Here is a 139,639-nt window from a genome sequence, read left to right as displayed (position 1 = left end):
ATCCAGAGAAAGTGTCGGAGGCAATCGTGACTTGTGAGAATTGAGTCAATTGAGAATTGAGAGAGAGTGATCAGAGAGAATTAGGAAATACGAAATAAGTTTAGGGTATTTTTGTTTTTGGGTTTAAAAGAATATAATTGTAATTTTGAGTAAAATATTTAACGGGTTAAGTGGGTTGACCCGTAAGTGACCTGTTAATAAATCATGTATTAACAACTCAATTTGTTTTGATCCGAATCTGTTAACATCAAACTCAAATCCAATAATTTTGTGTCGTGATCATGTTGGATTAACGAATCATGTCACATATTACCACGCCTAGGGACATGCCCCCGTCCTACTCATCAGGTTGTATTGGGTCTTCTTGCTTGTATATGTTCTCATCACCTACATTTGAAAATCTACAGTTTCGATGAGCATTGTAAAATTTTGAGAAATCTCATTAAGCCATTACAATTTATACATTGCATGTAGAGGTAGTGAATGTGCAAATATAAACATAAGATTTAGAGTCAATAAAGAATATTCACCAAGTGAGAGACCGAGAATAAGAGATACAATACAGTAGGATCAAACAAATCCCAAGCAACTTATTGATAGGAATTCAAACTAACATCATTTCGAGCAGTGGGCATGAAACTTGAAAGCAAATGTTATGAACCTGAGTAGCAATTAACCTTAAAACTGTGAGTATTTTGAACACGAAAACATTTTACTTACTCGTATAGATTTTTCAAGCAACACAAATAATGCCCATGAGTTTAAAAATTGTAGCAACCCAAGTAACACACACACACACACACATATATATATATATATGTATGTATATATATATATATATATATATAGATTCTTTGAAACGAAAACCATTCAGAGCATCCAATGCTCGAACATCAAATACAAGGTTCATCATTGGAAAGCTCCAATCTCTCCAATAATTATAAACTCAAATGTGAATCCCAAGTCCTCTCATGATCAAACGACTCGAGGAACCTAAGTCCTCCCATTTCCTTAATAAAAATATTAGAAAATAAGTTCAATAAAAATATTATAAAATTAAAATATTATTAGAATATAATTTTTTAATATAATTTTTATTTTGGAATTGAAAAAAATTGAATTATTTTTTATGTTTTGTTTAAAAATTTAGAAAAGTTGTAATGATTAGGTAATGATTAAATGAAAAAAGTTGAAAATTTAAAAAATTGAAATTGAAAAGTATTTTATATTTATAGTATTTGAATGTTGAATGAGATGAGATAAAATCATCTTCCAATCCAAATGGGACATCTCTTGTGAATATGGCTTAACGACAACGATTTCAATTTTAAACTCTATATCACCAAGTGGGGTTTGAAATTGAAACCAGTTGATTTGATCTAGCCCATTTGCATTCTTGATGGAGAGATCACGATAGATCACCACCGATATATGGAGTCCATTTAATTGGTTTGAGATACGTGGATTGGATTACGAGAATATTATTAGAGTTGAATAAAATATTATTTTTAATATAATTATTATTTAAAAAAATAAAAAATTAAATTATTTATTATATTTTATATAAAAATTTAAAAAATTTATAATAATAAAATAAAATTAATTGATTTAAATTTTGAATCCAAACAAAACCTAAATTTGGGCTCATTCCATCTACTTGGTAACAAGAAGTCCCCCACAATCTCGTTTTCAGTAGACTTCCGGGCTGATCGAGGATTGGATTGAAGTAATCCAAACAAAAAACTCCCACAGGTATGGACCCCACACGTATGGACCCCACCCAGTTGCCCATACGAAAGAGAAGCACGTGCCACCCTTCTGGATGCTAGAGAAGCAACAAGTCCAGGTTTATGTTCGGAAATCATTTCAAGCTCATATCATCCATAAATATTATTTAAATATAAATATTTTTAAATTAATTATTATAATTTTTTTAAAAATTTAAATAAAAAATAATTTAATTTTTTAAAATCTCAAAATAAAAATTATATTCTAATAATATTTTAAATTTATAATATTTCTTATTTAACTTTTTCTTAATAAGTACTTAATTCAACTTATCTTATTATTATTTATAAACTATTTTATTATTATTTATAAAATTATTCTCATTTCCCAATATCCCCATAGACAACCTAATTCTATAAGTCATAACGCTATTTAAAATAAATTTTAACTTTGAATTGTATTATCTCATCACTGATCAAGGATATTATATGCGTGATTGAGCGTTTGAATATTTAGAATATTTTAGTATATTTATAAATAATAGTAAAAGAGTTTGAATTAAAATATTTTTATTACGTTTTGTGAAATAAAAGAGAAAAAATTAAATAAAAATATTATAAAATTAATTTTTTTAATATAATTTTTAATATAATTATTATTTTGAAATTTAAAAATATTATTTTTTTCAGACACAAACTCAGACACACAAGTCAACCTTGATCTTTGGGTTTTTCTCCTTGAGTCTCAAGTTTCGTGCACCAGTTGCCGTTCCACCAGTCCCTATCCCTGCAACCAGGGCGTCAACTTCGCATCCTGAATTTTTTCCATATCTCTGGGCCCCGTAGTTTCGTAATGGATCTAAATGAAGAATAACGAAAAGATTTGTTAACTGTGTCAATCATGCCATATTCCAAGATATTTGATGCAGAGAATACCTTTGGGTTGGCAGCATTTACAAATTGCTGAAGCATATAACAATCTAGAAAGGCAAAGTTGAAAGGTGCAGAATTTCTGTGACCAACAGTAAAATAAATCGGTAGTCATGGGACACTAACCTTCCCTTTTGTAATTAGACCCTTATCCTCTGCATCTTTAATCATACTATATGCAATCCTGCTCGTCAATAATCAATTCTATATATTAGAATAAATTCCAGAAAAATATGATCAATATTAACAGAATGAAAAAGATAAGTGAAAAGATTAAATGCATTTCAAGTCAAATTTCTCTTCTGTGAAATCTGTTTTTTTCCTTTTCCCCCAATTGATTGTTTGCTTTTTCACAAAATAGTACTTATCGATTTAGATTCTGACAAAAAATTCAAGATAGCAATCCAACCTGTTATGGAAGAAGAATGATCAAGCTCACGTGATTCTTCTAAAAAATCACGTAGATTCATCAAGTGCAATCGATTGCAAGTCTACCAAAATTTTTTTTGATATTATTTTGATGATCCTCCAATTTATCCTCACAAATACTTTCGAATAAATTATTCTCTATTTCTTCATATCTAAGCTGTTGTAGAAAGCTCATGAACCTTATTTTGTCCAAAAATTAGATGGTCCTGGAAGGCTTGGTTTTTATTCGCTTTAAAATATTACAACTGCTCTTAAGATACTTGCATATGGTGTCACCGTTGATTTTATTGATGAATAGTTGAAGATTGGAGAGACTATCCTATTATTAAGCATAAAATCAAATTTTAGCATGATATCCAGATAAAAGAAATATTCTCAGAAAATATATATGTTGTTGTCCAATAAAGGACCAAAACAGTCACCAAAAGTGGAGATCCATGAGAACCAAAACAGTCATAATATGTATAATTGAAATTCTTTTAAATATTATGAGAGCTTGAATTCACCTCAACTGACAATTAAAAAAAGTTAACATTTGTTGACATCCCAAATGATTAAATAATCGAGAAAGACGGATTCAGACTTCTCGCGGCCCCTGCCTATTTCCATTTCAAAGATCTTCAGAAACTTTCATATTTTGTTATTAGTCTACAGGAAGAAAGCCAATGGAAGACTACTTGCTAATGTTACTGATCACATGCTCCTGCATCACCATATCGCTCGCTACATAGACCAACAAACATTAGTTCTCCAACACTGAGTTCCAAGTCTTCTGCAACAGATTATTTTACATTCTGATATAACCTTAAATATTCCTATGGCTACAACATCTCTAACTGCTATCTGATCTCATCATAACCAGGGACAGAAACAGAACTAAAGTCTCTATCTACAGTCTCAAGGTTGCTTTCCCCATCCAGTCTTAGATTGTCTGTTTTCATGGCCACGGTTTCCCATATGACCAAGTAGAGCTTTCACGTAGCACTTTATGCAGATTGCCCCACATTATTAAACTCAATTTATTATTTCGTCTCGGTTGGTTTCCTTCTAATAAAGAATGGTCTTGTGGGTGGGCGAGAATTTAGAAAGGTAGTACTGAAAAATAGAGTGAAATGTATAAGAGAAGAAACATATGTTAGAGGGAAGTTGAAGTTGGGCGAGATGCCACTGAAAACGTATATGGAGAAAGGGTCTAAAAGGGGTGACCAAGAACATCTAAGGGTCTATACTTCATAATTTGTGCAATTGCTCCAGAAAATCTCAGTAAAATCGTGTCTGGATAACTGGACTGCACTATACCCCTCCCAGAATAGAAATTATCCAAAAGGGGCTAAAAACCGTGGATAATTGAAGCCTTCACTTTGACGAGGCTATTACACTAAGCTTCAAAACATTCATTGAAGGAAAAGGAAGAAGAGCCACAATCGAATTTTTGGCAAAACCAGTACCATGAAGTCTCCTTCAGATTACAACATTTTGGCATAGAATACTGATTTTGTTAAGGTCTAAACGCAAACAAAACGATGGTCGAACAAACAGAAAAACTTAGTGGTTCTAACAGGAAATTAATTACCAGAACACATCTGCTTTAAATTCCATGAGTATTTAAATTCCACGTCTAGCGCCAGTGACCTTCACAGCATTTATTCATGTAAACAGGAAGAAGCAGAACCATCCAAACCAAAGTTAAAAATTGCAACTTGAAAACCATGTTCTCTGCCTCATACTTCAGATGCCACCGGCCTGAAAGTTGAGACTCCTTTTGAAACTAGGCTATTCAGACCTCAAAAACCATGCTCTCTGCCTCCCGCTTCACAGATTCAAACAGAACAGATGACAGATAACGCTCTCCAAAGCTTGGGAAGATCACCTGTTCATAAAAAGACTAGTAAGGACTTTTTATACTGTAGTCGTGCATTTCAAGAACGACTTTAGACTATGATTGAGTAAAAAATATACAACAAAAAGCAAACCTAGTGAAATATTCTGATTACTGAACTTTTCAAAAACATGTGTCATATCCTATCAATCGATAATGTGTATGAAGTTGTCTAAATGATAAAAAAAACTAACCATATGTATCCCATACAGGCCAACAGTCAGAGAGTTGACAACAGGAATTAATTACCATGTTATAGCAAAACATTCATTCTTGTGCAGCCATACACACAAACATATTGAAATTGGTTCTAAGCAGGATTTATAGTTCAACACAAAATGAAATCTCTCGCTAGCAATAACAAGATCAAACTTACAACAATGAGTTTCCCAGCATTTTCTGGCCTCTTTGCTATCTTAATTGCAGCAGCAGCAGCAGCACCAGATGATATCCCTACCTACAATAAATGTTTGCACAGATGTCATAGAAGATCAAAAGAATAAAAGGCATCCCAGAACAAATATAATAATAATAAATACAACAACAACAATCACATGCTTTAAGATGGGCAGAGTAGTGAAAGATTTTGCAGAAAAAGAAAATGGAGAAGGCATTGATGAAACATATTTTTTACAGATGTGAACATACCAGCAAACCTTCTTTCAATGCAAGAAGCTTAGCAGTTTCAATAGCTTCTTCACTTGATATCTGCAAGATTAGCATGAGGTCTGAGGGGCAAACGGAGAAAGGCAATAACAGCTTAAAAAGAAAAAGGAAAGGAAAAAAAAAAAAAAAATCTATTTACTTTCAGGAACTTCTAAATAAAAAGGAAAAGATATATAATACATCATCATAAGCAAAGTCATATAACCGTCACAGTGATTAAAAACAATGAGATCAAGAAAAACTTTGAGGTAGAAAGTCCCTTGTAATTGACATTGTTAGAGGACATGTTTGTAATTAGTACAAGTGTGTGAGGGTATAAGTGTAAATTGTATGTAGTGTATATATACATTTGTACATCAATGAAAGTGTGTGTGATCTTTCCAATATGTATCTACATGGTATCAGAGCGTAGTGTACGTTGGATTGATCGTGTACAGTGGTTCACGCCCAAATCGATACGGTGGTTCCATTTGAAGTGGTTTCCGGCCACTCTCCGGTGTCTTCTCCAGTACTGAGCACCAGGGGTGGACTCGCCGGCCTTATTTGTGGTTACCGGCATCGTCGTCGCCATCGGAATCAATATTGTGGTTCCCTTTGTCGTCGGGATCGAAAGTGTTTGAAGTGGTTTCCGGCCACTCTCCGGTATTGGGAACCAGGGGTGGACTCGCTGGCCTTGTCTGTGGTTATTGGCATCGTCATTGCCGCTGGAATCAATACGGTGCCACTCTCTGGTGTCTTCTCCGGTACTAGGAACCAGGGGTGGACTCGCCGGCCTTGTCTGTGGTTACCGGCATCATCGTCGCCGCCAGAATCAATGCGGTGCCACTCTTCGGCGTCTTCTTCGGTACTGGGAACTAGGGGTGGACTCGTCGGCCTTGTCTGTGGGTACCGACATAGTCGTCGCCGCCGGAAAGGGCCTCCGTCGCCGGCAAAAGCTTGAAGCCCAGGGTGTTTGGTTGCACGGATAAGCTATCCAATCCTTGAGTTTGAATAGCCAAAACCTGGAATAAGAGTATATTCCTATCCGGAATAACACCTGTTTGGTAACACCTATACGGTATTTGTATCCTCGTTTAGGATAGCTTATTCTTGTTTCAGCTCAGTTTTAAACCAGTATTGGTTCAGACCTGAAATACAGCCGCTACATCCCGAAATAACCCGGTTCAGACCCGAAACATCCCAGTTCAGAACCGAAACAATCCGGTTCAGACCAATGCAGGCCGATACAGGACCGAAATTGTGGTATTTGAGTTGTTTTTCCGGTACTTGGGCTAAGTATCTACATTTCTAGATTGCGTTTCTTGGATTTTTTAAGTTGAATTGTGATTTTTCTCAGATATTGTGTGGAGTTTCAATCTCCAAGTTCAGTTGTGATATTGTGTGGAGTTTCTCAAATATGACACTTAAATTTGAGTCTCAGTTATATGATGCAGTTACCTCTTATGTTGCTCCTAGTGGGCATGGAGGCCGAGGTGGTAGAGGTGCATGTGGGGGATGTGATGCCAAAGGTAATCGCACTCGAGGTCGAGTGCCTCATAAGTGCATCCATTGTGGTTGCACTAACCATTCGGTGGACTATTGTTGGGATCTACATAGTAGACCATCTAGGTCTGCCAATCAGGCCATTTGCCAAGATACTACATCAAAGTTAACTAGCTCCAACTCAGGTATGATCAGTATATAGAAGGATGAGTATGAGCGATTTTTGGGTCACACACGAGCTTCATCCGCCACAACTACTCTTACCCACTCAGGTATAGCATCCGCATCTCTGACCTCATCCATTCAAGATCCGTGGATCATTGATTCAGGAGCTAATGAGCATCTGACCGGTCTGTCATCTGTCTTATCTAAGTTAGATACTGTGACATCTCCAAAAAGTGTTACTCTCGCTAATGGTTCTCTTGCTAAAGTTACAGGCATAAGATCCACTAAGCTCACTGACTCTATATCCTTGTCATCTGTTCTATATGCTCCTAGTTGTCCCTTTAGTTTGTTGTCCATCAGTAAAATTACTCAAAGTCTTCAATGTTCAGTAACCTTTTATCCTTCTTCATGTGTCTTTCAGGATCTCAAGACGAGAAACATAATTGGTATGAGGCATGAAGCTGGTGGCCTGTATTATCTTGATGTTAAACAGTCACCCACTCGAGCCCTTACATCCACATCATCTGCTTATGAATGGCATTGTCGTCTTGGTCATCCCTCTCTTTCCCTTTTAAAGCGTCAGGTTAGGAATCTAGGAAATGTGTCTCCCTTTCCTTGTGAAGCATGTCAAATTAGTAAACATCATCGTGTGTCGTTTATACCTCGAGTTGATAAACGAGCCTCGAGTCGTTTTGAATTGGTTCACTCTGATACATGGAGACCAATCAACATTGAATCAAACACATTTCAGTATTTTGTCACATTTATTGATGACTACTCTCGTGTGACATGGGTGTTTCTGATGAAGGCAAGATCTGAACTCCTTTCCATATTCAAAGTGTTTTGGAAATAAATTAAAACTCAATTTAACAAAAAAGTTCAGATTTTGCGTTCTGATAATGCTAGAGAATATCTATCTAGTGCCTTTGCTACTTACTTAAGTAGCAAATGAATCGTTCATCAAACTTCATATTCTTATACACCCGAACAAAATGGGGTAGCTGAACATAAAAATCGTCATTTGTTAGATGTAACCCAAATACTTTTACTGCACATGCATGTTCCTAAACGTTTTTGGAGTAATGGTGTTCTTAGTGCTTGTCACCTTATTAACCGTATGCATTCATCAGTTCTCAATGGTTCATCTCATTTCTCCATCTTGTTTCCTTCATCTCCACCATTTACCCTTCCTCCAAAAATTTTTGGGTGTGTTTGCTATGTTCATAACCTTGGCCCAGGCTTTGATAAGCTTGATCCACGTTCTACCAAGTGTTTTTTTTGTTGGTTATTCTCGAACTCAAAAAGGATATCGTTGTTATAGTTCTGTTCTTAGACGCTACTTCACGAGTGTTGATGTTACATTTTTTGAGTCCATACCTTATTTCTCTGACATAATTTCGAGTGTTGAGTGTGATCCTCTACCATTACCTACTCTTACACTTTCACCTCATGTTGCCAGTCCTCCACCTCCACCTCCACCTCCACCTCCATCTCCACCTCCACCCCCTCCCCCAATTCGTTTACAGGTTTACTCGCGTCGCTCACGGCTACCAGCTTCCATGCCTTCACCAACCGTGTCTCCATCTTCAGATCCTGAGTTACCTAGTATTTCAGACTCTCCACCTATTGCTCTCCGCAAAGGTACTCGATCTTGTGTTACTCAACATCCGATTAGTCAATTTGTCTCATATCATGTTTTATCTCCTTCATTCTCATGTTTTATCTCTCAACTTTCAAAACTTTCTGTTCCTAAGACAATTCAGGATGCTTTATTTGATCCGGGATAAAGGACAACTATGAAAGATGAAATGAATGCCCTTCACCATATGAGACATGGGATCTTGTTCCACTACCACTTGGTAAGCAACCTGTTGGCTGTAAATGGGTATATACAATCAAATTTCATCCTGATGGTTCTATGGAACGTCTAAAAGCCTATTTGGTTGCTAAGGGTTACACTCAAACATAAGGCATTGATTACGAGGAGACTTTCTCCCCAGTTGCCAAAATCTCTTCTGTTCGAGTGTTGATCTCTCTTGCTACTAATTTAGACTGACCCTTATTTCAGTTAGATGTTAAGAATGCATTTCTGCATGGCGACTTGCATGAAGAAGTTTATATGAAGCAACCACCTGGGTTTGTTGCTTAAGGGGAGTATCGAGGTATTGTATGCAAGTTAAAAAAAGCATTATATGATTTGAAACAATCTCCTCGAGCATAGTTTGGGAAGTTTTCTGATGTTGTATTGGCATTTGGTCTCCATAGATGCCAAACAGATCATTCGGTAATTCACCTACATAGTGATGCAAGTCACATTTTGTTGGTTGTATATGTGGATGACATTGTAATTACTGGGAGTGACTCTGCTAGAATTGCTAGGTTGAAACAGTGTTTACATGATCAGTTTCAAACAATAGACTTGGGCAAGCTGAGATATTTCCTTGGAATTAAAGTTAGTAGATCTAAAGAAGGTATCAACCTATCTCAGAGGAAATATGTACTTGATCTTCTAGAAGAAACCGGCATGCTAGGTGCACGACCTATTGACACTCCTATGGATCCAAATCATAAATTCTTAAAAGAGAAAGGTGAGTTGTTTGGTGATCCAGGTAGGTATCAAAGACTTGTTGGGAAATTGAATTATCTCACTATCACTAGACCAAACATCTCTTATGCAGTGAGTGTACTGAGTCAAGTTTTACAAGTGCCTAGGGTCTCACATTGGGATGCTGTAATTCATATGCTTCGTTATCTTAAGCGAGTACCTGGCCTTGGATTACTCTAGTGCAGAAGCTGAATATAAGGCAATGGCTCACACTACTAGTGAGCTGGCATGGTTGCAACACTTACTTCAAGAGATTGGCTTTCCAGCTCCTACCCCTCTTCAATTATTTTGTGATAATCAAGCTGCAGTGCATATTGCCTCTAATCTTGTGTTCCATGAGAGGACTAAACATATAGAGATTAATTGTCACTTCATTCGAGAAAAGATACTAAGTGGTGACATTGCTACACATTTTGTGAAGTCTGCAGATCAACTCGCAGATGTGTTTACTTAGTCTTTGTGTTGGAGTCGGTTAAAACTTATTTGTTTCAATCTATGTTTTATATGATATATATGCCCCAGCTTGAGGGGGAGTGTTAGAGGACATGTTTGTAATTAGTACAAGTGTGTGAGGGTATAAGTATCAATTGTATGTAGTGTATATATACATTTGTACATCAATGAAAGTGTGTGTGATCTTTCCAATATGTATCTACAGACATGTTTTAGATTATCTAAAACTTGCTCGCAATAGTTTGGAACCCCCACACATGCAAGCAAAAGAGTGAATCATGTGGTTCCCACACGGTAAGATTTCAAGATACTAGCCTTGAGAAAAAGTTCAAGAAACACTTTCATGCTTTGAATGTAACGAAGTAACTTGATGGAAAACGTAAAAGATCTGAATTGGATAGCTTATACAGAGCGTTTAGAATCGTTATCAATCTAATAAGCAAATCCGAAGTTTGTCCGGACAAATGTATTTCCTCAGAAATTGGTCAAGAGCATTATGATGTTGGAAACTACAAGTTCTCTTGGTTTACAGGTCCACTTTCGTTTTTTCCTCTTTTTTACCCCTTTTTTAGGTCAGTGTTTCTTCATTGTATGCCATCTTTCACATTTTCTTCAGAGGCAGGATTTTGCAATTAACTTAATACTTAACAGATAACTCCATATGCTAATTATAAGATATCCCAATTAGGAGTTTTGAGGCTTACTTGAATAACTTCATCGAGTAGATTGACATCCAAAACTCCAGGGATGAAGCCAGCACCAATTCCTTGGATCTTATGTGGGCCTTGAGATTGACAAACATGCAGTTAATCATGTTAGGCAAAAGACTATAAGATATCGTTTGCTTCGAATAGGACAGATATGCAAAAAATAATGGTACAGTATACAAAGATTTAGCAAATGCTATCAAACACAATAACATAGAGAAATGGCAGTGGCCATGACGAGTAGACAGAATTATTCTAGACGGTTTTAGGCATCACATGGAAAAACACTAAAAAATCTGTTTCATTGTCAACGGAATCGTATGAGAGAAAGGCAGGGAATTGAGGTGAATATAGGTACCTTACACAGCATTCAAACCCTTTAGCAAGTTTATTACCCAAAATACAATTATCTAGTTAATAAAGACTTGCATGGATCAAATAATATTGATGCCAATATATCACTACACCAGCTAAATTGGTTGATGAACTACATAAACATGTTAAGAGGCAAAGAAATTTGATGCCAGTTTACTATGTAACCAATTAAACGGTTGTTGAACTACATAAGCACGTTCCAAAATAAAAATTCAGTTTGTTTCTCTTGATAAATTTCTTTTTCTTTTTAATGCCTCAACAACAGAAGGAATTATTTTGTGTTGAGGGACCCAACACAATAACAGAAAGAAAATTATCCAACAACTACGTTGTTGAGGGATCTATTTTGTGTTCCACAATAGGTAAAATACATGGCGTGCATGTCCAGACAAGTTGAACCAAAAACTGAAACTCCTAGTGACGAAAGGAAAAAAAAAAAAAGCTTGACTGGTTCGGTATCAGTAAAAAAGATAGCAAATAGCTAACCCATGATTAAATCAGTGTTGTTCTGACATTCACGCACCGGATGGGTTAACTATGATAGGACCCATTTTCACAGAGCAGTTCAACTACTACACGTTTATATGTATTACCAGGGCCAATGGAGTTTTTGGGCATGGTATCCACACAGGCAGCCCAAGGTCCATGGTTTATCCGCATTAGCTTAGTCCTAAATACAGATTGATTTACTTAACCAAAGGCTTAAAATTCCGTACATGGAAATGCCTCTCGGAAAAAATTTTGAGCAGGAGCCAGACACTTAAAATAGTAAAAAATTAAGATGCAGAGGCTAAAACAAATGGATATTCCTTCCTGTCAGCAATGATACAAGTAAAAGCATGAGAATGTAAAGTTGTTTAGGAAAGAAGAAATGTAGGTGAAATTGACACCACTTTCTATAAAATATTAAAAATGCAAGTAAACTTGTCAAGAAGAAATTTTAAATCATAAACCTTTCGTCCATGATGCTAAGCCAATAAAGTTTTAAAAAAAAAAGCAAGTGCAAAAGCAGCTAAGGAATAATTTATACAAGGAAGAACATGTGAATAAAGCATGCAAAACAACATTGCTCACCAGGTTTCCCTCCTGACAATATGGCACTTTCAACTGGTTCAACCCCATAAAGCTAAACACAAAACAGAGGTGTAAGAACATTATTAAGACAGAAAGCATCAATATGCTCATATCATCTCTTCTCTAAGCAAGCTAACCTTAACATTGGGGTTTTGCTCTTGGAGATACTTCCCTGCACCTGTTATTGTACCTCCAGTTCCTATCCCAGACACAAATGCATCAACCTTCCCACTAGAGCCTTTCCAGATCTCTGGTCCAGTGGTCTCATAATGGATCTAAATACAAAAGAATGTGATTGTAAATCTCTCCAGCTAGTCAAGCATGCAGAAAACATTGATGCAAATGATACCTTTGGGTTTGCAGGGTTTTCAAATTGCTGAAGAATATAAGCATTGGGAGTCTTTGCGAGTATCTCTTCAGCCTTCTGAACAGCGCCTTTCATGCCCCTGGCTGGATCTGTTAGAACCAGCTCAGCTCCAAAAGCTTTAAGAATGATTCTTCTTTCAAGAGACATTGAAGCAGGCATGGTAATTATGAGTTTGTAACCCTTGGCAGCTGCCATGAATGCCAACCCTATGCCAGTGTTGCCACTGGTAGGCTCAATCAAGACACTCTAGAGCATGAATAACAAGGAGATTTTGTCACTTCAAAAGTTCTCTCATTCACCTCATTGCCCACAGTTACAAAAACACCAATGGAGTATTGAGCAACAATTAACTTACAACCATTCAATTATGTTCTTCTTGAATAACTATATTCTTCCATCCTACCATGAGGATCTGTCTGTATATGAGACAGAGAGAGTTGACATTTGAGTAGAACTTTAAAGTCAAAGATTCCCATGATGGAAAATCAAAATATGGGTGAACTTGGGACCTGAAGATTTACACCTAGGCATAAGAAAATGCTTATAAGAGCCAGTCCAATTATGGCCTTCCTTCTCTAATTTAGCTATTTCTTCTCTATGCTTGGTTGAGTTCTCACACCAGCTGCCAAGTCTCCAATGTTTTAGAGTTTAAGGAATTCAGCTCATTTTCTTCTTCTAGCTAGATGGGTGCATCCTTTTGTATACTTTCTATGTATTTGGGCTGGGCCCCTTAGCACTTTCTAATAAAATCTTTACATTACTTATAAAGATTTTTTAGCTATTTGCGAAAAATCAATAATGATTTATATAACCTTCACAAGTTGGTACCGATATGTGTTCACAGTGTGATGGGAGTCTGATCTGCAAAGCATCACATCATAATCAAACACAATTTGTGGCATTGAAACAAACATAACAGTGGCATTAACAGGAAATCGCAAACACGCATGACGTTTGTAGGCCTTAAATCATGAGCTTGGAGTGCAATTAGTAAAAGTGAAGGCCCAGAGTCATTTCAAGGTTCGAATCCCACTGGGTGCAAACAATCATGAGCATCACATCATACTCAAACAGAATTTGTGGCATTGAAACAAACATAGCAGTGGCATTAACAGGAGAGCGCAAACATGCATGACATTTATAGGCCTTAAATCATGAGCTTGGAGTCCAATTAGTAAAAGTGAAGGTCCAGAGTGATTTCAAGGTTCGAATCCCATTGGGTGCAAACAATCTCTAGAGGCCATCGGATCAGAGGACTTTTGTAACGCCCCAATAGAAGGCCCAAACCACATGGCCTATACTCCAAAAGGACTAGTCAATGATACAATTGGAGCCCCATTGGAACATTATAAAGAGCAATAACTTCTCCTTCCCAAGCAATGTGGGATCCCATACACCACCTACCCTTATCCATATCATATGGGGTATCACAATCTACCCCCCTTAAATTCCCGACGTCCTCGTCGGGCCTGTCCATTGTAGGTGGCACGGCTCAAGTCCCACATTTCTGGTTGGGATAGGCTCTGATACCATTTGTAACGCCCCAATGGAAGGCCCAAACCACATGGCCTATACTCCAAAAGGACTAGTCAATGATACAATTGGAGCCCCATTGGAACATTATAAAGAGCAATAACTTCTCCTTCCCAAGCAATGTGGGATCCCATACACCACCTACCCTTATCCATATCATATGGGGTATCACAACTTTCCCCTTGAATTTCCCGATGTGCACTCGCAGGCAACCCCTTGTCTAGCGCCTGTGCACCCTTGGGATTAGTCGGGACATTGTTCCCGTACACCCGGTGCCAATAAAAAAAGAAAAAAAAAAGAGTGATTTCAAGTGAAGGTATCCGACAATGGATTTAAGCATCCCTGCATGAGGAAATTTGATTACTAACCACACCCGGAGTAATGAGACCCTTCTCCTCTGCATCAGCAATCATGCTATATCCGATTCTGCAATGCAACAGAATTGGCATATTATTATTATTTTTTTATAATTAATAATAGATTTTATTACAGCACAGCCCAAGTACACATGGTGTATACAAAAGAAATACCTACTACACTCTAGTAAGCCGGAAAAAGACTAATATAGATTCAGTACATTATAGAATTGACATATTATATTAATGTAAAAAAGCCAATCAGTACAAATAATTTTAAGACTGCATTCAGCTCCATGGATTGGTACATGAGAGTTCTCCAGGAGACCCTAACTAAAGCTATCAATGTCAAGTTCCTTGATTAAACGATGATCGGGAGTTTGCCAGTAAATTCATAGAAATGCCACTCCAAAAAAGCAATTGGCGAGAAAGTAAGATATTGAACACACGAAATTAAGATTCTAATCAAATCTAATTTCGTGCAAGCAAATGCAGCCAAAGAACAGCGAGCATAACCAAGAAAATTAGACAGCTTTTAAGTAATTGGTAATTCCACTAAAATATCAAAAGAATATAGTTAATCACCTGTCCTTGACACTTGAGCAGGGTTCCATCATCTCTAGCTTAGCGGCAATTCGTGCTGCACAACCATCTACAACATGGTTGAGAAATACCAGCGGCGTGTTACCAATCAACTGTGCATGTCCAAAATGAAAAGATTCGCAGAGTGAGCCAGTATCTTTAATATGATAACTGTATGGGTATTAAGATAGAGATGAACATGGCTTACTTCAGTAACATCTTTTGCTATTGCAGACTTCTCCTCCACCATTTTATCAGACCTCCGCAGCACTAACGAAGGGAGTAAGTGATCAGCAAAAACAATAAATATATATAATCAAAATTAACTGGTATGGCACATATAATAATAGAAAAAGAAAAAGTATGCAACATGACCATTTCATCATTGAAAAAAAGATTTGATGGGGGTAGGAGTTTGTAGTTTTGAATCTCAGATTTTCATCGTTGAAAGTTTTAATGCAAGCAAATTTGCCTGGGGTGTGAGTATTATTCTCATTAGAGAAAATCTATTTATAAGCCTTATTTTTTACACAGCCAGCACACTGCTGATGTGAAAGCTTTCCACATCAACTATGCTAAAAAATTATTGGCCTTTTGGTTTTTTTTAAAGTTATTGTAGGTCTCATTATAAGTAGTGTGCTAACATACTGGCTTATGTGTAGCAATACTCTTTTCGTTAAGTTGACTTGGCCTGGTTTGGTTACCCAAACCAACCAATCTCATCTCATCTAATTATTATAACTTTTTCAAACTCTCATACAAAATATAATAAACAATTCGACTTTTCAAATCTCAAAACAAAAATTATATTCTAACAATATTTTATTCAACTTTCAACTCTTATCTTATCTCATTTGTGTAACAAAACGAGGCCAATGGAATTCCCTTTTTTTCATATTTTCAAGACAAAAGCAACAACAAAAAATAACACCCAAAGATCTATTATCTTTTCAACTCTTCTAATTTCTCGGTAACCAAACAAAGTGCGAGACCTTCATATCACCAACCACCGAGATCACCAAGTCCATGTCCACAAACAGGAACTAAAACCATGTAATAAGCAGATGCCAAAGAGAAAAATCAACAGGAAGGGTGAAGGGTCAAAATTTCTGAAACAGAAACAGTTTTTTCATTCCTGTTCCCTGAGAAGCCATCGTATTCCCACACAACATCTGAAATTGACCCAGAGTACCACATACAACAAAGAGTTGGTTCTTATAAAAAGACTAACAAATAAGGGCTTCAAAAGTGTTCAGATTTAACTCAATTAATTAGCAAAAAAAGATACCAAACAAAATCATTAGCCTGCTTTTAGGAGAAGTATAACTTTGAGAAAATTTTCATGAACCTGGGAATTTATCAAACAATGCAGAGCTTTCCGGATAAATCTTTAAAACAAAACAAGAAAATGATGTATATGAATGGAAGTGTACTCGGCTTGAAACTCTCACCAGGGAAAGCTTATCTGAGCAAGACCAAGAGAGGCTCGGACCAGAGATAGACTTGAGAGAGAGTGTGAGAGAGAGAGAGAGACAGCGATAATAGCGGAAATACAAAGAAACCCCGTTGTTTTGTTCACGTAGGCCTTCTTTATTTATATAATATAAAAAACGAATCTGTCACCGGCCGGCCAAGCTATGATTTTTGTTTTTAAAAAACATCTCATCTCATCTCATCATTATAATTTTTTTAAATTTTTACATAAAATAAAATAAACAATTCAACTTTTTCAAATCCTAAAACAATAATAATATTAACAAATATATTCTAACAATATTTTATTCAACTTTTTAATTTTAATCTCAACTCATCTCATCTCATCTCATATCTAAAAACAAACAACCCTGAGTTGCATTTGATATTAATATGACAAAATCATAAATAATAATAATTTATAGTAACAGCTTTGTTATTGCTGAATATATTAAATTTGAACAATATAAATTGCAACATGGCAACTTATAAGTTAGGTTAGCATAAATAAATTCATTCATTATTATAAATAGAGTAATGTTAGAGATAAATTTCAAATTCATAAGTTTTGCGCATGAAGTTTTTTTGTAAAAAACAGACTCCACTAAGAAAAGACCAATTTTTCATACTTTTTCATATTTTTTCATAATAAAATTCATTTTTTCACAACAAAATTTGTATAATATTTTTATATTTGAGACTTATATATATCATTATACAAATAAATAAATCGTCGAGCAGGGGTGTTAAGGTTCGCATCTCTGCAGCCATGGCTTGAATTACCTACAATCAAGATAAGGATTGCAAGAGATTTGAATTTAAATAAATTTTACATTTTAAATATATTGTATTTAATTAATTTTTAAAAAAATGGAACATTGCATTTTTCATCCACAAACCACTGTATACTTTTTTCCCATTACAAAGGATGAAAATTTATAGTTTACATTTCAAATTATCTATATTAATAAAATCTATGGTTTAAATATGTCACAATCATGTATTACTAAAGACTTGATAGTTAAAATGAATTATTGATAGTTTAGAGTACGAAATGGATAAGTAATAATTTATTATTTTTTTATATAACGGGTGGGATTTTTTAAATTTTTTATTTGAAGAATCAGATCATATATCATCAGCGATTAAACTATTAAAAATAATAATTTATTGTTGAAACGCGTGTCAATGCAATTAGTTCTAAATGCAAAATATAGTTTTTAAAATTATATGCGAACATGCACAGAATGTCGATGGATTAAAGAATTATATCCTACTTTGTAATCTACAGGATCAGGTGTATTCATTCTGAGTTTCCTATAACTAAAACACGAATACAACTGACGTGGCAAGTTTTTATTTTGTTATTTAAAACATAAATTTCAATAGTATATTGAAATCAATCAATAATCAATCATGCTACAGAGGGTAGAAACGATGAAATCAAATAGCATTTGACTAACCAGATTCGATACGATTTTGAAATTCGCTTAATTAATTATTTATTATTTAAATTATAAATATATTTTTCGAAACAAAAAATATAAAAATAAGATATAATTAATTACTTACTACTTTATTATAATATTACTTTAGCCTTGTTGGGATCCATACCTAATGATAACAAGTGATATGATTTGGTCCACTCAAAGCACTTGCCACTTGATTGTACAAGCATTAAAAGGGAATGTTCAAAGAAAAAGGGTGGGTGTTTTGATCATTAAAGGGATTGTTTTGTTATATAGATTAGATGATAAGATAAAAATTAAAAATTAAAAATTGAATAAAATATTATTAAAATATAATTTTTATTTTTAAATTTAAAAAAATTAAATTGTTTATAATATTTTATACGTTAGTTTGAAAAAATTATATAATTAAATAAAATGAGATGAAATTATTTGTGTAATTAAACGAGATCTTATCCTTTTAAATTTGAGGATGCCGAATTTCTTACAATCTATTTTATAATTTTTTTTAAATAAAGAGTATTTTTATAAAATAATAGAGTAATATTTGATATAATTATAAATTATGGAAAAGTTACATATTTTTTTATAAAAAATGAGATTTATTATAAAAAAATATTATTTATTATATAAATATTATTTTTTATTTTAAATGAGTACGTGCAGTCTATAACTATAAATATTACTAGGCATAGTCGAGGGCCGCGCCGAAGAGAGGCAACCGATCTCCTATTGTCTTTTTGGAGATAATTGGTCATATTTGGCAGAACTATCTAGCAAGTGGGCCTGCGGATTGTTCTTCTGGTCAACCAATCAATATGTATTTGTTTTTTTCTTGAACACGTCAATATGTATTTGTTAGACGGTCACATCCACTCTAAACTTCAAAAACACGTCATCCAATAAGCAAAGAGTTTTGTTACTCTTTATTTTCGCTCACTATATATTATATTTTTTAATTTTTTCTTAATTTTAATTTTTTTAGATTAATTGAGTTATTTTACTCATCATCCATATATCACATATTTAATAAATAAAAAAAATAAAAAATTATGTATAATATTTAATGTGAAGTATGTAAATGATAAGTATAATTTTTCATAAACAATAAGTAAAATACCTTAAATTTCCGTATTCAATGGAGGATCGGAAATAGAGTCTATATATATCAGATATTATCGAAAAAATGTACAATAGAATTTGTGACGCCTCATCTCCACTTTATTTGGTGGAGAGTTGAATTGTTAGGACGTGTGTTGTACAAATCATACTCATTGCATTGTGTGAAATTTTGTGTACTCGTATGTTTGATACACCCGTGTCATAACTAAAGACATCAGTATCAGATAAATTATTTTAGAACAGCCAACTCAGCATCATAAACCACTTATAAGTCACAACTTCACAATTTTTAAGACATTACAAACCATAAATTGTCTATCAATTTACTTAAACGTAGTCAATTACATAATGATAGTCTAAACGGAGACAGTTAGAGTGATAAATCGTGTTAACGGGTCGTGTATATTATTATACGATATGAGTCAATCCGAACATGACCCGTTAAACTTAACAGGTCAAATTTTCAAACCCTAACAAGATTCATTAAAATAACAGGTTGACACGACACAACTCTTTTTGACCCGTTATGAATTAATTAAAAATATATCGACACGACACGACCCGTGTCAACCCATTTCAACCTGTTTTGTAAAGGGATTGAATTGACCCAAATAATTCATTTGACCATTAACATAATTTCACATAAAAATTATAATCATAATATATTCCAAAATATAAAACTAACTACATATGTCCAAAATTATATCCAAACAATAAAAAACACCAATTACAATCCAGATAAAGTGCAAGAGGCAATCATGACTTATGAGAATTGACTCAACTGAGAATTAAGAGCGAGTGATGAGAGAGAATTAGAAAATATGAAATAGGTTTAGGGTATTTTTTTTTTTTAGGTTTAAAAGAATATAATTATGATTTTAAGTAAAATATTTAACGGGTTGTTGACGGATTAAGTGGGTTGACCCGTAAGTAACCTGTTAATGAATCGTGTATTAACAGCTTAATTTATTTTGACCCGAACTCGTTAACATCAAACTTAAATCCAATAATTTTGTGTCGTGTTTGTGTTGGATTAACGAATCATGTCAGTACATATTGCCACACCTAGAGACATGCTCCCATCTTACTCTCCAGGCTGTATTGGATCTTCCTGCTTGTATATGTCCTCATCACTTACATTTGAAAGTCTATAATTTCAATGAGTATGGTGAAATTTTGAAAAATCCCAACAAGCCATGACAATTTATACATTGCACGTAGAGGTAGTGAATGTGCAAATATAAACATAAGATTTATAATCTACATTAAAGCATTCCCATAAAAACTATTAGACCACAACTTCATTTTCAATTTGTCTTTTATCTCTTGTAGTTTTCAAATTATGTACATGAATGGTGTCCATATAAATAGATTTCAAATATAATTGTTCTTTTATTTAATTTAGAATAATTTTACATATAATTGTGAAGTATGTAAATGCCGCATAATTGTTTTGAAAAAAAATAGAGTTCACTGTTAAAAAATTAATTTTCTTCATGTGAATCTCATATTTTATTTATTTTTTTAAAAATAATTACACAATAATTACACAATTTATAATTATAAATATTTTTTTTCTTTAATTTAGTAGCGATGCTAATAAATTTCCGTATAGAGCATAATTCTGGTCGCTACCGCCTACCATCCCAAGTCGATACCCAGCTAATCCACGTCACCGCAAAATTTCCATCTGTCCCCAACCAGTTCATGTCAATCATCGCCTCCAAACCAAAGCTATAATTCCCCTCGCACCCAAACACCACCCAATCGCCACCGCCCAAAGTTCCGCACGCACTGGTTCCTGTTCGATCGCCACCCCCCCCCCCCCCCCCCTCCTTGCCCCCTTCTCTCTCTCTAACCTCGGATCCTAGTAGAAATCGATCCGACCCGGACAACGATCCATGGGTGTTCCGGCGTTTTATCGGTGGCTGGCTGACCGGTACCCGCAGTCAATTATTGAAGTGGTGGAGGAAGAGCCGGCCGGAGAGAATGGGGTCGACGTGTCGAAACCGAATCCCAATGGCATAGAGTTTGATAACTTGTATCTGGACATGAACGGGATCATTCACCCTTGCTTTCACCCCGAGGGCAAGGTATGCGTTTCAAAATCCCCACTTCAAATTTCTTGGACTAGTTTTATTGCCTTTCGAGTCTACTATAAGAGAATAGACTGTAGAATTTGACTCTTGAGTTTTTTTTCTGCTTCATTTTTTTAAGTTCAGTTAGAAATATTTCGATTGAATTTTTGTTTCAATTTCACACTCTGGGAAGTCCTTTATTCTGATTTTATACATTAGTTTTTTTTTTTTTTTTTTTAATTTTATTTTATTGGCACCTGGTTTTATACTCCGTGCACCTGCGGGTAATTCAAGGGGAAGTACTCCATGTCCGATGACTCCTAGCAATTGTTTGGACCCATGATGATTCGAACCTTAGACATGGAGGGAGCATGCCACCAAGACCAAGGCTTTACCACTTGAGCCAATCCTAGGGGTTTTATACATTAGTTTCTTAAATAAATCTGTTAATTCAGAGAAAGAATGAAACTGACGTGATTCTGCAAATTTCAGCTATATGTATGTGTGTGTGGGGGTAGGAATTCGGATGACATGAGGTGAAGGTTCTGCAATCCTATTATCATATACATGATAAATGCAGCTTAATCACTAATCCTTAAATTTCGGCAAATAACATAACTGCTTGCCTAACGAAAATTGAACAACAGTAGCTTGGATTAAACTAGGGGTGAAAAACCGACTTATCGGTTCGGTTTAGAGTCGAAACCGAGACCGCACCGATACGCTGAAAAAAAAAATATCTCGATCGAAACCGGCCGGTGAAGGGGAAGAAAACCGTCGACGTCGGTCTCGGTTTTCTACCGGTCGGTTCGTTGGTGTCGTCGGCGGCGTGAAGAGAGAGAGAGAGAGAGAGGAACGAGAAACACAGAAACCGAACCGGAAAACTTCGGTTTGAGGAAAGTTACACGTAAACTCGAACTCCATTATCACAGATTCACAAAATTACAAGATATACAACAAATATCAAATGATTCACAACAAATATCACATTATCACAACACTATCGGTACCCTCTCTGAGAAAAATAAAAGAACCGTGGTCCCCATCAACAAACCTCAACAAATCGGAGATGGAAGCTTGAAACAAAACAAATGGATGAAACGGCGCAAATGGATGGAGGGAGAGAGGGACGGCATCGGAGAGAGAGGGAGCTGAGACAGAGACGAGAGAATCTGAGAGAGGGAGCTGAGACGCAGAACGGCGTAAGGAGATGAGAACGAGAAAGGGGAAGGGGGATTTTAACCTAATCATGAAACGGCGTCGTTTGGTTGAGACCAAACGACGCCGTTTGCTTTTTTTTTTTTTTTCAACTAGGTGGATTAAAACGATGTCGTTTCACTCATTTAAGTGAAACGGCGTCGTTTCTTATAGGTATAAAATGAAAAAAAAAATAGAATCGGTCGGCCGGTTCATCGGTTTTTCCCTGGGTCGAACTGAGACCGAACCGGAAAACTTCGGTTTCAGCAAATATCTACCGCACGCCGGCCGGTTCTTCACCGGTTCCGGCCGGTTCCTGACTCCGGCGGTCGGTTCCAGTCAGTTGCAGCCGGTTTGGTCGGTTCCTGTACACCCCTAGATTAAACCCTTCAACGCTGGTTTCAGTTGAAACCTAAAGGTTAAAAACATTTATCATGAGGCTCAACTAAGCCTTAATGGAAACCATGTTGGATTTGGTACATGAAACTTTTAATGCAGTAATAATGAAATTCCGTATATGAGCATCTGAAAATGAGAAATAATGCGCTGTAAGTTGCTTCATATATATGTTTTTGTTAAAACAATTACTGCTCGTGTTTTCTATTTGGAAAGATTTTATTTTTTATTTTTTGGGGTGTTGTATTCGGAATTTTATTTTGGGCAGTACGTTAGATCATCCTGTGGTTGGAAATGAGAACATCGGTAAATAATTCACCTCCATGCACCAAAGCAATGTTCTGAGTTATTGAAGTGTATCTCTTTATCATTGTTGTTCTACCAACTGTGGTTGTCCATGCAAGCAAATACTTAGATATAGGTACGTACATGTTTAAAACTGGCACCAAGAGCATTATTCTTGTGTGGAACTTTAAACATTTTTTACAACACCACCGCGTTGACAAATCAGTTGAGAATTATAACTCCTGAACATAGTTATACTCTGTTCATGCAGCCTCCACCTACCACCTACAATGATGTATTCAAATCAATATTTAATTACATTGATCATCTCTTCTCATTAGTTCGTCCAAGGAAGCTTCTTTATTTGGCAATTGGTGAGCTCTATTAACTATACATTATCTATGTTCACTCGTTGCATTTTTCGTAAGTATATCCTCTTTCATTGCACTAAAGTTAGATCTGGTAAATATGACTATTGTAGATGGGGTTGCACCAAGGGCTAAAATGAATCAACAACGTTCTCGGCGCTTCAGAACTGCAAAAGATGCGGCTGAGGCAGTAAGATTCTCATGTTATATGAATGGCTCCTAGTAAATGAGTCATGCATTTAATTATAAAAAAAAAAAAAAGTATATGAGTCATGCATTTAATTATAAAAAAAAAAAAAAAAGAAAGTAAATGAGTCATGAATTTATTGTTCTTCTAAATCTGAAATGCTAGGAAGCTGAGGAGGAAAGGTTAAGGAAAGAATATGAAGCTGAGGGGAGAAGTTTGACCCCTAAAGAAACACCTGAAACTTCTGACTCAAATGTTATTACTCCTGGAACTCAATTCATGGCAGTGCTCTCAGTAGCACTTCAGTACTATATACAATCTAGATTGAACCACAACCCAGGGTGGCGATATACAAAGGTGTGATTGATCTTATCCCACATGGTTCTATATCTTCCTTGTCCCCTTGAGATCGGATGATTCCTTGTCTGTGGAGTAATCCCTTCTGGATCTTGTTCTGCAAAAACTTCTGGGTTTCAGGATACTTTGTCTCCCTAAATTTATTTATGCGGCTGCATTGGATGATTATTTGAAGGTTATTCTTTCTGACTCAAATGTACCGGGTGAGGGGGAGCACAAAATCATGTCATACATTCGATTGCAACGTGACCTTCCTGGTTTCAATCCAAACACTCGCCATTGTCTATATGGTCTGGTGAGTATTTGGTCAATTCATGCCTTTCATCACTCTTAATCCTGCTGTATTTTTCATCATTTCTAATTTTTACAGTATTTTGGGTTCTTTAATCAGGATGCAGATCTGATTATGATATCATTAGCTACACATGAGGTTCATTTTTCTATTTTAAGAGAGGTCAGCTGCTTATGTCTTAGAACACTATTGAATCTCTTGATAACATTAACTAGTTTATTGATAATGGTTGATCTCGTATTTTCCTGAGTTTGCAGGTGGTTACGCTGCCTGGGCATCAGGAAAGATGTTTTCTCTGTGGTCAGGTTGGTCATCTGGCAGCTGAATGTCGTGGTAGGCCAGGTAATGAAGCTGAAAATCGGAATGCAGTGGATGATACTCCAATTCACAAGAAGAAATATCAGGTTAGAGAGTCGACTGCCTGCCTTCAAATTTATACAATTTTAAGTTCATACATGATTTATCTTATTACATCTAACCCTGTACAGCCTTTATACAGCCTCTATAAACTTTAATGGGATAACTCTTCATGATTTTCTTGTATCTTTTTCTATTTCTAGATAGGTGACTCTTGTATACATCTTGTGTAGTTGGATGTGTTTTTAATTAAGCTTATCAAAATTTATATCTAAAACCATTCTCTGTGTTGGCAGTTTCTCAATCTGTGGGTGTTACGAGAGTATCTGCAATATGATATGGAGATTCCCAACCCTCCATTTGAGATCAACTTTGAACGGGTTGTAGATGATTTTGTCTTTCTGTGCTTTTTTGTTGGCAATGACTTTCTTCCACATATGCCAACATTGGAGATCCGGGAGGTAAGTTGGTGTGAGGCAGTCTGATGGATAATTTGTTGCATGCTAACAATTTTAGTTTTCAGATTTCTTCATCTTAGTTTTTAAGGCTGCGTCTGTTTTGACGTAAAATGAGGAAAATAGGAAATTGTGTTCAGATGAAAATATTTTCTGCAAGAATTTCTGTTTTTCCGATGTTTGGTTGACACCTTGAAAATGATACAAAAAAAACTGCTGGTGTTTGGTTGCATTGAAAACCTTGACTGTATTTATATGACTTCATATATTAACAATTTTAATTCATAATATTAATATACTATAGAAAAAAAGCAACTCAATCTAATAATTTTTAAGACTATTTATAAAAAAAAAAAATTGTAAGAGGAAGAAAACAACAAATCTATAATCTTTAAAATTATTTGCAACAATGAAATTCATCCAACAAAAGATTCTCTCTTTTATTCAAGTGAAAAAGTCTATTTATTGCCTGGGTGAAGAAAAATGCGTATAGCAAGGGGTGGAAAATGGCTTACCCCTCTAGGAGAGTAAGTCATTTTCATGTACATGATTTTTCCATTGACCCACTATTTTTTTTTCGCTAAACGCACTTTTCCGCCTTTTCAAACAAGCCAAGAGATGAAAATATTTTTCTAGAAAATATTTTCAGCTGAAACAAACACAGCCTAAGCAATAATGTTTTCATCCATCAAGCAATGCCCTTTCGTTGAGCATCTTAATTTTTTTTAACTAATACTCTTCCCCCACAACACAACAAAAAAAGAAACAGCTCCGGCCTTTTTTTTTTTTTTTTTTTTGGCTTTCCAGTTTCCACCTTTTTATGTTCATTATTTTGTTTCTTTCCTTCAGGGTGCCATAAATTTACTGATGCATGTTTATAGAAGTGAGTTTGCTGCTATGGGTGGTTATCTTACTGATGCGGGTGAGGTAATTTTTTTTTCCTTAAAATGATTTATTTGTCTGTTGTTCAGTTTGCCATGTGATTCCTGTTTTCTGTTGGGGCACATGTTGCTCGTGAGAATCTTTTTATTCTTTTTGTAATGACAACTGGATGTGTTTTAACCAATCTGAATAGCTTCAAGGACTGGCTGTTCGTAGTTGTTATTATCATTATTATTGTTAGCATTGTTGTTATTGTTGTTATTATTATGACTCTTGTAATTTATTATTAAATACTTTAGACACAAGGGGATTACACAAAAGTAAACTCACAAAGTGACATGGATTGATGTAGTACGTTATATTATAAAGTTACTTTTATTGTAAAGTAGATCTAACGGATCACATGAAGCCACGTCATTTTGTGGGTTTACTTTTGTGTAATCCCTTTATGTCTGTAGCACTTATCTTAATATTACCCATCAGGGTGCAACCTAGTAGTCAAATAGAGGGCTTGGAATGATTCTGCACTGAGAGTTTTATTGGATTACCTGATACACTGTTCAGGTGAGTGGGGTCGTGTCTTTGGGATTTATTTATTTTTTTATAAGTGAAATGTAAATTTTATTGATACGAATGAAGTAGGTGAAGCCCATATACACACAAAGTATACAAAAGAACACCTAAATACACTCTAGGAACCAAAACTTAAAAACAGAAAGTCATGAACACTAGTTCTATTAAGCACAATGGCTGAAAACCAGAGTAATAAGGTGTGCATAAAAAAGTTCCGAAGTTCCTCCATTGTGCGCTCCCTATCTTCAAAGCACCGATCATTCATTTCCATCCAAATACACCACATAATGCACAAATGAATCATCCTCCAAACTGCAACCACTTGGAGACAACCTTGAATATCCTTCCAGCAAGCTAGTAAATCCACCACCCTTAAAGGCATAACCCAAGCCACACCAATTGTTCTATAGATCTCATCCCACAACTCTCTTGTCACCTCACAATGCAGTAATAAATGATCCACTTATTCCCTATTCTTCTTGCACAAATAACACCAATCCATAACAGTTAGACCCCACTTCCTCAAATTGTCCGTGGTCAAAATATTTCCGAGAGAGGCGGTCCGTACAAAGAAAACTACTTTGGAAGGCACACGAGACCTCCAAATACTCTTCCACGGGAAAGGAACGTTACCATGTGATGCCAACAACTTGTAATAAAATCTCACTGTAAACTGTTTGCTCCCGTTAGGCCTCCACTGTATTCTATTCCCATGTACCGATAGGCCTCCTGCAGAATATATAAGACTGAAAAATTCAGAAACAGTATATGTTTCCCAATCATGAACATCTCTATTAAATTGAACATCCCACTAGTGAGAACCATGGGAAAAAGCCAACAAATTCGACACAGAAGCATCCCGATTAACAACAATGCGATCGAGAGTTTGGAAAGCCCTATAGAAAGCGGGATCTCCACATCAAACGTCATGCCAAAATCTGATTCTAGAGCCCTCACCAACTACAAAACAAATATGAGTGGCAAAACTCTTCCAACCCCTCCTAATAAATTTTCATGAGCCCACACCATACACCCTCCTCACTTCATTAGAACACCAACGCCCCCAAGCACTTCCGCATCTATGATCAATAACCTCCTTCCAAAGCGAACCCCCCTTCAATTAGTACCTCCATAACCCTTTCCCCAATAGGGCTTTATTGAATATCCTAAAGTAACGAACCCCCAAGCCTCCATTGGAAATTGGAGAACAAACTTTCTTCCAATTAACAAGATGGAACTTAGTTTCCTCCCCCATTCCATCCCACAAGAAAGTCCGAAATAACTTCTCAATCCTATTAGTCACCCCTGTAGGCAAAGGGAATAAGGATAAAAAATAAGTGGGGAGGTTGGATAGAGTACTCTTAATTAAAGTGAGATTACCCCCTTTCGATAAATACATTTATTTCCACCCAATCAACATTTTCTCAACTTTCTCAACAACCCCATCCCAAATGGCTTTAAACTTAAAAGTTGCTCCCAACGGAAGATCCAGATATTTCATAGGCAATGAAGCCAGTTTACAACCCAAAAAACTTGCCAAGCTATTAATACTACGCACCACACCCATTGGAACCATCTCGGACTTGTCAAGATTCACCTTGAGACCCGACACAACTTCAAAGCATAACAAAAGTGCCCTTAGCTTTAATCTGGCCACGATCTGCCTCACAAAAAAGAAGAGTATCATCTCTAAAAAGGAGATGGAAAATTATGATAGAACCATTAATACCATTTCCCACTGAGAATCCGGACAAAAAACCTCCCCCAACAGCGGCCTCCACCATCCAACCAAGTACCTCCATAACAATAATAAAGAGAAAGGGAGACAGCGGATCCCCTTGCTTCAGGCCATGAGAACTATTAGAAAATCCAGCAGGGGTGCCATTAACTATTAAAAAATCCAGCAGCAGTAGAGACACAATGCCAAATCCACAAAATCCACCTTTCACCGAAGCCACACCTCCCAAGCATATCAAAGCGGAATTCCCAATTCACATGGAGGAGTTGGAAGAGCCCTGCCTTGGTGAGGTCTCACACCATAAAACAAATATTATTTGTGATATATTTGTGTGTTCATAATACTAATATTTTGTTGATGGAATTTGGCAAAAATTTGTTTGAGGCATATGTTGTCAGGTTGGCAGCTATTGCATTTTTAGTTAACATGCTACTGTCAACCATTTATATCTCCAGGTTTTGTTAGATAAGGTTGAACACTTTATCCAGTCTGTTGCTGTTTATGAAGATCAAATCTTTCAGAAGCGGGCTCGAATTCAGCAGGTATTCTGCTTTCTCCATGTTTCAACTTTTATTACCAATAATAGAGATAATTAGAATTGGCTAAGACTCGATGTTGGTGATTTATTCCAGGCTTTTGAGAATAATGAAGAAATGAAACATAAATCAAGAAGAGTGTCTTCTGAAGAGATACAGGCTCCAGTGGTAGACAAGGTCTGTGATCTAACACGTTTAACATAACCTTTGTATTGATGTGAATCTGGATTCTCAATAACTGGACTCTGAGTTTTCTGGCACATTTAATAAAATCTCTTACTAATTATAAAAATATAAAAAAAAATTCTGGCACATTCAGTTGCTGAGGCTGTACTCGAACAAGTATCAGGTGCATGGTTATGTATGTCTATGTCAGCAATGGAACTTCCATCTAGATGTGTCTTCCAGTAATAGGAGGCCCCTTTAAAAAGGAAATTGATGCAGGAAGAATTTTGTCTAATTCACATAAGGAAACTGATTGAAAGTCCTTGGATCATAAGGGGCCTTGTCTTTTGGATAGAACAATAATGTTGATATTATACATCTAATGATAATGTTGCTGCTTAGAAGCTTTTGAGGATTACTCCTACAAATTCTCATGCCTTAATTTCAAGTTCTTTCATACCATTTGATCAATAAAATCTTATTTTACCTATAAAAAATATCATCGGTAATACTCAAATAAATTGAAGTGAACTTGTCCAGGTTAGTGGCTTTACCTCTCTCTGGAATGCATTTAAACTTAACATTTATCTGATTATACCTGAAAAAAAAAAGAAAAGAGAACTGGTAATGTTATGATTATTACTTAAAAAAAAAAGTGAACCGGTCAATTATTGATTTAATGTTTTTATATGTAAGTGTGAAATTAGTAAAATTCTCTATCATTCTACCAGCTTATGAGGTTATGAATAGATGGGGGACATTTCCAAATTCTCCAGACATTGCCCTGTTGGCTGTTGAATACTCTGATATTCTCGATGATGAGCTACTTATAGTTTGATCTTTTGACTAAATAATAGATTACATATGAAAGCTATCAGTACGAGTAAGCCCTTGATCATCCTTTGCAAGCACTTCTTGAATTCTGAGGCCGATTTGTGTTGTTTTATCTCTCTACCATTGTCAATTCTGTGGAAAATTTTTGTGCTGCTCCTTATCTTGGATGATCTGGCTAATTTGAATGTTTTAACACTGTTCTCTGTGAATCCGAGTTACCTTTAAATGATAGCACAATGCCGGTTTCCTTCATTCAGTAGCATCTTATTTCCTTCCGTTGACTGTTGCAATTCCTTTTAAATGTTGTTAGGTGTCCATATATGGTAAAGAGTTTATTTTCTCCTTTGCTGTGCATTGGGTTTTGTTCTGTATATGGCCAGTTAACCAATTTTATTAATGGATCCCACTTTGACCATGGGTCTGCAAGGGAAAATAGCCAAGCAAAACCCAGGATACAGTGATTAAGAATGTTCTTGCTGTGTCATTTGTTAAATACTTTATTTATACTCTGCTCTTTACTCAGATCAAGCTTGGGGAGCCCGGATACAAAGAAAGGTATTATGCTGAGAAATTTAATGTATCAGATTTGGAGGAAATTGACAAAGTTAGAGAAGATTTAGTAAGTTCTATATTTTCTTACGATTAGCCATTACAATTAGATTTTCTTTGGTGGTGAATACAAGTTATTTTTCTTATTCAATATCCGTGGTCCCTTAATTTTATTGTCCATGTTAAATAATCAACTGTTCCACCCCTTTACACTTTATACTCTGATTTTGCCTTATACAAAACTGCTGGTTTTCATTTAATGCTGAAAACTAGGAATGTGAATATTTGGTCCACTAACTGCACTGCCCTCATCATTTTCTAACCCGACCACACTTAAATAATCATGAAAAAAATTACTACTGGAATAAGGACTGTTATCAATTTAAAAAGCGATGCATAAGAGGAGCAGATGAACGTAACCATAATTCTGTAGGTTGTTGAAAACATGTAAAATCTTGAAGGAAGGCCAAAAAGAAGAAAATCTTTGGTACCATGTGATCATTCTGAAAGCGAGGGCCGTGACTTATGATATTTTTTTTTAAAGAAAGTATGGGGTGGAGAGACACCAAACCCTACTCCAACAGTGTTGTTTATATTGAATTAAATCATTCAGTTCTAAGGCATGTTCTATCTTATTGAAGTTGGGATTGCATACATTATTAGTAGTAATCTAGTTAAGCCTTTTAAATTAGGTTCCTATGTTAATGCTTTATAAATTGTTAATTAATTTGCTGATGGGTTTGATAGAAAATATCTGGTCCAAATTGGCATTCCAAAGTTAATACTTTGTAATTTATCTCATAGTATTTTTTGTAGCTTATCCACTGTGGAAGGTTTTTGAGTTTTATCTCATACAATTTCTTTTCAGGTATTAAAGTATGTGGAAGGTTTATGTTGGGTCTGCCGGTATTACTACCAAGGCGTTTGCTCCTGGCAATGGTCAGTTCAGTTTTTCCCTGTTTCCTCTGATTGCTAAGCTATATACGCACCTAATAAGTTATTAATTTTGGGCCATAACTCTTTTCCAATTCTTATGGGAAGGGATGTGCAATTTGAGCCACAACTCATTGGCAGTTCAGTTTCTGTTGATATGGAAATTTATGTTTCCTTTCACTATTATTTCTATGCTCAATAAAAGAAAATTAATTTAGAATGAACAAACATAAATAAATACATTCCTGAAAACTGCCTATTGGTCATGAGGTTTCGGAATGAAAGCAATGTGTTGTCATGGTAGGAAGAAGAGAAAGTGGTCTAAGACTTTGTTTGTTTAAGAAACTGATTTCTTTTTGGAAGTAAGAAAATTTATTGATCCACATAATTAGGCATTGCCCAAGTACACGGATAGTATACAAGAGAGAAACACCTAATTACAATCTATGAGCTAGAAAAGGTAGCATAAAAATATTAAAGTTAACCCCCTCCCATACAAAATCATAAAAATCATTTATAGGTAATATATACACTCCATAGGATTCTATTATGATGAAGGTTTTGGCCCAGATTTAAAAAAAAAAAAAAAGAAGATCTGATAAGGTGTGAAGCTATGTTAACTTTACAACATCTAAAGAGTCTCTCTCTCTCTCTCTCCCACATCCACTCTGTGAGACAAAGGATGTTATCTTCTTCTTCTTCTTCTTCGTCTTCTTCACTTAGGATGTTATCTCACCCCCTCCTCCACTTTGTTATAGTTCTTTGTTACCATAACTTGCATTTATCTACTGCCTCTCTCAGGTTTTATCCCTACCATTATGCTCCTTTTGCTTCTGATCTGAAAGATCTTGTTGATTTGGAAATTACTTTTTTCTTGGGGGAGCCTTTTAAACCCTTTGATCAGCTCATGGGAACACTGCCAGCAGCAAGGTTTTTTTTTTTTTTTTTTCCTTCTTTTTTTGGGGGATTAATTTATTGAGTTATTTTTCTTTCTGCTGCCTGTGGTGGTGGGTAAGCCTGTTAGTTTCATGTTACAGTTCAAGTGCTCTGCCAGAAAAATACAGAAAATTGATGACCGACCCTACATCACCTATCCTTCAATTCTATCCGTCTGGTAAGATTGAATGTTACACAGTTTAATGGGTAAATTATATATCTCTTTCAATATTAATCAGGCTTCTTTTGGGACAGATTTTGAGGTTGACATGAATGGCAAGCGCTTTGCATGGCAGGTAGTCTCTTGCCTTTTACTATATGGATTTGATATTTTTTCTTTGTTCGACGAAGTGATGGAAGTTATATTGGGATTCTTTGGAAAACAGGGTGTTGTCAAGTTGCCGTTCATTGATGAGAAGAAGTTGCTTGCTGCAACAAAGAAGCTTGAAGGAACTTTAACGGTCTGCAATAGGGGTTTATTTGTATTTGTTTCTAAAAATATATTGTTATTTATGGCTTGTTTCATGGTAAACTAGTTTATTGACCCTTGCCATTGAGCATCTTTAATTTCCTCCAAATACATAAATAAATCAATTCATTTCGCTAATTTGGGTATTTTGGGCCCTATCCACCATACTTCTACTGGCTGTGAATTATTAGAAAATAGTGCAATTACTGTTCAATTTGGTTGGAAGGAAAAGGAAAGAAAAGGCAGGATAACATCTTTCTGTTTTTTTTTTTGTGCATGTGAATGAGATAATAAGTTGCGATAGTGCGAATACCCCGGCTTTATAATTTTCCTGCAACATGTACAAATTTCACCCTGTACTTTTGACAGGATAATGCATTGTGGGAAATTTTTCTACAAACTTCTTTTGTTGACCAAAGGGACGATGCAAATATATATATATATATATATATAAGTTTTTCCAATTTTCTGAAGATCCACTTTCCTGAAGAATGTAATTTATGTTACTTTTTGACGAGTTACTATTTCATTACCATGAAGCATAAGATTTTATAAAGTGATGGGATTGAAGTGAGGAGTCAGAGAAGAAACTGGTATATATTGACCAATGCGCAAAATTTTCTATGGACACAGAACAAATCTTTAATTTTTCAGTCGTATTGGTTTCTACGAAAATTAGACTCTTGCCTAATCTGGTGGATTAATTAGTTCTGGTTTGATTTTAGTTTGTGGATGAGGAACTTTGTGCTATCAAAGACCCCTGTGAAGGTTATTTTGAGCACAGCCTAGAGTGCATCTAAACATGCCTTGAAAAGGAAAGGACAACTTTCTGTACTAGTAGCGGGTATAAAGTTGTGTGTTTATTGAAAACAAAAGTTGCTTGTTTATCTTGATTGTTTAATCTGCTTGCTATTTTTTTTTTTTTTTTTGCTATTTTATGGGGGGGTCTAAAGAAAATGACTCGGCATCCGTTTTCACTTTGTTAACTTGATTCTTGATATTCTTCCTGGTGATAAGTTGATATTACTTTTAAACTTCTCATGATGCTACTGCTTTGCTGAACTGAAATTTAGGACCATATGGAAACCCTGTATGGGACATTCGGAAACGAGTTCATTAGTGCATAAATTCAAATTAACAACTGCAAACCCCTTTACGTGTTGTCTCTATTTCTGCTAGAATTGTCAATTTAGAGTACCTTGCACTGATTGTAGTTTCAAGCACTGTGGATGGATATAATTTATTGGGTTATTAGGGCCATTGCCATCAATGAAAACCTTGATGAAGTTGGTATTTTATTTTATGCTTTGAATGCTCAAGGGTGCTCATCTTCAATCGGGTTTATGCAGGAGGAAGAGAAGGTTCGGAATAGCAAGATGTTTGATTTACTTTATGTGCATCCTGGTCATCCTATGGGTTCACAAATTATCCAGTATTATAGAACCTATTTCCATTTACCCCCACATGAGAAATTTCTTTGTGAGATTGACACAAATGCTAGGTTGGTTAATCTCACCTTAAGTTAATTATCTAGTTTGAAGAATTGTGATCGTTTGCCCTTATACACATCCTGCAGCTTAACTACTTGTACCCCCTGTTGTTCTTTTGCAGTGGTGGAATGAATGGATACCTTTGGTTATGTGAGAGAAATAACATAAAAAGTATAGTCCCTTCCCCTGTCAGTGGATTGCAAGACATATATAACAACCAAATTTTGTAAGTTCTCCTCTCACTATTGTAGCCTAAGAAGTTAAAGCTACATTAACTTTTATTTTCTCATTTGTGCATTTTTGCATGGCAGAAATGTAACATACCTTAATCCTCGGAGCCACAAGCACATCCCAGAACCTTCAAAACATGTAGTCATGCCCAAAAAGGTTTGTGGACTCTTGCTGCTAAAATTGCATTTCAATTGTTTCTGAGTAGAAAAGTAAAGGACCAATATTCCAGTCATCAAACCTTTGTATGGTCTTTCGTCCTTCCATTACATGAAAGAAATTACATGAAAGAAAGTGGAGCATCTATTGGCCTTCAGGTAGATGCCTGTCCAGAGGCAAAGTGCTGTCTCTTCACAAATGTACCACCAAAACCGGGAACACTCATTTGAAGAACTTAGACGTTTCTTTTTTGATACCTTATTTCTTTGGGCCTCAGCTAGTGTTTTTAAGGGGGCTTGTTTTCATTATTTCCTTGCATCCTTTTCTAGTTCCTAACTTGTAACTAGGTGTTCACTCTTGTCTACTCCCTGTGTACTTGGTCTACTCATCTTTGCTTGATTCAATAAATTTTATTTTGCTTATCAAAAAAGAAAGTGGAGCATAATGTTGCTGGATCATAGGAATTTATGACTGGGCTATGCCTGTTGTGTTTTGTAAAACCTTCAATTGCATAAAAAATAGATAAAAAAGAATTTAGAGACTTTGCATCTATGTAACCTGAGATTGGAGCCTGATTATTAATTTAAAAGATATTGTCAGCAGTTAGCTTGCTTTTCTTCCTGGTCAACAAAGTGATGGACGCTTATTTGTTTGGGCCATTGTCATTGTAGATTCCTTTGTTTAATTGACAGGAAGGGTCCGAGGGAGACCCTGCTCCCTGCGTAAATGCTCTTAGCCTGGTTATAGTAAGAGTTATGTGTTGTTTCAGGTGCTGGGAGCACCATGTGTTTTTGAAATATTTACTTATTGTTTGTATTGCCTTCCATATCATAGGGAAAATTCTACATACTACACTTTCATCTCATTATGATGAGGTGACTTTGCCCATCAACCTTTAAATTTTTCTTTTAAAAAAATGAAGGATGATCCATGGGTGATAAAAGTGCCACATTTTACCTAGTGGGATGAAAGTGAGATGGAATTATGATATGTAGCATTACTCATATCATAATGTATGTTACATTTGCAGGTTTTAACACCTATAGATGTTAAACCATTCCCTCTGTTATGGCATGAAGACAACACTGGTTTCCGGCGGCAGCATGGCAGAGAAAGGTGAGAATGTGATTCCTTAAGCCAGTCATGGTAAATTTGCATGGTCTTACTGTCTATATTTTTGTGCTGCTATTCATGCCCCTCCACTTTGAGGGTTAGGTTGGGATAAGTGTTGGAATAAAATACATCCACTCCTTTAGACATGCACAGCTGCAAATAGAAAATAGAAAATAGAAAAGAGAATACCAGCTGCCTTTGCTATGATTTATTTTAAATTTTTATTGGGATCCAAGTGATTCATATGCAGGTCCGCTTTTTTACTTTCAAGCAGTGCTGCCACAAATCCTTATTATGAACTTGCTTATGAAACCTTGGAAGAGCTTTGGTTTTTGTATGTAATGCATCTTTTGTACAGGCCACAAGTCCCTGGAGCAATAGCAGGTCCATTACTGGGAGAGGCAGCTCATCGCCTTGTAAAGAACACACTTAACATCAAAACTAATGATCCATCTGCCAGATTTTGGGAGCAATCGTCTTATCAAAACTTCCCAGGCAACCATACAGTCAGCAGACCAAGGCCGACTGGATCCTCTGGGTACCAAAGGGGCTTTACTGAAGACCCAAATTATTACCATGCACATTACAATAATTTTCAAGGGATGACGGGTAAACCTAGGTTGCACCTCATATCAAATGGTGTGCAAGGTGACAGGCAGACTTATAGGACGCAAGATAGATCACAACATCAAGAACCGCTCCGCAACCTGAGGACTGGGGTATCTGCTTTGACAATAGAAGAAAGTGCGAGAACCAGACCAACTGCAATGATGTCACCTAGGCTACCTGCAATGATGTTACCAAGGATGCCAAATTTAGGACACGCAACAAATCTACCCAACCAGCTTGTGCAGAATGTGGGGGCTCCTCCAACACCACCCCCCACGTGGATCAATAAAGTACCAACTGCAAATGGCCCAATATATACTAGACAAGAGAATGAATCCTGGGGAACTTATGAGAAGCCAGTGAAGAAGGTTTACCAGGTTAAAACTTGCAGTCCCCAGGATATATCAGATTCTGGAAACTATTTCCAGAATACGTCAGGTACTGGACATTAGCAGTGATGGTTGTGGTTTGGGTTAATCTTGCCTGTTTCCCCCCGTCTGAGGTTTCACCATGGCAATATTGTTCTCTCCATTCTTTCTATTATATCACAGAAAAAGTTTCGGCCAGTTTCATTTCCGAGTTTTACAATGCACAGCAATATGTGCCAGTCAATGTACATTTGTCCACCCAAAGCTGCATGTTGCCACAGGAACTGAATATAAAACTTGAATACAAGCCACAGAAAGTTTGGAACGAATGTGAGTCATTTTTTTAAGATACTGGGTTCACCAATTGACACAGACTTGCTTGAGCTATATTAGAGATTAGCTTATTATTGGGTTGTTAGAGGACACTAGTTGGTCGTAGTTGATTTAGCATGGGAATTAGCTCTCGTCTGTCTTTCAATTTCGTTATTCTTTGTTCTCCCTTGGTGTAAGGGAGTAATACCAAGTACGGAATTGTACATTTCAGTCGGCAGGGAGGCTGCTTTTGTGTCTGTGTACTTAAGATGTAATCAATGTGTAAGTTGTTCATTCTGTTCAATATGTTCTGCTCAAAAGGAACGGCCACAAGAGAGCTTTAGAGGGTTGGGTTGGATAATACAAGTGAATTCCCTCATCATTCATGACGACAGAATTTGTCTGGTTGTCTCGCTAGAAATGAGAAACAGAGTTGATCACATGAGACAGATTGATCTGGAATTTTGAAGCTTAACACATGAAAGAGAACTTTAATTCTAGTTAAAAAGGATATATCTTAGGAACAAAGAGCCTCTTACTGATCAGGGCTAATATGATCGATTTATACTTCTTTCCATGAGCGTACTAAACATGAGGATATTGCAACTCATAGACACACGAGCTCACACGCACACACAAAGGAAAAGGAGTGATAAAATCAATATATACTCATTAGTTTATTGAATTCTTACATTGATATCTTCCTCTTCCTCTTCCTCTTCTTCCTGTTCGTCTGCTGCTCGCTAAGGGAATGGCCTTCCACAAGTTTTGTTTTTAAGATAGCAATAGTTCAGATTCTTGTTTTCAATCACTCAATCACAAACAAGTTACCTTGTATTAATTTGTCACGAAGTCCCGCTCGAAGGAAAATGTAACATACTTTTTAGCTAATTGGATAACAGTTCTTCAAATATTATTTAGTTTATGTACCCACAATTCATTTGGACAGAAAACTTCATAAAACAAAATATACCTTTTGGAATTAATCAATTCCCCTGAAGTATAACATTTCCCAATCAGTAATACACATCCAATATACATGAACATAACCAATATTATTTATAATCGGTAAAAGAAAAAGGAAAAGAGAGAGTGCTACAAAATCTCTTAATTATATCCCATTTTCCCCCTCCCCCCAATTCCAACCTATTGCAGCCAGTACCCTGACAAGAACAAGACAAAGAAAAGCAACAAGCTCCCATATATAATCACAGCCTTCTGCCCAGAAGTCAGTGCATTCCCTCCAAGCCCATACTGTTGATTCTGCGCAAACCCTGCAATCTCCACACTCTTACTTTCGAAGAAGCTCTTGGCTGCCCCACAAGTTGGGCACCTCCAATCCTCGGGCAGCTTATCAAACTGCAAACCTGGCGGTATTGGATATGAAGGGTCTCCCACAGCTTCATCATACTTATGGCCACAAGACCTGCACTCGTATATACCCGTGTTTAACACTGCAAACTTCTCTTCGAGTCGGCGCATGTCGAACTTCTCTTGAGATTCTTGCAGTTCATCAGGGTTTGAAGCAGGTTGTTGGCTGGAGGTGGGGGTGTCTTCTTTGGAGATGTCAATGGAGAATGGGGTACTGAGTTTGTTAGGTTTGTGAAGAAATGAGAGTTTTGGGAGAAGAGGAGGGGCGGTGGTGGTGAAATGGGGTTTGAGTTTTAGAGGTGAAGATTGAGGGAAAGAGGTAGAAAGGTGGAACGAGAACGTGGGTCTTGTTGTTGTTGCACAAGCCATGACAGAGATGAATGTTGATGAGTTTGTGTGTGTTCCTTTGATGTCTTTCTCTTCTTGTTCGTGAAGAAAGTGTTCTGGGGAGTTTCGGGTTAGGAAGTCTTTGTTTGATTCTTGGTTCTGGTTCTGGGTAGGTGGAAAATTAATCACAGGGATCCACGAAAGGGTATATGCTGATTTTGAGAGGGACTGGCTTGGATAAGGTGGGAGCAGCGTCTGAAGATTTTGCAAGATTTTTCTTCAATTTTTTCCTAGTAGGGGCAGATAAGTAGACTGAGCTCGGCCCAGATCCGAATCAATTATGGACCTATACTCTCATCCCGGCGGATCCAAATGCCAAGAACAAGTCTAATTTAGGAACAAAATCATAATTTAAAAAAATATTATCCCCAATTTGTAAGTCAATGTTTGAAGGTTGTTTAGTGGGGAAAGCTTTATTTAGGCAAGGCATGGTGCCAAATAAACGAAATATACTTAGGTCAGACACCAACATAAGAGTGAAAAAAAAAAAAAAAAAACAAACAATAATCTCAATTATCATATTGTTTTATAGGAGCTAGTGATGGAATTCACTCCTGTCCTTCCAATTAAATCGAAAAAAGAATGATAAAGATATCATCAATTAAATAATTTGGATTCAAACGTGGAAAGTAAGCACTTGCATAAAAATAGAAAACAAACCACTAGGAGCAGTGTTGACACCAAAACATGAGCAAGTCCTCTTGTCATTTTCCTCGAGAGAAAGTAGTTCTCAAAAGATGATCAATTAACGAGTTGGACAATGTTGTTTTTACCGAGTCCAATACGTGAAAAATCCCAAGCCATCCTTCATTTCTCAAACAACAATGCGTGTGATACAATCAGTAAGATATCCCCATTGAAACTCCAAGAATGCCTGCCCGTGGGATCCAAACATTTTTTTTTTCTTTCAAAGTAATACTCTTTCAAATTCAAATTCTGAATTCTCCTATGCTAAGCATCCGACCATGGAAAACAGACGGGGAAGGGGTGTGGTGGTGTTGGCATGAACAAACTCCAGACTATGAATCTACATCAACCATTACTAGCTTCTACTATGAATCTACAGACAATTTCATTGAGAACACTCAATTAAATGACCTTTTATTTCATGTTATAATTGAGAGAGGTTAACAGAAGTGAAGAATTATATAAAAAAAAATTAAGGGCATCAAAGAAAGGTAAATCAGATTTTCAGTATGATCCACCTAAGTTCTTCCACCCAAAATTAAACCAAACCAGAGTAATGTTATACACCACACTCTCATAGTAAAGATAAATGTGCCACATCTTACACAGTGAGATGAACGTGGGATCGAAGTGTGGTGTATAAAATTTTCCTTTTGGCATATTATAGCTTTAGAGAACAGCTACTTCTGTTCATGAGGTTGATCTGCTTTAGGTAATAAGGTATCTTCATGTATGACAGAAGTAAACAAGTTCTCCTATTTTGAAATAAACTCTGAGATTGAATGAGTTTGAATATGACAGAAGTAAACAAGTTCTCCTATTTTTGACATATTTTGATAAATAGGGAAAACCACCAAATCCTTCATCTAAAAAATCCCAAATTTCACCTCCGAACTACTACTGTCTTGCCCAAAAACGTGCAAGATAAGAGAAAATTCCAATTTGCAACGATTTGGATAGGGATTGCAACAGATACATTCTCTAAAATTAGTTAAAACAATGAAGCCGTAGAAGTCTACAAGTTCATTACAATCTACATAGGAAACCATTATCTACAAATATCTAAGGATTATGAACAAACTATCAAACTAAACAATTTCTTTTATAAGTAACTATCAGACTAAACAATTATAAATTATTATTCAACAACTGTTCTATCAAAATCAACAAAAATATAAAAACCCAAAAGCAATACTCAGCTAAGCTACGAATAACACCAAGAAATATATATATATTTTTTTTATGAATATAACACCAAGAAATATTCATCGACTTATCAAAAAGAGAAAAACCGACCCACTTACGAAAAAGCCCCACGTATTAGAATCAGTCAGTCAATCAACTCCTCCGTTACCGTCGCACTGCCCGTAACTCGTCCAATGCCTCTCGAATTTGATCCTGCACCAACTCCAACCGCTTCGAGTACACCTCTAGCTCCAATATCTGCTGCTTCCTCCACCTCTCATCCACCACCCCTTCCCCTCCTCCACCACCAAAACTCACAGGCATCACATTCATCGCCATAGCATTCATTCCAAATCCCCCAAACCCAAACCCACGCCCAATCCCTCTCCCCCCAATCCCCATCGCATTGCTCGACAACTCCTTAAACAGCGGAGACAAACAACTCCTCACCGTCTCCTCAATCAAACCCCCGAAATTAGAATTATTACTTGTATCATTGATGTTACTTTTGTTATCCGCCGGCGATGAAGTGCGCTTCTCTTCACTCTGAATCGCAGATTGCGACTGCGATCGGGGCCGCTTGCGAGGCCTCGGCGTGGAATTCGACTTCTTCTCAGCAAAATCTTCGTTATTGTTGAAGTTGAAATTATGGTTTTTTAGATTGGGATCTTCATCATCGAAGACTGAATCTTCGACGGCGAATCGGCCGGTGTTGTGGTCTTCGTTGCTCCAGATCTTGCGGGAGATCTCGAAGGTGGCTTTGTCGTGGGGGCTCTTGAAGGAGAAGTCTTTGCCGGCGCTGATTTTGCCGACGACGTTGCGGTACTTCTTCTTCAAACGGCGTAGCTTCTCGACGAGCTGGTTCTTGTTGAAGTCGAGCTGGAGCTTGGACTTGATCTGGTCGTAGAAAAAAGCGGTGTCGTTGTGGTGAGTGGAGCCACGCGACGTCGTATAGTCGAGGAAGCCTTGGAGTAGCTCGATCTCGTCCTCATCCGTCCACAGCCGCTGGAATAACCTGCGGGAGTCGTCGAGGGGCTGGGGCTTCTTATCTTCGCGATCGGCACAGTGTCGTCTAGGAGAAGGGGTAGAGGAGGAGGCGACGATGGTGGTGGTGGTGGTGACAGAGGTTCCGCCGTTAGGGACCGACGAAGCGGGAAGGGCGACGGTAACGGTAACGGCATCTGCTGGGGGAGAGGAGATGGAAGGGGAGGCGGAATTGATGACGTCATCGTAACCGGGGTCGGGGATAACGTCATCTTCGTCGTCGTCGTCGTCTTCAGATAATACTTCTTCTTCTTCTTCTTCGTCGTCGTCGTCGTCGTCGTCGTGGTCCTCTTCTGGGAAAACGGTGTCGTCTTGTTCGGATGCCATTTAGCAAAGCTTGAGAGATGGGAGTCAGAGAGAGGGAGAGAAAGGGTTCGGGATTTGATGCTGGGAATTGGGTTGGGGTTGGTGTTGGGTGGAGTCAAAGGGTGAAAAAGGGTTTCAGGAGAGATGGAGGGAGAGGGAGAGGGAGAAGGGGAGGAGGGAGGTCAGGGGAAGGGGAGGGAAGTAGGAACCAATGACCATAGCCATTGCACGCATGACGCACCCCACGCGCATATAGTCTTTGCTGCTCCCTACTGATTTTGTTTCCTCGACTAGACTTCTCTTTGCTTGCAGTGTTTTTTTTTTTCGGAAAATGATATTTTTTACAATATTTTATTCCATTATATTTTAAATCAGGTTTTTTTTTTTTTTTTTAAAGTAGAAGCAACATCATTTATATGAGTTGAATTTGCGTGTAATATAAATTTTTATTTCACATTCACATATCTTTTATTTAGTTTTAATAAAATAATTCATTTGTATAATATTTTATCAGCAAATCTTAATAAATTATCTTTACTTTTTTGTAAATATTATCTGTACATATGATCACTACTGATCATATTAATGAACATTCAAAAAATCTATATTGTATTGAGAGCATGATTTTCTTTTATTTTTTAATTAATCAAGATATTTTCATGTCAAAAATAACAAATACAAAAACATTTGTGTTTAAACGAGTTTATATGAGTCGAATTGAATTTTATACAAATATAATTTTAATAATTATTTTGTATTTTTGAACCACTCATTAAATAAATTAAAAATTTAAACCAAAGTAATTAGTTAAATCTAGTCATTGCTTACCAAAAGGTCAAACAAACCCCAAGGGGTTGTTGGCCCAAGTGATGAAAGTCTTCGTTTTAGGGTATCACTTTTTTTAAAGTTCAAGTTTCAACACCTCATAAGTAAATAATGTTTTGAGGTCATACCCCTAGGGAAAAGCCGGTGATTTTACTAGTTCCGTGTAGAAAAATTTTCGAGAGTATGGTGCATAGGATCAAAATTTATTCTGCAGGAGTGGATCCGAAAGGCCCTGCTTTGGAGGGATTTCCTGACATTTAAAAAAAAAAATCTTGTTATGACCGATTAAGATTGTGCCCAGTACTTATTATTTTATCCATCTAAATGTTTGAAGAAATTCATAAGAATGCTATTTTTTTATTTTTATTTTTTGTAATTGGAGGATGCAATATACTGGCTTTGACAGTTTTGGGAGCATAGTGTACAAAATCTATTAGGGTGGAAAATTGCAAAGTATTTTTCCCATTGTTATATATCACCAGCATGTTCATGCCCATTGGCCATTGTCTCTCCAAAATGAGGACTGGATTTATGCCACCATTTTGTTCAAGTCATTTTAAGACAAGTTTTTGTATCACAAAATGGAACAACAGGCATATATCCATCCCTATTCAAGGCATTTTACGGTTCAATTTTTCATCAGTCATATCAGCCACCAAATGGTACACCACCTTTGATTTTTCAGTCTATGATCTGCAAAGCACTTTAGAACACTATTATCTCCGACTTGTGCTACCATTGCCTCTCCCTTTCTAAGAAAGATGCCCCAAAGTTCATTTAAAAGAGCTTAGAGGCACTTCCACTTCCACTTCCACTTCCAGTTGACAATTCAAATATGTAACATTTGCAGAGGTCAAGAGAAAACACGATTTCAGTAGGAATCATGAGACAGGAAAATTTTCCTTTCCTTCATTTCTCGAAACGTTATCACGTAATTACAAAAATGGGAAGTCTTTCACATTACTTATTATAGTTTTTTGCAATGTGAAGGGAAACTACAAATTTCAGTACATGGTGAACTTAGCTTTTGTCTTCTCAAATACTTGTTCTGCTATGACGGCTCCATTACCATCGGCCTTTTTGATCTCCAGGTGAGACTTCTGATAAAATCCTGTGCCCCTTAATGCATCTGCAATGAAATCATCAAACCCTATTGCGATAGCTGCTTCAGCTTCGGCTCCATAAACCAACCTCTGTTTAGAATTAAATGAAACAAAGCAACACAATATATCAGAATTTTAGAGCGACGTGCAACAGTGATTGTCACAAAAAAAAAAATAGAGCATCAAAAACTGGACCTTGATTCTTGAAAGATGGATAGCACCAAAGCACATTGGACAAGGCTCACAAGAAGTATATATCTCACAGTCCGAGAGCTCAATTTGATTCATCTTTTTACAGGCCTAAGGAGAATTCCGTTCCAAGTATGGGATCCATGTGCATGTCAAAGAAAAAAATAGGAGACTCAAAAGTTGATATAGAGTTTCAAAGTTTAAAAAGAAAAACTAGGGCACATTGGAAAAATCATGATTCCTATAGCCACAATGTTATGTCATATGTGAAGAGACCTGTGGAACCAGTATTATAATGTAAGTTCCTTCATCTGGATCTATATGCATATCCATGCTTACAATTAAGTCATTATTTTGGCAATTCTTCAACAAAAATGCAAATAAACCAAATCTAAAGCTTCCTTATTTATATCTATTTCTTCCTAATGCCACCTATTATTTTATGGGTCACTCAAGTTTGGGATAATAGTCCCAAGAAACAGATGATAACAAGAGATTTTTTTTCTTCTCATTTTTATAAAGGTATAGTCAGTTCCCTTCACTTGCCATCATTTTAAAATAAAAAAGGTTAAAATGATTGTATATGGTCCAGACCTTCACTTATCAAGATTTTGGAAAAGCTCCAGCATTTAGATGATCAAATGATCTGCTAACAAAACTAATGCTGGCTCCAGCTTCAGTGGTAACGTACAACAATGAATTATCAAAGATTTCCCTTTTTTTTTTTATGACGGGGAACCACTCCACGGCAGGTGTTAAGTCCAGATTGAAACTAAAAAAAGGATAATTTCTAGGTCTAACCTCTCTTATTGCAGTAACCTCAGCATGTGCAGTTGGGTCAGTGTTTCTTAAAACCATGTTGTGACAGCTTACGACTATCTCATCATTGTGAACAACAACTGCACCAAATGGGCCTCCATCTCCACATTCAACCCCTTTATATGCTTCTTCAACTGCTTTGCTTAAGAACTTGTGGTCTCTATCCTGTACAGCTGGTTTAAAAATCACAAGGAAAGGAGGTCATGATAATTACAGAAGAATGGGTGTGACGTGGCAAATGACCACCGTATATGAGTATACTACATGGAATATATGCAATCTATTCAGCTGGTAGACTATACGAGAGGATGGTAACATGGGCATCAAATTTATAAAATCTTCAGCAAAATCATTATTCAACAGATACACTGATCAAGAAAAGCTTTCACTCTTTTAATGATGATTACCAACTGATAGATGCTAAAAAAGTAAAAGTGAGCTCAAGAAGGGTAAGAATACTTAACATCTGCACATAGAACAGTATAGCAACAAGTAAAAGTTGAGATCATAATAATAACAATGAAGATGACAGTAAAGCTGATGACAACAACAATAAAAAGACCAACCGACTCCACCACCAGGAAGTATTTAATTAGCTGTATATACAACTAACTCTCAAGTCTTCATTTTGGGCACAAGACAACTTTGGAATTACCTTCTTGATAGCCAGTAAAAGCAGAAGCCACTGCAAGTGTTCCATCTTTAGCTTCCATCACTAAGAACAAAATGAGGGCAAAAGAGAGTTAATAACATCAACAGGGTATTTTACTAGTGACACATAACACACACGCACAATATGCTAACCCATTTCCTATATACACACATATATTGACATAGATGGATAAGCCAGCTTTCACGCTACCACAGGAAGGAAAGCAATAGCTAGGTAGAACATGAGGAATAAAAGTTCACAAAACAAACATAACAACAATACTTGTATGCAATTTCTGAACATAGATCATGAAGGCATGTTTCAATAGAAGCCTCAAGAGATCTGATGGGCCTTCAGGTTCACATCTCTTACAACTGAGATAGTCCTCTGTTCTTGACTTCTCAGATCAGAAGCAATTTGTGACGCTTTGCATTTATATTAAGGTATCACTTATAATGGAAAGTAAGTTACTCAGTTGCTTCTTAGATAGCAAGCTTTAACTAGTTCCTTTCTTATTATTTACCAATAAAAAAACAGCTAAAGGATGGGACCACCATTCATAATAATAGTATCACAGGAACCATGAGCCATCACCTCCAAATGATGGAAACTCATCAGCTTCAAGTTTCAATTATGACTAAATTTCCATTTTGTACTATTGACGGCATTTCTTGACGCCAATGACACCGTTGTCAATAGAAGTACAAAGACAGGAAATTGATTTAAAACCCAAACCCAAAATAGGGGGAAATATTTTATAATAGTCATCTCAATTGTTTCTGACATACTGGATAATCAATGGAGAAATTTAAGAAAGCAGGCAGATCTCTTTGACATTTCTAACACTGTGCCGTATTAAGCAAAGAAAATTGAAAAGCAGATATCAGAAATGAGCTTTAAAACGCAGTTGCCAAGTTTTTTGCTTTCACTAATTGAAATAGAAAATAATTTGCATATAGAAAAACTAATTTTGGTAGTTGTTAAGTAGCGATCAAGATGCACTTTTATTGCATTCTTGATCTACATCAAGACAAGATTTGTTGTCAATACGAGAGAACTCCTTCCAAAGAGATAACCAACAGATGCTTGAATTTTTTTTTTTTTTTTTAATCTTTGCCTCTTTTCCTTCCATTATTTAATTTTTCTCTGCACTAAACAATAAAAATTTCTAAATATAAAAATTCTCTCTCTTTCAAGCCTCGGACAACAAAAGTTTCTTAATTTATTTTAATTATTTGTAAAGGAACTAAAAATCTAGCCAAGTTAATCCATCAACAACTTAAATTCTTTTCTAGTAAGGAAAAACCTTCTCTACAAGCAAAGAGGTAGAGACATGAAGTTTTCTAATTCATGTGTGGAGAAAAGAAAATCACCAAACGCACATAAAAGTAAAAAATAATTCCATGCATGCTCAAATCCGTTCGCTCCCAGAAAAGTATTTACAGGAAAAACATAGAACATACTTATCTTTCTAGGAAGAGTAGAAAACAGAACAGGTCTAACCCAGAATGGTAACAGCTAATTTCCCAAAATCTAAAGAACCATAGCTTGTAATAAAATATATACATAAATAGTGTCATGGCATGTGATGATAATGGACCCATCTGGAAACTCCCGAAACAATAAAAGAAAAACTCTAAACTATTTATCAATATAGGTAAGCGAGAATGACAACCAAGATAAATTGCAAAGCTTTAAAGGGAGCTCAGAAACTTGACTACAGAACAAAAGAAAAGAAAACATCACAAAAAAAAAAAAAAATTGCAGAGAACCTTACCATTAGCGTCCTCCATGGTTCGAGTTGTGAAGAATGACAGGGAAGAGGACGAATTAAGAAAATGGGTACAAAAGAGAAGTGTGAAAAGAGGGGGATAAAGAGGAAGAAAGCGAAACGAGGAAGACAGAAAAACAGGTCCACGTATTGTACTATTTATATACATTTTTGTTGGGGTGGGGATGAGATTCTATATATTATTCAATGTTATTCATGCAAAAAGTTTCAGTATTTTAATTCAGAAACACGTGCCAGTGACAGTTACAACCCAAAAGTTTTGGATTCAACCGATTCGGTTAGAGTTTTTCTTTTGGAACATAATATTTGAACGTTACAATAATAATTCATATTGACATGAATCGATAATTTAATTGAAGAATTCAATGGACAAGTGCAATTGCATTTTTTTTTATTTTTTTAATTATTTTTTTTATATTTTTAAAAAATAAAAAAATATCAATTCATTAATATTCAATTTCTTAATCATTAAATAAAAAACTTTTATTGGTCAGTTTTATAGGTTCAACCGTTCAACTAACATTTTTCCTATGATCTTATATTCCAACAAAATTGAAATATAAATTAAGTAAAAATAAAATAAAATAGACTACGAATCTGTTCCGGTTACTGTTCCAAAACACAGCTTGCAGTCTGAAATATTTGACCCGAGATTTTTTTTTTTTTTTATCAGAATAAGATCTTAATATTCGTACCTAATTTTCTACTTTTGTCTTACATAAGATTCATTGTCTGAAATCAAGTAAATGATGAGATTCATTGTATAGCAATTAAAAAAAAAAAAAATTAATTTTATTCCTCAATCAGAACCATGAAACAGGTCAATCATACTCACGTCTTAATATTTAAAAATAAAAAGTGACAAATTGATCTGATTCTAGTTTATTCTTATTCTTATTCTTATTTATTTATAAATATATGGCTTAAAGTATGCATGCAATCCACCATAAATAAAATAATACATATATTAATAACACAACTGGGTATTTAATTAATTGACACATTTGTTGATGGGTTGTCAAATCATTTAATTGAAACCAAAATAAAAAATGCTGTCTACTGAATCTTAATTTCATCATTATTATTATGTATTGATGCGACATTATTAATCAATTTTTGAGTTTATATTTTTTTGAGGAAAAACAAAAAAGGAAAAGAAATTTGATGCATGTATGGGTGCCGTGGCATCCAAAGTCCAGACAGAAAATAATAATAACCACAAGGATTTGCTACCAAAAGTATTACAACAAGCAAAGACTGAAATTATTATGAAGGCTCGCTGGCTGTGGAAAGAAATTTCTTGCGTGGAAGTTTGGTATTTAAGCTGTTCTCACCAAAAGGTGTGAAATGGTAATGTGGTCAAGTACTCTACCAAATATCAATAATTGTTCCCCTTTTTTTTTTCAAACTTTTTTTTTTTTTTTTGACAAAAATAAAAAATAATAATTGGAGGGGTAAAGTTATAGCTGTTGGTCAAAGCATGCAAAGAACTTTTGAAGGGTAGAATGATATTATTTTTTACTTTTTATTATTATTTAATATTTTATTTATTATTATTTATAAAAAAAATAATATTTATAATCATAAATATATAAATATCGTATAATTATTTTAAAATAATAAATAAATATGAAACACATGAAAAAAAATTAATCTGCTAAGAGTAGATTTTTTTTTTTTTTAAATAATTACACAAAATTTACGTATTTTATAACTGTACGTAACATTATTTTTCACAAAAAATATCTGAGAATACCTACTACCACTCAAACGCAACCCTCTTCTATACTCTAGCCAGCCTTATTTTCCTTGTGCATCATTACCTCTCATTATCAATGGTTAAAAGCAACAAGAATTAAAAATGTACAAACAAACTAAGATACTAGGAAATCAGAACACTTACAAATGCATAGATATATGTATAGGACAAGGCTATCCATATTTCATCCAATTATGTTGCATTTTTCCATATAATTTAAATTTTATTTTAACATTTTTAAAAAAAAAAAATTCCAATCATCGTATTTTACTGTGGAGTGTTGACAAGACTGTTTCCCACAAAATAAATAATGGAACAGGCTCATTGTGCAAATCTTATGCACGCAGGCTGTGATGTGTTTTGACGGCAATCCGATTTATAAATATACATATACAGATACATATGTATGTATATATGTATATTGCAATCTTCGAGTACATGCCTTGCATGATGGAGATTTTCCAGCAATTTCTCATAGGCCAAACAACTGCTAGAATGTGCTTCCACTCAAAATTTCAAAATCGTTCCCCGCAAAATACTAAAAAGTCGTACACTGAACAGAACTTCAGAATCCACGGACATTTTAACTCTAGAACCAAAAAATTTCATTTTCCAAAAGATCTAATGAGAAAATATAGCTATTAAAGAAAAATTCATTGCTGCAAATCAGCTTTAAGATCAGCACAAAACCAATGAAAACTCATTTCTTCTTTCCGCCCTTGGCAGCATCTGAAGCCTTAGTCTGCACAGAATTGGAACAAACAATAATGTAAATGCAATAAATACCATCAATAAACCAACAAAGTGTGAGCAAAAGGCTTACCTTCTTCACCCCACGGATTTTCTTAGCCCTGTTCTTCCTCTCCTTCAGCTGCTTCCTTGACTTTTCTACCTTGGTATCAAGTCCATTCTGCCACGACCCAAAAAAAGAATGAGTTCATATGCACATAATTTAAGTATATGCTAAGAAAATATCAAGACACCATCAACCACCTGAAAATAGCTAAAGTTAGTTAAAATGCCATCATCAGCTTTAACTTACCATAAGAAAGAGAGTGAGAGAAACTCAAAACTTCACATACTTATTTTCGTAATATTCTGGATATATTAGGTATGGTGATTGCGAGATCATAGTTTATAACAAGATTTTGACACCTTTGTCTTATGATGATACTTCCAAGTTTAGATACTCTGGAATGGTCCCCTTATGTGTATAGGAAACTCTTCCAATTATAAGGTTGCCAAATAAACAAGACCAAAGCTATTACCCAATAGTCTAGATCCGTGACTTAACATTTAAAAAAATCAACTAAATTATAAGACGAGCACTACCAATTGCATCACCAAGTTAAAAAAATATCACCAATTCTATAGAACTACACTAGACCATGAAGGTGATACACCCAGACCAATGAGTACCTAAATAAAAATACTTTGAAAATCTCTAATTTGACCACAGCATCATCAATAGCAAACACATGTTTATATAAAATACACTGACAATGACTAACATCCTTCTTTTAACACATTCCTCACTATGCATCCTTCATTACAAACATTTGGTATCCCACAGATTCTAATAATCTGGGACCAATCAACATCATTATATCACAGATCTTAATCTTTTTTAGTAACTAATCGTATATATTCTGATTACATACATGACAACTCTTGAACCTACAATGTCACCATACATCCTATTTTTATAGGGGAGAGGTGCTATTTAAGATAGCACTCATTGCCCTTTGCCCAAAATTTTTCTGGACAGGTAAATATAAACATTATTAATAAATGAAAAATAGACCTAACCCAAGTACACAGGACATATACAAGAGAAAGCACCTAGTTTCCCTTTGTCCAAACTCAACCCCCAAATGCTAACAACCACTGCTGCCACCTCCACTAAACAATAGTATTGACATGATACACATACATGCACTCGCATGAATTGGATACAACATTTTAAATAAGGTAAAACAAGAGACATGTACCAATATACTAGCTCAAAATATTTTACAAAAATAGAAGAGGTCATGCAACATTACCCTGATGAGCCTGTACTTGGGTTCATATTTTTTTGCATTCTCAACAGAATCATAAATCAACCCAAAACCAGTTGATTTTCCACCTCCAAAGTGAGTTCGAAACTTGAAAACAAAGATCGAGTTTGGATCTTTTACTTCGTACATCCTTGCCAGCTTCTCCTTTAGCTCAGTCTTCAAAACAACGAAAACAAAAATCATATGGTCGATTGATATAAATATGAGTTCCAAACATGCTTGAATACTGAAAAAGTAGCACAAAATATGAATTCCAGTTCTTATTTTTTTACAAGTAGAAAGCCCAGTTCATTAAGACAAATACAATGGATGAAAGTGGCTGTAACCAAATAGGGAAATACCTTGGAAACATTAGGCCTTCCTGGATGAAGGACATCGATGACCTGCAACAAAAGGGTCACTATATAAACAGGAACTTTCAATTTCTACATGATTCAAAAAGTATTGCAAGAAATAAACAACTTTTAAAAACTTGATGAACAACTAAGATCTAGGCTTGCTTCTGAGAAAACAGAAAGTGAAACATTTAACTTTTTTTCAATTGAAAAACTTTTCATGTAATTAATCTTAAATGCTACACTGACAAAACGTGAGGCTAATTGAAAATAATTCACTCCCACTGATTTGCTGGATGACAGTTTCTCCTTTTATAATTTCTACAACCTCACGCCAATAAGAACTAAAAACCTAAGTTGCAAACAGTAAAAGTTAGGAACTGAGATAACACTATTCCTCTGTTACCTGCCTGCACCGTCAAAAGCCTATTCCTAACTGGGTAATGTAATACTTACAATTTCTTTACAACTCATTTTCAATCAACCAGTACAATCATGCCACTCCATTAAAAATAAATTTCAATATTACAAAATTACCCTTAATTTTATGTAGAGTTGCTAAAGTAGTAAGTGAATCATTTTCCTTGCTAGCTAGGGCTGGGCTTTGACTCCAACAGAGTCAGAATGTTGAACTCCGACCTCTGACCTGGGTAGGAGGCCATTTTCAGTTCCAACTCCAATTAGAGTTGTCGGAGTCGGAGATAGATTCCAATTCGGAGTAGGCCACTTTACTGTTTCGGGCTGGGCCACTATACTCGAAGGTAAATATGAAGGCAGTTCTCCAATGTCCTAATGCAGCGCGAATGAAGCACTGGATAGCGAGGAGAACATAATTTTGGGCTTCAGTTTCACATAGCCAAAACACAAACAGTAAAAAGTTTTCTAGTGCAAGGCAAAATCAAGCAAATTGCATGAAAAATCGAAGCCCACAAGCAAGAAATTGAAATGAAAAATCAGATTACGAAGAAAAAAGACATTCCATAAAGAGTTGCGATCATCACCGCAAATCATTACAGGTCTGTATGGCTCATCAGTTGCTCCATTGTTCTCCCAAAGAAGAAAAGAAATGAGGGAGAGATTCTGAAAAAATGCAGCAACACAATGAATATCGCTTCAAGTAGGGGTGTAACCAGTCCGGTTCGATCTAATTTTGGACATATTTTAGAACTGAACTGTTATATACCGGTTTTAAGATTTGAAGAACCGATACCGCACCGATTACAACCCTAAACCAATACTTCCGGTTTTATCAATTCAGGTTCGGTCCGGTATATTATATAGTATATAATAATATAGTGATAATATATTGTAGTATATTATAATATATATTAAAATTGTATTATAGACTATAGTAATATAGGATTTTAAAATTTAATATTATATTAATTAGTAATTTATCATATAATACAAAATTATTTTATATATACTTATAATTATATTATATATAATTATATATAATATAAAAAATCATATAAAAAATATTTTATACAATATAAAAAATTAAAATATATACATGGACCAGTCCGGTCCGGTGTTAGAAAATGAAAAACCGGAACGGGACCGATTTTGACCAGTTTTGAGAAAAATAAAACCGATACCGAACCGAACTGAACCCGGTACCGGACCAAACCCACCGGTTCGGTCTGGTCCGGTTTGCCGGTTCACCATTTTTTTTCACCCCTAGCTTCAAGGGAACAAGTCATGCGGGAATTTGATCTAATCAGCACTGACCAGATGATGAAGCGTTTCAAAAAGAAAAAAATGGAAAGGACTTCAGCTAAGAAAAAAATTAGTTTCTGAAAACAGATTTGAGAAACTGAGAGCCATAGAGATGGTATTAAGAAAGAGATCTTAAAGAACTGAAGGGATTGGGCTATGGCTTTCTGCTATTAAGAAAGAGATCTGTGTCTTTTAGGGCGGTTGCTTTTATAGAGGGTGGGTGAGGAGGGATCGGGCCGTTGATATGTGTGCTCGTTGAATGAGCGGCTGATACTGTAAGAAATTTCCCTAGTTTTGCCTCATACTGATGGAATTGACGAAAATATTCCCGGACCCTTTTGCCGTCAAAATTTTTATCAATCCAGTGAAAACGTTTTTATCAATCCGACTCGAACTCGACAGTTTTTCACCCCCATTCCAACTCCTACTGTTTCTCACCCCCCAACTCAGACTCCAAACTTCGATTGAGACAAAGTTTGGAGTTACAGAGTTTTTTCCCAGTACAATCGCTAACATTACCCAGAAAGTTTTAAAACCACAAAACTCACTAACGTTTTAGCCCCCTTTTGGATGCCCAAAAAATGCAAGAAAAAAATCCATATCCCGGCTCGTATTCCCCTGTACTTTCAACTCAAACCTAGCACACAAATTGAGATCCAACATTTTTCCCAATATTTTTCTTCTCCATAATCTCATAACAAGAACCCTATTGAATAGTGAGGAAAAACAATAAAAAAACATTCATTTGAACATAGATCGAGAAATATAACATTTAAGAACACACTAAAGCCACGGACCTAGTATTATCCAACATGCTCTTTTTCTTACTTTCTTTACTTAGATATGAAAAGGGTATTTGCTAAAATATCAAACCTATTATGTGGCTACCGGGAAAAAGAAGGAAAATAAAATAGGAAGTGAAATGGGAAACTCACGAATTGCTTTCGGGAGAGGAGCCTGTTGGTCATGAACTTCCTAGTTCTGATGGTTACCGCCTTGTCCGCCATTTTGGTCGTTGAAGATCGGCGATCCGACTAGCGCGCAAGGGCTATAGAGGCACAAGCACCCGCACGGAGACAACGGACAGCTCAGAGAGGAGCTCAGAGCGACGACACAGCAGTGTTTATATAGCTCTAGGGTTTCAAGTCGTGCCCTAGAATGGCTTTTTGGGTTGGGTTTGAGAAACAAAGACCATTATTATAGTGGCCCATGGGCTATTTGGAGCTATACAAGTTGGGTTGGATTTGAGAATACATTCTTGGCATTTTTTATACGGGCAATGTTATATGTAATTTTAAGGTTACGTTTGAGTAGTGAGAATATCTTAGAAGCATTGAGAATATTTATAAATAGTTATGAATAAAAATTAAAGTAAGTTTGGGGATTCCATTAAAAGTATTTTGAATTGTTTGAATGTATGAAGTATGTTGAGTTGTTGACTTTTGGATAAATAGTTGAAAAATGTGTGAGTCTCATAAATATTAAAGTGATTTTATTTTTAGTAATAAATATTATAGTAATTTTATTATAGTGATTTTTTAATATTAATAAATATTATAATGATTTTATTTTATTTTTATATATAATAATGATAAATATTATAATGATTTTATTTTTAATTTATATATAATAGTGATAAATATTATAATGATTTTATATATATATATATAATAATGATAAATATTATAGTAATGTTATTTTTTATTTATATATTATAGTGATTTTATTTATATTTATATTTAATAGTGATAAATATTATAGTGATTTTATTTTTTATTTATATATAATAGTGATAAATATTATAGTGATTTTATTTTTTATTTATATTTAATAGGGACAAATATTATTGTTATTTTATTTTTTATTTATATTTAATAGCGATAAATATTATAGTGATTTTATTTTTTATTTATATATAATAGCGATAAATATTATAGTGATTTTATTTTTTATTTATATTTAATAGTGATAGATATTATTGATTTTATTTTTTTATTTATATATAATAGTGATGAATATTATAGTGATTTTATTTTTTATTTATATATAATAACGATAAATATTATAGTGATTTTATTTTTTATTTATATTTAATTGTGATAAATATTATTGATTTTATTTTTATTTATATATAATAGTGATAAATATTATAGAATGTTTGTGAATAGTTATGAGTAGAGATTGAACTGGGTTTGTGAGTCCCATTGAAAGTATTTTAAGTTGTTTGGCATGTGGAATATTTCCAATAGTACGAAAATATTTGAAAAGTGTTGAGATATATTGGCTACCCAAACGTAACTAGGCTAGGTTTAACTAACGAGAGTACTTCAATTATGTAATTTTTACATATTCTTATTGTAAAAATACAATAAGAGTGGGTTACCTTTAAAAAAATAATATTTTTATGTGTCCTAGATTTATCCATATTTTTAAAAATAAGTATGCAGGGATTGCACACTACAGATAAACAAATATTATTTTTCCTTTATAGATAAATATTATTTGTAGTACTAGGATATGCAAGTTCTATTCACTTCTTTGAAAAAAATTGGTAAATCCAAAACTCATAAGAAATTTTTTTTAATAGTGGACTTCACTGTTTTTTTTCAAATAGAGTACATGAGATTTGCACATCCATATGACATATAACATTTATAACATAATTGAAAATATAAAGGAAAATTATTTTGAGGGATGCTACTTATCATCCCACACCACACACTTTAGATATTTTAATATTATTTTTTATTTTATTTTATTCTTGTTAAACTAATTGAGTTGTTCTACTTATCATCCATACACCACATATTTGTTATAGAAAAAATTAAAAAAAATTAAAATAGGTATGATATGTAGTGTGTGGGGATGATAAGTAGAATTATTCAATTATTTATATTGTAGAGTGTAAAATTCGCATACTATTTTTGAAAAAAATGAAAAAAGTTGAATACACATTAAAAAAAAAAAGAAAGACACCTTATTTGTTGCATGAAAAACCTATTTTTAATGGTGAGCACTGTTATTTTTTAAGAATAATGTTATTTGCCATTTGAAACTTATTGCTCAAATTACCCACTTGTGGTACCACGAAAACACAAAAGTTAGGACAAAAAATAAAAATTGGTAAATCGGCCCGAACCGGAATGGACCGGTGTACTCAGTCCAGTGCAAAATTGGTTCGGTCTAGTGCACATTTCATTTTTTCAAAATCGGTTCCGGTTGAGGTCTTTTTTACACCGAACCGGTTCATACATATATATATTTTATTATATATAAATAATTTGTTATATGATTTATTTATATTATATATATTATATGCTAAATTTCTAATTAATATTACATGAAATTTTAAAATCTTAAAATTCATGTATAATAATCTAATAACATAAAATTAATATAACATTTGATATAACATAAAATAAAAATGAATATTATAAATCTTATTATAACATTTTATATAATATATAAATTTTAATTTTATAACATAAAATTAATATAACATCTTTTAATTTTAATTTTACGTAACCATCATATTATCACTAACATATATAATAATATAATTCTTATAAACAATGTACATATACTATAATATTTTTACGATAATTCTTATTTTTGTTGCATAACATTTTTATATTTAGATAATTAATTTTTAATTTATCGATTTGTTGTTAGGGGTGTCAATATGTGACACGACCCGTGAACTTAACATGAACACGATATGAACTTAACGAGTTTGAGTTTGATGTTAACAGATTCGGGTCAAAATGGGTCAATCCGCTTAACCCGAAATCAACCCGTTTTGACCCATTTTGATTTTATTTCAAAATTACAACTTAATTATTGTTGAGTTGTAATATTGATACTTTTTAGTATGATTATGTTTTTATTATTAGGATTGTAATTTTAGACCTATGCTCATATTTATTATTGTAGGATTTGTAATATTGGTTTTACTATATGTAAAAATTTGAAAAATATTGATATTTTTTGTTAGTAGGTAGTCTTATTTTTTGTAAGATATTGTGGCTACTAATAAATATAGATTTTAACTTTTATGTGAAATTATGTTAATAAGGTCAAATAGGTTATGTGTGCTAGTTCAACCAATTTACATGAAACAGATTTAAATGAGTCGTGTCGTGTTGACCTATTTCTAATTAATTATTACACAGATTAAAATGGGTGACACGACACGACCCGTTATTTAAATGGGTTGGGTTACGATTTGAAAGTTTGACACGTTTAGTTGAATGGAATGATTTCAAGTTGACCTATATAATCGAATATTTATAACTTGACACAACATGAACAGAACCCGAAAACACGATTTGCCACCCATATTTGTTGTTACAAGCTTGACTTCGTAAACGCCTAACCTTGCTAGGTCCCGGATTGAAACCAGTAAAACTGGAAGTACCAGTTTTCGGGGGTGAATCGGTCCAGTATCGCTTCTTTAATTCTCAAAATATGTGTATATCAATTCAGTTCTAAAATATGCACAAAATTGGACCGAACTGGACTTGTTACACCCCTAACAAAAGTGGTAAAGGGAACCTAATATTCCAATCTTCTTCTTTTTGTATTTTCGAAAGCCTTTTTGTTTTGAATATGTTTTTATTTTGTAATTAAAACATACATGGCACCACATGTCTGTTCCACGTCAAAAGGGTCATCGGAGCAGTAGTAGTGCAATTTTTTTAAGAATGAGCAAGTTTTGCAAACACCTTAAAACTATATGTATCATTACTCGTTTATTCCATTCCTCCCCAAAATATTCTCTCTATTTCCCTCCCCGCAAGAATCTTTGTCGTTTTATAAATATCTCAATGATTGCTCCGACGAGTATGGTGATTATGGACAAATAAATCACTTGAGGGTCTTCTTCTTGTTAATTACAAGTTTTCCTTTCTTCTTGCTATGAAGATTAGCCTTTTGATATTTTTTCTTGCTGTGTGGAGAAAGCATTTGTGTTTTTCTTCATTCGGCGTGTAGACTGTTGCTGGGATCATGGCTGATGATTTTTCTCGGCGTCTCGAAAAGTTCCATTTGTTTCAGCTAGAAAATGCAAAACTTGTGATTCATGAACCCACTTTTGGATTGGCTTCGGTGCAGGTTGATTGTAGTTTGTTGTTTAAACTCTTATCTAGTAAATTTGTTAATAAGGAAGCATTCAAATGCATGATGAAAGCAGTGTGGAATTCAAAAGGGGTGAAGGTTCTTTTTTTAAATCTCAATAATGGCGTTTTTCTTGCCCAGTTCACAGAACGATGGGATAAATTCCTTTGTAATGATCCATGGTTTTTTGACAAAAATCTTGTGCTGATGCAGGATTATGATGGAAATTGTCAAAGTTTTGAAATATGTCTGGATTATGCTTCCTTTTGGATTAGACTTTATGATTTGCCTTTAAATTGTATGAATAACTCAATTGTTAGACATATTGGCAATTCGATTGGGGAAGTAGAGGATGTTGATATCCTTGAAAATTCATTTGCCTGGGGTGAATTTTTTAGGGTTTGTGTGAAGTTGGATATTCGCAAGCCTCTACCTAGAATTAAACGTTTGTGTTTGGGAAACTCAAATGTAGTATGTGTTCAATTTAAGTATTAAAAATTACCAAATTTATGCTATTATTGTGGACTTCTTGGGCATGTTGATCATGATTTTACACTATAGGTCACCCACATAACTCAGTTTGAAGAGGAAGGTTTTCCATTTGGCCCTTGGCTACATGTGGAAGGAGGTGCAATGAAAAACAGGGGAATATAATATAATCGAGAGCCTGTTTAAGATGCAAATCTTACTGGATATAAGGGTGTCAGTCTCGGATTAATATTCCACAGTGTGGTTTCACTTAGGATGCTGATGGCAATTATTCTTCCAGTTAGTAGTAGTTCTCTTAGACAATTGCACACCGGATTTGAATGTATAGTTATCAGGGAGGCGTGGTTCGGATATGGGCGACCGAGTGGTGGGATGTGGTGGGCCTGGGTCTATGCAAATAGGGAAGAACGTTTTGGACATGGGCCAACAAGTTATAAGGTCAGATGATAACCAAATAAGAGATGGGTTTGGCCTTCAAAAATTTAATTCGTATTGCATACACCCGTTACGGATAAGAGTAGGGCTTCTGAGTGTCAAGGTTCTCTTTCACCGTCACCTTCCCACAAGTTTACGACATTTTCATTCAAGCCAATTGGGAAGAAGGAAGTGCCTCCTGTGAAACTGCATGTTTCAGTTGTAGAGAAGTGTCCTCTGCATCACAACAAGAATTTGGCTAACGAAATTGTTCAAAGTAAGTGTTCCTTTATGGTCCATTCTAACGTTTGAATGAGTTGGTCAATTCTATGGGTGATAGTGAACTAATTGATTCCAAGAAGCTTAGAGCCTTTGAAGATGATGATCTGGTGAATATTCTTATGTTATCGGCGGAGGCTGATTTTTAGCCCTGCCTGTCACCATGAAAATTATATGTTGGAACTTTTGTGGGCTTTGGAACCCATGGGGAGATTGTGTTCTTCGTGATATTGCATGAAGAGAAGATCTCGATATCATGTTTGTGAAGGAAACTAAATTACCTGTTAAAGAAATGAAGACTTTAAAATTTTTAATGGGATTTTGGGGTTGCTTAGCTGTGAATTGTGAAGGACGGAGTGGGGCATTGGTCTGTATTGGCAAAGGGATATTAATTTGAAAATTATAATGTTTTCAAAATATCACTTTGATGCATGGATTTCTGATGTGAGGATTGCTTGTAAGTGGTGGATGACAGCGGTGTATGAACATCTATATGTAGGGCACAAAAAGGACGTATGGAATCTAGTGAAATTTATATCAGTTTCTGTACAACATCCTTGGTTATATTTTGGAGACTTTAATGAGTTGATTTCTAATTTTGAGAAATAGGAGGCATGATTCATTTTGAATGCCAAATGCAGGATTTTCCTGAAGTATTGGATACTTGCAGTTTTAAAAGCTTTGCTATTGATGGTCCTTTTTTTACCTGGTCTAACATGAGAGATGGTGAGGCAAATATTCAGGAGAGATTTGATAGGTTGAAGATTATATTACCGAAGGTTATTTCTCCTAATCAATCTGCTTTTGTTCCAGAAAGGCTTATTACGGATAATGTTTTATTTGCATATAAGACTGTACATTCCATCAGAAAGAGAAGAAGGAGTCGGAGGGGTGTTATGTCTATTAAATTGAATATGAGCAAAGCTTATGATATGAGTAGTTCTTGAACAAGTGTTGATAAGGTTGGATTTTGATTCTAATTGGGTTGCTTTGGTTTTATCATGTGTAAAATCTGTTTCATATAGGCTATTACTTAATGGTATACTATGCTCACCAATATTTCGCACACGAGGTATACGTCAAGGTGATCCATTATCCCCTTATATTTTTGCGTTGTGTGCTGAGGGGCTATAAACTCTTATTCAAGATGCTAAGCATCAACGATTGATAAGAAGGCTAAAAGTGTGTAATGGTGCGCTGCTAACTAGCCATCTATTTTTTGTTGATGACATTTTATTGTTTTGTCGGGTAACTATGGCTGAAAATTCTGTTATGAGGCATTTGTTACAGATTTGTGGGGATGCTTTTGGATAATAGTTCAATTTTGATAAAACTAAGTTATTACTTAATAGAAATGTGGGATAGGATGATGCAAATGCTATTAAAGCACTGTGGAATGTGGTTCTATTCACATTATGATAGATATTTGTGATTACCTTCTTTTGTTGAGCATGACAGGTCTCTAACTTTTCAAGAGTTGAAGTCGAAGGTATGACATAAATTGGAGGGTTGGAAAGAGAAACTCCTCTCACAAGCTGGAAGAGAAATCTTAATCAAGGCTTTTGCTCAAACTCTACTAACATACACCATGAGCTATTTTAAATTCCCAAAGTTATTGTGTAAGGAATTGGAATCTATGTTTGCACAGTTTCAATGCTATTAAAAACTCCCATCTGATTGTTAGAAAGGAGAAAATTATTTCTTGGCAGCCCCCACCACATGAATTAGTGAAGTTAAATTTTGATGGACTTTGTTTAGGAATACAAGTACTACTAGGATTGGTATTGTTCTACGTGATCATAATGGGCGTTGAGTATGAAGAAATTGAGTGTTTTTTATGTGGATGATACTGAAGTTTTGGCGGCATTGAGAGAGTTACAAATGATATTTTAGTTGGGTATTTCTGGTCTCATCTTGGAAGGAGATTCGTTGAATGTAATTGAAACTGTTCAGTCTAGTGCACTTTCATTTTCTGCATAGGGACCTCTAATTCAGGAAATTCAGTATCTTCTTACTTATTTTAACGACTTTGAGATCTCTCATGTTGATAGATAGGATAATAAAGTTGCACACATGTTAACAAGATGAGCAATGTTAGGTACAGTCTTCATTTAGGGACTGCAATGCAAGTTTAGGCTATTTTAATTTTAAAATTTTTTAAAATTACAAAATTATTCCTCATAAAATGATATTTTCTCTCATTTAATAATATGCCTATACATGCAGTCCCTATTTAAAGACTGTAAATAGAATTTCTCTAACAATATATGCTTATAATGTTGTAGATATAACACAATGGTGGCAAGATGCCCTGCTGTGATTTTGAATAGGGTGTTCTTGGATGTCGATAAGTAATATTTAAGAGTGATACTTTGTATTTTTATTTTTATGTCGCTACTGGGTATATGTTTCTATATTTGACATTGACCATTTACTAAATGTAATCGGTTATGTATAAAAAAAAAAAAGCATTACTCATTTATAAAATATTTAATTTTTAGCATTTTGTTGTAATTTGTCAAATTTTGCAATGTCCTCAACATAGTGACTAAATTCTACTAACAAATGTAATTAAAAAAAATTAAATTCTTCGAAAAACATTTTGGAGAATTTTCTTCATCCCATATTACAGTCGAGTACTGCTACTTATACAAAAAATTTGGTACCAAATATTATAAATTATTATTATTTTTGATATTTTTTAAACCCCTTTAAAAATTTTTAAAAATAAAAAAATTACAAAATTATTAAAAAATATTTTCTAATCTAAATAAAATAAATAAATAAAAATTCAGTACAAAATATGTATACAATTTTTCATTTTTAAATGGCTCTATCATTTCTTTTCTCATTACAGTGATGCCACGTATACGAACCACAGTGAGAGCCACGTAGAAATAAACCCGCCCTCCCCCACCGGTCTCCCCGAAAACGACTCTGTTTCAGATGAGATGGGCCACGCCTCCGTGGCCATAGCTCGTCCATTTTAGAATCACCCAGATTTCCACCACCCCTATCACACTCTCTTCCTCACCAGAACCCGAAAATATCTAACTCCATTCTCTCTCTCTCCCACCTCTCCAAAACCCATAATCCCGATCGTCACTGAATTCCATGGCCACTGCTTCTTTACTTGAAGCGCCCCCATTGAAATGGAAGCAAAATTTCCCAATTCGTCTCTCCCCTCCTCGTCTAGTCCTCGCCAACCATAACTCCTTCACCAGACGGATTAAATCTAGCAGCGGAATCCTGAATGTAAAGTTTCAAGGCCCCGCTAAATTCGGCGTTAAATGCTTCTTCCACGCGAAGAAGAAGCATTTAGCAGACCCGGGATTTGATCAGTATGGGTCGATTAATGATGAAAACTGCATGAACCCCTTTGAGATTGTTTCCAATACTGTATATAACGCCATAAAGGCATTGAGAAAACCGGCGATTGCCGCTGTGTTGTTGGGGTTGTTGTTGATGTATGACCCCAATTCGGCTTTGGCCGCCTCGGGAGGCAGAATGGGTGGGAGGTCGTTTTCCTCGCAGTCCTCATCGTCTTCTTCGTCGAGGAGTTACTCAGTGCCGAGGACGTCGAGCCCGGGGTTTTCTTATTCGGTGCCATATTACGCGCCTTCACCATTCGGGTTTAGCGGTGGCGGGTTTTACGTGGGGCCAGCTGTTGGATTTGGACTCGGAGCCGGGTCGAGTTTCTTTTTTATTTTGATGGGTTTTGCGGCGTTTGTTTTGGTTTCGGGGTTTCTTTCGGATCGGTCGGAGGGTGGTGTTCTTACTGCTACCGAGAAAACGAGCGTGCTCAAGCTTCAGGTATTGTAGAAATTCGATGTTTTCTCTTATAAGCAATGGCTTTGACTCAATTTGAGTAATTTGATGATTCCAATATTAGTGAGAACGTTTATATAAAGTGGTTGTCCGATGACAGATTTTTTTGTCAGAGAAGTCCTTTTGCCCAGAATAATTATTGGCCTTATTAGAATGGTCCTTGAAATCCTGTCGGAATCATTGACGTTCAATACCAGCGGTTAAATATACTAGTGACAAGGGGGCAGGTACTTTGTACCTTCATGTTTGTGATGCTAGGGTGGTTCGGCGTAAGTCGGATTTTGTTTTGGGGTTTTTACGTGTCTGATTCATTTAAACTGTGACTGTTTTCTGTTCAATGAAGCGGCATTTTGGACTCCGAAAGTGGTCTTTTCATGAGTGTAGTCTTGTATGAATTTTATGGAGAATTGAATGGCTTGGAGAGTTTCTGAAGTTACTATATTCAGCGTACTCTAATGTTTGATTAATTAGAAGAAAATTGACCACGATATTTTATAATGAAATGTTTTTGCCGCTGTGGGATCCAGTACTGGACAATTGGGAAATGCCTAAAATTAATGGATGTAGATTAAAGATTGGAATTTTTACATTTTACAAGTACGCCAGCATTCTGTTTAATTGGATTTTTTAGAAAGTCAGTTCATTTGGTTGCTTAAGAAGTAGTTCAATGATGTCAATCATTTCATGCTGAGAACGTCCTTTTCTTGAATTGAGTTCTGATGCACTTTTTAATATCTTTCTTGAATTTCAGGAAACAGTTATTCTGTATTTATTTCCATTAGTGTACCCATGAAAAAAAGGTTGATTTCATTAGTGTCTATTTTTAGGTCGGATTATTGGGCATGGGGCGGTCCCTTCAAAGAGATCTTAATCGGATTGCTGAAACTGCAGATACATCTAGCTTTGAGGGTTTGAGCTATGTATTGACAGGTGGAGCTTCTAAATAAATATCTTTATTCTTCTTTTATAGGACTTTTATCCTTCGCCTGATCTGTGGTTCATTTCTTATTTACTTAACAAAAAATTTCTTATTCCTTAATCAGATATCTAGCGGATTTGAGTTTTCTTATGCAAATTAATTATGATGATTGATTCCTAAAAAATTGTCTAAATGAACTTTACTGGCTATAATGTTGGTTATCATGTGTATAGTCCGTTTATCATTTTCTCTGATTATGTAATTGTAGCCTCCATTGAGTTGTGGCCAAAATGGGGCTTTCACTCCCATAAAATTAGGATTGTAAGTGAAGGTTTCTGTAAACCTTCAGGGTGCATGTGTTAAATTTCCTTTTTTATGGGGGGGGGGGGAGAGGTAGAGAAAATTCTAATCCTACTCAGAAGTGAGCTGATGGAGAATGTTTTACTGTTCCTTTAAGGCAAATTATAAGCTTCAAGGTGTAGGTAAGATGATATCTAGAATCATGGAGTTCAATGCCATTGAACAGAGAGAAAAGAAATTGAGGTAAACTCGTAGAAAAAAATCATTGAAACAAATTACATTTGAGACTAAAAGTGTTGGAATGATTGGAGTTTGTAAATTAAAGAAAAAAGTCACGAGATTTGAGTGCTGTAGAGACATAGCTTGCGTCTTTAGAAAATTTTACGTGCGCATGCACATATACACACTTGTCTTGGTGATGCTGTGTTCTTGCAAAAAATGACATTATTTTATATTGATTCACAGTAGTATGTTCATAAGGAATTTTCCAAAAGGCATCAAAATCATGAAAATCTTCCTTATGATTCTGAAGTGGTCATCACCATATGTTGACTTGATCAGATTTGGGAGTGATTTGCTAATCATTCTTAAAATCCCCTGCGATACTTGATTTTGCAGCAAGCATGAATGATGTACATCTCTTATATTGCTTCTTACGTTGTTGGCAATTGTCATATCATTAGCGCATCTCATTTCTTATTGAACACAGGACTGACATTTTTTTATTACAGCACATACATTGGTCCTAATTTTGGCTTTAATAAATTTCTTCACCTAAAACTTGTCATATGCAACATGACAAACTAAGGGTTTCTTGTTATTTTTATGGTTAATTATCTTAGATTCTGACTAATTTATCTTTTTGATGCAGAGACGACGCTAGCTTTGCTTCGGCATCCTGATTATTGTATCTCAGGTTATTCATTTGTAAGTTGAATGCCATCTCCCCAAAGATCTTGATCTACTGAACTATAAAATTTAATTTTGGATCAATGTTGTTCAAGAGAGAAGAGAGAAAGAAGGGGTTGAGAGGTGCATTGCACACATGCATGTTATAATCACACATGGCAACCTTGTTTTTGTCAGTAACATACTAGTTGATACCCTGCTTTCCATCCACTTGAGGTTGAAACTTGAACTATTTGCACAAAATTGGTTGGCATCTCACTTTTGTAAACAACACCACTCAAGGACAACGGTAATTTTTTAGAGCTCTTGACCGATTAACTTAAATTAGTCTCCTCCAGATTTACATATGTAAGAAGTTGCAATTTATCAATTTCATCTTATCATTTTGGATTAATCATAATTCTTTCTGGAATATAGTCCTTTCTGGAATATATTTGGCTTCTTTAAAAAAAATTGAGAACTTAGTTTGATTAGATTTCAGAAATGAATAACTTGTGCCATTCTTGCAGGTGGATTTAAAGAAGAGCATGGAGGATGGTGAGAAACGGTTCAATCAGCTTTCTATTGAAGAACGGGGGAAGTTTGATGAAGAAACACTCATCAATGTGAACAACATTAAAAAGCAAAGCACAGGCAATCAGAGATATAATGGATTCAGCAACGAGTACATTGTGGTAAGGTCAACTTTAGGATGGATTTGTTAAAATGTATGTCAACACTTCATTTATGGGTTGACATGGGCTGTTTGGGTGTTCTTCTGCTGACATGGAAATCTTCCGTGCAAACACTTCTGTCAGTCTGATGCATCACTCAATGCACCACAAATAAATTTATCTCAAACAGCTAAGTTGCTCTGGCCATATGACAACATTTTAATCACAACAATTTTCTCCCTTTTCCCAAATTCTTAATTGTCAATTTTTTACCAAAAACAGTTGTCTGTCCAAAGAATGATACTGTTCTCGGCACTTCTGCGCTCCAAATATTCTTTGATGAAAAATCAATTGCTAAACAGCCTTATAGAGAGAACGATACTTAAGCATTCTATTATTAGAAGGCCTCTAGAATGTTTTATCTTTCCCTCGACCTGTAGGGAGAGTAGAGTGCAGTAGCTCCAGGGAAATGTGAACTGGTTGATTATCTCTTTTAAAGATTTTAGAACTGTAATATTCCAGTGCAGAGGTCCTTCACCGTATACTCCAAACTAAGACGCAACTGAACATTTCTTATCCACTCATATCGAGAACAAGTCTGGAAACTCGAAACTTCCATGCAAGCATGATCATTGTAATCTATGTGGTTTGCTCAAATGATTGGCTCTCTCTCCCCTTCTCAAAAGAGGAGTTGGGGGATCCAGTGGGAGTTGAGTCAGATAGATATAATGCCCATGAGAGCGGTAAACTTAGATGCGATCTGTCTTAGAATAGAAAGCTAGTGGTACAACGCCCGTTCATGTAAGAGTGGTGTGTCACCGAGGTAGAACCAAATCAATCTTGGTGGGTTTCAGTTCTCTGATAATGTGAAGGGATTTTTCTTGCATTTATTTATATGATTAACTTTTTGGTGTAGAAAGAAAACCTAAAAGTAAGAAATAACCTTAAATGAAAAAGGCTCACCTGAGCGTAATTCCTATCTCAATTTGAATATGCAGAAACATTGTTACTGAAATTTTATCATTTGCTAAAATTTGGATTTTAAAAGAGTATTAGAACGACTTTGTATATTACTTTCTGAAAAGAATGTTGCAGGCTTGCGTTTTTGTAGTTAGATCTCAAAGTCTTTTGTGGTGTGATGAAGTTTTAATGGTCGGTGACCGTTGTAATAGCACCAAATGGATCTAGTTTGGTGCATACTTTATTGACATTCAAAAGCCAGACCAAAGACCCCATTGAACTGACCCAATTAAGTATAGATTTACTTCTGGCTGATAGCAACCACTTTTGTCTTTCCTGTTGAGATGTTAGAAGATCATAGATGGTGTAGAGTCTTACAAACCCTTAGTTCGTCATTTACAAAGAATCTGAAGGGAAGGTTCCACCATTTCTTTTACTCTTTTTAATTTTGTTGATGTTTCCACTACTCAAATTCTACCAGACCCTTTTGATAAGAAATACCTCCTCCTTGACAGCTTTTGATAATAAATGTTATAGGTTGCTTGACCCATAAATCTGAGACCACAAAACAGGTTTGTCTCTACTTCTCAACCAAAGGTGCTCCTAGGACCTCTTATAGACTCATAAGAAATGAACCTAGATGTGGTATTGGTCATTTACTCTCATATGGCAAGTTGCAATCTTATGGAAGTAAAGGCGTGCTATGCTCTTTTGATGCATTTATTTCATCTCAATAATTTAATGCCTGTTGTATGAAGTGATTGGAAAGAAAAATGTAGATAATATTTTTCCCGATTTCCCTGACGTTTTGAGATTTTTGTAAGTCAGATAACAATATTGGTGGCTGCTGAAGGAGTCCATAAGCTGCCCACCATCAATGGCAGTGGGGACTTGAAAGAAGCCTTGCAAAAGCTTGGATCCATTCCCTCAAGCAAAATATTAGTAAGAATGTGAACATTGTTATGATCATTACTTACAGAGTTTTTATTTTTTGTGCCTGATGTCTTCTGTTTTCATGCAGGCAGTTGAGGTACTGTGGACCCCTCAGAATGAAAATGACACTCTTTCAGAGCGGGAACTCCTTGAAGATTATCCTCTTTTGAGGCCTTTGTAAGAGTATTGCAACCGGCTACCTTTTGCCATGTGGTAAGAGGTATAACTGAATTGCCTATTGGATCTAAAATGGCATTGGAATAGGAAAATTGTCTATAGTTAACAGAAAGTAACCTCGTTGAAAATATGATAAGATGGTATGTTGCTGTCCTGCATTTGTAAGCTCTTAGGCTTTACTTAAGAACCTTGGAACCTTAGCTTTGTTTCACTAATTCTTCAATCTGCCATGCATGAGTTATAAAGGTGCACTATGGTATAAAGTTCACTTTTGATAATATGTACCATGAATATTACAATTAGAATCAACAGATAAGCTTTATATTGCAGTTTATACAATCGACCAATAACTGATCATTCATTTTCCTTCTCTATTTCTCTCTCTGTCTCTGTCTCTGTCTCTCTCTCACACCCACAATTTTGATTATTTATTTTCCTTTTTGTGAGATAAAGACATTGGGAACAATTGGTGGGCTGGAATTTTTTCTATATATTTATAAATCAAGGCAACCATATACAACCACTGAAATTCTGAATCCTTTGTCCGTGAAAGTATTTTTCTGATTTAATTTTAAAATTCCTAGCATACACATGTAATTCTATTCATTTAGGTGGTAAAATATTTGGACGTAGTTGTAGTGAACTTGACTTGTGTGTTATGGTCTCGGTTACATAGAGTTTGAAAACATGTGCTTTTGGCAACAGATGGAGATTGTGCATCATTTAATTTGTTGTTTTCCTTTCCAATGCCCGGAGCTGGTAAAGAAACTAACTTAGTGCAGTTTCATGATGGATTTGAGTTTCTCTCCTTTGCGGGGCAAGCTTCTCAGCTTTTTCTAGCTGTTGTTAAGGTGCCTAGAGCTCATTTGCATATGGGGTCCTCAATTTATATCCTGTGCTATAGTCTACATGTGAAATTAGTTCTTTTCCTGAAGCCCATAGCACAAAACGGAGTTTTCATATGTTTTAATTTTATTTTCCTGAGGCAAACACAAAGTTGGGATTGAAAAGTAGTTCTATTCCCACGTATTAGGGTCATTTACACGTCAGTGACATCAGAAGTATACTGGTTATTGGTGGAAGATACCTTTAAAACCAGTTTGTAGAAGGTGAGATGTGCAATTCCAGTGGAAGAACTGTTGCTGTTTTTTTTCCTAGAGATGTGGTAAACAATTCTTCTTGCGATTAATATTTTATGCAGAACAGGTTCTTTTTTGATATTTTGTTATTCTTTAGGCATGGATTCTGCCTACTTGCAAATGGTGTACTGGTTTAGTGGGTAAGGGTTATTATCGGAGTAGGAGATTGACAAGGACACGATCGAGAGATTCGAGACGGAGTTTTGGAAGAGTTTTAAAGCCTTTTAGACTTGTTCAATAATTGTGTACTTGTTTGTGGACTTGCACCTAACATTCACCACTCCTAATGCGCAGTGGGAACTGCAATACACGTTGAAGGTCAAATCATATCCATTTCTAGACATTATATTTTATCATTTTAAAGTATACTCCACTTCTAGCAATCCCATATTTATTTATTTATAACAAACACATATAGACGTATAATTGTACAAAATGCATGACATTTTTACAGTTTTATATCAAACTATAGTGTCACACGATCTCATAATATTTAAATATCCCCTCAGACCTTAGGTCAAGCTTGAGTTTGGAAATCGAGAAGTCCTACAGATATAAATGGATTATACAAAAGTAAACTAACAAACTGATGTGGTATCATGTGATCTATTAGATTTATTTTACAAGAAAAGTAACTTTACAATTTGATGTATTACATCAAGCTACGTCACTTTATAGGTTTACTTTTGAGTAATCTTTTTATGACTAAAGTATTTCTCTTGGAAATCAAACAAATGTTATGTGAAGGTGCATGCAACAGCAACAACATGGTCTATTGTTCTTTTTCTTATATATATATATATATATATATATATAATATATATATGAAAAATTCTTGGTATCAGCCTATCCACCAACGCACACTCCCCACACCATACATGGCAGGCTGAGTTCACTAAGTAAACTGGTTGTGTCAAACCTCGCTCGTTCCCTCCACCTCGCGAGCTTGACGAAGATCCCTCAGATGCAGACCAGATTCCCTCTCGAGTCGAAGTCCCCTCATACCCCATCTCCCTAGCGATTTCCTCCCAAAGCCCCCTTAGATGTCTTGCTCGTTTCCTCTCGAAGCCCCCTCAGACCCCCCTAGTAGGGTTGGGTAGTAGGGCCCTGCCCCCGCTGCCCCGCCCCGCCCCGCATCTAGGGCCCCTAGCGGGAGTGGATGGCGGGGAGGGCCCAACCCCGCCCCGCATTTCCCCCGCCACCGCTCCCATTTTTTTATATATTTATATTATATACATATATATAAACATAAATATATATTTATATTTTATAAATTGTGTATATATAAATATATATTACAATATGTTAGACTTGTTCACAAAATATGTATTGACAAATTTAAAAATTTAATAGTTTAAAAACTAATACACTATAATTTACACAAAATATGCAATAGCAAATTTAAAAATTACATCATTTTTAAATTATAGTCATATTTACAAAATTTAAATTTATAATTTGGATCTAAAAATATTTTTTTTAATTACTTTTACACTTATAAATAATTTTTAAATCAAATAAACGTAGTGTTTTTTTTAAATTAAAAGAGACGGGGGCGGATTGCGCCCCGCACCTGGGATGCGGGGGCGGGGGTGAAGGGGTGCAGGGAAGGGGTGCCCCCACTCCGTTGGGGGTGGGTAGCACCCCTATCCCCTAGCGAGCTCGATTCCCTCTCGCAACCCCCCTCAGACCCCCTATAGTGAAAAACTTGAGACCAAACTTTCGTGTTCTCAGAGTGAAAAGCGGGGCTGATTTCCTGGACTCCTTCACCGAGTTAGAGTGAGCCATTTGACAGGTCAAGCGAGTGAGGTAGTCCTCCTCATTCTACTGCTTTTTATATATTTTATTATCTAATATATCTTGAAGATTATATGAAAAATAGTTTATATTTTATTTTCTGAAACAATTAGCATTAAATAAATTCGACCACCAGATATCCCACACAATCTGAAAATATGGGATGAATGAAGGTGCCAGCAAGAAGAAATTAGAAGGTGAAAAGGCCAACTTTTGTCAGCATGAGATGGATGCATAAAAAAAAAAAAAAAAAAAAAAAGAAACAGAAAAATAAAGCTAGTAATGGAATATTTTTCATGTAGATTATCTTCCAATGCCAACTTTTTATGCCTTTGATTCTCACAAAAGTATATATAAGAGAACTTTTGAGAGCTTGTTGGTGCCGTACTTGTGCTTTTGTATGAGTGGAGCTCAAGATAAACGTTTCAAGGGACAACAAGTTAAAGTGGAAAGATAGTGAAATCTTTACTTTGTACTAAACATAACATGACTGCACCAACACTAGTTGCATTTATTTTTCCTGCTTTTTCTTTGCCTTCTAAAAATAAAAAATAAAAAAAATTCAACAATTCAACATGGGGTGGCCTTACATATCATATGAATTTGTCTACATCTGTATTAAATTAAAAATCACTACCTTTGTTTTAGACTATATAAGAAACAAAATTTCACATCATCATCATCATCATCATCATCATCATGATCACATTATAATTAATATGAGAATGGCAAGAAAAAAAAAAAAGTCTATTGCTTTTCAATCATTCAAAAGTGTACACACACACACTCTCTCTCTCATCGAACTCTATTGTGCATTCATTGTTCCACTTGATCCTACCTTTAACAATCATACTCATGCATATCGTATAGGACTCTTTCAAAAGTAAGTGGTTGAAATATAAGATTTATTTATAAAAAAAAAGAAATTGGATTAGTTCAGCCAAACAGATCACAAATTAATATGCAAGACAGCTTTTTTCTGATTTCTTAAACAATCATCGTCTTCAGCAAGAACAAAATATGATCTTGGATGGATTAGTTTTGATCCTATCCTATGATCTGATCATATTCCAAACTTTTGATATTTGATGAAGATAGTACTGTACGTACGTTGTTCCTCAAATAGTGTGACATCAAACCTACCATATCGTTTGGTAGAGATCTAGAAGATGATGATACCCAACCTAGCTAGTTATTTCCGTTTGAATTTGCACGGCAATACATCCATATCACTTTCTGAATTTTTTTCCAAAGAGTTTGGCAAGCTTTTAGACAGCAAGAAATTAAAACAAATGAACAACATTAGAAGCTCCAGTATCTTGAGCAAATCTAAGCTCAGCTTGGCATGATCATGAGTCATGACCAATCAAATGGATCCGGCACATAAAATTAATGTAAATATAAACCAGATTCTGATATAGACATTCAACCCAAAAAAATCAAACTAATAAGTGAAAAAGACTCTTTTATTTATATTTTGAATGAAGACAATTAGAGTCAAAGAAGACCCAATGACTTCTTCACTTCTCAAGCACGAAATAAGAAAATCGGCACTTTGATTTTTGACCCAGAAAACCAGAACTCAAAAGGTACAATTTTGGTACAATCCATGGCAAAAATATGAGGTGGGTTGGGTTGCATTTGATACCAATAATGTCAAACGTCTATATCAAAGTCAGCCAGTGTGGCTGAGTAGGTGGACCATTCCATGTTGATGATGGAACACCATGTTGGTCATGTGGATGTGGCTAATCCAGATTTACGAGCAGATCAACATTGCATGGATCATGATTTTCCGGTGGGGCCATGCGTTTTTTTACTTCTCTTTGAATCTCCCCAACCCTCTATAATTGACTGGGAGTCTGGGGCCTACAACATGCAAAGCAGATCGATGCCTTTGAGAAAAGAAAATACTCTCACCGCCCATCGGCACAATCCACAGCCGACAATTACCAAACGATTCACCGCACGCGCGCGCGCACAAGCAAGAGAACCCCCAATATTGCAGTATATATTAGTATGGGTTGACATATAAAATGACAAAAAAATAAAAAAACACGGCATTTTGCACTCAATGGCTCGTGTTGTAATAGGAAGTTTCATTGGGGACCTTATACTCACTGTGTTTAGTAGTTAGAGGGTTAAATTCATCAAAGTCACTGCATTTGAAGATCCTACAAGTAGAACAACGTAAGTCTACGTGGAGATACTTCTCTTGGGGAGGACCTTTCACTCACTATGCTTATGGTTTCATTCTAGTTGTTTGGGACAAAGTTCACAGAGAGGAACTCAAACAAAACGTTCACGCTCGAGAGATAGGTTCGATGAATCTGATATTAACTGGCCAAAAAAGGGTGGATTTGATGATGTTACAGGCTCTCTGAGTGCGAATGGAATACATAAAAGAATCTTAAAGTGCCTTCCAGATTTATATATCAACAGCATCAACTGGGAGAGAAACTGTCCTGTGAAGAGATTGTGGAAGCAATGGCCCAGCGTGTAAACTCTTTGCAGTTACCATATCCTCCAGATTAGAGGAATTCTTCATCACCTTGCAATTTCGGGCCCACTGGGTTTCCGAATTGGGGCAGCTTTTATTGACATAAGCTCTGCAAATGGAAGAAAATTGCCCATCATAAGCAGGAGATTTCCTGAGAACTCCATTGTCATCTGCTTGTAGTGTTTCTGATGCCAAAGATGCCAAAAGCCTATCATCTATATTGTTTTCCCTATTCCCACAAGTTGAAGGTTTTGATGCAAGTCCTAACTGTTGATCCCGAAGTCCCCTCAACTCCATTTGGTACTTCGCTTTGAGCCATCTTAATTCCTGCTCAATTTCTTTCTCATAATTATCTGACAAGTCACAATACAATGACGGCTTTAAGGAAGAAGATTGGGAACCAGATAAATTTAGAATTAAATTTCCTGCTTTCGATGCATTTTTATTCTTCACATTATCCTCCTTCTCATCCTCTAATACTGTTGATTGGTCCAATTTCTCATATTCTTCATAAGAGTGGTTCAGTCCAGAGCCAACTGAACCGAGTTCGGGGCGGCTGTCATGCTGACCCCGGATTTCTTGATGATGCAAGCAGTCTGATTGGTTTGATACATTAGGAGCACCCACTGTCACATGTTGCTCAGACTCCTCAGCTTGGAATGTAATCTCCTCAAACCGGCCATGCATCGAAGCAGCACATCCATGTTTACAGCATTGAAGAACTTGCAAATTCTTGCTGCCCTGATTATGCGACAGCAAATCCATGAAGGAGCCACTAGAGGTATGGTTGGAAGCACAATTGTGACAGAAGCCTTGATTAGAAAAGCGGGGTGTTTCCTCTATTCCTGGACCAGGCCTCCATTCAGGTACCAAGGAAGCTATTTCCCCATCGATCATGTCTGCTATTCTGGTCACATCCTGATCAGTAATATCCAGTTCTGCAACCATTTCAGTGGCCACACTCAATGCTGTATCCGTCTCAATGTCGAATGGGAAATATATGTTCCGTATACGGCCTGCAAAGAGATAAATTACAGTGCCACATTTGATTTCCACTAGGAGGGACAAGTAAACAATCTGTCAAAATAATGTCAAAGGAAAGAAGTGAAAAGAGATTCCCACCTTCTTTATCTGAAATTCTAAGTCTTAAAAAGATGCCATCATCTTCTCTTTTTTTCCCTTTGATACTTATGTCAACGTCTTCAGAATGTTCATCATCATGGTACTCAAAGAGTTCAATTCCATTTGGTTCCATCTCAACCAGATGATAACCCCATTCATTTTCGGCGTCAGCACCATAACCATTGGTGTACCCATTACTATATGTGCTATTACTGCAATCACGTTCAAGGAAAGGCAACCTTAGAAGGGAACCAGTCTCATCGAGTTCTCTACCATAATCAACTGGTCTCAAATCATGTTCACCATCATCTATCTGGAGAAAAGGATCATCCAGAAGCTCCCTTGCAGAAAGCCTTAGAGACACAGTTGCCAAGCATTTATCCACAAATTGTCGCACTTCTGGATCCTTCACTTTGTACAATGCATCTGGTTTTTTGCCCTAAAGAATTAAAGCAAATTAAATCTAGACCTATTTTCTTTTGACAAGTAAAATGGAAAAAAAAAAAAAAAAATCTAGGCTTTTTTTTCATTTGGCTAAAGAAATGAAAAGCATGCCAATGGAGAGAGAGAGAGAGAGAGAGAGAGTCCACTTACAGAAATAACTTTCTTGTAAATCTGTGCAGGATGGGTGCATTCACTATATGGATATTCAAAAGTGACCATTTCCAAGACGCACATCCCAAATGAGTAAATGTCAACCAACTCGTTGTAAGCCTCCTCATAAACTTCCGGAGCCATGAACTCTGGAGTCCCTGTTAAAAAAAAAAAAAACCTTAAAACCATATGAACTACAACCTTAGATATCTTCCCTTTAACCAAATCCACCATTTACCCAGGAGAATCAAAATAGAAAGAGCATCTTAGAACAGATATAGTTTCTAATTTCATTGTAAATTCGATCGATCGATCGAAGGTCTCAACCAACTTCCTTTGTAGCTCTAGTTTTAGGAAGTTTCAACTAGTTATAATATGATCAAAAGCAAGCCAAAATCTTCGTAGGATTTGAATAGGTTATACATACCAACACAGTGAGCCGCATGCGATTTACGGAGAATCGCAGCAAGGCCCAGATCACCGATCTTCACTTCCCCTTGGTTTCCATTAACGAAGATATTGTCACACTTGAGATCTCGGTGGATCACAGGAGGTTCATGGCTATGAAGATAGAGAAGCCCTCTCAAGATCTGCCTACACCAGTGCTTTACTGCCCTAATGTTAACTCTCTTGTGCTTTAGTCTATACCTGTCAATAATACAAACAAAAAGACAAGGGAACCCACAAAAATGAATCAGAAATCCCAAAGATCGCAAGTAACGGAAAAAACAATCAATACACTAAAATAACCGTTATGATTTCTCAAACAGAATATAATAAAAAAAGGCTTACTGCCTCAGAGTCCCTGAAGTGAACATTTCGGTGACGAAATTGATGTTCCTATTTGCGGTATCAACCCAAGAAGTGTAAAATTTCATAATGTTGTTGTGCTTCAACGTCTTAAGGAGATGAATTTCACAGTATAGTCTTTCAAGATCTTCGGGGCTTTGCAGGAAATCATAAAGCTTGACCTGGTTCCAAGCAACTTCAATTCCTTCATACTCATCAAATGCCCTGTAACTGCCACGATCAAACATCAAGAACAGACAAATATACCAGATGTCCGTGTGCAAGAACAAACAGAAAGACCCCAAAAGCTCAGATTTTGAAGAAATCCGAGATGGGTATGCTGCAAGCCGAACGAAGGACCAAAAAGTGTTCGAATTGAAGGAAAAAAAAAAAATCTCAAATTGGTGTTCATACACTGTCTTTGAAGCTCCTTTGCCGAGGATTTCATTGTACTGCAACAAAAAAAGGAGCCTAAAAATCAGGCTCAAAGCAGATAACAATAGAGAGAGAGCGCTAGATACCGAGAAAGAGAGAGAGAGAGAGGTATACTCTGCCATATCTGCCAGTTGGATCAACTTCAACAAAGTCGGAGTAATCTGGTTCAAGATGTGCAAGACCATTCATCCTCTACTTATTTTTTCTGCCTTCCCTTTTTTGGGGTCTCTGTTCTTTCCTATGGTTATCCCCCCAGTTAGCCTCCTTCTTCTACAGTTCTGACACGCACACACAAGAGAGGTTTATCATACAAAAATGGGACGTACTTCTAAACTTTTTAGAGAGCGAGAGAGAGAGAGAGAGAGAGAGCGCTGTGGAAATGGAAATGAACAATTATTTACATGAGAGAGAGAGAGAGAGGCGTGAGTTTAATCAGTAATTTGCAAGGATTAGTCCTTTTTCAGCGGGATACAAAGTTACAAACACAACCAAACAACGACGAAACGCGACAAATACAGACACGAGACTGGGAATGTTTAATTGAGTTTTTTTTTTTTTTCTTTTCTTCCTTAAATCAGATGAAGAGTTTTCAGTTGGCGTGTAGAAATCTAGGATCCCGACCATGTTCTTCAAAACATGCATAATTTTTGCGAAAAACAATATTTTCACCTCCAACCATCGATCTTATTTTTCATTTCATTTATACCTTAAAGCGTCAAAATTCTCGAATTTGTATCATAAATTATCAAAATGTTCTAAGAATTTTTGGTTCAGATTTAAGAAGATAAATATGTAATTAAAACTCTAAAACAAATATGTAAAACAAAGCAAAATAGTTCGATTTTTATGATCTTGGGGACTCGGGAGAGAATAATATAATATACTTTTTACCGAATTATATTTGTTTATATTTGTTGCTACTTTTATTTTTTCAAATTTATGAGCACAACGTTCGATTGAAGAGGAACTTGAGGTTCACTTCTTAAAACTACTTTATCAAAGGAAAGGATTTATACAGTTTTGAGTATATGAAGTTACATTTGAACAGTAAAATATTTTTAGATATTCTGTAAATAATAATAATAAAATAATAATAAAATATTAAATAATAATAAATAATAATAAAATAATAAATAATAGTGAGATATTCTCAATACTTAAATTAGACTTGTCTCATATATATTTTTTTTAAATTAGAATAAATTTAAGATTTAAATAAAAAACCTAATCTATTACTATGGATATATCACTTTTTTTAAAAAAAGTGAAGAAAATTTGCATGTCGTGAAACTATATCTAATATTACTTTTTTACTAATCAAAACTGAATAATATGTATTGAATATTGTTCCATACGATAATTTTATTTCATTCTCATCTTATAAATGTGACACTTTGCAGTTTGCATCACTCTTAAATCATCTCTGACGTGATCCTATTGATATAAATTTTTCGTCCTCCAACTTTGTCAGCATAAAAGAAATACTACTCAAGTTATTATGATTAAATGGATTGACAATGAAAACCACACAACTCGCTGGCGATTGTGTTCTTATATATCTTACCGAAGACATATATTGCTATATATTTTTAAAAAATATGCATGTTGTAATAGATTTTCCTTATCATTGTTGCCAAAATAAATCTAGATCTCCTTAAAAAAAAAAAAAAAAGATTACAAAAACATGAAATCAGTCATGTTGAGATAATGGGTTTGAAAGGTCACAACCCAAACCTATTATTTAAGTTGTTTTATTAATGCATGTAAAGTATTCTTGAGCTAATTAAGGCCTCATTTATTTTTAAAAAACAGCTCATTTCATCTCAATAAATCATTATAATTTTTTTAACTTTCAATACAAAATAAAATAAACAATTTAACTTTTTCAAATCTTAAAATAAAAATAATATTAAAAAATTTATTTTAACAATATTTTATTTAACTTTTTAACTTTAATTTCATCTCATCTCTGAAAACAAACGAACCCTCTACACACACAAAGACATATGTCATGGTACAGTTGGGTACTATATACCTAAAATGTACTTGTATTATGAATTACTTTGGCATTTTTCTATGGAGTTATTAACATTAATATAAATATGAGTTGGCAATAAGGGGCTTTCTTTTTTTTTTTCTCAGCCGCAATAAAGGGCTTTCATTATCACTAAAATGGAGTTTTTGAAGAAAATTAATTTAAAGTTTTTTTTTTTGTTTTTTATAATACAACTGGAGTGAGAAATTTTAAATTTTTATTTATAGAATCGAGCTGAATGACATCGAATTATCAATTTATCAGGCTCTTGCCAACTCATAAATTGGGGAAGAAGACTTGAGGAAAATTCTCGGTCATCTCTCTCTCCATGATAAGCCGTCCTGTCCTGGTCATTTAGAAGCTCATATCCACTCATAAAACTGCAATTAAAATTAATTTACAAATTGATTGCCTTTGCTAATACGGTGTTGTTTATTTAATATAAGGATCAACTATCATCGCTGATCTATTACCGTTTGACCTAATCTTTTTTTTTTTCTCAAGAAAATCATAGATTAAGCTAAGTGGTTACAAAGATACAAGATTCTATTAGGTGAGAGTCTTCAACAATCGTCCTAAAACAAGCAAAAGTAACACTGGCAAATAAAAATAACAAAGCGGGTTTTCGAATCAAAAGATTGATTCTAACCCATATCTCGCAAAGAGGATGCCGGATAAAAGTAGTTACATTGTCTGATAAATAGACTAAAAAACTACAACTAAAAGTCGCAGTCGAAGGTAGTGTGCTGCATTTTGCTAATCTGGTCTGGCTGAGAGAGACTATCACCGACATTTTATCTTGATCAGTGGTTAGAAAAAGCAATAACATAGGGGAATAGCAACTTGCAGATTAACCGATACATCGGCGTAAGACTGCCACCGGCTGTGGTGGCACGTGCAGATCACGCGCCACATTAGGAAAAAGAAGAACACTCGGATCTGAAAGAGCCAAAGTCGTTGACCCTGGTGGTGCCATGCGTGGCGGTAGAGGACTCCTCCTGGCATGGCGGCGCATGGATCTCGCGCGCACTGTAAGCCGCACGTGAGACAAACACGCCATTCTTTTGGACAATATTCTCCTACCGTCTGACAGATCGGCAACTAGGGAGTTCGATGGTGGGGTGCATGGCAGTCGTGGAAGACCGGAAAGCAGCAGATCAAAGTATTTAGGTGCTATCGCCGGAAAGCTTGAAAAAAAGCTAGAAAAAAACCTATAGACAGTGCCGACAATGGTTGGTTGAGCGGAGGGAGGGAGGAACCAAAGCTCCAACCCCCCGAGTGGCAAGACTGTGATCATTGGTTGTTTGGATAGAGAGAAACGAGCTGGAGAGAGAAACCAGAAAACCCTTTGAAAGAGAAATTCTCGAAACATTATCTATTTGATCTAATCTATTCTTGATAAAAATACTTCATTAAATTATTGTTCCAACTTAGTGGGAGAGAAAAACATTTTAAGTGAGCAATCTCATCATGTGTCTATCTCTCTTCTTTTTTGTGATACCCCATGTGATAAGGATAAAATATGTAGTGTATGAGATCTCACATTGTTTGGAAATGAGAAATTCTTCCTCTTTTTAAGGTTTCAATAAAGCTTTAATTGTATCATTAATTAAACATTTTGGAGTGTAGACATGTAATTTGAGAATTATACTTTGAGACACTCAAATTCAAGTAAAAACTCAAGAAATCTTGATCCATTCATAACTAGTGTGCTTAAAGAAAATAAGACAATATATGCTACGTACATCATCGACAACTAGATATGTACAATATATATGCCAAGTCATTATATGGTAGTGTAAGGTGGTTTTCCCTTCTATCGGCCCGTATTGCAAGTCCATGAGGAATTATTGGGGGAAGTAAGTCAGAGAGCCCGATCAAGCCCAATGACCCTCCTCTAAAAGGAGTCAGTGGGTCTCTGCAAAATACTCAACCCATGAGCAAAACTCATCCACGAAGCAACCCACGCGTGGAGAAAGCGGACGGTAGAGACAAATGAGACTAGCCGCCCTGACACCTCCCCAATGACACCCTACCATCGATAACCTGCGCAGGCAGGTAGGTGAAAAATATAGGGAATCCTTGATTTCCTGACAACAGACATTGAGGGGTTTAACAAGAAACATTCACAGGATAAAGTGAGTCAGGGAGCCACGCCGCATTAATAGCACCACTCCCTGGACTCTACACCGCATTAATGATGCCACCCCCAGAAGCCACGTTGTATTAAACGATTCTGACTAAGCGAATAGTTGAAGTGACATGGACTCCCCAAAATCAGGTATGCATTGTCCCCACTCAGAAACCTAGTATAAAAGCCGACCACTTCTAAACTCACACACAAACTACTAAGGAGATATACTGACTTTAGCATCGACGACTCTCCGACCTCCACCAATGCCCCCCACTCTCCGTATTTTCTTAAGTGTGTATCACCTAAGTGTGTAGGTGAAAAATTGAAGACTCGAGTTGTTGAAAACCAGCTCAAAAATATACGAAACACGACGTTAACAGGTATGATCAACGGATTAAGGTACATGCATGTATCCTAATAAAGCAGCGTTTCATGCATTCCAAACACATTTAGAAAATCTTTCTAATTCTAAATTGAGTTAAATTTTTTTGATTAATTTCCACGATAAAAAGTAAAAGTACTCTTCGTCCGAGTGATATGAAGAAATTTTGGAACTCATTTAAAATAAAACAAAAAATGGGAAAAACACAATAATTATTATTATTATTTTTATACATTGGGGGAGGGGCGGGGTCAAACACAAGATCTCCATTTTAGAGATGTGGGTCTTGTGGCATTAGGAAACACATCGTTGGCCAATAATTATTAAACTGTACATTAGCGAAATACCTACCTGGTGCAATATTATTAAAATTCTCAGTTGACAAGCTTCCCAATAGTACTAATCTAAATTATTGATCTCGATCGAGAATACAGTTTTGGATAAAATCAATCTTAAAATAGCTAATTAAAAGTTTTAATAAGGTTCAATGTATAGTTATTGAGTAATTCTATACACCACATTATTCTCATCTTACTTGATAGATATGGTACATTTATTACTCTTTATCATCTAATAAAAGATCATTCAATAATAATAAATATATCTTATCAGCTTACACAATAGGATAAAAGTAAAATAATAGTCATAGTATAGAATTTCTCATAATATATAATTATATATATGCAAGTGTTTCCTTTGCCCGTCGAATATCCTAAAGCCAAGATATATAGTAAATTAATAGATACATATATATACACACATGAGATATGTTATACACCAATCACTATTTACCTCATATTTGATGTGGATTTTTTTTTAATGTCAGACCCATCTCTCTCAGCGACCTTTCTCTCCCCAAGTGCTCTCTCTCTTTCTCACTCTCTCTCCTCAAGCTCTCTCTCAGTTTCGACCTCTCTCCTCGAATTCAATTTTAGATTGGTTTACCTTTCATTTTGTTTTTTTTCATTAAATTTTCTACTCATGTGGGGGAGATGATGGGGAGGGTTAAGTTAGAACCGGTTCACTTGTTAATAAATCCGGTTTATCAGCGGGAGTTTTTGTTTTGTGGGAAAGCATTTGCATGTGTACGTATGTAGGTACTGGCCGGGTGCATTGATGATATCTCTTATTGGCATTAATTAAATCGTACCTTAATATTATCAATTGTACGCTTTGTTCAATTTAGGTAGATCGAGTTGTTGATGATGAAGGGCTTGAACTTCTATCTTTTTTCTTAGGCCTTGATATATAATACCAATTAATTTGTTTAATTTATTAGCTAGGATATATCATGCATGGGCATAGACCACAACTTCATGAATAGCCGTTTCTACCAGTTAAATTACGTACCAACATCACCACTCACAACAACAATTAATAATGATGACATTAATTTCAAAAAATAAAAAATAAAAAATAAAAAAATAAAAAAATAAAAATAAAAATAATTATAACATTAATGTATTTTTTTTTTCTTCAATTGAATATTTATATCAATTACTATCTTGACTTGTAGTTAGGATATGATCATCACCTCCCAAAAAAAGGTTTTCAATTAATATAATTACAGATCGAAGTACTATTACAACTAAAATAAATATTTTATAAAAATAAATTTATAAACAATGATTTCTTGTGATATATATGTTAACTTTTATTTACAATAAAACTAATTTTACAATCGATCTGACGTACTATCAAACTATATTAATTTGTGAGTTTATTTTTATAATTTTTTTTAAGAAATGTATTTATAAGGACAGGTTTGGTAACCAAAACAAAATACAAAATTCTCATCTCATATCAGTATTACACATTTTTCAAATCTCCATACAAAATATAATAAACAATTCAACTTTTTCAAATCTCAATACACATTTTTCAAATCTCAAAACAATAATAATATTAAAATATAATATTTTAAATTTCAAAACAAAACACAAAATTCTCATCTTACTCTCCAAACCTATCCCTAGGGTTTGCAAATTTCATGCACTCCCTTTAAAAAAAAAGTTGTTAAATACGAGATATTCTACATAAAAAAATTAATTTTTTAATAATAAACTTTACTATTTTTTTAAGAAATTAAACGTGTGTGTGTGGGATTTATACATGCATCTTATATTTATATGTACTATTACTCAAATTTTTCGTGGTAAAAACCATTTATCTTCTGAGAAGTGGTGATCATTGAATAATATCATCGATCAACTAAGTTTGAACATATTATATATATATATATATATATATATATATATATATATATATCCAAACGCTAATGTACGTAGTTAAGGTTGTGAACTCATCCTCGATCGTCATGTGAGTTTTGGCAAAGTTTAATTTATAGATATATACCCATATATTAATTATATATATTAATTTTATTGACATAATAATTAGGATTAGAATACCAAAATTACTGTGAAAATTAATTAATGACACTAACTCCAAAGACGTCTTGGTTATATAATTAATACAACATTAGAAATAATTGACAGCCCCAATTAAACGGTTGATCGAAGACCAAGATTGGAGTTTCTCAAAATTAAGCTGCAGATCATGGAAATTGAAGACCAAGATCAATTAACTGATCAACATTTAAGATTTATTAACAGCTAGATTAATTAATTTATTTTATTTTGACACAAATGATAATATCATGAGTACGTTATTAATTTGCATCTTATTCGTGCAAATTAACTATTTATAATAAGATTCATCGATCGTATCAACTTATATAAACAATTAATTTACCACATGTGACATGCAGTATGCAGCTTCATGCATGCGTGGGACTAGGCCAGGCCGTATATACGTAGCTAGGGCACATTCACGTACTGTACATCCATGCACTAGCTAGATTAATGCATGAACGGTCGGTGCTTCACGAAACCGCCTCGATCGTCTGGTCTTTGCACTCCAAAACGTGTTTGAATGTTAAGCAATGATGATGATATATATATATATATATATATATATATATATATATGATAGAAAACCACCAATAAATTAAGCATGCATTTCTTTCGGACTCTGATTGTCAAATATTATAATTTAATATATAATATTTCTATTGATCTTTGTGGCATGCACCGTTTTGTTTTCGTTCTGGAAAACCTCTTTAATTTGAGCACTGCATGCATTTTCCATGGCCCAGATCAATGAGATCAAATCTTCAACATCTGATGATCATGTGTAGTACTAGGTGCAGAAAATTGATGCAGAAGCTTTGATCGATCCCAGCTTATAAATTAATTTCAATTTAGTCATAGACTACTGGCCTTCAATTTTCTTTTTATTTTATTTTTAATACATCATATTGTGAATTATATATAATTTTATTAACCACATGCGAGACCTAGATAGAGCTAAAAAAAAAAAAAAAATTAATTAATGTGATTTATTTATTAATTATTATTAATTTCATCACCTCCTGCATGTTCTTTTTCCAGCTTTGCTTAAAATAAAACAAAGAAAACTAGATCTACGGGATTCAACATTTCCAAAATTCAAAGTTTGACTAGTAGTTGCCGTTGATTCCGTAATATTCCGTACACGTTATGGTCAGAATTCAGAAATATACAAAAGCAATAATTTCAAAAAATGAGTCAAAAGTCACGTGAGTACTTAACGTCGTACGTACTACTTTTTCAGTTTTGTCGGGATACTCCGTATCCGAGCACTCGGACCGGTAAATCTTGCTTTTGGGCCCAAAGCAAATTAATTAATAGCTGGCTTGCTACTTGTTTTATTGATCTGGGGTCTATTAAGGAATCATATATAGCTAGCCTTCGGCCTTGTCCAAAAATGCTATATAACATTAAGATAAATAAATATCTCAAAAGGATATAAGATTTATTATGAATCAATTATTATTCACTCTTATATTTTATATTTATAATTTTTTTATAAGAAGAAAGAGCGTTTTTCATAAGGTATATATAGGAATGTTTTTTATAGGATATAAAGTATAGAATGATAAATAGTGACGGATAAGAATAATTTTTTATAGAATATTATTGATCATCTAGAATCATATTTGTTATATATTAGAAAAATTATGAGTTAACTAAAAAGTTTGAAAAATTACAAAAAAAAAAAAAAAAAAAAAATACAAAATATAATAACGTCATTATTCTTGAACACCCACCCGTATTTAAAATATGAGTCGTGTCAATTTAATTACCCTTAATCATTTTTTTAAAAAGAAGTTGCCTGCCCTTGAATCAAATCAAGACATCAAAGGAAAGATAAATGATGACGCGGTTCCACCTCACTTATAAAAGAAATAATCTTATATATAGTTGTTACCTGCGGATCAGGCAATTAAATAATGGATGGCGTGCTTCGATGGACCTGATCATGTGATATTATGTGTGCAAGCATGCTTTTGCATGTGTGTAACTTGTAGCCATATATATGTGTGTGTGTGTCATGTGTGTGTAATGAGTATAGCCATATAGACATGCATGCAACACCATGTACATTGTCTCTTTCACTGATCTATTAAAAGGCTATATATATATATATATATATATGTTTAGAAGAATAGAGTCGTTTTTCTCAACATGATGATCTTTCATAATCTTTTGTTATCCTTTGGATACATGCAATTAGTAATAAAGAAAGATCGAAATGCTAAGTACGTATAGGAAGACGTACGATAGAGATTAGTATCCTTGACAATTAAGATGAAATAGCTACAAGTACATATACATGATATATACATGCATGACGTCTATCTCCTGGCGGATTAGTAAGATATCCCACTTACTGAAACAGGGGATGTATGATCTCCTGGCGCCGGATTAAGATATTCCAGTACGTATTTATAACGTTTATCGTCCTAATGAAAGATAAAGATTGACCTAGAAAACGATCGATCGGTATTGAATTAAAACATTAATGCAAGCTTTCCCGGCCGGCGGCCTTTCTAATTTCCATATTTATATCAAGGATGCTTGCTTCTATACTAGCAGTATTAGCAAGAATATCAGACAAACCGCGTGCATAATTGATTGAAATGATCATGTCAAAAGCTGATCTGCTGCCAACTCCAACCAAAAACATCCAAAGGTCCACATCATGCATATTTATGAGAAAGACAAAAACATTAAAAAAAAAAGGAAAAAAAAAAACAGTACTACTAGTACTGTACGTGCGTTGTGGTTTCATGTTGATGGTGATCATAGCTAGGGCAGTACTGTTCTATCACTTGGCTAAATTATATATATATATATAGAGGTTGATTTTTCCATCTTGGATCCGTGTTTGTACGAGTAATTGAAATTGAAGGGCAAATCTCATGATCTTGTTTGGGGGTTAGGGCACATTGATGCCAGAAAGAAGCAGTACCGCTTCACATGCATACATACACATGGAGATCATCAAGTAGTGTCCTCGATCCTTTTGCATTAACTAGTATATATAGTAGTACTACTAGTCTTGATAACATGCAGCATGCATGATGTAACGTATCATCGACGTACGTATAACGTATCATGGATATATCATTAATTCCATGCCTGGCAGGCTGTAAATTAATTAACGCGGTATGCATGCATCAGGCCGCATGAATAATATCCCGATAGATCAAGCTGCATGCATCGAATAAGACTAGCTAGCTAGCAGCACGCCTTGACGTACGTTGTGGTCTTCATTTTATTCATATAATATTATGGCACAATCAATTAAAGAGATGGCATGCATGGGACCACGCATGCCCTGGATATATGGTACTGGATATCCAACAAGAAGAAGAAGATAAAAGATAATGTTCATGAAGCATATAATATAATAAAAAGCATGCATGCATGCATGCAGGCCCTAGAAATTTCCAAGTCTTCTTTTACAACCACTCTTGCAAACTTTGGGTTTTTTAATTAATACCTAATTCGATCTTGACCCAACGCTCCAAACCTAGCTAGCTAGCTAGCTGGCTGTACCTAATTTCATTGATGATGATCGATCTCTGAATATCTTCGATCGCTTGCATGAGTTTAGCCCAAATAATGAGTTGATGCGTGCCTGGGATATCGTCGTGCTATATTTTTATTTGATCATGGTAATTACGTACGACGGCTGAGTTGAATTTTCAACATGAGTTTATTCAAACCCATAATCAACCGATCAATTATTACTTTCCAAATGAGTCGCAAATTAAGTTGTTGAGAGATATGAAAGTTAAAAATTAAATTAAAATAATATTATTATTATTTTAAAATTTAAAAAAATTGAATTAATGTTTATTATATTTTATGTAAGAAATAAAAAAATTATAATGATAAATAGCTGAGATGATGAATTGAGATCTCTTCGCAATCCAAAACAAGCTTAGATCTCCAATTTTTTTTTTATAATAATTTGTTGAACGGTAGCATTGACATTAACTAACAACTTTCGAAGCAGGTAGCTGGGAAATGACTAGCTAGCTCCAATATTATTGATCAAGACTTCAGAAACTAATTGCCAAGAAAATTAATTAAAGCAGACTCCATCAAGAACCAGTATCAAGAACCAGTACAGCTACTAACTAAGTACTGTACATAATTTTCCAGTATCTTAAGTAACATTATTCGTCTTACACAACTAATTATTTCCATTTTTTTTTTAATTGCCGCATGCAATTAATAATAGATCAATCTCCTCAAAATGGGACACAATAATTTAGCATTAACTATATATATATATATATATATAGTAGATCATGATTTCCATGAATTAATTAGCAACATGCAGGCAAATTAAAAATTCCCTCTCCTGCATGTTATTTGTATTTTGCGCGAGTTCAAATTATTAAAAAATTATTTTAAGTTTTAGTTATGCAATATTATGATTAGTTCATATCAATTTTTTTTTAAAATATAATATCAATGTTTGAAAATTAATATATATTTTTTTAATAATGAATTAATATTTTAATAAAATAGTGATATATTTAAAAAATTTATTATTTAATATTATTAAAAACTAACTAATTAAATTTATAAAATGAATTCCCTGCCGCATGTTATCCGAACTTTACTGAGTGTTGTGTCAGTCTGCGAGTGTAAACTGTAAAGTGGAAAGTGCAGTGTCTTTTGTGTCCATCATGTGACGAGATCAGCTCCTTAATTATAATGTGATTGTAGCAAATTAAAGTAAAAGGTTGTGCGTACGTCATGTAGATCAGTGAGAGTGATCATCATGATCTTTATGTGTTAATCCTGATTAGTGTGTTTTTGCCAATTTTATGGTAAAATAATTTTGATTATTTTTTTATTAAGAGCTTGATCTCCAAACTCATGAATATTTACCAAATAACTCATGATTTAGGCATTAATTAAAAACATTAATATCTAAGTTTTATTTCTTACACAATTTCGGGTGGGTGCGTGGTTGTGTTAATATATATTTGGGTATCAATTTAAGCTTATTTCAATTTAGCTAAGGGCTGTATATAACAAAGCTTTTTGATCAACATGACTAGCCATGCACGTACGTACCTGCAAAAAGCCCAAAACAGGTCGACTAGCTAGCTAGGGGTGCAATTACAGGACAAACTTATAAATTGGTGATGTCAAAAGTACTACGTACTAGTGGCCGATGATCACAATCTGTCTATGACTAATCAAGGATCGATCGATATGAATATAATTTAGAACAAAAATTACCACGCTATTATCAGGAAATTAAACAGGGATTTGGGCTAGATCGAGTACGCCAAATGGAACTTGGTGTGCAAATTAGGACAATGCATGGGACAAAACCTCTAAATTAAAGGCTAATCAACCACCTGAAAACTCTAAATATAGGATTAACAGCTAGCAAATATATATATATATATATATATGCAAAAGTGAGATAAGTAAAACAATTGATCATGATCAATTATACCGGCCTGATCATCTAATTACCGGCCTAGCTGCAGATCGATTTCCTCGATCAAAATGAGTGTAGCCATGGTTAATAGCTCGACGATAATGGGATTCGTCAAAGATAGAAAGACGTTCAACAGTTGCATTGAAGAATGTTTTGAGATGCTAGATATCGATGGTAACGGTACGCTTTCACGAAAAGAGCTTCGTGGAGAATTCCATAGGGTTTTGTCATTGGGATACTACAAGTCGGAACCGGAAGAAGAGACCAATGATCTGCACGAAATCGTTTTCAAAAGGTTTGATGAGGATAAAAATGGGGTGATTGATCGTAAGGAATTTATGGCCCTTATCAGGGAACTTATGCAAGCCATGGCTCGAGGAATTGGAGATTCGCCAGTTCTAGTGGCTCTTGAGCAAGATAGTCTGCTTATGAAGGCTGCTCAACATGAATTGGCGGCCTTGGCCAGCATGAAGCTGGGATCAGCTAGGAAAAAAAGTGGCAAAAGATCAGATATAAATGGGCTTCTGGGTATATGCCTTTGCTGTCATAAATTGGAAACTTGCAACTAGCACAACTGCAATAATGATATATCAGCTTTGTCAAATGATCAGCGGCGTGCATGCTTAATTGCAGCAATATGATCTGCGAAACCATGCCATGATTCGCATGAATATTTGCAGCTAGTGACGTCGATCCTAGCTCCTCAATCTGATCACTCGTAATCCATGCATGAATATATGCATATTTTGTTTAATTTCTTAGAAAAGAAAAGATGAAGAATAATATCTAAATCATTAACATCGATCTCCTGATCAAAGTACTTGGTAGGCCCTAGAATTTTCCAATAATATTGGATTTGTTGGAACTTGGAATCATTTCTGGAAATATATATTGGTATTACAGTTCTGTTTTTAAAGTCTTGAGTTGATCTGAGTCGGTACCTAAGAATTTAGCTTTGTCTTATATATATAGTTCCCTTATTAATCTCGCATCTAAAGATTTTTCGTTTGGCCAATATACACTATAAGAAAAACGGGTTTTTATAGTCATTTGTTTGCGATGAAAAGACTATTTGTAATCAAAATAGTTTTATTTTAGTTATAAATAGTCATTTCGTTAAAATTAACTGGTCAAAAATAAACAATTTTTTTATAGTGTATATTCTCTCACCTAGCTATCTAAAAGAACAAGAAGTAAATGAAAATATAAGAAAAAGGGGAGAAATAAGGAGGCAGTCTGGCAGATCATGCTAACTCTTGTGATATGATATGGAAACTAGCTAGCTTGATCTCTGAGCATTCATGATCATCACGAAAGATTTCTTTTCTCAACAGAATTAATAGATCGACATAATAACCACATTAAAAATTATAGATAAAACTTTGAAATACAGTTTTCGTTATACCTATTGGCCTGATATGTATAGTGATATAAAGCTTGGTAATTTCTGGCCGGAAACAACGGGATTTGCAGGATATGTTAATTCCCAACATGATAGTGTGCAGCCCAAGTGACGGCCTTGGTTATAGAGTACGGCATCTACTTTAGTCAAAAGTGATCATGTTTAGTGCATGCATTGCACTGTGTTTTCTATTTCTTCTACCGATCACAATGAAACTGCTGCATGCATCTCCCTCGTGAAACTCATCCTCGATCGAAAGATTGCATGGACCTGTACGCGGCGTAGGTAAAGAAATGTGACTCATCAGTATTAATTATTATATGAGTGGAAACATGGCTTAGACATTTAAACATATAGAAGTGGAATTAACATGTACTGTCGGGAATAAATAGTAAGCTAGCTAGCCTGCCCGCGGGATCCCTCTTAATTTCATATGCATGCTTAGATCGACAAACTTTTCGTTGCATTTAAGAAGTCATTTTATAGCATGCATGCATCACAAATAGCTTTGGAGGGCCAATTGTGAGACGTTGATTTATTATGGGTACGTAAAAACCAGCTTCCATTGGGAGTTCGTCTGGCCAGCCAGCCAGCCACATGCATTAATGAATGATTGAATAAGAAAAAGTAGAAAGAAATGAATTGAATAAAATCCAACTAAATGTTAGGCAAATTATTGGACTAAAAGTCTAAAACATCATCAAAATTTAAAAGTTGGTAGAATCGAACAATTAAAAAAAAAAATGAAAATGATTGCAGGTTGTTGCATACTCCTTTTTAAAAAAGAAAAAAAGGATAAAAATAAAAAATAAAAAGAAGAAGAAAGCAGCTTCGATCTGCATAAATAAAGTCAAAATTCATTAAGGTCGACATGATCGATCCATGAGTAAGCAAAAATAAATAGAAAATACAGTGGGCTTTTAATTATTGGCTTTGTTTGCCTGTTTTATCATGTCTGAGTTAACTCATGTGTCTGCGCCATAATTACTTGTCACCAGCACACATGCATACATATATATATATATATATATAATCCAAGAACATCGAATACATGACTCTCAGAAGTTCTTGGCATCCACCACTACAAAAGTAGTTGGGGCCTCTCCTTTTCCCAGGACTCATCTTCCATACACCTTTTGAGATGGCAAATGAAATAAATAAATATAAAAATGATCAAATTAATATATATCCCATTCTGGACTACGTATGAGTTCTTAATTTTGTTCTTGAACAATCGTTAATAATTAATTACAAACTTAGTCAAAATTCTAAAGCTGGCATTTTAATATTATTTTATGAAAATAATTTCTATTAAAAGAATTTAGTCTTTTGTAATTTCGTCACGGCATGTTAGATTACAAGTTGATCCTGGAGAATCATACACTTCGGAGATGCAAGCTAAAGATAATATTTTGTATGTATTTTGCTATTGTTTTATGAAATATTGAAATCAGAATATATATATATATATATATATATATATATGTGTGCGCGCGCGCGGGGTGTCTTGAATAAAGACTTTTGGAAAATCCCAAGTCATGTGAACTAATTCATGTGACTTGAAAGCCCTCAAGTGCAACCCAGCTCACTTCCATCCATATGAGAGAGAGAGAGAGAGAGAGAGAGAGAGAGAGCCCGCCCTTTCAAAGGCGCAAATCATGGAAGCCAGCATGAATGAATAAACAGTATTGGGGGGGGGGGGGGGGTTCTATATATGGCTCAGCAACTGGTGCTGATGATTATCATGATGGAAGCCTCGTGTCTTCATCATTTCGGACTCACAGCAATCTCTCACTTTTTGCCCACCCCTCGTTAAAAAGCCAACCACACAAATCTTAAATAAATCACTAACAATGACATTTTCCTTAAAAAAATGCAAGAAAATATAACTATCCACAAAGCAAAACCTCCAAATTCCCCCGGCCGTCAAGTTCAGATTACTCATCTACCCAAAAATCAAAGTCCAAGTTTGCTGAGAAGAAGAGAAAAGAAAGTCCAAGTTGCTCAAAGAAAAACAAACAAACCAAAACCCCCCATGGTTCACACCCACTTCCCCTGATCGATCTCCATGCTCTCTCTCTATTGTCTTTAAACTTTCTAATTCTTGAAGTGAATGTTTTGAGAAACAAACGCAAGGTTAAACACCATGATTCCAGCATGTTTCAGCCAACCCAACACACTCTCAAGCAGCTCTCAAGTACCCGATCCTCAAAACCTCATTACCTGCATATACCAAACCCAGCTCTCCGGCTCTCCCTCCTATCTCACACTCACCTGGTCCAAAACCCTCTTCTCTCACTCCCTCACCATCTACGCCGCGGACTCTTTCTCCATCACCATCTCTCTCCACCCTTTAACCTTCTCTTTCTTCAGAACTCGACCCGGCTCCAAGTCTATTTACTTGTCCCGCAGTCGTTGCCAGAGGATCAAGCTCTACTGGGACTTCACCCGGGCCGAGTTCACTAGGAACTCTGCCGAGCCCGAGTCCTGCTTCTACGTCGCCATCTCGTGGGATACCAAGCTTGAATTCTTTCTCGGTGATCTTGTCGATGAATTGACTAGACGATCCGGATTGGTTATGACTCGCCGACTCCGGGAGCCAGCCCTGCTGTCCAGGCGGGAGCACGTGTTCGGACGCAGGAATTACGTTTCCCGAGCTCAGTTCTTGGGAACCAAACACGAGTTTGGAATTGAGTGCAGTGGGGGAGTGCTGAAAGTAAAAGTGGATGGAGAAATAAGCCTCATTATCAAAAGGCTTGCATGGAAATTCAGAGGGAATGAGAAATTCTACGTTGGAGGCATTGAAGTGGAATTTTTTTGGGATGTGTTTAACTGGGTGAATGATAATAATGGAAATGGACACGGTGTGTTTGTTTTTCAAGTTGGCGATGGTGGGGTGTGGCCGGATATGGTAGGTCCAGAAAAGAGGCTGATGAAGAAGAGCTTGTCCTCGTCGCCAGTGTCTGGTACAATGCCATCACCGTCGACACCGTCGTGTTCAAGTGTGCTGCAATGGGCAGAGGAAAGCAGTGATGGGGGGAGGAGTTCGTGTTCTTCATCAATTAGGTCATGTGGGAGCAATGGAGGGGGGTTCTCTTTGTTGTTGTATGCTTGGAGGAAGGATTAATTGATTATAAGGTTTTGAAATTTATTGGTTGATGAAAGCAGTTGATTTGTGGTAATATAATCTGCCTTTTTGTGAAGAAAAAAATGATTTCAAGTTGATCGGAAGATCATAATTATTCTTATGTATTATTGGCGCTGGTACTGTTCGAGCTAATTCAACCATTTTGTTCTTGATGATCATCATCTGGTCATGTCCCAGATTCAGTAGTACTACTGTCATTCTGTATGTCTTTTGTCAGCTCCGATTTGATGATTCGTTCGGTTGTTTATTTCTTATGAACAGATCTAGTCACGAATTTATCAATATATTATGAATCTTTCACAACTTGAGTATATTAATGATCTATATATAGTACTGGTCATATACATATATATATATATATTATATGGGAGTCGATCATGAGTTACTTGTGAGAAATTTCCTATGGCTGTTGTGGGGGATTTTTCCCTTTCTCTATATACGATTAGTAGAAGGTGGCGGGGCCGGGGGTGTGGCGGAGGAGGAGGGAGGAGCGATTGCCCACTAAGGTGGGGGCTAGAGAAAGCACATAAAATTGCACTTTACTGCGGATCCTATAAATAAAGATGCACCACATGACCTGAGTGATGAGGTTGAAGTAGTCAGTTTGAAAGTGAGAATTAGATGAGGAGAAGATGTTCCATTAATATTTCTCCACTAATATTGTACAATATATATGATCCCCCCGCCCAACCAAACCAAATCATGCATCCATGCGCGCATGCACCCGCCCCCGCCTTGGTCCTCAAACCTACTTGCTCAAAAGGTAAACCACCTTTATCCAAACAAAACATAATGTCCTCAATTACCCTCTCTTTTATGAAAAAGAAGAACCTACTCCTTTCTTTAAAATAATAACCAACGAGCTTTGCTACTTATCATCTCTATACAACGGCTTGCGCACGTACGCATGAGTTTCCACACACTTCACATGACATCGACCGGCCTTGCCTCCAACGCCTCAATGGGTGGCATCTGTTGTACGTAGCTTCATAGGACTCAAATATTCAAAATAGGCCCCATTCCAACTCTATCTGTGGCCCCATGCGCAGTACAAGCACACAAGCCCCCCTTTACTGGTTATGGCTTCCAACTGCAACATCTCAATCCACTCGTTGGATGATAGTAAACTATTTCCTTGGGCAATTCCCTCCTTGACGTACGTTGCCAAAGAACAGAGCCCATACATTTGACATTGTCCTTTCTTATCCTTTTATTTTTCTATTCAGCACTGCATTATTTGTACTTGGACTTTTCTATAGAGCGCCTCACTCTTCCTATTGTACCTTTGATTTGAAATTCAATGCAACTTTGATGAATAAAATTAGAAAAATGTACTGTAAATATACTATATTCAGAGTGAGATGGGGAGGGGTGAAAGTTTTTCCTCACCCGCATGCAATATGGGGCGTTTGACTTCAAGATAAAGTTGCATTGATCGGATTGCATTGAAAAACCATCCATACGCTCAATTTCCATATAATAGGGTCCCCCCATCCAGACCAAGGTCCATATATTTCTCCTGTTTTTCAATACATGTGTGAGGAAATCTCAAGCAGATAGCTTATATTCTACAAATCTTAATTTGAAAATGAAATAAAACACATAAGGTATGTTATATATATATGTGTGTGTGTGTGTGTGTGTATATTCTTCTTAATAACAATATTTTATCTGGAGCCATTACAGGATTTGATCTTTCTTACACTCTGACCTACATGTGGCTCCAAATAAAAGAGTAACTAGTTGACATGATTTACTTTTAAAGCTTGGACTTTCAGTTTTCCAGACCATGAGGAGCTCTCGCTGCCACTTTTACCACCCATCTTCTCTATTTTCACATACAAATGTAATGAATCAATGATCATGTTCCCTTAAAGATTAACATAGGTATAAACTATAAAGCTCACAGTTCTGGACCCTGTATATTCATGCGGGCAACATTACTGAGTGCTTGTGCCCTACTATAACCACACAACGGATATATATCTTTCTTTCACTGTAAAGAATATAATGGATGTCTCAGAAGGGATAGATGATGCGAACTTTCTCAAATCCGATCGTTCCTCTTTTATCTTCCCTCGGATAAAACACAAGTTCCAGCAAAATACCATCCCCGTCCCCCCAACAAAAAAACAAAAACTCTATATAAATAGACAGAATTTGATTATATGCTTTAAAGTAGACGATAACATCCTCCAAAATGACTATAAACAAGCCAAGCTGAATCAAGTGCTTAAAAGTTTAAATTGGTTTCTTCACTTCATTATGTCATGAGCCCCCCTCAAAAAAAGGGTCATGGGCCTCAAGTCACCAAAGTTCTTAATAATATTCACAGATAGAAGTATTAGCGTTATCAAATTAGATGCACCTCCAACCCGAACTTAACCCTAGAGCCATGTTGTATGTTTTCCCCAATGGTTATGTTTTGATAGTTCTGAAACACTCACAGAAGCTGAGTAATTTCTAAGGAATTCTAATGAGAAGCTACTGCTGAGGCAATATCGTATGAATCTTTGACTCCTTCACATTTATTAAGCCTTGAACATTCAAGCACTGGACCTTCCAAAACTAGGGGTGAATATCTGGCCAATTGCTTCGAGTGCAGAAACATTCCAACTCTCCGCATGCCTAACAATCTGTCAAAGTAAAAGAGGCTAGTGCCTGTAACTAGTGGCAATCATGGCACACAAACAAGAAGTTCTTATATGAATTTCGCATCAGAAGAAAGGTTAATTTCTTACATTGAAGTCGCCATTTAACTCATAGACTGTACTTCCATCAATGCAAATCAGAGGCTTCCATGGAAGTTTCAGGTAAGTCCTGCAGACGACATCAAACAAGTTTACCATAAATTAGGCTGGAATGACAGCTAGTGGGAAAACAATTAGTACAAAATGGTTGATTTAATCAAGGGGGAGCGTTTTTGTACTTTAAAAGTGAGGGAAAATAATAATCAAGTAAGAGGAAACATGTCTGGTTAAGCACCTTAGCTTCCACGTTGCTAGCACAAAATTAGTTTTGGAATTCATACCCTGCAGAGAAGTCATATTACCAGACATTAATGAAATCCAAATATGTGGTAATGCAATTTGACACTGAATAGAAATATTAACAGTGTTGTACTAGAGACAATGTTCTGTACACTTCAGTTTTAAAACAAGAATAATCATAGAATAATAGAAATCATGGGTAATGTGCCTTCCTAAATCTTTGAGAGAATGGGAAAATCCCCAAATGGATAGAACTCCCTTTCAAGCTGCATAACACATTTTGGTTGTAACTAGAATGAGATCAACTACAAATTCAACTGCTGCTGACACTGAACAACTGTTTTCTTAAAGTGGATGCTGTGTACAATTTCCTTCTAAACACCTCAAAAGAACTGCAAACAGTAAAAGAAAGGCACAAAATCCGTTAAGTTTCTGTTTTCATAGACTAGATTATGAAGCTATACCACTCATGGCCTGGGAATTACTGAAGAGAAAGAATCTGTGGCTAAACCCAACTACAAAAATAGTAGGAAGCATAACATGGAGACAAAACGATAAAGAAAACTCACGTTTTTTTTTTTTTTTTTTCCAAATGAGTGATTTCATAATCAGTCAACACAATGATGCAGATACCCAACTATTCTGTTATTATAACTGAAATCAAATTTCACATGGAGAATGACTACCTTCTCAATCTTTTGCAATCCAATTGATGGATGGTCAAAGAAAGGAACAAGCAATTTTAAGTTTCGTGAATATAACTCCTTACCTGAAAAGTGAAGCAGAGAAATTAATTGATTCTTCTCTTAAGTGCTTGAAGATTTCCATAAAGTGGCAATTTTCAGCCAGTTTTCGATACTCAAGAGAGAGAGAGAGAGAGAGAGAGCTTCTAAGTTGCACATTATTAACAGAAGTCAAGTGAGATAATGGTTCTCTTCAAACTGAAATATATAGAATCTAATAGTAGAAAAGTCAGATGTGTTGGAGAACTGATCATTAAGTAATGTGTGGTAGACATGTAAATCACATTGAAAATGGTAAAACCAATGCTAATCACAAAAAAAAAAAAAAAAAAACCCACATAATGAGTCTCCTTACCTTGAAATCTAATCGTTGGATCTTCAAAGATACAATCTTCAGCATATATTGCAGAAGTAAAAGCCCCTGTTTCAAGTGAAAAGATAGTATTACTGGCACAGAGCCTTACTGTTGAATAAAAAGATAATTAACTGATCTAAATTCATGTAATTATTCTCTAATACGCAAAGAAAGGGTTGGTCTCTTTAAAACAGTTCAACTTTAACCAATCATCCCCTTATAATTGAGTTTTTGTTTTTTGTTTTTTCCCTCACATATGCTCTAAGAAGAAAGTTTTGAATATGAAACCAGGTACCTGTTACGAAGTAGGCATTGTCATAATCAGATTTGAGGATCGTCACCACATCATCAACACCAGATACTAAAATCTCCTCTCTCTTTTCATCACTCACTCTTTCAAATTTGCAAAACAGTTCAGTGCCGTAAAAGTTAGCAACACACATATACCACACATTTCTTTCATGAAGAATCCGTATAATTAATAATGCACCTAAAGCTCTACTAAATAACTTGTTATAGTGGTCTTTATAAGACTCATATCTATTAAGCAATCGTTCATAAACTTCCATTCCCAGGAACAAAGTGGGAAAGAGAAAGGAAAAGAAAATAAAGAACTTTATAGCATAAAATTGTATTAGCTCTGTTACCGATCAAAAATAAATTGTATTAACTCTGTTCACAGAAACAGAAGGTCTCGATCAAATTCCTTTCAAAGTAGAATCAGGCTCAGTTGATTGCAGTTTGTCACACGTGCTGTGTTACTTTAACACTATCGCTAATTTACGCGCGAAACAAACAGAAAATGAAGGAGGTGAAATTCCTAAGAAAAATCGAGCTGAGGGTCGAGTTAAGATCCTAATAAATTAGTTTTTTATATTTTCCTACTTTTCTTCTCACAGGAAACAAACGGAAAGTACCTATTTTTGTTGTAGGTGGAGGAGGAGGAGAAGAGTCTCAAAAGCTCTGTGGCGCCGCTCACCACGACTTTCAAAATCTGCGGAGTTCCGGTACCGGATGCGGCGGGTTTCTTGCTATCCGGTGTTCTGGAGGAGCACCGTGGGCAGGGGAGTCTCTGCAGAAAGATGAATGGCGGGTCAGAGCGATTAGTCATCGAATCGAAAGCAGAACGAATGAATGATTGGTTTGCAATTGGGAGTGTTACATTTGGGCGTAAGGTCAGAGGATGAGGTTTTACACAGTAAGAAGAAAATGCTGCCATTGCCAGCCCCACACACTCTGAAACTGAAAGGTATCCCCTGCTTCCTTTTTTAGTTGTTTCTTATCCGCTAGGCTTGAAACCCAGAGAGATCCTCTGTTGGCCATAAAAATGTTAGCTTTTGAAGGCCACCATTAGTGACAGTTTTTAGAAATTAAAGTTGATTGTGAATTAAATACTATTTTATTGAGGGGAAAAAAAAAACTTTGATCGAGATTGGAAGGAAATTAAATGAAATATTTATTTTTATTTGTAAGTTAGATAGTGAAAAAAAAAAAAAAAGAATCCTCCACATGCATTCTGCTAAAAAATGTAGAAATTAAAAAATATATATAAGAAATAAAATTAATTATTAAAACTAACTGAACATGTAAAAGAGCTAAACTAAAAAATAACAAATAAAAAAATATCTAAAAAAAAGTCTCCGCCATCGACACATAATTATCAAATATTATTTAAATATAAAATATTTTTCAATTTCAAATCTTCAACATTTTATCTCATTATTATTCTAGAATTGTTGGATGATACAAATAACTTCCATTTAACTTGTTTTAAAATGAGCGAATTACGCCAGCAACCTCTAGGTCGGGTTGGCATAACTCACAGTCTCCAAAATGAAGTTCTTTCGAAACCCCCCTCTCCCAACTTGGAGAAAAAAAAAAAAAAAAATTTATAACCTGCAGTTGATATGCCTACCACTTATACAACGAATTCATACATACATAATACTCACGTAATTATTTACTTGCATGAAAAACACCATGTACATGAACTTTGCTAACGACATTTATGAACATTGTTATGACTATTTTCTAGAAAGATGTGTTCAATGTACATAAATGATGTTTATTCCCCCCAAGAATTCTTAAGACTGATGGTATTCATGAAGGCTGGACTGAACTCCATGAAGTCATCATTGGCTCTGTTCATATGTACTCACGCCTGTATCTGCAGGCTTAAGGATTTGAAAAGAACAAGTTAGGCTTTCATCAACACTCATCATAGCTCCAGCATTATCAAATTCACCACAATAGTTTGGAACAGAGAATATTGTAACAAGCTGTCTATCAGCAAAGAATTCATATCCATCCTCAACAACCTGGAACATTAGAACAAGATGATACATACTGGTAAGCTGCTTGAGTTACAGAAAGAAATGAGGAAAAAAGAAGGTAATGTCACCAACCTGATGGGCACGGCAAACAAGGTCCATGTCATTCTTCATCAAGAATTCTGAGACGCTATCAGCACCAAAAGTGTAAGAGACCCCGCGATCGTTCATTGCCCAGCCTTTGACATCTCCATCAGGATCCGACCAAAGCAAATCACAAAGCAAACCAGAATCAGGAACATCAGATGGACGAGGTAACTCCCTGATTTGATCTAAATTTGTTAAAAAGGGAGAAAGGCCACCATGCAAACACAATATTTTTTCGTCTATGAGCGCCGCCACCGGAAGACAGTTGAAACAATCGGTAAAAACTTTCCAAAGTCTTGTATTGAACCGGCGTTTACATTCATCATAAAATCCATATCTCTGATTAATTGATGCACATTCATGATTCCCTCTCAAGAGGAAGAAGTTCTCAGGATACTTGATTTTATAGGCAAGCAAAAGGCATATTGTTTCCAAACTATGCTTGCCACGGTCAACATAGTCCCCTAGGAATAAATAATTGGCATTGGGAGGGAAACCCCCATGCTCAAAAAGCCTCAAAAGATCAGGATATTGTCCATGAATGTCACCTGGTAAATAAATAACAGAGATTACTATCCAATTTTTTGGTAGGTAGAATGCTTGGTATTCACCCAACTTCAAGGGTGATAAACACAATGCAAGCAAGTGAATAATTCAAAATCTACAACAAAAACACTTGCTCTAAAGTTACTAAAACGAATCATACATGCAATGACTCGAGCACCAACATTGATAGCATTCAAGAAACCTACTTTGCTTCATCCAATTTAAAACCAAATCATCCAAATCCCAAGAAACCAACCATCAAGACCATATTATGAAAAACTACTCTTGTTTCATAAGCTTTAAGTTTTTAACGATTGAAACAAAAGCTAATATTGACCAAAAGAGAACGCACCGCAGATCTTGATGGGGGCTTCGACCTCCAGAAGATTGGGCTGCTGGAGGAATATTTCCCTGGAAACAGTGCAGAGCTGGCGGATTTCGGTCTCCATGAGCTGGACCTGCTTCCCTGCCCGCACCTGCCTATACCCCAATAGCCTGTTGATAATGTTGTCCAGTACCACTGGGTCCATTGTTGCCAGAAATTCCACAAAAAGCCAAAGACTTCGGAATACAGAGAGCTATCGGGTGGTTCTTCTTCTTCTTCTTCTTCTGGGGGAGCAGACTCTTTCTGAAAATGGTGTTGGTGGATGGGAGGTGCTTTGGAATGTGGCTGCTTTTTTTGGTTCATAAAACTTTGTAGTTATGTACTGTGTTACTGTAGTAAAACTACAGAGAGTTCGAAAAAATTAAGCAAGGATGTGTTCCGAGAGCACTCAGTAGAGAACAAGATGCAACCGAGGATGTCGAGGAGAATTGGATGCGAATGAATAGAGCTGACTGCGATTTCTAGGTGGCGGAAATGCCTATTATGATTAGTTCTATTCGTCCGACATGTTATCTTTGATGTGTAATCTTTGAAGGTCTTGACATGTTGTCTTGGAAAGACATTCATCACTTTCCTTCCTCTTCTTTCCATTTTTTTATTTTTATTTTTTATTTGTTTCTTATGTAATTATCTTTCGATACAGTTATCACTTTTTAACCATTCATTTTATAATTAATTTATATAATTATATAATTTTATTAAAAATTAATTTTAATTTTAAAATATTAGCCTTCAATTCATATAAAATTATGAAATAGTCGTAAAACAGTTATAAATTAATAATTTTCCTAATCTTTATATGTTATTATAATATTATCACGATGTTCCTTCTTCTTTTTCTCTCTATTTTTCTTTTTTTTCTTTTTTCTTTTTTTTTTTTAAATTATTAAATTATTATTTCTTTGTTAAATTAATGATACGTTAGTTCAAGATCAAAATGAATAGATATTCGTCTTATCTTCAAATATCTATTCATGATGATATGAATAGATTTTCTTTAATTTCTATTATATATAAATATTATTATCATTTTTAGAATGATAACTATAACTATTTATTGTTGAAAAAAAAATTAAGTCTAAGTTCGAATCTATAAAAATATCCTCATTGGATTAGTCATATTCAAAATTTAATTAAAATTTAGCTAATATCCACCTTGTATTGGTATGTAAATTTGATTATGAGCTATAGTAGCTACAGTAATTTAGCCAAATTAATTTTATATTATTTCTCACTCTTTTGTGAATATATTTTGTATATCTTTTAATATCTTGTATTTGAAAATGAAGTTAATTTAAGTTAATAGATGAATCTTATGTATTTTAATATATAGATTGTTGGAAAATATGAAAATAAAAATAAATAATATTTAAAAAATAAATAATGTATTAAATAAGTAGATAACAAATTTTAAAAAATATTATTATTTTATTATTATAAAATGTGAGATGATTTCAATGTGTAGTTCAAGTTAGTCAAAAATAAAAAGTGACATATTACCTAAACTTAGCTAAAACTTTGACTAACCAATGAGATCGCTAAATCAAACGTGATTTTAGAATTATTTCATCAACATAAAAAATTAAAAATCCACAATTGTCAATCTCAGGTCGAATTTCTGTACTTTTCTTTTATAAATATCTTAGTATTTTTATTCATCGGAATACAAACGTGATAAGTTTTTGCTGCATTTAATTGTAAAATTTAGTTGAATTTAATTTTAAATTTTAAATTAAATCTAATGTTTAAATATTTAACTCTCAAATTATTAAATTTAATTCAAGTTAAAGCTTTCTTGAACGATAAGTTCACAATCTTTTTTAACTTAATATATTTTTATATATGAGATTCTTAATTTTTTTAATTTAATATATTTTTATATATGAGATTCATTATCTTTTTTAATTTTTTATAAAAAATATTAATCTCATATTAATATATAAATATAATTTAAATTTAATTTAGATAATCTTATATAAATTTATCTACTATTTAATTTATTATTATTTATAAATAATTGAGATCAACTCATTATTTTTTTTAAAGAGAAGTGCTAGAGAGCATCTATTGTAGTGGTGCACACAATGCACAAACTACGTGGATGCCTCTCATCCACTTGTTTTTATTTTTTTCCTTTATTCAAACGCAGCGGCTTCTCTCTCTCATCTCTTTCTCACCAGCGTCTCTCTCCCGTCTCTCTCTCATCATCTCCGCTCTCACTCTCATCTCATCTCTGCTCTCTCTCTCATCTCCGCTCTCCCTCTCTCATCTCTGCTCTTTCTCTCTCTCTCTCGTCTCGCTCTCGCTCTCTCTCTCATCTCTACTCTCTCTCTCGTCTTGCTCTCTCTCTCTCATCTCTGCTCTCTCTCTCTCATCTCTACTCTCTCTCTGCTCGCTCTCTCTCATCTCTGCTCTCTCTCTCTCATCTCCGCTCTCGCTCGCTCTCTCTCTCTCATCTCTCATCTCTGCTCTCTATCTCATCTTTGTTCTCTCTCATCATCTATCTTATTTATCTCTAATTTTAAATTTAATAAATATGTGATGTAGATTTTGAAATGATTGCTATAAATAGTGACTTCTATCAATAATATTTCTTTTTTAAATCACGGAGAAATTTTTTTGAAATGATTTTCTTAGAATTTGTGTTGAAGACACTAGAACCTTGTTCTGGTCCCTAGGAAAGATTCTTTTCTACTCAAAGTCCCAGTCTTCAACACAGAGTGGTGTCTGACAACTGACTGACTATCTATCTATCTCCGGAACACTTCCAGTCTCCCACCGCCATGGCCGAGGCTACCAGCAACACCGAGATCTCCACTCGTCCCCACAAAATCATTGCCGGAGCGGACTCATTTGGCTGTGCCCTCAAGGATACCCTCGTCTCCCACCTCCGATCTCTCAACATTGACGTCGAGGACCTCGGCACCTCCTCCTACTACTCTATCGCAGCCGAGGTTGGTCGCCGCGTCTCCTCTGAAAAGTCTTCCGACACCCGTGGCCTCGTAGCCTGCGGTACCGGAGTCGGCGTATCCATCTTTGCCAACAAGTTCCCCGGCGTCTTCGCCGCCACCTGCCTCACCCCCGATGAAGCTCTCAACGCCCGCTCCATCAACAACTCCAACGTCCTAGCCGTCTCCGGCATGTCCACCTCCCCCGACTCTGCTATCGAGATTCTCAATTCCTGGCTCGACACCCCCTTCAAGGCCCCTTGCCCCGCCTCCGGCTCCAAACCATGGCCCGAAGATATCCAGTCCTTCCTTGACAACTCCCTCTCCGAAATTCCCAAGATCGGATCGGAATCCCAATCCGATCCCGATTCGACGGCAACCTGCGCCATATGTTGTTTGGTGAAGAACCGAGAGTTGAACCCGATCGACTTGATACCGGGGGGGTCGATGAAGATCTTGAGGGAGAGCCCGACCTCTGCTATAGTGAGGTTCAAGGCTGGGAGCGTGGAACCTGCGCACCACCATACCTTCGGTCACGACCTGGTGGTGTTGGAGGGGAAGAAGAGCGTATGGAATTTGACGAAAAAGGAGAAGTACGATTTGGTTGTCGGGGATTATCTGTTTACTCCGGCTGGGGATGTGCATAGGGTGAAGTATTATGAAGATACGGAGTTCTTCATCAAGTGGGATGGGAAGTGGGATATGTTCTTCGACGAGGATCTTGCGGCTGCCAAGACCGCTGTTGAGAAGGAATTGGATAGTGGGTCTTCCTGAAAAAAAAAAAACAGACTGTTTTGGAATGACAGTTGTTGTCCTTGTTCTTTTTCTTGTGCGTCTGATGTTTTTGCCGGTATGGGTTGCGTCCTGTGGTATTCAGGTCGTGGGTCGTTTCGTTATAAAACACGTATGGATCATAAACCACCTCGTGTTTGTGTTTGTAACAAAGCTCTCTTTTTATATAAGAAACTGCTAGGTTCACAAAAGGAAGTTCATTTTTGTGATTTTTGTGAAGCGTTGAAGATGTGCATGCTGCCATTTGATTGGTGGTTTAATGCTTCCACGCTAATTTGGATCATGCTGCATTGTCTTTGGTTGATTTTCATTCTCAAGTTTGGGCGTTAGTATCTCTTATGTGCAATAGAAGTGTTCTATCTCGTATGTACATATTGTGCTGGTTGTGAAGCATATTGATCACTTCCTCTATTGCATAGTTGACAAGGATTTACTGAAATGGTATATACTTGAATATGATTAGGTTGTGATATAGTGAATTTTGAACTAAGATCTTCTCCAGCATTTATTTCACTCTGCTCTTGAACCTGGCCGAGGGTTCTTCTCATGGCCACTTCAGCTGTTTAAAGAAGTTGGTTGTTTTTAGCTTAGAATCTCTCCCGAGCCTGTATAGAAGATGGTCTAAAGTGAATTTCTATGATGGATCCAATGGGTAGATCTTTCATGAAGTATATTGATCGTTGCGTCTATTCACCTCTATCGAGGGGATCAAACTATGTGCTTTTCTTTAAGATTGTTTGGCAGTCCTATGTAACAGCTGGTCTGGATTGGAGGGCTTTTGGGAGGAATGGTGAGAGATGCACCACTCCATTGTTTGAGAGTTCTGTTAAAGGAAAGGAAGAGAAATGGCGTATCCATTCTTTGGTATGCATTTTGTATGCCCCGTGCTATTTTGCTCAAGACGTTTCTTTCATTTATAATGATGCAGTTGTGGCAGGCTGTGACAAGTATCCTCTTTCGTCTCTGGTCTCAGTGGGTATGTTCACTTGTAAAATGGGTCAAATCCCTCATGGTTTAGGGATTTGATTTCAGTTGGTCGAAATGTCTTCACAAAATTCGGTGGTCTGCACGCAGGCGAGTTGAATGGTTCATTGATTCAAGTAACTAGTTCAAAGAAACACCATCAAAGGTGGTGGCTCAATGATCTTTGATTACTCCCAAATGATTTGGCGTGCACTACGTAATGAATTTGAATTTGAATATAAATTTACCTTGGAATATTAATTTGAAAATTTGAAGTTCAGTCTTCAGCTGAAGTGCAACAAACTACTTATTGTATGCCTGCCTATACACTCCGTGTGCCATGCTCGTTATCAAGAGCAGCCCTCGATTTCCTCTCGACAAGGACTGAAATGCGATAAATCATACTGACAATACTGAACCGAATGCTGGTGGGTGGCATTGATTGAATTCTATTGGTATTAATGTCTCATCCTTTACATAATTTGCTTATATTACATACACAATGAACAATCGTGCTCCAAAGCAAGACACCACCTAGTCCCTCAATTTCTTGAAAAATAGATGAGAGCGTCAGACTAGACTCAGCTCATCAGCAATGGCAGCTTCTGTTTGTTCTTGAGATTCAATAGCAGCAAGCTTCTTCCGCAATGCCACCAACTCTTCCCCAGCATCACATATAAAGGCAGACGCTTGCCTGCCAGATAAAGTTGCCCCCTCCATGCTGTCTATGTAATCCTGGAAAAAGCAGAACAATCAATTGTCAAGACTTTATGCTAGTTTCTTCAAACACTTTTCTTCTGCTATAATCCGCTGCTTCATGTGGCATGGATATCTTGTAGATAAGACAAGGGCTCATCAACTAACAACTTACATATCGAGGGTCTATAGAAACATTATTGATCTGTTATTTTCAAATAAAAAAAATTAAGCTTTAGTGTAAGAGATTGTTGGAACTAGTAACTAAATTATGATGTCCCTTCTTTTTCCACAAGAACCAGAGAGTTCCCGTGATGGTGAACAGATGGATAATTGCTAATTTTGGCCGTCACAAGGTGCACACTGGCACTTCCTTAAGGGGCTGTTCAGAATATATTATGGACCTGTTAGTAAATATTAGCTAAGGAATTGGCACACAAGATGTTGTCAGCATGACTCATCAACCATCAAGTTTGGCCACATTTGGAGCGGGGGAAAAACAGAATTCCAGTTAAGCTTAAAAGAGCTTCTTTTACTTTGTTATTTTAGTAGATCATATGAACCCAGGAACATAATAAAAAGTCCCGGTGCAGCAAAGGCTCTGATATATATTATTACCATAGAAATATATCTCATCCATGCATTAATTATCTAACTAAAAACTGATTTCTTGAGTAGAGATTTGGTTTGATGATTGGAAATGGACAGAGCAAAGGAAAAGGATTTGATAAGTTAAACAAAAAGAAATTGATGGAGAGAAAGCAAAGGGGTTTGCATAGGCCAAACAATGAAATAATCAGCCACCAAAAGAAGTAGAAATATGAAACTGCTATCCTAGTAATTAATAAAATAGCATTTTGTATGACCATGCTCTACTCAAATACATCATTAGATATTTCAGATTATAATCTTTTTCTGGAGGAGATGCTAGCACAAATGTTCTTAAGTTATATGCATGTAACAACCAAGCATTATATGTGAGTGATTCAGTGGTGGTAACGTCACCTGTTTTGTATATGAGCCAGCAAGGAAGAAATTTTTTACTGGTGTCTTCTGATCAGGTCTAAATGGATCTTTACCAGGTGCCTCACGATATAAAGATTGCCCAATTTTGACAACAGATGACCAAGTAACTTCCAAACCTTGAGATGATGGGAATAAAGCCAAAACCTGATAACGAAAACAACCTTGAGGAAATTATGAGGCTTTTTTTTATGCATTCAATCTAACTCATAAGACGATACAAAAAACTCTTCTGACAGGGCTTTTGACCAGTAATGTATTGAAATATCGAAATTTCGAAGCTTGCTCTCTCTCTTTTATTTATTTTTTATTTTTTTAATTTATTTATTTTTAAGTAATGTATAAGCTTTTTCTCTCAGCGGACCTTTTATATTATATCCTTCATACTAAAGTTGTAACCATCTGCTTCTATTCAAGAAAATTATTTAATGAACTAAAAACAAATTCCCAAAAATGAAAATTGGACTGCAGAAATAACAAATCAAAGCAATCAGCTCTCAGGTTTCTTTTTAGTGCAATTTATTTGAGAAACATGAATGAAGGTACTAACCTGCTTCGCCACTCTTGCTATGATTTCCTCATTCGGCAAGGGCATGTATGGGTCACCCGGGGTCAAAACACATCTGCAGGAGAAGAATCACTCTTTTGACTTGCTAGATGAATATGAAACAAAAGATTAATGGATAAATAAAAACGTGAGAATAAAACAACTTAATATCAGGGCTCACAAAATTCCAAGTTCTTACTGCAAGTATTTAGCCATCTCCAAATAAAACATTTATATATAATTTTGTGCAAGTATAATAGATTTTAGCATTATAACACTGAAACAAATGAAGAGGTATGATACATACAGATCAGTGCACTATGTCTGAAGCATAGAAATCTGATGAAGGTGAAAACACCAAGTGGCAGGCAAGCCAAACAACACATACATTTTTGGGCCCGTTTAGTAGTGATTCTTTTCCTCTATTACCTTTACCCAAAAGTTTCTTTTATTTTTAACATTTGGTAGTTGTATTGAAACTCCTAATTTTGCAGAGACCTACGAGCCATAAACAACACGTTGTGGTAGCAGAATCAGTTGACAATGGTAGAGGTAGGAGGGTCTACATCAGCACACAGAATGTTCACCATTTTGGTGCAAAGAATGAATAGACATACACACCACCTCACAGTATCAGATACAAGCAAAACCTGATTGTCCGAATACTATGCCACTTAGAACTTCAAATAATAAGTAATGATCCCGAGTTACTACATCCCTAGTGACTATAAACATGTGCTAGCAGATCAACATTGCTGCAATGCCATGCACAAAATGATTGCAATAAGAATATTTTCCTTACTGGAGTAATGAACCTTGTCCCTCAATGTAGTAATCTTCTGGAGATGTAAGTGCTAGGTCTGCAAAGCATGAGAAATCTGCGTCTGGAGTATAAAGAAGGTTATCTAACCCCGCAGCTTGCCTCAATTGCCTACAAGTCAGAAAGTAATGTTTCACAAGGAAATAAACCACCAAAGCAATGAGCTTGCAGATGTGAAACAGAAACAGAATTGACTTTGGCCCACATAGCAATACCATCTAACTTTTCCACGCCAATAACAAAATATAGATGAGATAATTACCTCGACCGTTCTAAATCCTGCAATTCTGTGACCCAACCACTGTATCTTAGTTGCACTGTGACAACAGGCACTCCAACTAGCTCATAAATATTATTGAAAAACTCCGATTCCCTCCACTGGGTTGGAAGTAATCTTTTGATTCCAGGGACATCACATGCTGCCATCAAAAGAATAGACCTAGGCATTACATAATATTCACCTGGCATAAATAAATAAACATAAAGTTACACATAGGCCTGAAGGAAGAGCAAACCACAAACCTGCAACATATGCATCAGCCTTCACAGTTTGCTTATTGGTAGCCTGTGATAAAAGCAAATATAGGCATTAACCCTTGAAGAAGAATTCAGCATTCTGATTTACACCCCTCACAGATAAAAATCCTAACTGGATATGGATGCAACTCAGCGCCAGTATAGAAATACTGGATTCATAAATAGTTGAATAAACTTAAATATTTCAACCCCAAGTAGCTCAATTTTAGTAATGTCAAAATGTATGAATAATATGAAAGCTTCTTTAAGATTTTTAAAGCAGTGAAATGTGAAGCAAATCACCTTAGACATAGCAAGTCCTGTAACATATGTGTCTCCATCGGCAGATTTATCATATAGTATCTGTCTACAACCCCACCTAAGATGGAACCTGTTCTAGCATAGGAGGAGAGGAAGAAATCACTACCATAGGATAAAACAGATTAAGATCCTCCAGATTTGTTAGGATAGTAGTTCTAAAATAGTTGATTTTCCTTAATTTATTGTACCTTATTTACTCATGACATGATTATTGTATTTTATTAAGTTGTATACTGAGGTGACAAAATCTGAACCATTTAATAAAACAATAGTGCAGCACCATGATACACTAAAAAAAGTGGAGGATCCTAATTGAGGAGGGATAAAAGAGTAATTAATGAATCATAATTCCATCAAAGTCATGTAAAGTTCTCATCCTCCATGAATAATACCTGCCCCCTTTGTCCGTGATATACTTTCTGATAGGCCCACTCAAGTAAACATCTGGTGAACCCTTGAGCATGCGTAGTAGGGAAGCTTCCGTCTTAGTGGCAAACAACGAGAATATGGTTAGCATGCAACGAGCACTGATATTATCACAATCAATAAACCCAAGGGCATAGGCAACAGGATCCCACATTCTCTGAATACTCATGCGTGTGCCACCTTTGGACAGGAACCAATCAGAGAAGCTGATCTGTTAAAAATATATCAAAGGTTCAACATATTAGAATCATATTAAACATAAAAAGTATATAAACAAAGTGTGAAAATGATAAAGATCCCCCCTTAAAAAACCCAAACAGAAAATACTACAAAAAGGTAGGGGAGAAACACCCCCCTTCCCCCCCAAAAAAAAGAAGTCTTCATGAGAACTGACAACTTCTCTCCTGGCAACATAGTTTTCAGATCTCCCAAGAATGATAGTCAAATTTTACAGAAAGATGTAAAGGATATTGCTGCTCCACAGATGTGTCTTGTTGGAGAATGTGTAGTTTGACCTAGGGTGCCCATTAGTTAATAAAACAGAAAAAAAGAAAAGAAAAAAGAAGCAACTTTTCAGAATCAACTAGTTAATAAAACATCACTCACACCGTCCAAATTCCGTATGTCCCTCATTGCACCATCTGGATCAACAAGAGCTCTCACGACTGGACTTAGGGCAAGAGCCAAAGCATTTCTTGCTTTATCATAAGTCTGCAATTTTTCAATATCCAAAACATAGATCAGTAACAAATTCCAAAGCAGCAAGAAGCTTCTTCAACTTTTCCAGCATTGCAGAAGGAGGTCTGTTAATAAGTAGATCATAACATCCACATATTTTCCTCCTTTTTCTTTTCAATGCCCCACAGAATGCCAAAATTAAGTTCGACAGACTGCCCCCCAATGAAATATATCTAGAACTAGAAACTGTGTCTGTGAATGATAATAGTTGGCCACAGTATGAAACTGTAGCTGTAAAAGGCAGTACCAACGGCACAGTAAGCACTACCTGAAGTTGATTTGTAGATAAAAATGCGCGAATCCCATGTAATGGTGCTCCGATAGGAAATCTAAAATCAAGTTCTGCAGTTGAAAGTCAAATTATTAGCAACATATTTCAGTACAAATTATTTGTGTGTGAGACAGAACTTACAAGACTGATTGTAACCAAAAGCAATTGGGTAAAATGAAACTGTTAAACATTCTAATTATATGGTAAAATTTAGTTTGAGACCAATCACTAAACCATACCACCAATTTGACCCTCCTTGTTTACAAAAGTGTGAGTGTGGTCCTTCACAAGTAGATTTTTATCAGCACCCACCTGTGTTCAAGCAGAGATAAGAAAATTATTAGAGACCACATATTTAGGAGCCCTTTTCATCAAGATGAGACATGGCAATAATTTCAAATTATTAGGATACTTTACAAGATATTGATTCCAGAAAGATGATTGGTACTTTTTTTTTTTTGGGGCGGGGGGGGGGGGGGAAGTGCAGAGCAGGCACAAATTTGAATCAGCCATCAGATCTTAAAACAGCTTACAACTTGTTTCCTAGATAGATAGAGTGTTATTTACATTCAGAGAATAAAACACGATTCAATGTTGCAACAGAACAACTTTATGTTAAATCAACACAACTACGGAATCATGTGAACATAGTAATTGATGCAGCCCATGAATTAATATTTTGTTTACAAGCAATTGATATTATATTTTATCCATACACAAGCAAACAATTTTGAAAATTTTCCCTTTAACAAAATTGATAATACAGTAACGAAGGTATGATACTCTTACCACAAAATTGAGTTAAGATATCTTGCTCAATGTCATTTTAGAGCATCATATTAATAAGGTCAAAAACTGGTCATGGTGTCAACTCGATCCAATTTTCAATTATTAGAGTTCTATCCATTCAGAATCACATAGAAGGTACCATTTACAAGTTATCATCATACTAACCATAAGATGTCATATTACTATAACCATTCAAGTTATGTTCACCTTTTTCATCAATCGGAAAAGATTATTGTAGCAGCCAAAGAAAACATGCAATCCCATTTCAATGTGGTTCCCACGTTTGTCCACAAAAGATCCTACTTTTCCACCAATAAAAGACCTTGACTCATATATATCCACCTGAAACAACAAAAGCAGGAATGTTACTAATTTAGTCATGATGAAAATCTATTAAAAAATCACAGAAGCTATAATCCTAGAGCAAGAGAACAATGAGCCAAACCTCATGCCCTTGATCCAAAAGTTCAACTGCTGTCGACATGCCTGCTAGTCCAGCTCCAATAATAGCAACTTTAAGCTTAGGTCCCCGATAATGTTCAGGTTCTGGTGGAAACAACCCTTTTGGAGCTGCCAAATAAAGTACTCGTTTAAATACACCAATGTCCAAAGATGGCAACTAGAACTACTAACTGTTTTACCATTAGCCATAAGATTTTGAATATTTTGGTTACATAATAAAATTAAAAAAGAAAACTTTTTCATCTGATGGTAATGTTAAACAAAAATGCAGTCTTTATTACTATATTGCATTGATACACTTGCCTAATTGGATAGCTTTAATCAAAATGAATCAATTCTATGTTCCACCATCTTTGTGTCCATAGTTACAAAATATTAGCGAGCTATTTCAGCACATTTGATTAGCTTTTCCTCTAAATAACATTAAAAGATGGAGAAGAATCCATTTGTCTGAAGAATTTTCACAACTGCACAAACTCATGCACGTCCTAGGATTTGATCTCAATACCTCCGCCACAAAAAGAATGCCACTCATCGGATATAAGAGAGGCCATTCGCAAGTGAACAGTACGAGTGAAGTTTGAAAGATTCAACCGTTTAGGAATGGGAAGAAAAAAATTGGTAGTCCAGAAAGGATAGTGTATTTCCATTCAAACTATGAAAGAGCCTACCTACTTAGCAAGCAAATTTTCAGATAAACGAACACCCAATGCTAAAAAACTACTCCAAAACGTCATCCAATTGCACTGCAGAATTCTAATCACACAAAAAACACCTCCCCGCTCTCCACCTCAAAAAAAAAAAAAAAATCCATTTCTAAAGCTCCGCACATAATCTATCGAATTCTCAGAAAAAGTACCATCAAACCCCTCAAACTCTCTGAGAACTCACTCAACCCGTCAATCCAGACCAAAATTTCCTCACCAAACCACAAAATACTAAATATCCCGAAATAAAAAGCGAAAATTTTAAGATAAAACAACGACCAATTGAAGAAAAAAATGAACACTTACCATTAATACTCATGTCAGAAACTTTGGTGTCCAAAGAGTCTAAAGAGCAGCGAACCGAGGCCCTCTGGCTCTTTGCCTGAGCCACCGAACGCCTACCCCAGAATAAGAATCCTGCCGTATCACAACGGGTACCAGTGACAGAAGTCGCCGGAAAAAGAATCCAAGAAGCCATAGCCGGAAACCAAAACGAGGAATTAAAAGCTAAAGAAAATGAACTATCTCCGCCTTGCACTAACTCAGGTTGTAGCTGTGAGTGAACTAATTGGTATCAAAGAAAACTAAAAATTTCACTAGACGACGTTTTCGTGGACGCAGAAAGAGAGGGCATCTAAGGTATGAGATTCGCTCAGCCGCAGTGCTTGGAAGTTAATGGGGCACTTGGAAGGATTGTGTTCATGCATGTGAAGTGGTGGTTCCGCTAACACGATAATGCGCCACCAACGCTGGACGGTCGACAGGACCAGAATTCCACCTTTTCCTTTTTACTTCTTAAAATCAAAAGAAATCAAAAGTGAAAAGGAAAATCAAATTTTCAACAATTTTCTAAAAAAAATAGTATTTTTTTAAATATTTATTTTAATTTTAATTTTGATTTGATGTATTTAAAATTTTTTAAAAAATTATTTTAATAATAAATTATAAATAAATTATAGTTGGATTATAAGGCTATTATTATTTTTTTAAACTCTTGTATAAGGATTATTTGGATTGAGAGAATTTCTTAATTCATATAATTATTATAATTTTTTTAAACTTCTAAATAAAATAAAATAAAAAATTTATTTTTTTAAAATTTTAAAATAAAAATAATATTCTAATAATATTATATTCAACTTTCATCTCATCTTATCTCAATTCACTATCTAAATCTTTTCAACTTTAAACACAGGTCTGGTTTGTTTTTACAACTCATCTAATCTCATTTCATCAAATCATTATAATTCTTTTAAATTTTTATATAAAACAAAATAAATAATTCAATTTTTAAAAATTTTAAAATAAAAATAATATTAAAAAAATATATTTTAATAATATTTTATTTAACTTTTAATTTTAATCTCAATTCATCAAATATATAAAAACAAACGAAATCACAGCCTATGTTCTACTTGGAAAAAACACACACACACGATCTATGTGCATGTTTTACCGCAGAAATCCAAACAACAATCCCAATTCAAAGACACTCTTGTTGTGAGATCTCTAACACCTGGCCCTATACCAGCAGGAGGCCATTTGGAACGAGGCTGTCAAAATTTTCAAAACCAATACTTTTTTTAATAAAAAGCTTTTATTCAGTTCCTTCATTGAAGACCTGAAACAGTATATTAGTCCTTAATTAAATTGAGATAGCGGAGGATAAAAAAGATTGGTGGAGTTTCAATTTTTAAATAGATAAATTTTATATAAATTTTTATAAAAAAGTAGATCGTATTTTAAAAAAATATAAATAAAAAAATTATTATTTATTAACAGAATTTACTTTTTTACAAAAAAATTTATATATAATTTATCTATTTGAAAATTATACCTAATATTAATCATTTCAAAACTTTATTTTATTAATCAATGGCACCCCTATAATTTTGCAGTATATACCGGTATCTGTTAAATAATTTCTTTTGAAGTGCTTTCTTAACCAACTTTTACTGTCATGGTCTCCTACGTATTCAAAACCATGAGAATCGTGGATGTAATCATTTGATTCATTTCATCATGAGCACCTTTAGAAAATATAGCTTGAATTTAGAACAAACCCACAATAATCTTTTAAATAGACATGTTTACAGAATTACATAAATACTCCTATCACTATGGATTGCTGTCATTACTTTCTTCGACCTTATCAAGTTATCTGAGCTATCGTACTAATCCAAACCGTAGATAAATAAATCTAGCATTCTTTTCTGAACTTATTGTGTCGACAAAGTTTCGACATAACAACTGAAGTTTTATTAAATATATAAATTGATATGATATATATATTTTATATTAAAAATAATTTTATAATTTACCATATTAACAATGAGATGATTTGATATTATATTAGATAAAATCGTTTTTTGCCCAAACGAGCCTAGAAAATAGAACTGTCGCCGCTGTAACTTTAGGAAAGGTCAAAATGGCTTTTATGATAATCGTAGCTGAGTCAGCATCTTCTCGACTTCATGGCCCAGGTGCTGAGGTGGACAGCTCTTAAATGAGCGAGAAAGAGAGATAGAGAGAGTCTATACTGAAGACAAACAAACTAAAAAAGAATCTCTCAAAACTTCTTTCCTCTCTCTCTCTCTTTCGCTCTGAAAATTCCATAAATCTTCCATGCTCGATCCTCCTTGATTCTTCTTCTTCACTATTTATTCATCTTAGTCTCTCACTCTCCGTGTAAATCTACATCACTCGCTTTCTTTGGTGTCTTTTGATTTTGGTGGTTTTTCTTCTTGTAATGGCGATCGAGGAAGACAGCGAGAGCTGCGGTAGTCGACCCGCGCAGTCGCACCCTCCTCCCCAGCAAAGGCATAAAATGGAGGTGTACAAAGATGTGCTTCGTAGAATCCAGGACTCGAATTGTCAGGAGGCCAACCTTGTCGGCTTCGAAGATCAGCTCTGGCTCCATTTCAATCGTCTCCCTGCTCGGTATATGTCTCCATTGCCCTAGTTTTTTTTACTTTGCTTGTAATGAGTTTTTGTTTGTTTAATTTCATTTATTTGTTTATATTGCTCGCTTGTTGCTGAGAAACAATAGGAAAGGGTAAATATAATATATATATATATTTTTTTTACAAGAATAATGGTAAAGAAATTATAATTAGGATCGTACTTCTGAAATGAGTTTCCTAGTTACTTTTTTTCTCTTGAATAAGTATCGTATTCTTTGTTTGCCCATGTATATTTTCTTTTTGTGAAATTTGTTGTGAGCGTATTATCGGTTAGTAAAAGAGTAGAGAAACAGGCAACCAAACACTCATTTTTGGATGCGTTTCATCGTTACTTATTTGATATTTCATTTTAGTTCTTCATATTCTTTCGTTCTCAACTTTTTTATGATACCAAAGAGAGCATTAGGGCTATTAGTTTCTGAAACCATCATTTTCGAGGTATGAAACTTTGTTACTTAATCACAATGTGTTTTTAGAGCTAACTTTTTAGAGCTACCTAATTGTTGACCCCATAGTTATGCATTGGATGTGAATGCGGAGAGGGCAGAGGATGTGCTGACTCATAAAAGACTACTGCAATTGGCAGAAGATCCTGATAATCGACCAGCATTTGACGTTCGTCTGGTGCAGGTATATATTTTCATTTATCTAGACTTTTTTAACTATGTTGCTGTCTTTCTTTTAAGAAGTTGGTCTAGAAACAACCATAAATTGTGCCTGTTACAATTTATTTTCTCGTAACTCAATTTTGGAATGAAGAGAAGGAAAATCTATTTCCACTTCCCCCGCAATCAATTAGATCTCTTTTCCCGAGTCTAAAATGATGTTACATGTCTGGAAGATAAATCCTACTATGTTAGTTTTTATCGTGGAACTTTAAAAAAAAAAAAAAAAGTTCTGAGCTTGCAAAAAATGATCTTAACTTGTCTGATTCTACATCTTTTTTTTTTTCCTAGTAGAAATTATTTCCTTTAGGTATTCCACTTGAAGCTCATTCTATTACGAGCCTTGATGTTGCCTTAAACTTGGCCCATAATCTTCTGAGATCTTTTTTTTTATAATAAATATTAAAGAAGTAATAAATGGTGATCGCGATGTGACTCAAACCCAAATAATCTTATGAGATCTTTGAGGCGTTCTGGGAAAAACATAGAGGAGAAAAAAAGAAAAGAAAACTTCTTGGAGGTTAACACTTCCTTTTAACCAGTCCAATTAGTTTGGAACAAAAATGCATACCTAATTATTCTCTATGAATATGTACTTCAATGCAGGTTTATCCCATTGCAAGTGGAAATTCCATTGATTCCGTGCATTCAGATTCTTCAATGAAAGAAGATGCACAGAGTTCTTATAATAACTTTAGCAAACAGGGGTATGGATCATTACATGTTTACCTGTATAGTTGTACTCTACATTATTATTCAATGCTCAGTAACATGTAAATAGTTATTTTTGGGTTCTTCTATATGTATTTGTAATCTTATTTGAGATATTCATCAAGTCATGTTGCCATTCCCCCCTATTTTCCCAGGATCCATCCACCACCTACCTTTGGTTCATCTCCGAATCTTGAAGCACTTTCCCTTCAAGCCAGTAGAGGTCATGTTGAAGATGGAGACAGTGCCATGAGTGTCACGCCATCCTTTCCTATGTAAGAAATTGAAGATTTCAACTCCATTTGGAGTAGTTATACAGTTGAGATGATTCAAAGTTCCCCCCCCCTCTCATGCTGTTAAATATTTTAGTGAGTTAAACTAGATATAGTTCCATATAAACAAACTAACATTTTGAGATTTATTTAATCAAGCTTGAAAGTTTTCTTGAATTTTAGACATAACATCTTCTAATGCATGTGTGAATGAGAGTGAGCAATTTATAGCTTTTGGGGGGGGGGGTCTCTTTTTACTATTTTATGGATGGAGGAGATCCTTCTGGCGGTGAGGTTCTCTGTCATGGCCAATTTTCAGTTTGTAGTATTTCGTGGTCGCCCGTGAAAATTGGCTATACAAGTTTTCTTCTCTTGTCTCGGGTGAGTATAATAGGAAGTGAGCAGTTTGATGTTATACGCCATGAATACAATCTTTTTAATAATTGATTGCTGTTGATTAATGTCTTTCTGTTCAGTTCTACACAGTTTTATTCTATTTTCCTCAGCTGCACAGTTTTATTCAACAGTTACTAATCTTGTAGGCCTATGCACGAGATTACGTTTTCAACAGTTGACAAGCCCAAACTCCTAAATCAGGTACCAATCCACATGCATGGAATATACCATTGTGTGGTTTGATGTTATTGCTGGATAAAATGGTTGTATGATATTCTCTCTCCCTCTCTTTCTACTAATTAACAGTAATGCCGATCTATTTGCCAGTTGACTTTGTTACTCTCTGAGATTGGACTGAACATTCGAGAAGCTCATGCATTTTCGACCTTGGATGGGTTCTCTCTGGATGTCTTTGTCGTTGATGGTTGGCCTTTTGAGGTATGATCTTGTACTTTTCTTTTGGGAATATCATTCCTGCATAGTATGTTCCTCTGTTCTGTTGAGTAATATATAATTGCCCATCACTGAACTTTATTTTTCATTCAAGATTTACATGGCTTGCATGTAAATCCTTACCCAGCATACTTTTTTCCCTTTTGCATTTGAAGATACATTTTTTCCCTTGTTTATATTTGTAGATATTTAATTGTGTTAGCTAGTGTTTCTCTTGTGTACAACTTGTGCACGGAGGCCATGCCTTGCCTTATTAATAAAATTTTTGTTTACCTCAAAAAAATACTTAATTGTGTTTCTTGGCATTTCTCAAATTAAAAACAAAAAATCATTTTCATTTAATATATCTGTACTTTATTTATTGACAAGTCTACATGAATTTTAAGACTCCCCTTTCAGAGTTTTATTTTCCGAGCCTTGCAGATCGCTCATTTCGCTTTTCTATTAATCTTTTTAAATTAGAAAATTCTACAAACAACATTCTCATCCTAGTTTTATTCCACTGTGATGAGGTGGGATTGCCCATCATCCTTTAAATTTTTCTTTAAAAGAAAAGGGATGATCCAAGTGTGATGAAAAGTGCCACATTTTATGTGGGATGTGGGATAGGAGTATTACTCTTTTAAATTTCAGCTTTGGTTCGAAAAATTAAGTGAGAGAATTTTAACACAGTTACTTTTGGGGAACATGATATGAATGTTATTCATAGAAGTGGAGTATAAGATCAGAATTGCACTAAGAGGCAGCTTCTCTTCTGCAGACCTGGAAGGATTCTCTCTCTAGATGTCTTTCATTTCTTTCTTTTATTTTTTATGGGAGTTTTTTTTAGGTAATATAATTTCATTGGGCATCAAAACCAAAATCAAAATTTATTTTCTCTTTTGCTTGATTGTTTAAATGTTCTTCGTATTACATATGTTATTTTTGGTTTGTCCTTTTTGTATTATTGTAATGTAATGCATATTGAGGATGTTTCTTCTTTCGAGGATCTTAATTTTTTGATGTATTTCTAAAGGATCTCGGTTTTGAGTGCCTGCATACCTTTTTTATTTAGAAAGACAATGGCGTGAATGTCTAAACTTTTGTCTCATTAACATCACTATGGTTTGATATATTTGCATGTGTTACATATAGGAAACTGAGGAGCTTAAGGATGCATTGGAAAACGAAATTTTGAGGTCTAAGGTAATATTTCCCCAACTACCTATTCCTCATAATTTTATCTTTTCTTTTCCTTATCAAAGTAGATATTAGTCAATGTGTTGAATGAGTCTTCAGAATTAAGTTCTTGTAATAACCCTTTGCAGGCAATACCAGAATCATACCACTCATATATGATATTTATTAAATACTCTGCAGGAGCAATATTGGTCCAAAGAGCATTCGGTTTCTACTGAGAACCAGACGAGGATTGAAACCTCTTCTAATTGCATAGAAATACCGAGTGATGGAACTGATGTCTGGGAGATCGATGCCAGACAGCTGAAAACTGGAAACAAAGTTGGATCTGGGTCATTTGGTGATCTGTAAGTTGTCTTTTGGAGACCTGTGTCTGATTATGCTTTCGTTTTCAGCTGATCTTTTTTCCACTCTTAAAAAATTTCTTCAGGTATAAAGGCACATATTTTAGTCAGGAAGTGGCTATCAAAGTTCTCAAAACTGAGCGTGTCAACCGGGAGATGCTTCGAGAGTTTTCCCAGGAAGTCTATATAATGAGGTTGGTTTCAATACCTGCCTATGATTTTTTGTGGAACCACATGTCCTTTCCAAACATTGTTCTTTAAGCTTTAGGATGCCATCAATGCCTCCTTTAAGATTTCTCACTCCCCCCACCCTCTCTCTCTCTCTCTCTCTATATATATATATATATATATTAACTAGAATGTCATTTCAACATGAGGCAAATGTGTTATATATAACGGCCCATCGGCACCTTGCCTTTGAATGATGCTACTTTATATCTGCATGGTTCCATTTCAGTTGTATTTGGCATGCCTGTCTGTTTTTGAGGGAGTCTTCTGGTCTCTGCATTTGTCTCTCTTGATGGTCCTCCTTTTCTTGTAATGACTTATCTTGGTATGCAGGAAAGTCCGTCACAAGAATGTTGTGCAATTCATAGGCGCATGTACGCAACCTCCAAACCTATGCATTGTGACTGGTAAATACACGGGAATCTTTAATGACAATGATACTCTGTACTCAAGATTCTTATTTGTTACCTCTAGATCTCACAGTTGATGCTATTATTTGCTTCTCCCTCTCTTTTTGAAACTGAATACAGCAACTACCTTTTCTTTTTGTAAGATTTTTAAATTTTTTTACTTATCAAAAAAAGATTTATCAATTTTTTTTATTGTTATTTTTGTAGGATGTTTCACGCAACTTATTGATATCAGTTTTGAATGCTTATGTTTGTGCTTTATCAGAATTTATGTCACGAGGAAGTGTCTATGACTTTCTGCATAAACAGAGGGGTGTATTTAAGCTTCCATCTCTACTCAAAGTAGCAATTGATATTTCCAAGGGAATGAATTATTTGCACCAAAATAATATAATCCACCGGGACCTCAAGACTGCCAATCTTCTGATGGATGAAAACGAAGTAAGAGTATTTCATGAATCTGCAAGAGGTTGACCCATTCTGTCAGACCGCACTTTTTTTTAATATCTATCAAGCTCGTTTATTTATTTCTCTCACCTTATGTGGTTATTATACTCAATTGTTTCCATTTTTTAATCCCTTGTGAGTTGTGATACTTTCTCATTCATTTGAATGCCATTTTTACTCCCATGATTTTCTTTCAAACGGTGGAGTGAAAAAAATAAAGGTTAAAGGAAAATGTGTAGTAGGATGCTTGTTTTAATTGTTCTAAAATCCTAGACACTTCTGAACAGGTCGTTAAGGTTGCTGATTTTGGGGTTGCCAGAGTGAAGGCTCAATCTGGAGTGATGACAGCAGAAACTGGAACGTATCGTTGGATGTCTCCTGAGGTATGTATCGTTCCGAGCATTACCTTATTTTTTTGTTTGTATTTTTTACATTACTGCATGATGCAAGATTTTTGTCTCTGGCATCCTTTCTTTTTGGATACTTCTCTTGCTCATGGATTTATATTGTCACCAACAGTTTCCATGTGTAGAATATGTTCCCAGCCATTTATCGTTGCATAACCCCATAATGAGGTTCAATCTTTGTTTTGATAATGTAGTTTTGTTAGTAGCTTACACTTTACAGAGGAAGTGTTTATGCTTCCTGCATCTCCTAGCATTTTCTTACAGTGATCTTTATGAGTGAGTGAAGGTCATTGAACATAGAGCATACGATCACAAGGCAGACGTCTTCAGCTTTGGAATTGTACTTTGGGAGCTTCTAACTGGAGAAGTAAGTCTTATAGTCTTTTGAACAAAAAAAGGAATTTTTTCTATTTGTAACTTCCTTTATCGGTTCTTTTACATTAGTTAATGATGGCATTTGTAATCCAATGTAAACGGTCTGTATGTTCTATTACCAGCTCCCCTATTCCCAATTAACCCCATTGCAAGCAGCTGTTGGTGTGGTGCAAAAGGTATTCACTCTTTAGATTTCACATAAGGTCTACCGTAAAGAAATTTTTGTTATATATTTAATAGGTCTCTTTAATTAACATGGCTTTCAGGGTTTACGGCCTTCAATCCCAAAAAACACTCGCCCAAGACTTGCTGAGCTGTGTGAGAGGTGCTGGCAGCAAGATGCAACTCAAAGACCTGATTTCTTTGAAATTCTAGAAATCCTTCAGCAAATATCTGATGAGGTAAAATATAGTGTAATAAAGTCTTAAAAGGTAATCAGTTTCTCACCAATGGCAATGGGGTCTTAAAAGCAGGTTCGGAAGGAGGGAGTATACAGTAGCAGCAGGGATATTAAAGCACCTGGAGGCTTTTTTTCAGCACTCAGGAAGGGGCACCATTGAAAGTGTGGAACGACCCGGTATTTTTAATGCTCTGCATGTACTCTGCATTATCGGATTGTGTGGGCAGGCCATTTCCCATATGCTTATGCATGAATTTGCCTTTGTACAGTATTTTTCCCCAGGAAAGGAACTAACCCTAATTATCTTGTATTTCCTTTTCCTTGTAAATTTAGAAGCATACATAAAGTTTTGCTTGCTGACGAATGAATGAAATGGAAAATTGCACTAATTAGTAATCGCGATAGCTCCTGATCACCGTTGAGGAGCTGCCTTGCACGGTCTTTGACCTGCAATCGGGCAAGTGCATGCCGCAAGCAATGGAGGGCTACACGTGCCTGCCGCCGGATGCACACCCCGCGAACCATTCTAAAGTTGTTATTTAGAAATTAGTTGATATCATGGATGATATATACTTTGTTTTATACATGATATCTGTGTTCATGGCCAGCTTGATATATCATGTACGTGTCTAATTTGAATTTCAAAGAAATCAGGTCTTTGAGTTCTTTCCTCATCTACTAACGATTCTTTGAGTTCTCATGAATTGAACTCTCCTTTTTTTCAAATGACTAACCATTACTTTGTAGGAAAAATTTAGGTGAATGCTCTTGAATTGCAGGATGTTTGAACAATATTCAAACTATATATGGTTACACAAACAAAAGAAACTTCATGAAAAAAAAAAAAAAAAAAAAATAGAGATATTAGCTAGCATGTGTGCCAGCCCCTCGGAGTACAGAAATTCTCCCCACTTCTTTGACCGACCGACCGAAGGTGCCGTGCATGTCTTTTTTGTGTAGCCAAAACATGAATTTTTCGTGGATGTTGGGGCCCACTTTCCCATCATGGTAACTAATTCCTCATGAAGATCAAGAGTACATACAATATTGTAAAAAGCAAGATCGATTTTTTTAACTTTTGTTTGAATAAAAATGATTTTTATAACTAATTCTTCAGTTAAAATGATTTAATATGATATAATAGATCTATTTTATAATAAAAGTAAATTTATAATCTAACTACTATATTGAATCATATAAATTTTTTTTTCAATACAATTATTATTAAAAAAAAACACATAAAATTTTGAATTTATTTTTATAATAAAACTTGTACCATCACTAATATTTTTAATTAAAAAATATACGTTTTTTATATCCAAAATCTCGTATTTCAATTTTCATTTCACTTAAACCAAGACGCATTTGGAGGTTGGCTGCGACCCAATTAAGAGTGCATATGGGCGTTTTTCATACTTGGTAGGAACAAATTAATTTTTGGTTCCGTTGGATAGGTAAGTCTACCTAGGTGCGGATTATTTTTGGCTTTCTCCTGTCTATTGTCTCATGGAAGCTTTGGATAGGTGTTGTAAGGCTCGGAATGAAGATAAGAAGGACACGATGGAGTCGGTTTGGCATGTTATTAAATTATGGTTTCGCTGTATTATGGATCTGATCATGAAAGTTTCGACCATTTCTTCTAAGGATACTATTATTTTACAAAGACTAGAAATCCCAAATCTAGAACCTAGGTCTAAGAAGGTTCGTGTGGTGAGGTGGATTCGGCCTCTTTAGGATTTGATGAAACTTAATATGGATGGTAGTAGTTTTGGTAATCTGGGACCATCAGGAGCTGGGGGTGTCATTCGTGATGATTGTGACAGCTTACTTGTGGCTTATTCTATGGCGTTGGGCCCGGATTCTAATAATTTTGCTGAAATAAGAAATTTATTGGAAGGTGTCTATAGATGCTACCACTTGGGTTTTTCTCGGGTTGAGATTGAGACTGATTCTTGAATCCTGGTTAACTGGCTTATCAAGGGTGATTGTATTATATGGTATTTAGAGGATTTCTAGGATGAATTACATGCATATTTGAATTGCATGGAGTATAGAATAAGGCATGTTTTTCAAGAATGTAATGTTATTGCTGATCTTCTTGCCAAGTGGGGAGTTGGTGGCTCAAATTTGGACTAGTCTTCCTTATTTGCGAGTCTCGTAATGAGTTTTCCCGGTACGTAGTTTTTTCTCCTATATTTGCTCCTCTAATCCTTACTTGCATGTGTTTTTATTTGCAGATTTTTATTGTTTTGTCTAGGGTTGGCATTACAAAGTAGAGTTTTGGATTATTCTTTTTTTATTGAACCTTTGTTATGTAATCAGGATGTCTTAATAATTTTGATGTATGAGTTTGGTTTTTTATTATAATGTATCTTCCATGTATCTTGTTGTAACCACGATTTTTCTTCGACACAAGTGAGGTTGGGCTATCAATAAAATTGGGGTACCGTCCTCTTCTTAGAAAAAAAACCTCTAGTACTATTCTACTAGAAGCTTGCAATGAATACATAAACATCCAAGTAGAAAGTATTAATTATTGAGTTATTTTTCTGTGAAAAATAAATAAAAATAGCATGTGACAAAATGGCCTAAGGAACTAAAACTAATTAGTAATCACGATTGCTCCTGATCACCGTTGAGGAGCTGCCTTGCACGAACTCTGACCTGCAATCGGGCAAGTGCATGCATGCAATGGAGGGCTACACGTGCCTGCCGCCGGACGCACACCCCGCGAACCACTGCTTGCAGCTTCACCAGGCTCCTAAGTGCTAGGAATGCCCTTCTCGCCTGTCCAATTTTGAAAAGGAAAAAAGGTCACCACCTTAATTAACTAGATCCAATATTTTAGCTTGTAAATGGAATAGGTTAATAAATATATTGGTAGTACAAGATGTCCCCTGAAAAATGCTTGTATCTTGATGGCTGCAATATCATCTTTGGTTAGATCTTTCTTTCTGGATATTGACGGTATCGATGAAGCTACACCAATGGCGTTTTTGAAGATTGCTGTTTCTTGATCTGTTGTAATTGCTTCGTCAGTGGAACTTCTAGCACACGTGTTGGTCTGGGATAGAATGATATCCCTATGTGATGTTCTGCGAAACTTTCTTCGGACTCTGTTGAATAAATTTTGGGACATTCGCATTGTTCTGCATGCGTTTTCCTTCCTCCTGGAGCTTGCTCGTCTTGCCTGTCAAAGATGATTTTTTTTTTAGACTCCATAGTAACTCTGTAGATGATCTATTTCTTAGGAGAGAGTGTTATTCATCTTGCTTTTAATCATCATCCATGGCATGATATTAATTTTTAATAAATTAACTTTTAATGAAAGGATGATGATAGTATTTTTCTTTAGAAAAATGCAATGGCTCGGAGGAAGGAGAAAGTACACGATGGCCTCGGAAAATTGCTTGGATCTTTATGGCTGCAACATCTTCTTGGGTTTTATCTTCATTTTTTAATGGTGTTGATGAAACTGCACCATTAATTGGCCCTTTGACATTGATGTCTGGTTCTTCTTTAACGATTGCTTCTTTGGTACAATAACTGTTTGGACAAGTCTTGTTATTGGCAGAAATGATCTCTCTATGAAAGCTGCAAAAACTTCTTTGGACTTCCTTGCTCTCGCTTGCTCGAAATGTCTGTCTTACCTGTCCGAGTTTGAATCATCCAACAGTACCAGGTTATATATATAATCCTAATCCATTAATAAGATCTTTGTCCTTAGTGTGTTCTTCCTTCTTTCTAGACAGATTTGAAGTATGGCAAACAAATCAGTAGGTAAAATATGGCAAAAGAAAATGCAGTTGGGTTGGATAAACGTACACGATGTCCCCTGAAAACAGCTTGGATCCTGATGGCTGCAACATCTTCTTTGGTTGACTTGTCCCTTTTATGTACTGACGATAGTAATGATGAAGCTGCTTCATGGGGATCACCTTCAATATCATCCGTGGTTACTTCTTTAGAAATTGCTCTTTCAGTGGAATTGCGTGGACTAGTGTTGCCATCGGGAGAGAGAGCGTCTCTCTGAGATTTTCTGCTAATCAAATTTTGCAACATTCTGTGTCTTTTCTTTTTAAAGCCTGTTGCGCCCATGCTTTCACCTGCTCCAGATGTCCTTACCTGTTCAAGTTTAAATGATAATCAAAACCCAAAGCATATTAATGGAAAGAACAAGAGATGCCCCTAAAAAATATTGATTTGTATGTCGACCTCTGCAATATCTTCATTGGGCGTATCTGCCTTCTGTGAAGAAAACCTTGATGAAGCTGCAATACTAGTAGGAAGAATGCTGTCTCTACTGTCAGATGATCTGCGAAACTTCTTCCGGACCATGTTAAGCCAGTTTTTCGATATCGCCATTAATATTGTTTCTGGTTTCTGCTTCCGTTGCTAAAGCTTGCTCGATTTTATATCATTTTAGCTCAAAACCTTATAGGAAGTGGTCGCAAACGTAGGAAAAGTGCGCTACATGTTTGGAGAGAGAGAGAGAGAGAGAGAGAGAGAGAGAGAGAGTTTCGTTGATGAATATCTGCCAGAAATCTGAGAACGTGGGGGGATGAAGTTCTCTCGGGGCAAGAAATAATATGCCTGCATATTTTAAAGCTTAAAGCTTAAATAATAATAAAGAAAACATCAAACAGAAGTATAAGTGCAAATTTAAGGGTTTTCTTGGGTTGAGATGCTTTGCCATGTTCTACAATTTTTGTACAAAATACCTTCAACCAAACGAAGATAGAATACGGTATACGAATTTCAGAACATTAAATACAGTTTTTTTAACAAAATATCTTCTACCTCGTGAAAATAGAGAACGGTATATCGTCTATTTAAATAAAAATTCTTATAGTCACTTCTTGCGTATTTTTGTACATTTCACTAATGTGATTAACTGCGTCAATTTTTTTTAATGTAAAATAATTTTTTTAATCAATCACATCAATAGAATACGCAAGAAATATAAAAAAATGATTGTATATAACAGAACTCTAACGAAGTCATCTATAGTTTGCTCATACCAAGATCATCTTTCTTCTTCACTGTTAATGGTTTTGATAATAACTTGAGCATCTCCAAATATCACATTTATGAATCCTAGTTCAGAACAAATTTACATAACGCATTACATTCAGCAATTGCAGGTTGGATTATATGTCTTTTGTGTGCACAAAGGGATACCAATATCTCTCCTTCCGAGTCTGAAGATGACTCCAATTTCCATTTTTTTTTTTTTTTGTGTCAATTGCTGCATCCCAGTTGGCCTTGACTGTATTTCTTCCTGGTGTTTTTCCATCTGTGCATATCCCTTACTGCCCACATTTGTATTTTGCCTTTCCTTTTGGATACTCTGGTGAAATTCTTCTAAGTTCTAATCCTTCGCCGGCTGCTGGAGCTACCATACTCGGGCTGCCAAACTGGTTTTCAAAAATTTACATGCATTCTTTTTGGAAGAGATGGATTTCTGCTGTTGTCCACTTCAAAAATTAATAGACGAAGGTTATATAAAGTGGCGCTATGGCAATGGCTGGGCGTAAACTGAGTTGTATAAATATTATTAATCATCTTTACAAGTAGAGGTTTTATTTACAAATTTGACAAGAAAGAAACTTGACCATCTTTTTAATTGAGCTCATGCATCACAATTTCATTCTTATTCTTAGCTCATTTTACACATACATACATTCTCAGTATACTTTTTCTTAACAGGACCTCCTTTGCTTCACTGGTATCGCCTTTGCTCTTCCTTGGATTTATTTCATCAGTAATGTCTACAAGCACATATCACGATTCTGTTGGAAGTCCGATCTGTGTCCAGGCAGCATACCCTCCTGCTATGTCTGTAATGCCACTAAAACCCTGCAGTACAGAAGTTCTTATCAGCCTTACTCAATTCTTTGAGCACAAAGAGTTGCAGAATGAAATCAATTCAAATGTTGGGAGAATGGTGCATCTGTCTCTAGCATTAAAGCTAATCCCTGGACTCTTGAACATTTTAATCACAAAAACCAGTTCATTTACATAAGAACCAATAAAAGAAATTGATGCCATGGAACTTTATGTTCGGTAAATGGTCTATGAAACTAATTAGCTTTCAATGTAATCAAACTTAAAATGATTCTCCATCAAACTACTGCTCAGTTGGGAAATCCCAACTTTCAGGTCCAAATAGTCTCAATTTAATAAATTTGGAAATCATTTTGAAATTGATCAGCAACCTAAAATGAAACAACCACTTTCAATAAACTGTCACATACTTTGATTATGAAAGAAGATTACAGAAATGATTTCAAAATGTCACATACTAAACTGTCACATGCCTTCGGCGGATTTTCTTGCAAAATTAATGTTGCAACTCCAATAAATAATAAGAAAGCCATTTGCAACTTTTATATTCAAAGAAAAAGTGAGTTTATATGTGCATCAATAGCACAATATTATCTTCCCTTTTTTGTTCAAATTTCAATGGTGCATTAAACTTTACCTACACCAGATGCCTTTTGCTGTAAGTTTTCTACAATAATGAGCCACCCTTGAAATATTAATACGTTTGACATTGATATTCAACCTTATTCTTCTTGTTTTCCAACTCCAATAACCATAAATAAATGCTTTAGAACCAAGTTAAAGCTTGGTGTGCTTACAGCAACTAACAGATCAGTGGCAGCCATGAGCGACCTTTTCCCAATTTGGCAACCCTGCAAATCCAGAACACATGTAATGTATTAACCGCTTAAACCAGACTAAAAGAAGCAAATTACTATGTTAAAACCCGAGATCGTTTCAGATTTCAGGCCTCTAGGGGGGAAGAAAAAGAAAGTTTTTAGGAACAGAAACTTACAACAATAATCTCATCATATTTTCCAAAATGTGATGAAACTTCTGCAAGAAAATTGGGATTCTTTGCCATACCTAGTTATACAATCAAAATTACAAGAGAAGAAACATTATCAGGAAGAAGAAAAAGGCAAATAGGTGTATAAGAAAGGAAACTAAATACCATAACTAACTTCCCCATGTAAAATTCCACGAATAAATTAGCATCAAAAGTCAGTGAAGGATAAAAGAACCTGATCCAACTCTGTACATGTAGGGGATGTTAATGGCCCCAGGTGCATGTCCTGCACTGAACTCTTCAGGAGTCCTACATTCCCAATAAAGCAATATCATGCGATATACAGTGATTCAAATGTAGCAATTACATTTCTTGTCTGTCCTAATGATCAGGATATATGGGCCAAGACGAACAAGCTGCTTGCTTTTGAAAGAACACCATGAAAGCACATGCAAAACACAGAGCATATTATATAGACGTATAAGCCCCTCCAGAGAGCCGAAGGGAAAACTACCTGACGTCTAAATACCGGTGTCCAGCTTGCAGTAGCTCGTGAGCCACACGGACCGGCACCGACGTCGGAACTCCGGTGGCCTTCAAGTTCCCTTTCAGAGCACACTTGGGACTTTTTGAGTAGCCCCACGAAAATATTCCATATCAGCAAAAAGCGAGAAATGAATGAACATCGATCATAACCAAAGCATCAAAAACCCGCACGCTCTTAATATAATGCTTATGCTCTGTTTGTTTGTCAAGAAAAGAGAAAACATAATTCACCCATCATATTCATACGTATACATTCATGCATACCTGAAGTTGGTAATGTTTTGCTTACTAGCAAAGCGACATGGCTTCAGATTGGGCGTTAATGGCAATAAACGCCCATGTGAGTACTTTTGATTGGGCTTAAGAGGGCAAAGGATCGGAGGAAGGGAAGAACCAGTGAGGCAGAAAGCAGAGGAAACCAACGACTCAACAACCATTTCTTCTTCTTCTTCTTCTTCTTCTCAATTCAAGGACAGAGTGCTATGTTCTTGGGTCTTCTTTGATCTTTTTTCTATCAATAATTCGAGACTTCAGTACAGGGGATTGTGTTGGGTGTGATATATATTATATGGTAAGGATGGTTACGGTGATTTTTGTTTTTATTTTCCGCTATCTGGTGATAAATGCACAAAACTTGATGACTACGTGATGCTTTGTAAGGATAAGTTTGAACCGCCAAAAAGAAACAAAGTGGGCCCATCCACAGAGCTGCATGTTCCTTATTATATTATCCGCTTCTTTTTTTTTTCTTGGTAACTACGTGTTTTCATTTCCCAATGCATTGTATGGTAGACTGCTCATACACGTGGCAAACCGTCAACTGACCCCACCAAATCATTTTGGGCCAGTAATGGATATGGGCTTATATTGTATTTTGCTAATTGCTTCCTATTATAGATATGGGCTTTCTTGGGCTTAGGGACTATAGAAATCTCTGATCTCTCCCCTTCAATCATTTTCGAAAATTTTATTATTATTTTATATTTTTTACATTTTTTGGTTGTAGAAAGTGATACTATCGGTTTTGTATAAGAGTAGTATTATATGTACTTATAATTTTATTTATGTAAAATACTATTTACAACAGGCTGGATAATCATCGGATAGTCGCCACGTCATAATGAAACGGTGTGTTTTATTTTTGTGTTAAGCGATTCTCTTTAGTAATCAAAGCTACTACAATCTAGACGACCTTTTTTTCAATCGTGGGTTGAGAAATAATAGTATTTGGAACTGTTAGAAATAATAGGTAGGACTGAATCCTCTATCTCACAACGTCACAGCATCACAAGTTGCTGTTGCTCCTCAAGTAGTGCTCCTATTTTCCTTATCTTTATCTTATCTTATCTTTTTTCCTTTTTTTTTCTTTTTTTTTTTTCGTCCTTAGCAAATCAAGACTTTACAGACATAAAATGTTTGGAAATGGGTCCCAAGTAGGCATAAAATAATCATAGAAAACAGAAACAAGAATTGGATATAAAGCTCAAAATAAACAGACATAGCAATAAGGCATCATGATCTCTACGGCATCGATGAAAATTGACCATGGGAGATAACATGTTGATTTGGGACAAGGTATCATGTGACGACAACATCAATACTACTTACACAAACTTATAATGACTGATATTGTTATATAAAATTAAACTATTTCATCTCATCTTATTATTATATATAATTTTTTTAAATTTTTACATAAAATATAATAAATAATTTAATTTTTTTTGTGAAATCACTATTTGTCTAAAAAACTTAAGCTTAAGTTAATGAGAAGAGATAGATTTTATTATTTATTTTATATCTTAACACTCCCCTTCACGTGTGGATTAGACTCCTTCTTAATGTGTAGCCCAACATGTGGAATATTTAATTAAATGTGATAGAGTATATAGTCAGGATTCGAACACAGAACCTCCGCTCTAATACTATGTAAAAACTTTCAAAATATTTGGAGAGTTGCTATCTTATCTTAAACTCAGGTATAGACGTGTATTTATAATGATGTAAATATATTTGTTACAATTGAATTATGAAAGATAAAAACAAAGAAATATATTTGAATTTTAAATTGATTACGTATCTAAACAAACATGTCAAGAATCCTGTGAAATATTAGACTTGGTTTTCGTGTAACTGTTGTGTGAGGAGCTGCTGGTTGTTGTTGTGGATAAGTCTTCAATATTTGAACTGGTCTTTGTGTAATTGCTGTGTGAGGAGCTGTTGGTCGTCGTTGGAGATGATTATCTAATATTTTCAAATTTTAAAATAAAAATTATAATAATATTTTATTTAATTTTTAACAAAATATTTCATTTCATCATCTGAAATACGTAATCAAAGTTCCTACCTTGTTCTTCACGTTTCTTTTTTTTTTTTTTCATATTTGATTGAGCACCTAAGTTCCTACCTTTCCGAAGCAAAAAAAATTGAGTTAGGAAGATTAAACGAAGGCACATAAAAAGAGTTTGCGATGATTCATGACAAAGAAAGTGAGAGCACAACCAACCAAAAATACGTGCTTCCAAGCAATTGCAGGGAAAATGGACACAAGGAACATTCGTACATTGTTGCCGACTTGTATCTCATAATTCATCCAATCTAGACAAAACCTTTTCCAATTATTCTTAAAAATCTCAATTTATTTAATATATTTAAAATTTAAAATTTAAATCTTATAAATTAAATTTTGATATTTAAATAGTGAAAATAAAAGAAGGAGTATACGTAATATATTATAAAAAATTATTAAAATAAATATTGTAAATAAAATAATAAATAAATATAGTATTATAATCAGTTAAAAATTCCGGCGAAAATATTAGGTGTATCCATGGCAGACGTGAATATGGTTTTTCGGTACAAAAAGAAGATGCTTCAGAATATCCCCTCCGATTTTCCGAACCCGGATCTCTATCTCTTTAATTACGCTTGTCCTCTCCTATATCAATATAAATTCTTTCTTTCTTCCTTCCTTCCTCCAACCCAATCCACGTTCTCGGCCTCTCCCCCCTCTCTCCTCTGTTTCTTCCAAAATTCAAAACCAAGAAAATGTGTGCCCACACTTGCCAATCCCAACGACAACAACAGCAACTCATTGAAGAACTGGAGATCTTCAAGATCAAAGGCAGAGACAGACGTGGTCGCAAGATCCTTCGCATTGTTGGAAAATTCTTCCCCTGTAATCCATCTCCTCCCTCTCTCTGTCTTGAATTTTTTCAAATTATCTAATCAAAATCTTGCATTTGAAACATGAGTTTATTTTCGTTTGGTCTCGTTAGGTAGGAGTTTGAGTGTCGACGTGGTGAACAAGCACCTGGAGCAGAAGGTGTATCCGAAATTGGGGAAAAAGGCATTCTCGGTGGTGTACGTGCACACAGGCGTTCAAAGGTGCGAGAATTTTCCCGGAATCTCAGCCCTAAGATCAATCTACGAGGGGATTCCGGTGGACGTGAAGGAGAATCTTGAGGCTGTGTACTTTGTCCACCCGGACTTGCAGGCCAGGCTCTTCCTCGCCACCTTCGGTCGGCTTCTCTTCAGCGGAGGGTGATAACTACGAACTATCCCTATAATGAATAGTATCACGAAAAACCTTAAAACTCATCAAATTGATCAAATTCATTTATTCAATCTTCTGTCCAAATTAGAAGAATTCATCGATAATCATGGAGACAACAACATGAACCTCGACTCGAGTCGCATGCTAATGACGTGGGTTTTGCTTTCTAAAAATGTGGGCAGGCTATACGGGAAGCTGAGGTACGTGAGCAGGCTGGATTTGCTGTGGGAGCACGTGAGGAGGAATGAGATTGAGATCCCGGAGTTCGTGTATGATCATGATGAAGATTTGGAGTACCGTCCGATGATGGATTATGGTTTGGAGAGCGACCATCCTAGGATCTACGGTGCACCCGCCGTGGATTCGCCAGTTCCATTGTACTCCATGAGGTGCATCTCATAAAGAACAGACAGTATGGATGGGCCTTGTGGTCAGCCTTTTTCTCCATGTGAGTGATAGGCTTTTCTTACTTTTTTTCTTTGGGCCTATTTTCTTTTTTCCATAGGGCCTAGTTTTGTTAATTGAGGAAGTTTTCTGGTCGGGTCGGGTGTCTCGGGTCGAGATGTCGGAATAGATGAAAAAGGGAACCTTTTTGAGGTGTGGACGACCCTCAGCTGCCATGCCTGTGGAAGCGACAACCAGAAAAATTACTCCTCAAACATACACTCCGTCACCTTATATATATTTGTTTTTACATAGAGATTCTTTGTGTGGATTGTTGTTGTAACTAATAAGGTTGCTGGAATGAATCAAATTTTGGTGGGTGTTTTCGTTTTTGGCTATCAAATGTGAAAGAAATTGCTGAAGTTATTGAGTTCTATTTAAAAAAAACGACAAAAAAGACAAGCTCGATTTGAAAGAAATTGCTGAAGTTATTGAGTTCTATTAAAAAAAAACGACAAAAAAGACAAGCTCGTTCTCCATAGTTGAGGTCTCGAGAACTCTACGAACAGGTATGGTTGCGCATGTTATTGTTGAAATTGTAATTTTATAATAGTTGTAATATTAGTTGCATTATATGTTAAAATTTAACTTTTATATGAAAGTATATTAATAAGGTCAAATGATTTGTACGTTTTAATTTAACTCATTTACATAATAAATGAGTTTGAGTTGTGTCATATTAATGTATTTTTAATTAATGATTAAACAAGTGAAATAACAAGACCTGTTATTTAAATAAGTTGAGTTAAGATTTGAAAATTTATCACGTTTATCTTAATGAATTGGGTTCGAACTAATCTATATAATCGAATATTTATGACTTGACTTGACATGAACACGATTGGCTACTCCCTAACCATTTTTCGATTTGTGTCATCTTATCTTGTGCGAGCTTGGAAGTATATTATATAAATCATATTATCATTTTATTTTTATTTTATTATATAAGATGTGATACATTTATTATTATTGAATAATTTTTTATCATCCAAGTTTATAGTGATAACATAGATAGTGAAATAAAAATAAGATAATAATGTGATATATAACATTATTCATCTTTTATTAATTAATATGCTTGAAAAAAATCAAATAAATAAAAAATGGGCTATGGGATTTTAGTTTCGATCAATTTCCATTATTCTTCAAAATTTAAAGGGTGAACCGTTTGAAGCAAAGGTTTTGAACAACCCACTAAGCGGATTGCGATTCCGTCGCCAGAGTCGGCGGTTAGTTGGTTTATACTGTATTTTGTTGCTCTGGAATATTTGGAAAAGAAACCTGCTTCCTCCCCCTTCAAGATCTTAAAATTAAAAAAAAAAAAAAAAAAAAACACGAAAACATAATTGGATATGTAACATCGGATGGTCCATTGTCGGTGCACTTCCAAAACCTGATATGAACATCATCATGAACAGTTTTTTCTTCTGTGCATGTGTTCTCTCCGGAGCATGTCTCACGTTACTCCATTTTGGCCTTACCCAACTTGGCTTAGCGTTAAGGTGTACTGCATGCTGTAGTGTCTTTCTTAACTACCCCAATCTTCCTCTCCTTAGTTTTCTCAGGATGGAATCCTATCCTCGAGTCCTATGTATCAATCACGCTGTGTTAATCGGTGATTAGTATATGAGAAATTATATTCCCTTCATATTTATTTAAAAAAAAAATAAATAAATATGAAACTCATACGAAAAAATAAAACTTTTGATAGTGAACTTCATTTTCTTAAAAATAACAAATAGTTTGGTGCATCAAACTGGATACTAATACTCACATAACTTTTTTTATTTCAAAAATAAATAAAAGAATGCCTTACATATAATATTGGTGTACTGTTTGGTAAGCGAAATTGCCTACAATTTTTTTTTTTTTTTTAAATACACAGCGCATAATCCATAACTGCATCTAACATTTAAGCTTGGTTGGGTAATAGTTAACACTCGCAAGCATCTACTTATGAGTCGTGACCTGACTTGGTTTTGCGCAGGGAATTAAAGCAGACTAGCGGGCGTTTGCGATTCCGGAAAGAACATTAATGGGTCAATTTTCATTTTTGGCCAGAATACTGAGGGTCCTTTTCCCTTCTTGTGGTCCAATTTCTCATGGGTACGAACAGTATTGATGGGTTAATTTTCTTTTTTGGATTGGCACTGGGTGTCACGCTATTGACTACTCAGAAGGATACGAAGTTGAATAAGATGTAGAGGGCATTTAGCTGTGTTAATGAAAATGGACTTGCGGACTGAGTCAGGACCTCATCTTCTTTCCCCTTTTATTTGAATGTTTGGTCATGGTCCGAGAATGGTGGTTTTCACCTACTCAACCCCGAACCCGGAGCTGAAAACCAATATCTCATATTAGGAAAAATATCTTCCAAATAAATGGCCAAGATGAAATTTCATCATTCAGTGGATGATTCTCATGATGTATCCATGTAAACAAGATATCATAGTTTGCTGGAAAAGTATAAGAGAAGAAGGGCTGAAAATTTTTTAACATCAGGAGTTTACATTCGCATTCACATTACTGCTGTGAAGCAGTCGAATGTTGCACAACTGCATTGGTAGATTGATGAGCAAAGTACTTTTGCCTTAGTTTTACATATGGATACCCAATAAATGACAAAAAGTGGGCAGGTTTCGATAAGGAAAGTATTTCATACCACACTTGGTTGTTCTCATCCAACTCAATTGAGAAACGTTCTTCCCCAGCCTGTTTGATGACGAAATTCCAAGCCATGTATCAGTAGTTCATCGAATTTAAGCAGATTTAGCATGCTAAAACTTAATTCAAATGTTAAACAAGGTAAAAGAACTACAAGTACATGCCCTCTAATTTTACAAACGAAAGAATATCATACGAAGACATTATACTAAAAAAAAAAAAAAACAAATATCAGGAGTTGAAAAACGAAAACAATAAAAGAAGAGAATATATTAGGATACAGAATGGTGTACATTCACTGAAAAAAATAGTTCAGTTGCAGCAAGTTTGATCACTAGCATGTCAAGATGATGCAGTAAAAATGCAAGTGATGGAACTTTTTTCCTCTTTAAATGCAGAATCTTCAGGACTACAACTACACAAAGTCATGGGCAACTTAGGAACAAACTATGACACCTATAAAATTAGGAAACAGTTATGGTGTAACATAAAATGACGAATGATTCTACCTACAGAAGTAGCAGGGAAATTAAATAGTAATGTATGACAGTCTTAACACAAAGAGATGGTGGATGTGCTATATATGAGCATCAGAGCCAAAAAATGGATAGATAAATGGCTAGATCTTCACTGGAACAATATTAAAGTCATATCACAGGCATCAGCTAGAACTAATCTTCCAAAGAGCCGAGCATTAGAACAGAGAGAGAATGGAGAACTCTTGAAATAAGGGGGCAACATGGTCCAATGACACGGCAACTTAAGAAAATATAAGCTCAAAGTCAGATGGTCCAACCTGAACCTTGATCTCTATTTTCTACAGCTATTGAAGCAGAAAGGTGTCGAAACAACCTTTAAGTTCCCTAGACAATATTGAGGAATAACAAATGAAAAGGCACTAACCAGAAGGTGGCCTTGAAGGGTACCGCTACCAAATCCAAAAGAAGCCAAGGCCTTGTTAGCTTTTCTAGTTTCATGCACATACACAACCTCAAGAGGCATCACGACCCATGGGAGAAACTCCTTGAGGCAAACACAGAATTTGACTCCACTCTGAATGGGAGTCTTGGGATCAACAAATGCCCAATCAAGTCCAAAATGCCTGCGCAAAACATATTTCAGACACAGAATTAGCGTTTCCACCCACAACTTTTCAAGGGTTCTCTACATCTAAAAGACTAATATTCTGCACACCTCCAAGTCTGAAGAGCGCTTTTACCCTTTTCATAAGTCTCTAGACCAGAACCAACTAAGACACGCGCATGGTTTAGTAAGAAACCGTCTTTTGAGAGCTCCTTGTCGTCTTGGAGATAAGACAAGGGCTTAGCAGTAGCTCCTCTGAATTTAGAGTCATAGTTGAATGCACCTGTCCTGGTGATAATAAGCTATTAATCATCATACATTAGTTCAGTTAAAAAAATTAAGGGATGAAAAAGATTTCAATTTCTTTGCTAAAAAGAGAATCCAAGCCTTTATACTTGTTGATGCAGGCCTTCTGTTCTTGAGGAGAGGGCCGATCCCAGCAAAGGAAAACCATCCCTACCAAATATATATCGATAATCTTCAATTGGGTAGCTACCAAAGTGCTAAAACTGAGCAAATGAAAACAAAGTAACGCTATTGAAAAGTAAACATACAGATAGATTCATAAAAGCCGAGTTTTTTACCAGAACGAACTTATATAAATTGAACAAACAAGCTTATGAAAGGAGGCGAATTCAACAAATTTCCAGACAGATTTGCAGTGATTAGATTATTCTGAAAGTAGCAATTAGTAGAGCGAGATAGAAACCTGCGGCGGCTCGAATTTACAGAGTTCGCGAGAAAAAAAAGGGGATAGTTTTACGCCAGAAATACAACAAACAGGAAATCGAATGCGTTTGATAAAGAAACTGCACTCAACATTCATTCTATACGAAATGAAAAGATCAAGATAATGTAAGAAGTTCTAACCTTTTAGCTCGAAGTAGTTGTCGAAGGTTCGGGTAGAGAGAGAGAGAGCGAGAGCGCCGTTGAGTCTTGTGGACAAGGAAGGTCTCTCTCTACTCCACGGATTAAGATTTATATTTTTAACAATTTTTACAGTAGAGTAGTTTTTTTTTTTTTTTTTGTAGATCTACTCTTTGAATATTTAGCTGGTTTATGCATCTATGAAAAAAAACTTTTTTTGGTTTATGATTTGAATCAAATAATAATAAAATATTTTTTTTATTTTTTATTTGTTTCTTAAAATTATTTTTTTATATATATTTTATAATTAACATCCATTTTATATTATCAACTTAATATAAATTTTATGTATCAAAATCATCTTTATATAAATTCTATAAAATTGATTTTAATGGGTATAAGAGAGAAAAAAATAAAAAAATAAAATTTAAAGAATGAATAGTATTTCTTCAAATTTGAAGAAGTACTATTTATAACTATGCAAAAATTTAGAGATGCATAAGTTAATGTAGATGAATTTAGAGACATATTCTTTAAATTTAAAGATGAAGATAAAGATAAAGAAGTTACTACCAATGCTCTTAGTGATTATGTAAAATAAAAAACTTTATATATTAGATAGAAATATAAACAAAGTTGCAAAATAGTGTAAAATAATGAAATAGAGATTGTACTGAAGTGTTTTCCACGACTTTGAACCTATACATAGATGGGTTTATATACATCACTGGTAAAAACAGAACACCTAACTCATTGCTGTCGTTAGGCTATTTATCAAGTATTCAAAATTCAAATACTTCATTTATACAATATGACTATAATGTACAGAATTACCATATCCTATTCCTACGTAATAGAGACTGTTTCAACAAGTCTGAAGTCTCTTGAACCAGCAGGCTTGGAGTTTGGTAATAGTTGGTCTTCAATAAATAATAGCATGAATAACAAAAAAGTTGTAGGAATATAATTATTCTTATAAAATGTGTTTGAATTGAAAAGGTATAAAAAAAATGATCCATCCACCTACTTTTCTACGTTTTTTTTCTCATTCTCAATTAACATTTTTAACTTAGGCCATGTTTCAATACATAAATGGTTTTATTTCATTATTACAAATTTTTTAAATTCTCACA

The 139,639-nt window shown here is 35.3% G+C and overlaps 18 protein-coding genes and 1 non-coding gene across 39 annotated transcripts; 7 read left to right on the top strand and 12 right to left on the bottom strand.

Annotated features, from left to right (window-relative positions):
* Positions 1-4,465: 4,465 nt before the first annotated feature.
* Positions 4,466-16,913, bottom strand: LOC108979480 (cysteine synthase). Of its 4 annotated transcripts, none has more exons than XM_035695737.1 (12): positions 16,782-16,913; positions 15,539-15,600; positions 15,334-15,443; positions 14,761-14,818; positions 13,688-13,720; positions 12,842-13,105; positions 12,630-12,767; positions 12,493-12,544; positions 11,041-11,120; positions 5,614-5,673; positions 5,342-5,422; positions 4,466-4,956 (listed from the first exon to the last, which is right to left on the bottom strand). In XM_035695737.1, the coding sequence occupies exons 2-12, from the start codon at positions 15,578-15,580 to the stop codon at positions 4,864-4,866; spliced, it is 1,011 nt and encodes a 336-aa protein (XP_035551630.1). In that variant the 5' UTR covers positions 15,581-15,600; positions 16,782-16,913; the 3' UTR covers positions 4,466-4,863. The 4 variants fall into 4 exon arrangements, with proteins under 4 accessions (XP_035551630.1, XP_035551631.1, XP_035551632.1 ...); XM_035695738.1 differs by lacking the exon at positions 16,782-16,913 and adding an exon at positions 16,679-16,699; XM_035695739.1 differs by lacking the exon at positions 13,688-13,720.
* A 4,312-nt stretch (positions 16,914-21,225) lies between these two features.
* LOC108979482 (5'-3' exoribonuclease 4-like) lies at positions 21,226-37,564 on the top strand. Of its 2 annotated transcripts, XM_035695691.1 has the most exons (22): positions 21,226-21,487; positions 23,622-23,724; positions 23,832-23,908; positions 24,071-24,262; positions 24,438-24,557; positions 24,654-24,716; positions 24,812-24,958; positions 25,208-25,372; positions 26,216-26,293; positions 29,015-29,101; positions 29,192-29,272; positions 30,618-30,713; positions 31,512-31,582; positions 32,378-32,506; positions 32,614-32,690; positions 32,768-32,808; positions 32,899-32,973; positions 34,331-34,482; positions 34,593-34,697; positions 34,783-34,858; positions 35,889-35,974; positions 36,330-37,564. In XM_035695691.1, exons 1-22 carry the CDS (start codon positions 21,296-21,298, stop codon positions 37,030-37,032), a joined length of 2,916 nt encoding a protein of 971 aa, XP_035551584.1. In that variant the 5' UTR covers positions 21,226-21,295; the 3' UTR covers positions 37,033-37,564. The 2 variants fall into 2 exon arrangements, with proteins under 2 accessions (XP_035551584.1, XP_035551585.1); XM_035695692.1 differs by lacking the exon at positions 23,622-23,724 and having other exon boundaries at positions 21,405-21,487.
* Positions 37,565-38,218: 654 nt separating this feature from the next.
* On the bottom strand, positions 38,219-40,623 carry LOC108979479 (rubredoxin-like). Its single transcript, XM_018950159.2, has one exon. It carries the CDS (start codon positions 38,998-39,000, stop codon positions 38,407-38,409), a length of 594 nt encoding a protein of 197 aa, XP_018805704.1. The 5' UTR covers positions 39,001-40,623; the 3' UTR covers positions 38,219-38,406.
* An 86-nt stretch (positions 40,624-40,709) lies between these two features.
* Positions 40,710-42,570, bottom strand: LOC108979478 (probable transcription factor At5g28040). The gene has a single exon (XM_018950158.2). The coding sequence runs from the start codon at positions 42,259-42,261 to the stop codon at positions 41,056-41,058; it is 1,206 nt and encodes a 401-aa protein (XP_018805703.2). The 5' UTR covers positions 42,262-42,570; the 3' UTR covers positions 40,710-41,055.
* A 1,364-nt stretch (positions 42,571-43,934) lies between these two features.
* On the bottom strand, positions 43,935-47,750 carry LOC108979476 (guanosine deaminase). 4 transcript variants are annotated; one of them, XM_035695541.1, is made up of 5 exons: positions 47,601-47,750; positions 45,832-45,891; positions 45,159-45,349; positions 44,364-44,468; positions 43,935-44,258 (listed from the first exon to the last, which is right to left on the bottom strand). In XM_035695541.1, exons 2-5 carry the CDS (start codon positions 45,887-45,889, stop codon positions 44,070-44,072), a joined length of 543 nt encoding a protein of 180 aa, XP_035551434.1. In that variant the 5' UTR covers positions 45,890-45,891; positions 47,601-47,750; the 3' UTR covers positions 43,935-44,069. The 4 variants fall into 4 exon arrangements, with proteins under 4 accessions (XP_035551434.1, XP_018805701.1, XP_035551433.1 ...); XM_018950156.2 differs by having other exon boundaries at positions 47,606-47,750; XM_035695540.1 differs by lacking the exon at positions 47,601-47,750 and adding an exon at positions 47,292-47,311.
* A 2,077-nt stretch (positions 47,751-49,827) lies between these two features.
* On the bottom strand, positions 49,828-54,603 carry LOC108979485 (40S ribosomal protein S24-1). The gene is made up of 5 exons (XM_018950166.2): positions 54,429-54,603; positions 51,781-51,822; positions 51,425-51,595; positions 50,203-50,289; positions 49,828-50,121 (listed from the first exon to the last, which is right to left on the bottom strand). The coding sequence occupies exons 1-5, from the start codon at positions 54,498-54,500 to the stop codon at positions 50,080-50,082; spliced, it is 414 nt and encodes a 137-aa protein (XP_018805711.1). The 5' UTR covers positions 54,501-54,603; the 3' UTR covers positions 49,828-50,079.
* Positions 52,544-52,703, bottom strand: LOC118343880. The gene has a single exon (XR_004797668.1). It is a non-coding gene; the product is annotated as a small nucleolar RNA snoR136 (small nucleolar RNA).
* Positions 54,604-62,724: 8,121 nt separating the features above from the next.
* Positions 62,725-69,974, top strand: LOC108979483. Of its 3 annotated transcripts, none has more exons than XM_035695562.1 (7): positions 62,725-63,603; positions 64,446-64,548; positions 65,709-65,764; positions 66,256-66,420; positions 68,188-68,301; positions 68,381-68,512; positions 69,706-69,974. In XM_035695562.1, the coding sequence occupies exons 1-6, from the start codon at positions 62,905-62,907 to the stop codon at positions 68,471-68,473; spliced, it is 1,230 nt and encodes a 409-aa protein (XP_035551455.1). In that variant the 5' UTR covers positions 62,725-62,904; the 3' UTR covers positions 68,474-68,512; positions 69,706-69,974. The 3 variants fall into 3 exon arrangements, with proteins under 3 accessions (XP_035551455.1, XP_035551456.1, XP_018805708.1); XM_035695563.1 differs by lacking the exon at positions 69,706-69,974 and adding an exon at positions 69,175-69,657; XM_018950163.2 differs by lacking the exon at positions 69,706-69,974 and having other exon boundaries at positions 68,381-68,830.
* Positions 69,975-73,716: 3,742 nt separating this feature from the next.
* LOC108979484 (probable serine/threonine-protein kinase WNK9) lies at positions 73,717-77,225 on the bottom strand. 2 transcript variants are annotated; one of them, XM_018950164.2, is made up of 7 exons: positions 76,960-77,225; positions 76,825-76,862; positions 76,414-76,641; positions 76,049-76,269; positions 75,622-75,779; positions 75,028-75,466; positions 73,717-74,921 (listed from the first exon to the last, which is right to left on the bottom strand). In XM_018950164.2, exons 1-7 carry the CDS (start codon positions 77,032-77,034, stop codon positions 73,834-73,836), a joined length of 2,247 nt encoding a protein of 748 aa, XP_018805709.2. In that variant the 5' UTR covers positions 77,035-77,225; the 3' UTR covers positions 73,717-73,833. The 2 variants fall into 2 exon arrangements, with proteins under 2 accessions (XP_018805709.2, XP_018805710.2); XM_018950165.2 differs by having other exon boundaries at positions 76,414-76,635.
* A 12,099-nt stretch (positions 77,226-89,324) lies between these two features.
* Positions 89,325-89,980, top strand: LOC108979477. Its single transcript, XM_018950157.2, has one exon. It carries the CDS (start codon positions 89,325-89,327, stop codon positions 89,823-89,825), a length of 501 nt encoding a protein of 166 aa, XP_018805702.1. The 3' UTR covers positions 89,826-89,980.
* A 2,467-nt stretch (positions 89,981-92,447) lies between these two features.
* LOC109009705 lies at positions 92,448-94,092 on the top strand. Its single transcript, XM_018990293.2, has one exon. The coding sequence runs from the start codon at positions 92,805-92,807 to the stop codon at positions 93,783-93,785; it is 981 nt and encodes a 326-aa protein (XP_018845838.1). The 5' UTR covers positions 92,448-92,804; the 3' UTR covers positions 93,786-94,092.
* Positions 94,093-94,383: 291 nt separating this feature from the next.
* On the bottom strand, positions 94,384-99,259 carry LOC109009706. Of its 5 annotated transcripts, XR_001999099.2 has the most exons (9): positions 99,057-99,234; positions 98,812-98,966; positions 98,190-98,287; positions 97,895-97,960; positions 97,483-97,565; positions 96,792-96,838; positions 96,548-96,626; positions 95,196-95,325; positions 94,384-95,089 (listed from the first exon to the last, which is right to left on the bottom strand). XR_001999099.2 is itself a non-coding variant. In XM_018990297.2 (8 exons), the coding sequence occupies exons 1-8, from the start codon at positions 99,111-99,113 to the stop codon at positions 95,272-95,274; spliced, it is 639 nt and encodes a 212-aa protein (XP_018845842.1). In that variant the 5' UTR covers positions 99,114-99,234; the 3' UTR covers positions 95,120-95,271. The 5 variants fall into 5 exon arrangements, 3 of the variants coding, with proteins under 3 accessions (XP_018845842.1, XP_018845839.1, XP_018845840.1); XM_018990297.2 differs by lacking the exon at positions 94,384-95,089 and having other exon boundaries at positions 95,120-95,325; XM_018990294.2 differs by lacking the exons at positions 94,384-95,089; positions 95,196-95,325 and adding an exon at positions 96,040-96,442.
* A 515-nt stretch (positions 99,260-99,774) lies between these two features.
* LOC109009707 (serine/threonine-protein phosphatase PP1-like) lies at positions 99,775-101,596 on the bottom strand. Its single transcript, XM_018990299.2, has 3 exons — positions 101,210-101,596; positions 100,300-100,859; positions 99,775-100,212 (listed from the first exon to the last, which is right to left on the bottom strand). The coding sequence occupies exons 1-3, from the start codon at positions 101,385-101,387 to the stop codon at positions 100,027-100,029; spliced, it is 924 nt and encodes a 307-aa protein (XP_018845844.1). The 5' UTR covers positions 101,388-101,596; the 3' UTR covers positions 99,775-100,026.
* Positions 101,597-103,875: 2,279 nt separating this feature from the next.
* LOC109009710 (DNA damage-repair/toleration protein DRT102-like) lies at positions 103,876-105,354 on the top strand. Its single transcript, XM_018990303.2, has one exon. The coding sequence runs from the start codon at positions 104,026-104,028 to the stop codon at positions 104,962-104,964; it is 939 nt and encodes a 312-aa protein (XP_018845848.2). The 5' UTR covers positions 103,876-104,025; the 3' UTR covers positions 104,965-105,354.
* Positions 105,355-106,176: 822 nt separating this feature from the next.
* On the bottom strand, positions 106,177-114,023 carry LOC109009708 (zeta-carotene desaturase, chloroplastic/chromoplastic). Its single transcript, XM_018990301.2, has 14 exons — positions 113,568-114,023; positions 112,538-112,662; positions 112,300-112,434; positions 111,543-111,615; positions 111,301-111,374; positions 110,901-111,005; positions 110,261-110,505; positions 109,851-109,938; positions 109,554-109,596; positions 109,294-109,450; positions 109,014-109,142; positions 108,215-108,287; positions 107,647-107,811; positions 106,177-106,680 (listed from the first exon to the last, which is right to left on the bottom strand). Exons 1-14 carry the CDS (start codon positions 113,737-113,739, stop codon positions 106,516-106,518), a joined length of 1,749 nt encoding a protein of 582 aa, XP_018845846.1. The 5' UTR covers positions 113,740-114,023; the 3' UTR covers positions 106,177-106,515.
* A 1,774-nt stretch (positions 114,024-115,797) lies between these two features.
* LOC109009709 (serine/threonine-protein kinase STY17-like) lies at positions 115,798-123,095 on the top strand. Of its 2 annotated transcripts, none has more exons than XM_018990302.2 (16): positions 115,798-116,201; positions 116,740-116,854; positions 117,496-117,596; positions 117,756-117,875; positions 118,415-118,469; positions 118,596-118,706; positions 119,856-119,906; positions 120,081-120,247; positions 120,331-120,438; positions 120,806-120,879; positions 121,148-121,323; positions 121,617-121,712; positions 122,023-122,103; positions 122,234-122,287; positions 122,378-122,512; positions 122,585-123,095. In XM_018990302.2, the coding sequence occupies exons 1-16, from the start codon at positions 116,011-116,013 to the stop codon at positions 122,669-122,671; spliced, it is 1,722 nt and encodes a 573-aa protein (XP_018845847.1). In that variant the 5' UTR covers positions 115,798-116,010; the 3' UTR covers positions 122,672-123,095. The 2 variants fall into 2 exon arrangements, 1 of the variants encoding a protein (XP_018845847.1); XR_001999101.2 differs by lacking the exon at positions 122,585-123,095 and adding an exon at positions 121,849-121,904 and having other exon boundaries at positions 115,814-116,201; positions 122,378-122,440.
* Positions 123,096-128,035: 4,940 nt separating this feature from the next.
* Positions 128,036-130,528, bottom strand: LOC109009712 (thiosulfate sulfurtransferase 16, chloroplastic-like). Of its 2 annotated transcripts, XM_018990306.2 has the most exons (6): positions 130,157-130,528; positions 129,861-129,971; positions 129,582-129,655; positions 129,353-129,423; positions 129,156-129,209; positions 128,036-128,370 (listed from the first exon to the last, which is right to left on the bottom strand). In XM_018990306.2, the coding sequence occupies exons 1-6, from the start codon at positions 130,327-130,329 to the stop codon at positions 128,296-128,298; spliced, it is 558 nt and encodes a 185-aa protein (XP_018845851.1). In that variant the 5' UTR covers positions 130,330-130,528; the 3' UTR covers positions 128,036-128,295. The 2 variants fall into 2 exon arrangements, with proteins under 2 accessions (XP_018845851.1, XP_018845852.1); XM_018990307.2 differs by lacking the exon at positions 129,861-129,971 and having other exon boundaries at positions 130,157-130,482.
* Positions 130,529-132,755: 2,227 nt separating this feature from the next.
* LOC109009714 (ganglioside-induced differentiation-associated protein 2) lies at positions 132,756-136,172 on the top strand. 2 transcript variants are annotated; one of them, XM_035682702.1, is made up of 4 exons: positions 132,846-133,070; positions 133,171-133,435; positions 133,631-133,896; positions 135,880-136,172. In XM_035682702.1, the coding sequence occupies exons 1-3, from the start codon at positions 132,941-132,943 to the stop codon at positions 133,848-133,850; spliced, it is 615 nt and encodes a 204-aa protein (XP_035538595.1). In that variant the 5' UTR covers positions 132,846-132,940; the 3' UTR covers positions 133,851-133,896; positions 135,880-136,172. The 2 variants fall into 2 exon arrangements, with proteins under 2 accessions (XP_018845856.1, XP_035538595.1); XM_018990311.2 differs by lacking the exon at positions 135,880-136,172 and having other exon boundaries at positions 132,756-133,070; positions 133,631-134,235.
* A 155-nt stretch (positions 136,173-136,327) lies between these two features.
* LOC109009713 (UPF0548 protein At2g17695) lies at positions 136,328-138,594 on the bottom strand. Of its 4 annotated transcripts, none has more exons than XM_018990308.2 (5): positions 138,510-138,594; positions 138,035-138,095; positions 137,751-137,927; positions 137,460-137,658; positions 136,328-136,604 (listed from the first exon to the last, which is right to left on the bottom strand). In XM_018990308.2, the coding sequence occupies exons 2-5, from the start codon at positions 138,091-138,093 to the stop codon at positions 136,416-136,418; spliced, it is 624 nt and encodes a 207-aa protein (XP_018845853.1). In that variant the 5' UTR covers positions 138,094-138,095; positions 138,510-138,594; the 3' UTR covers positions 136,328-136,415. The 4 variants fall into 4 exon arrangements, with proteins under 4 accessions (XP_018845853.1, XP_018845854.1, XP_035538594.1 ...); XM_018990309.2 differs by having other exon boundaries at positions 138,035-138,148; positions 138,510-138,584; XM_035682701.1 differs by lacking the exon at positions 138,510-138,594 and adding an exon at positions 138,349-138,502 and having other exon boundaries at positions 137,751-137,922.
* Positions 138,595-139,639: the final 1,045 nt, after the last annotated feature.

Source organism: Juglans regia, chromosome 11 (genome assembly GCF_001411555.2).
Source record: "Juglans regia cultivar Chandler chromosome 11, Walnut 2.0, whole genome shotgun sequence".
Classification (NCBI taxonomy): Eukaryota; Viridiplantae; Streptophyta; class Magnoliopsida; order Fagales; family Juglandaceae; genus Juglans; species Juglans regia.
Note: the sequence above shows the minus strand (reverse complement) of the source record. Positions and strands in the feature narration are given on the sequence as shown.

Coding starts and splice junctions, on each gene's coding strand:
- LOC108979480 (XM_035695737.1), bottom strand. CDS start 15,580: ATGGTGGAGGAGAAGTCTGCAATAGCAAAAGATGTTACTGAA. Junction 11,121..12,492: donor ATTGTCAGGAGGGAAACCTG/GTGAGCAATGTT, acceptor GTCAATCTCAAG/GCCCACATAAGATCCAAGGA. Junction 4,957..5,341: donor ATGCTGGGAAACTCATTGTT/GTAAGTTTGATC, acceptor TTTTATGAACAG/GTGATCTTCCCAAGCTTTGG.
- LOC108979482 (XM_035695691.1), top strand. CDS start 21,296: ATGGGTGTTCCGGCGTTTTATCGGTGGCTGGCTGACCGGTACCCGCAG. Junction 24,263..24,437: donor CAGGGTGGCGATATACAAAG/GTGTGATTGATC, acceptor GATTATTTGAAG/GTTATTCTTTCTGACTCAAA. Junction 31,583..32,377: donor GGCGTTTGCTCCTGGCAATG/GTCAGTTCAGTT, acceptor TGCCTCTCTCAG/GTTTTATCCCTACCATTATG.
- LOC108979479 (XM_018950159.2), bottom strand. CDS start 39,000: ATGGCTTGTGCAACAACAACAAGACCCACGTTCTCGTTCCACCTTTCT.
- LOC108979478 (XM_018950158.2), bottom strand. CDS start 42,261: ATGGCATCCGAACAAGACGACACCGTTTTCCCAGAAGAGGACCACGAC.
- LOC108979476 (XM_018950155.2), bottom strand. CDS start 46,138: ATGATCTATGTTCAGAAATTGCATACAA. Junction 44,469..45,158: donor AGGTTACTGCAATAAGAGAG/GTTAGACCTAGA, acceptor AATTCTCCTTAG/GCCTGTAAAAAGATGAATCA. Junction 44,259..44,363: donor TCCATCTTTCAAGAATCAAG/GTCCAGTTTTTG, acceptor AATTCTAAACAG/AGGTTGGTTTATGGAGCCGA.
- LOC108979485 (XM_018950166.2), bottom strand. CDS start 54,500: ATGGCGGACAAGGCGGTAACCATCAGAACTAGGAAGTTCATGACCAAC. Junction 51,823..54,428: donor TCCTCTCCCGAAAGCAATTC/GTGAGTTTCCCA, acceptor CTTTTGTTGCAG/GTCATCGATGTCCTTCATCC. Junction 50,290..51,424: donor CCAAGTACAGGCTCATCAGG/GTAATGTTGCAT, acceptor GGGTCGTGGCAG/AATGGACTTGATACCAAGGT.
- LOC108979483 (XM_035695562.1), top strand. CDS start 62,905: ATGGCCACTGCTTCTTTACTTGAAGCGCCCCCATTGAAATGGAAGCAA. Junction 64,549..65,708: donor TTTGAGCTATGTATTGACAG/GTGGAGCTTCTA, acceptor TTTTTGATGCAG/AGACGACGCTAGCTTTGCTT. Junction 66,421..68,187: donor TCAGCAACGAGTACATTGTG/GTAAGGTCAACT, acceptor TTTGTAAGTCAG/ATAACAATATTGGTGGCTGC.
- LOC108979484 (XM_018950164.2), bottom strand. CDS start 77,034: ATGAATGGTCTTGCACATCTTGAACCAGATTACTCCGACTTTGTTGAA. Junction 76,863..76,959: donor CAACTGGCAGATATGGCAGA/GTATACCTCTCT, acceptor TTTTTGTTGCAG/TACAATGAAATCCTCGGCAA. Junction 74,922..75,027: donor TAGAATTTCAGATAAAGAAG/GTGGGAATCTCT, acceptor ATCTCTTTGCAG/GCCGTATACGGAACATATAT.
- LOC108979477 (XM_018950157.2), top strand. CDS start 89,325: ATGAGTGTAGCCATGGTTAATAGCTCGACGATAATGGGATTCGTCAAA.
- LOC109009705 (XM_018990293.2), top strand. CDS start 92,805: ATGATTCCAGCATGTTTCAGCCAACCCAACACACTCTCAAGCAGCTCT.
- LOC109009706 (XM_018990294.2), bottom strand. CDS start 99,113: ATGGCAGCATTTTCTTCTTACTGTGTAAAACCTCATCCTCTGACCTTA. Junction 98,288..98,811: donor TCCACCTACAACAAAAATAG/GTACTTTCCGTT, acceptor CAAATTTGAAAG/AGTGAGTGATGAAAAGAGAG. Junction 96,443..96,547: donor AGTTAAATGGCGACTTCAAT/GTAAGAAATTAA, acceptor TTACTTTGACAG/ATTGTTAGGCATGCGGAGAG.
- LOC109009707 (XM_018990299.2), bottom strand. CDS start 101,387: ATGGACCCAGTGGTACTGGACAACATTATCAACAGGCTATTGGGGTAT. Junction 100,860..101,209: donor AGCCCCCATCAAGATCTGCG/GTGCGTTCTCTT, acceptor TTTATTTACCAG/GTGACATTCATGGACAATAT. Junction 100,213..100,299: donor TTGTTTGCCGTGCCCATCAG/GTTGGTGACATT, acceptor CTAATGTTCCAG/GTTGTTGAGGATGGATATGA.
- LOC109009710 (XM_018990303.2), top strand. CDS start 104,026: ATGGCCGAGGCTACCAGCAACACCGAGATCTCCACTCGTCCCCACAAA.
- LOC109009708 (XM_018990301.2), bottom strand. CDS start 113,739: ATGGCTTCTTGGATTCTTTTTCCGGCGACTTCTGTCACTGGTACCCGT. Junction 111,616..112,299: donor TTTTCCGATTGATGAAAAAG/GTGAACATAACT, acceptor GCTTGAACACAG/GTGGGTGCTGATAAAAATCT. Junction 107,812..108,214: donor TAGCAAGAGTGGCGAAGCAG/GTTAGTACCTTC, acceptor TTTCGTTATCAG/GTTTTGGCTTTATTCCCATC.
- LOC109009709 (XM_018990302.2), top strand. CDS start 116,011: ATGGCGATCGAGGAAGACAGCGAGAGCTGCGGTAGTCGACCCGCGCAG. Junction 118,707..119,855: donor TTGATGGTTGGCCTTTTGAG/GTATGATCTTGT, acceptor TGTTACATATAG/GAAACTGAGGAGCTTAAGGA. Junction 120,439..120,805: donor CAGGAAGTCTATATAATGAG/GTTGGTTTCAAT, acceptor CTTGGTATGCAG/GAAAGTCCGTCACAAGAATG.
- LOC109009712 (XM_018990306.2), bottom strand. CDS start 130,329: ATGGTTGTTGAGTCGTTGGTTTCCTCTGCTTTCTGCCTCACTGGTTCT. Junction 129,656..129,860: donor CACCGGTATTTAGACGTCAG/GTAGTTTTCCCT, acceptor TTGGGAATGTAG/GACTCCTGAAGAGTTCAGTG. Junction 129,424..129,581: donor CATGTACAGAGTTGGATCAG/GTTCTTTTATCC, acceptor TTGTATAACTAG/GTATGGCAAAGAATCCCAAT.
- LOC109009714 (XM_035682702.1), top strand. CDS start 132,941: ATGTGTGCCCACACTTGCCAATCCCAACGACAACAACAGCAACTCATT. Junction 133,071..133,170: donor TGTTGGAAAATTCTTCCCCT/GTAATCCATCTC, acceptor TGGTCTCGTTAG/GTAGGAGTTTGAGTGTCGAC. Junction 133,436..133,630: donor CGGCTTCTCTTCAGCGGAGG/GTGATAACTACG, acceptor AAATGTGGGCAG/GCTATACGGGAAGCTGAGGT.
- LOC109009713 (XM_035682701.1), bottom strand. CDS start 138,465: ATGAATGTTGAGTGCAGTTTCTTTATCAAACGCATTCGATTTCCTGTT. Junction 137,659..137,750: donor AGCGCTCTTCAGACTTGGAG/GTGTGCAGAATA, acceptor TGTTTTGCGCAG/GCATTTTGGACTTGATTGGG. Junction 136,605..137,459: donor CCCTTCAAGGCCACCTTCTG/GTTAGTGCCTTT, acceptor GTCATCAAACAG/GCTGGGGAAGAACGTTTCTC.